Consider the following 144,179-nt stretch of genomic DNA (forward strand, 5'->3'; position numbering starts at 1 on the left):
TTTATTAATTTATTATATTTTTAATTTTATTTAAGCAATTAATTTATTATTTGCTTTTACATTAAAAAAAATCTGTGGTTGTTTTTTTTTTTTTTTTAACCCTCTCTCACACAGAGTAGTAGATATTACTCTGTGACTTGTCTTGTACTAGGAGTTGGCAACCATGGTTTTGAAAGTGATGTTTTGCTTATCACACGTGTTATCTTATTTTTGTGTTTTTTTTAAGTCTTCCTCTGTTTCACAAATTCAGCATAAATGATTGTAATGGATGTCAAATGAAATAACTGTATATATTTGTTTATTGTCTTGAGCATCAAACAGATTTTCAATTTTCTTATCATTTGTGAGGTTCTGAAACATGTCATCGTCCACAGTTACTGAAAGTGAAACAGTTTTCAGTAAGATAGTAGATGCCATTCCAAAACAAATAACGAGGGACTATTTACGGAAACTGCACGCAGCTTTAAGCCGTATGAAACCAGAGGAGTAAATTTTATTTTATTGTTTTCTTAAAAATCCATTTATAGTTTGTTAGCCGTGTTCCTAACTGAACGTATGTTTTAGGTTGCTCTCGCTTCTCCCCTCCCCTATGAAATTTTTTTCACTTAGTTTTAACAAACAAACACAATACATTGTTAAAGTTTTCCATTTGCCACCCCCCTCCATTTCTCATATATTTTAAACATGTCCGCCCTATATTTCTTGTTTATAATGTTCCACATATCCTATAATTTTCAAAATTTAATAATTATTTGTATATCATCATCTGTCATCGTTCCACTGGTTGACGTAAGAAGCCTCGACACCATGCCCTGTTTGTGTACTTCTCTTCATTATTGATTTCACTCCAGTTTCCTCCTCTCTTAGTGACATCGGCCTTTATCATGCCCTGCCACTTTATTCTTTGCTCCCCCCCCCCCAGTCTTTTGGCCTTTAATTGTAAATCAAACATTCTTCTTGGCAAATGACTCTCTTTCATCCTCTTGACATGTTCGAACCATTTAAAACGGGACCTTTCTAGCCTATTCTGGAGTTTTTCACCAATTTTCTCCCTAATTGCATAATTCCTGATTTTGTCAAGTCTTTTCTTTCCATCTATACTCCTCACAAATCTCATTTCTGCACCCTGCATTCTGCTTTCATCCTTTTACCTCATAGTTCAAGTTGCAGATGTATACATCACAATTGGAATGTTATAGGTCTCATATATAGTTTTCTTACACTTCAGTGGTATATTCCCTTTCCAGATCATTCCTATAGAAATTCCCACGCTTGTATCCTGCTCATTTCTTCGTCTATACTCCAGTTTTTGTGATGTCAAGGATAATTATAATTTGTGGACCATAATATTAATTTAGGTTTAAATTATTTGGCTGTTGGAGGACTTTTTTTTTTTAAAATATTTATTTCGCCTGTGTGTATTATGCCCAAATTTCATATATCTTTCTCTGTATAATGTGTATATGCCTTTTTTCTCTATACACTGAGTGATCACTGAATTATTACCACCCCTATGAAAACTGAATGCGACCCGTTGACCCCGTGAGGTACGAGAGTGCGGAGTTAGTCAAACTACATTGCATAGATAAGGTGTCATTGGTTCAGTAGGTAGTAAAATGCTGAGCGTGATGGGTAAAAAGAAGGATTTATCAGACTTTGATAAAGGATAGATTGTGGGTGCTTGACGAGCTGGTGCCTCGATTTCCCAAACAGCTGAATTGGTGGGGTATTCGAGAGCCACCGTAGTTAAAGTGTACCAGGACTGGGGTCAAAATAGTCAAACAATGACCCAATGGAAAAACTGCAAAGGTCAGCAAAAGGTTAACGTTAGAGGTGAGAGTGCCAGATCCGATGACTCGAACAGGTGCAGCACTGTTGAAGAGTTGACTATCCAATATGGCATGGGCCAACCCGGAACAATATCTGGCATTACCATGCATCGCACGTATGGGCTATACCAGTAGATGACCCCTACAGCATCCTCTCCTAACCAAGGTTCATCGGCATAAAATACTCGCCTGGTGCAAAGAGCATGCAAGTTGAACATTATAAGACTGAAAGAAGGTGTGCTGGTCAGATGAGTCATGTTATTTACTCCACACAGTGGATAGTCGTGTACGGATTTGGCATCAACAGCATTAGACTCTTGATCCATCATGCATGGTATCAAAAGTGTAGGCTGGTGGAGGCAGTTGTATGGTGTGGGTCATGTTTCACTGGCAGGAACTTTGACCCCTGGTGCATGTGGAACAATGTATCAGTGGTCTCCACTATTGTCAACTGCTTGCTGACTGTGTACACACCCTGCTTAGCTATGTTGCACTTTTTCGAGGATGCCATTGGTGTCTTCCAAGATAACAATGCGCCGAGCCATCGGGCACTTGTGCAGGAATGGTTTGAGGAACACAGTTCCGACTTCCAGCATATTGATTGGCCTTGAACTCCCCTGATATCAATCCCATAGAGCACTCGTGGGACACTATGGAAAGGCATATCAGACATCTGGATACACCAGCCACCTCCATATCTGCATTACTGACTGCATTGCACACTGCTTGGTTGGCTATACCTCCCGAATGCTTCCAACATCTTGTTGAATCAATGCCACATCGGATAGCTGCTGTACTAAGGGCAAAAGGAGGACCTACGAAGTATTAGGAAGGTGGTCATAATTCAGTGATCACTCAGTGTATGTGTCTTATATATCTTTCACATATGTATATTTCATATATTTTCTCCATATCTTTAGGTATGGCATCCTATTTTTAATAATAAGGCAGGTTCATTGAGTGTAGAATGAAATTAAACGGATTGATATGATTAATTTTATATTGCAAGTATGAAGTCAGTTCACCCCACTTGTTCATTCACTTGGAAATTTGTAAATGCAATTGGTGGTTATGAATATAAATTATTTGCATTTACTATCAAGCAAGATGTGTCAACATAGTTAGAATTTCTGGAGTGAAAGTTATATATACTTAGAATAAAGTTAACATGATAGAATTAATAAATTTAAGATCATGGCTGACCGGGTTAGCCAGGTGGGTAAAGTGCCTACCTGGCAACCCAAAGGTCGCAGGTTTGAATCCTGCCCCAGGCTTGGATCAGAGTAGTGCAAAAACCTTGGGAGGTGCATTATGACCATAGAAGCCAATGCCCCAACAACTAACAAAAAAAAAAAAAAAAAAAAAATTAAGATCATGATATCTTTATAAACCATCAAAACATGAAATTTTCTTTGTTTAAACCATTTTCCTTTGCTTTAGTGACTTGTTCTCATGTTGGCTAGCCGAGTGGGTAAAGTGCTTGCCTGGCAACCCAAAGGTCACTGGTTTGATTCCCGCCTTGGGCTTGGATCAAAGTACTGCAAAAACCTTGGGAGGTGCATTATGGCCACAGAAGCCTATGCGCCAACAACTACTAAAAAAATCATGTTGGCTAATTACAGCTTCTCTAATCTCTATGAATAAAGGAGGAGGCACGATAGTTGTAATCAAGGATAATTACAAAATTGTTAAAGCTTACTTTTATAAGTCAAATAATTTTGAAGCATTATCCATATTGAGCACACAGAAATAAATCCAGTTTGTCCTCTATTGATCTGGAAATTAGGGATATATAAAACGAAAAATATCAACTTGCCCTACCCTGTCTTGATGTTGTCACAGTATTCAGCACTTAATTTTAATTCATTATATATCCTTTTTCACTATATTCATTATACATCATACTCACTTGACAGGTTGATATAAGGTTACCTCAGGATGGGGATATTTTATCCTCTCTTTTATTCCTGAAATATTTGTTGGAGACTAACTAACACATGAAAAAATTAATTGAGCAAGATATATTTACATGTTAGTGATCAAGCTTCCCTACAGTCCTTTAACAAAGCTGATCATCTTTCTCCACATGGATCTGAAAACAGGCTGTGTTAAAATCTCTTCCTGGACTAGAATTTTACCGGGAGTATGCACATGATGTCAGATAAAAGAGCACTGTATCCATGGGTCCCGCCAGGATATTTTGCAAGGTAGTGCATGTGGGAATAAATTTTTTGTTCACTAAATTTTGGAATACATGCAATATTTTGGTGCAATAAATTAACAAAAATATTAAAAATTGTGTATTACTTTGAAATCCAAAGGTGGTGCACTTGCAGCCTAACACGGAGCTTCAAACTCTATCCCTATATACAAGGGGTCCCCGGTATCTGTGTATTCATTATCTGAGTTCCTGCAGTTACGAGAATTTGAAAATTAAAGAATTAAAGCTTTTTCGCTTTAGAAAATTGACCAAGCACTTTTTTCTTTTTTTTTTTTTTGTGAGTACAATCTTCCTCATGATTGTGCAACAAATGTTAAGCGCAAAGTTAGACATAACTAAATGCTACAATACAATTTTATATGAAAAAAATGGCAAAAAAAAAAAAAAAAACACAAACTCTGGATTCATTCTTTATTCGTACAACTGAAAAATAGTGTACCTTCAGTAAACTTAACTTTACATTGTGTAACATATTATAATAAAAAATGTCTAATAAAATAATTTTCTCATATTTCAGTTCCTTCATCTATTTTTTACTATGTACAAGTACATGATAAACATTACTATATAATATCTACTCATCCTTCACAACGAGTTGCCCACGTATTGCACTACATTGAATAAGTAATGCTTCACTTGTGATACCAGAGTACCTGCCCAACCACCTATGAAAAGCCAACTAGCTTTGAAACTGTGCCATCTGGGTGGTGGCACCACTGAGTGGGTGCCACCACCCAGATGGCACAGTTTCAAAGTAACAATAGTCTTCTCTATTAGTGAAGCATTACTTTAGCATTGGCAAGAAAGCAAGCTTATGCAGCATCAGCCAGAAAAAAAAAAAAAACTTCCACTTCACTCCTCTGTTCGTTCGAAATACCTATCCAGCTGAGCCTTAAATTTATCTAGGCTATCAACTTCCACAACAAGGGATGGAAGTCTGTTCCACCAACCAACCACCTGCTGGCTAAAGGCAAATTTCTGCACATCTATCCTACATCTGTCTTTCCTCAATTTGAATTTATGCCCTCTCAGGTGATTATTCTAAGCAAGAGGCAGAATCCCATCAGCATTGAGCATGCTCAAACCATTCAAGGCTTTATACATCTCTATCAGATAACCTCGCTGGTGCCTAGTCTCCAGACACTGTAATTTGCAAAACTTAACCCTTTCTTCGTAAGAGCAACCCTTTGTTCCATTCACTAACCTTGTTGCCCTTCTCTGTACTCTGTACACTTATTAGAGGTAGTGCAATACATTGTCAACTCGTCAAGGATGAGCGCAATATGAAATACAGATGAAATGATGCTTTTCACACTACTATCATATTAAGAGTTGTCTATGGTGTATCTACACCGATATTATATAGATATAGAATCTTAAAGTCTTAAAATATTATGCCTAGTTGCATTTAGTTTTATAAACTTTACGAAAATTGGTCCCCGTTTTAAGTGGAATTTTCTGGAACCAATTATCCTCAGATAACGAGGATCTCCTGAGTGTATAATTCCCACTGTATGGAAGTATAAGTATAAAATCCAATGTAAGATTGCACACAGAATACTCAAAAGATGGAAACTGCACTTAAAAAAATTTTTGTATTTTTGGACCCTCTCAAAAAATTTTTAAAAGGGTCAGAAACAGGTAATTCACCTAGTGAGATCTGTGAAAGGGTGCTCACAGTAGGAAAGACTTTGAATATGCTGTAGCATATTCAGTCTTTCCTAATGTAGGCTACCTTTCCTATGCTGTAGCATATTCAAAGACTTGCAAAAGCACCTTATTGAGAGGTTTATCAAAGGCACCTTATTGAGAGGTTTATAAGGCTGTGAAATGAGATAGTGAAATGAATGAAAGTGAAACTTTCACTTATGAATGATTTCAGAAATAGGGCTGTAAATTCAGATTACATTGGGGAGAGGTTTATACTGGATTGTAGGAAATTTTCTTTTAGCAGTGTTAATTATTAGAATATGTTGCCTCCATGGTTAATTGAGGCTGACAATTTGAGGAAATTCAAGTCACCTGGATGTGTATCTATGTGAGGAAGAAAGCACATGGTAATGTATTTTGACTGATAAGCAAAAGCCTGGGCTTCCTTGCACTATATGGCTATACTGATACTGATATTATTCTCAAGTTATTCTCCAAATGTTGGGTAACCACCATGTTTATTACCATTGCTAATGATTCCCCTTCCTTCTCCCAAGGTCAATTTGTAGCGGACATGCAAGTGCGAGAAATGCTATGTAAGGTAGGAAGATGTAAAAGTTTCACATATGAACTATATTGTTGGCAAGAATATTGTTTGTATTTCACTCCCAATCTCTAAAAAAAGGCCATTATAGTAAAGCTTCAAATGTATAGGTGTTTTTTTTTAACATATAGTTTATGTAGTTAAATGCAAATAACCCATATTTATGGGTTATTTGCATTTAACAATTTAACACATGAGGTGTTAAATTGTTTTAAATTTTATTAAACACTTCATTCTTACTAATTAAGAGTCTGTATTATATGTAATTAATTTCAGGATTGCAGATAGTGATGCTCTGACAAGTTCTTTGTTGGTTATGATACTGAATTCAAGTACTCCCCCACTTGATCGATATTTTGCCATGGTAACTCTACAGAAGATTTTACCACAGCATGGTCTAGTTGAAATGATAGCTTCGAGTAGTGTGGAACAACTTGTTTATTGTCTTCCACTCTTTTTATCACAGGCAAGTTCTGCTAATAATAATGTTTTTTTTCATAACTCATTCATTCTCTCTCTCACGTGTGTGTGTGCGTGTGCGTGCACACACACACAGGAAATTTTCTCACGTCTAGACTTTCATGCCAAACAAGCTAATTATGCCAACATTTATAAGAAAGTGGGTTCCCGATTTTTTGGAATCGAATATCTAAAATGTACTGTATTTTAAAATAATATATATAGCAAAACTATGTGTAATATTGCCTTCCTGCAATGCAGATTCAATTTTACTTAGTACACTAACAACAAAAAACTTTAAATGCAGTACTGTGGTTCACAAAAAACTAGATTTTCAAGTTTCACTAACTCTCGTTAACTAGATTTTCAAGTTTCTTTATCTGTTATTTCATTTATGAGATATTTAATTATTTTCTCTATTGTTTATATTTTGTTTAATTACAGTATTAACTATCAGTAAAGAAACTACCATAAGCTAGGTCTGCCACCACTAGGAGTCCAAAGGGTAAGGGGTCCCTGAATGGTTGGTTTGAATTGATTGTTAAAGAACACAGGGGGCTGTTCAGAAATTTTGTGGAAGAGCCCTAAATATTAGTTTTGCTATTGTTAACTATCCAGCAAATTTTTGCTGTGGTTGTAATTCCACTCAATTTATTTGACCCTCAGAATTAAAATAATTATTTCCAGCTGATTTTTTTCACCTCTTCAAGTACACATAAACATTGTACACCCACATCACATATATAGTTGTAAGTATATATGTGATATGGATAATTGCTTACATGTTCTCAGGGTATCTTAGGAGTATTGTAATATAAGCATTTAAATGTCAGGAACCATTTTCATGAAGTAGATTTTAGTACTTATTCGACCATTTTAAATACCCTTATATGAAAAAAATCATCATTTGCTGGGCATTTTTGTGAATCGGTATCTGCTATTCTGTAGCAGTACCCAGTTTGTTTCCTTTCTGATTGGTCAGTACTAATTTTTATGTGAATTTTTTTTATGGGTCTGCATGCAGAATCAATTCAGTACCTAAAAACAGTGAAAGATGTTTACATAATTATAAATTATTTATATAAAATGTTTATATATATATAAATTCAAGCAGCCATTCATTTAGATGGCTATTAAAATAATTTTAAAAAATGACTGGCATTTTCAATAATAAAAATTAAATATAATAAAATACTAAATAAGAATAAGCAGACATAAAATATTGTCTATAAAATATTCATACATGTACGTAGTATGAATCAACATAATAAAATGTTGATTCATGCTAGATGCATGTTTGCTAATTCTTATTTATTTTTATTTTATTATTTTTTTTTTATCATTGAAAACCCCATAGCCATTTTTTTAAAATCCAAACAGTGATATCTCTGTTTAGAATTGAACATGTTTATATGAACTTTTTTTTTCATTATTTTCAGGTTCTAAATTCATCCTCAAAGTACGGCCCACACATTATGAAATGCCCTGTATATTGGACTATTTTTAAGAGCTCTAGTGGAATGATGATGATATAAACTACCGTATTTCAGTTTACCACATATTATTTCCTAAAATATAACAGCATTTAAAATAGTTTATGTAAAAATTTTGCAATTATAAAGACAATTTGAATAATTTTAGTTTTCTAAACTCAGTCCTGTGACAGTCCATATTACTTTTTTTTAGCAATTTCTAGATATTTAAAAAATCGATTTTTTTTTTTTTTTTTTTTTTTTAGCCATAACTATAAAAATGACAAAAACTGTGTGTGTGAGAATGATGAACTTTGTACATAACATGCTTGCTGGTGAGACATTTTTGACATTCTTGCTAAACTTGTAATGAAGAAATAATTTACAAACCATATGTTATGCTTCCTATGACTCTTTTTCAGTGGTAATGATAAAAAATGTTGAAAAGGAATTAACTGATAGAAGGAACTCATAATAATACATTAATTGGGGGAGAGGTCATCCGGATTAAGTGATAATCTGGATTAGTGAAACAAAAGGTAGCCCTAAAAGACAAAAAAAAAAAACTTAGAACAAAATAAATGGAAAATTTAATGATATAGGTAATGCTGATGAAAATAAACATAAAAAAAAATGTTGCACGCCAATGCCACTTAATCTTCTTTACTGTGAATATCACTTAAATACAGCTTCTTCCAGCAACACTTCCTTTAGCTTTTTTAATGTCTGTCTCTTTGATACCCTGCTTTTATCACTCCCCACATCTAATTTTAAAGGAAATGTCTTTATAGATTCTTTTTGTTTTTTTAATATCTGACACAGCCTGTTGGCTAATACCAACAGGCTGTGTATATCACTTTAAGCTTGTCAATCAGTGTGCAGAGTTCCTTATCTGCCTTCCTAAATCCCATGTGTCTTTCAAAGTACTTATTAGCATTAGCATTAGTAGAGGTGTATGATGCAAGAAAGCAAGCTTATGCAGCATCAGCCCAAAAAAAAAAAAAAAACCACTCCCATTTCACCCCTTCATTCGTTCGACATACCTGTCCATCTGAGCCTTAAATTTATTTAGGTTATCAACTTCCACAACAAGGGATGGAAGTCTGTTCCACCAACCAACTACCTGCTGGCTAAAGGCAAATTTCCGCACATGTATCCTACATCTGTCTTTCCTCAATTTGAATTTATGCCCTCTCAGGTGATTATTCTGAGCAAGAGGAAGAATCCCATCAGCATTGAGCATGCTCAAATCATTCAAGGCTTTATACACCTCAATCAGATCACCTCGCCGGTGCCTAATCTCCAGACACTGTAACTTGCAAAACTTAAGCCTTTCTTCGTAAGAGCAACCGTTTGTTCCATTCACTAATCTTGTTGCCCTTCTCTGTACTCATTCCAGCTGCTCTACATCCTTCTTGAAATGAGGCCTCCAGACCTGTATACAGTACTCAAGGTGTGGTCTGACCATTGCTTTATACAAAGAAATAATCACCTCCTTATCCCTGCTAGAAAAATTCCTGTGTATCATTGACAAGACACCATGAGCTACTCTTGCAGCCCATCTGCACTACTCAGAGAACTTCATATCTGCCTGCACAATTACCCTCAGGTCCTTTTCATTCTCTACCACTGTCAGTGCAGTACGACAGAGTTGATACGTTGCTCTGGGGTTACCGTTTCCCATATGTAGTACTTTACATTTGTCAATGTTAAACTTCATTTTCCACCTCTCAGCCCATCTGCTCAACCTTTCCAGATCCTGTTGCAGCAGCATAGCATCAGTAGTATCCTTAACAACCCTGCCAACCTTTGTATCGTCTGCAAACTTGGACATTAAGCTTGATATACCATCATCAATATCATTTATAAATACAGAAAACAACAATGGACCCAACACTGAACCCTGAGGAATTCCACTAATAACATTAGTCCACGATGAGCAGTGTCCATTGATTACCACTCTCTGTCTTCTCCCCCTCAACCATTCCTTTATCCATAGCAGCAATTTGCCTCCACTGCCACACTGCTCCAATTTGTGCAGCAGTCTTCCCTGTGCAACAGTATCAAAAGCCTTTCTAAGATCCAAATATATAATATCAAAGTTATTCCCTGCATCCAGTTCTTTTGTGACTGCATCATAGTATCCAATCAGATTGGTCAGGCAAGACTTTCCCTTAACAAAACCATGCTGTGTCCCAGCTATAACTGAAGTCTTGTCTAGATGATCCTGCAGTGCTTTAACCAGTGCCTCCATTAATTTTCCTGGAACAGAAGTTAAACTCACAGGTCTATTAATTACTTGTGTCAGCCTTTGATCCTCCTTTGTGAATTGGGGTCAGATTTGCACATCTCCAGTCTATGGGTACCTCCCCTGAATCCAAAGAAGCTCTCATAATTATGGCTAACAGTTTGCTTATTTCCTTTGCTGCCTCCTTTAATATAACTGGATAGATCCCATCCACCCCTGGTGCCTTTTTGATGTTTATCTTAAACAATTTCTCCTCCACTTTCCTCTCAGTTATTACAAAATCATCTAGCTCACTGCCAGAGTTTACTTCACCTCTGGCATTCCTCTTCCTGAATAACTCCTCATGTGTGAATGTAGATGCAAAATACTCATTAGTTTGTTAGCCACCTGAGCAGGATCCTCAACTGTTGAACCATCAATATCCAGTTGACCAATCTGATTCATCCACTTCCTTCTAGAGTTTACATAGGTAAAGAACTCTTTTCTGTTTTTCTTTGCATCCTTTGCCAAGGATTTCTCATAATCTGCCTTTGCCTGCCTAATCTTCTTTGTGACTTGGTTACAGACTAGCTTATATCTATCATAGGCTTCCATGTCACCCATTAATTTATATGTATCCCATGCATTTTTCTTTTCTGCCATGTGTCATTAGTTCATTTGACCTCCATTGAGACCTAAACCTTGAACAGTATTTCTTCGTTGGTATGTAAAATCTAGTAGCTTCCAAGATAAGTTCTTTGAATGCTTCCCATTTTGAATTTGCTGTTGGTAACATCATCGGTTGGTCCCACTGTATAGAATTTAAATACTGTCTCAGACCATCGTAGTCACCTTTACGAAAGCAATAACCCTTCCCTTAACCCCTGATGGTAGTTACCTCTTTGAGTAAATCCCACTTCAGCACACTGTGATCACTGCCACCTAGGGTTCCTTTATCTGCAGATTCTTAATGCATGAAGAATCACTACTGATAATCAGATCAAGAGTATTACTCCTTCTAGTTACCTCCCGAACGTGCTGATGTAGAAAACAATCATCCAATAAATCCACAAAAGCCTTGCTAGTGTGAGTGACTCATCTGTGAACAGAATTTTTTGTATTTCGATCTGATTATCCGTCATCCAGATTAACTGTAACTGGATTAGTGAGGGTTTACTGTACTTTAAAACACATGCCAGAAATGTCTGATTAAGTCTGCATTGAGTGTTTCTTGTTATATATGAATTTGTTGTTGATTTTTAGAAACGTTGTCAAAACACTTAGTCTACAGTTTTAAATAGTCACACTAGAAGTTATTAGGTGGGTGGAATCAGATGCTTTTCATGGGTTCTTTTCAAGAAAGACTTTTTTATTTGAAACATTAAGCCATATCATATGAATAATAATTGTTAGCAGGTGATTCAGATTATTAAATAAAGTTTTAAAAAGGTTTCTCCAGGATAGCATATAGCTAGAAATCTTGGCTGCTTTTCTTTCTTTCTTTCATGTTTAATCAAACACATTTTCTATGTAAGGAATAAATTTGAATTAATTCACTGTGCATGACAAAATACTAGTGATATTAAAAACTGAATAAGTACTAATTAATGAAATTAATAAAACAAATTCAGAAATACCAGACATGTTTCTGCTAGCCGTACTGCTGGTTTTGTGAGCATAATACTAAGCAGAGAATTTGTTTCTTGTAAAACAATATAGGAAACAAAAACTTTTCAGAAAATCAGTTTATATCTTGTGAGAAGATTATTTCTGCTTCTAGGGAACTGGGGTTAGTTCTGGCAAGGGAGGGGAGGTCCTTCCTGGCAGTTGATACCATTGATCACAAGTAAACGTCTGCAGAACAGATGTTTAATTTAATTTATTCTCTTTTTGTCTTTTAGTGTTATTTCCTGTTTTGAATTAGTATAATTCCCATCACTTTGATTAATTAAATATTATGTTTCTTTGTTTTGTTTATGATTCAAGTTATTTAGACACAGCCTGGCTTGGTTTTCAAACTAATCTGCCTTTTTTTTTTTTTTAATGAGATGAGATTTTAGCAGGAACGCATTTGTTCTTTTTTTTTTTTTAATGTACTTAGTTGATCTCAAAACAAAACAATATTCGCTCAACGGTGTAACACGTTTTATAAATTTACGAGTTTGCCAGTAGGGTCAAAAAGTGATTATCCCTTTGCACAAAGGAGTCGTTAGGCCATAGTTAAGGTGAGGATCAGTTCTAGGAATAGTCATCATGGATCAGATTTGTGAACTGTAAGTATCCAGTGTATGATGAATAGATTCTATCACTATATCTGAGTTGAATGCTGTGTTGAGAATGCCCAGGTTGCATCAGTGAGTATCACAGATATAGTATCATAGAATGTTACAGATGAAAGACTTCTATTTTACCATCATTCAACAGAACAATCAATAGGCCCTGCATATTGGTAAAACAGAGGCTTTTGATCTTTAATATTCAATAGAACAGTCGACCCTGGTTGCCTAAGGGCTTAGACAACCTTGTGAGCCTTGACTTGATTTCTTACAATGTCTCTGTTTCCTGTATTCTTGTAGAAGCAACAAATGCTTTCTTAATATTCCACTTACAAAACTAGTAGTAAGAGTAACAAGAAATGCATGTGGTACTTTTGAATTTGTTACATTAGTAGCCATAAAATTTTAAATTATATTAGTATCTTGTCATGCCTAGTGCATTAATTACTAGTTTTTATTAAAAGCAAAGAGTGTGTTTATTATTATATGTAATAATAGTAACAAAGTAAGTTTAGCATAGTTGAATAAAAAAAAAAAAGAAATATATGTTTTAATAGGAATTCTCAAGGATAATTTTTTTCCTGTGATTTCATGTTTATCTTATATCTTTTTCTATAAATATTCCTACCCTGGATTTTTGAAATAAAAATAAATTTTTTTTTTTAGGGAAGTAATGACCCAGAAATGAAAAACATTTTGAAAAAATTAATAAGGTGAGACATTTTATGCATTAATAAAATATAATTTAATGTAAAATTAAAATGAGCTAAATGTAAAAATGAGTAAGACAAACCTGTGTATATAAAATTATTACATGATTTTGAATTTATTTTGGATTATATTTAGAATTTAAGCTAAAATAAATTGTAGTTAGAAAACATAAATCTAATTTTTAAAGAATATGTATAGAAATAAATAGGAATGTGTAGAAATCAGTAATATAAACTGTATATAGAAATTCTGTAAGTGTTTAAGTTACCAGTTACTAAACGTTTGTAAACCCTTGGCCATATACCACATTTCCCTGCCTCATTCAGGTGCAGTAGACAAAATTCCTTCCATAGCCAGGTATATGTGGTCTAGGGATTGTAAACCCCCAGCCATACAGGGTGGGTCAAGAAAATTGGAAAATTTAAAAAAATAGTAATAAATAAAGAATTTCTAGATTATTTCATAGATTACAAATATGCTATCTTAAAGTACTTAGCATGCCATTTATTATTTTTTTTTTTGAAGTTTATATCCTCACAGTGACTTCCATCTCTGCACAGGCATTCTTCTAATCTTCCACATGTTTCCCATGATGTGGCATAGCATCTCTAAAGAATTCTGCTAATTTCTTAAAGAATTCTTTCTTTCAGCTCTTCAATATTATATGGGTAATGAGAGAGTGTACCTTGCTTTATAAGTGCTCCCATAAAAAAAGTCACATGATGATAGGTGTGGGGACCTTAAGCCCAAGAAATTCACCATTTCTGGAAATGATGTGGTTGTGAAAGAAAGCAGCCCATCCATTGACATCCTGGTGGTATGGGATATTGCAATATCTTTTGAAACCAACTGGCCTCATTAATTTGTGGAAACCTAGTAGTTAGTTCATCAGTCAAAAGTTGTGATTCATGTTAGCATAGCAGCCTGATGTCACTGTTGCTACCTTCCACTATCACCTTCAAAAAATATCGGCTGATAATGCTGTGAAATGAAATTTCAAACTACATGATTACCCGGTCACCATGCAATGTTTGCTGGTGGAATTGTCAGAGTTTTTTCCTGACCAATAACAAATGTTTTGTTTATTTGCAAAACTGGTTAGAGAAAGTGAACTTCATCATAGATTGTAAATAAAGTCTTCATCTTGGTCCATTTGAGTTAGCATTTCTCGACAAAATTTTAATTGCTGTCCTTCTACACAATATGGAAAACAACTGGATTTGGGAAAGAATTTTTTATGCACTTTTTTCATGGCATAAAAAAAAAAATTCTCATTTACAAACATCTGAGTTAGGTAGTCTTCAGCCTACAACCCTTGCTGAAGACCATCTGAGTTAGGTGGTCTTCAGCAAGGGTTGTATGCTCCTCATCCAGCCAATGTGCAAACTGTAGAATGCATTCACACACGCTGACACCTCCTGACTTTAGTTACTTCACTGCAAATACTAAACAACAAAACAAATGGTTCTAGTGCTATATTCTAATTGTATAATGTTTATATAATCTTTGTAATTTATTATTTTATTTTTTTCAGCTCTTTGAAAAATAGCACTATTAATGTTCAATCACAAAGGCATATTTTAGAATTTTTAACAAGGATAATATCTTCTACACAGTGTGCTCTTTCGCAGGGTTTGTAATTTCCCTTTTATATGGCTAAATATTTTGAAGAATATTGCATAGTAATATTTTGATTTTTTGCTGATTTCTCTAAGAACTTATGATAATTATATTTGTATGCAAAGCAGTATATACTACTCTTATTGATGCTGGAGCAGGTATTTTTTTTATTTTACTTTTATTTTCTGCCCGTGTTGAGCAGATTGGCATATAACAGTATAATAGCATGAAAAACTTAAAAAACAAAAAATGAGAAACTTAAATTAAAATATATATTAAAATTTCATGAGTGCAAAGTTTAGTATTCTTTAAATATAGACTTTAGTTTGCTCCACCTCATTGTTTTTTAATTGCAGAAGTACAGTTATAAAAAAATTTTTATGGTTCCATGTTTGTGTGAAAAATGCATCACACAACCTACACCTATGTTAATTTTCGTAGAGTTTTTATTTTTACTTCAGTTCTGTCTGCTTTGTGGTGTATAGGATTTGTATATAATATTGGGAAATTTGTTTTTTTGGACAACAAGACATAAATAACTATTTATGTCTTGTTGAATAAAATTTTAAAAGAATAAAAGAATACAACTTTAAAACATGCCATTTTAAAAAATTTCTTGTATTTTTTCCCAAAAAAAGCCAATTAGTAACCAGCCAATATAACAATGCTTCTGCAGGTATATATATATTTTTTTTTTCATACCCACACCTGCTATTTAGTTAACATGAGTTTGAGATACAGTTAGATTTTTTGAAATGTTTAAATAGGTAGCATATAAAGAGAGTATAAGTTACTTTAATTAAGAAAGTGGGAATGGAACAAAGCATGAGCAGTACTTTTTTTGTTTTTTTTTGTTTTGGAGTAGTGGAATGTACATAATATTTTTATTAAAAAAAAAAAAAAAAAAAATAGAAATACTATGGATAAATTAGTATCTTGTCCTTTTGTACTTGAACTTTTGAAAGAACCCTTTAAATATTTATTATATACAATAGAACTGCAGAAATCTGCTATTATTGGGCCTTAACCATTACCAGATATTTGATAGTTCACAGATCTTTGACTACTATGGAAAACTTATGCAGCCTTCAAACAGAGCAAAGAAGCAACATTGCCACCATCACAATTATAACATATCACTCACTTTTAGAAACCTTCCCACGCATCATATTTTAAGCCTTAATTTCAAAAAAATAATAATATAAAGGAAAAAACTGCTCTAGTTGTAATTGTAAATTAAAAATAATCATAGTAAACTTTACCTTAGCTTCCAGAAGTAGCATGTTTCACAGTGGCAGTCACACTTGTGTTCTGATGTGATAGATTGAACAGTTCCTTGATAATCAAATTCCAAAAGGTTGATGAGTTGTTTTTAATTGTGACCGGCAGCTGTTGTTATTTAAAATGTTTTTTTTTTTTCTTTAACTTAAGGCTTAGCATGTGATGCTTGAGAAACTTTCTCAAATTGAGTAACATACTATAATTACGAATTTCTTGATCAAGAGAAATTGGTAATTATAAATTGGTAAATGTTGTATTCATGACAATGTCTGGTGCACATTTTTGAGCATGCAACTCGTAATTGAGTGCATTTCAGTTTAGGTGTGAACCAACAGCTTGCATCTTCTATTTTATTGTATTAAAAAGCAGTAGTGCATTTCTTACATTTGGTCATAGGTACATCATGCTTTTTAGAACCTATGCAGAAAAGCACTAAACACTGCACCATTTTATTTTTGATTGCCTTTTTCTTTATTGTAATAACAAGTAAAATGTATTTTTGTTACCAAAATTTATTTATTTTTTGGTAACAAAAAAAAATATGTTACAAGTTAGGTTATAATATATACATTTTATTATTTTTTAGGCATGTTTGCTATCAAATAATGCCTAAAACCTTTTATATTGTACTTGAGAAGTATTTATAAAGTATTCACCAATTTTGGAAGGAAGGGAGGGATAGGTACATAGGAGGATATGAGTTAACCTACTGACATGATATTTGATATAAAAAAAAAAAAAAAGTCCTAAAATTGTGAAAAGGATTGAAGCTGCTGTTCAAAATTTATTACAATGTTTCTGTGGGGACAGAACTGGGGACCATGGAACTGGAATTGAACCTAAAGCCACTCCAGGGATCAACAAAAGATATAGTTAGTGAAAAGGTGGCATATCCATCCCAGTATCCTTTCCGAGTAATGCTTGAACATTCAAAACTGCTGTCAAATTCTGGAGGTACGGTAGAATTTTAATGGATCCTAAAACCTTCCCAGGAGAGTAACAGAGCATACTTGGAAAATTTGGCATTGATCTGACTTTCATTATCTAGTAATTCTCAAACACCCAAAATATACTTCCATTTATATACAGAGATAACATGAAAATTTATGGGTCAAAAAAAAAAAAAAAGTTGCTATTTGTCTGATTTTGATGAAATTTGAGATGGACTGATAAAATTTTCTAAATGACCTAATTACAAAATTTCATGAATATCCATCACTGAAAATGAGTTGTTCCACGTAGACAGAAGGATGAGGACATGGTGAAGAAAATGGGTGTTTTATGCATACATTCATACATATATGCATACATATGTAAACATTCCTCAAAAGATAATAGAATGACTTTGAATATAACCTATAATTCATTTAGCAACCAAACAAAACAAATTAAAATCTGACACTTAAACTCTGCCTTTCATTGGTGTTTAGAGATTCATACAAGTAAATCTTTGAACACCAGTAATGTCAGGTACCTCCGTAGCCAGGTGGGCAGGAACAGCAGTGCGTAGCGCACGCTTCTTGATTAGACCAGGGTTCAAGCCCGTGACCCACCAAATACGGAGGATGCAGAAAGGTCAGGGAATGACCACCGCATATCCCCGGAGCGGAGCAGTATGGCCTTAGTTGCTAATGCTCCTAAAAACCAAATAACAAACAACAACAAATCAATAATGTCAGCACTGTTTCCAGTAGTTTATGCAGAAATTCACAAAGTACTCTAACATATTTACCAAGGTTCATGACTGTATCAAAAGTTATATGTAATTTCCTTACTTGACCATCAAGTAAATTATTTTCCCCGAGATCAAACCTCAGTTCTGTATTCACAACAAAATTCCTTTGTAGTAATGCAAACCCCAGCATGGAGAAATTTTGGATGGAGAGTTCGTGCTCTAAAGCAGTACCTCTGCTTATATCATTTGCCATTACATTTCTTGAAGTAAGGAGACAAAACCTGGAACGTGATGTAGAAAACAAATTTCAAAGACAGCTTAATCGTTATTAGTCTATAAAAAACCTCCATACTTTTAACAACATTCAAACAACTTGGAAAACCACATATCAATAGAAAAACTACAGGGAAATACCTGAGTTTCCAAGCTTTCAGTATGGACAAATAGCCTCCTCCATGCAAGGCAGTTTGTCCTACAAACAGCCTTGCATGGAGGCTGGTTTCATATGGCTTAAAGCTGCATGCTAAGTAGTTCTCTGTTAAACAGAGAACTACATTAGGATGCACAATATCAATAATAGTGAAGAACTTTATGGGAAAGCCTATAAGTGACATCATGTGATATCATCACAAGCTGTATATCTGTTAAATTATAAATCATATAAAATTAATATTCTGAATAGAACACTCTATTCTACTCTAATGTAATCTACTTTTACTGAAGATTTTTCCAATATCTTTTCTAAATTCCAAAGGGCTAAGTCCTTGCATCTTTGTTATTTAACCTATATGCCTCTGATTTATTTAAATTGTATTAAGAAAATCTATATGTACAGGTGACACAGCTCTTGCTTTCCAGCAAACCAATTTTATATAAGCAGAAACCATCCTTACTGCAGATCTAAATAATCTAAACTGATATTTTAAGTAGTGACATTTACAACTAAACTCCAAAAGTAGAAATACAATCGCTTCTCGATTTACTCAGTGGATACATTCTTATTCCTGAAAAATGACATGAATTAAGAACATTAATTAAAAGAATTTCCTAAAAGAAACAAGGAAATGGGAGATGCATGCAGAGCCAATCTGATATACTGGGTTGAACTCCCAAATGATAGACAATTATAAATATTTATTCACATAAAATATATGTCAAATAGTCCCAAAAATGATTTTTATGTTTTTTTAAATGCCTATTACACTTTCAAAGGAGCTAGTCACATGTAGCTATGTGTTGGTGGCCATGAGATATTATTTAATGGTTTTTTTTTTTATTGGATTTTATAGTTTTTTTTTAATTTCATACCATCTTTCACCGATTTTTTTTAATTTCAGGTTTTATTTTAGAATTCTTTTGTTTTATTATGTCTAAGGCAGTACAAAGTCTGTAAAGCAGTTTATATATTATTACAGTATTAGAAAAATATAAAATAATTTAATATTTAAAATATAGTTACAATTCACTATAAGTTTGGTGGCTTTACCCCACACTCTCCTACCTGGCACATTAACTTATATAATCTTTAGCTACTTTTTAGTAGCTAAAGATTATTAAAGATTTACTGATTGATTTTGAAACTTTAAAAATCATAATGAATAAAATCAGTAAATACAGCTGCCATGTGCTTTGTTGCTAACTCTGTTAAGGCAAAAGCTAAAGAATCCTGAATTGAAAAAATGGTCAGTATTGCTCAGTATGTGTAACTGAAAGCATGTATAGGGAAAGCTAATAATATAATAATAACATGTTACAGAGTTAAACTGGGATGTTATGAGGATTTTATTTAATCTGCTCATAATAAACAGCCTTGGCAGTGGTTTGCTTTCTAGCAGAATACTGCTGCTGTTTTGCTGAACAGTGCCCATATTAACATACAGGTTAACCATACAGTGGATATTACTGTTCCATTGAAATGACCCCGACTTTCTTTCTCTTCTACCATCGAAAAGATTTCATGTCCCAAAAATGAAAATGGTATGTAAACAATTTAGTTTTCTCAGTCCTTTTATAAAGGATTGAGTATGTATTTAAAAGAGGATAGATACAGGCGAGATGTAAAAAAAATTTCTTTTGTGGAATGTCTGAAATACTTCAGACGAAGTATTTCAGACATTCAGCACGATCTTGAAGGCATTCTAGGAGTCCAGTAGTCTAGGAGAAAAATTTATCATGCTGTTTAATTTTTACCTGCTGTAATTCTGATTCATAGTTCCTTGTTTCTTATAATTATATGTATTTCATTTACAGATGATATTAAATATATTTTATCTCTTGTTCCACACTGGATGAGAGATGTCTCTCAAACCCTTAGGAGTTCTTTGGTTAAAAGTGCTTCTTCAACGCATTTGAAAAAGTCATCAAGTGTTCTTTCAATGAGTGACATGGATTGTGTACCTACACAAGACATCTTCACAGTTTTAAATTATTGTAAGTAGTGATTATTTTATTAGAAATTTAAAAGAAATATTTATGTTATTAACTTAAAACCTGATGATTTATCCCTTTATTAAGTCAAATTTTGTAGCCGGTATTTTATGGCACTAGATGCTATGTTCTTAAATACAGGGTATTTCTGAATTACACCAACAGAATTAGAGGGCATTCTACATACTAAAACAAGTAAAAAAAAGCTCATATAAGCATATCCAATTCTGAATGGTTATGTAGTTATAGCTGTTTAGATTTTTAAAAAACGGCTGTAGGATTTGAATGGTAAAAAATAATAAAATGAAAAGTAATCAAGCATAAGCATACACCATCTAGTAAAATGTTTATTCATACTAAGTATGTGTCTGTCTACTCTTATTTATTTTTTAATTTTTTTGTTACATTCAAAACTCCATTTTTTTTTTTTTTTTTTTTTTTTAATTCAAACAGCATAGCTCTGTACTACTCTGGAAATGAACTACTTTTTCTTTCCCCTTCCCCTGTACCCGAACTGTTTTTTTTTTTTTTTTTCAGAACTGGTTACAAAGCTTTTCTGTTGTGATTCTATACTTCTCTGGTTCTGTACTTTTCTGTTCATGATTCTGAAATTGCATTAGAAAGGTTTACATTACTATTCTGGGATACCCTGCATTCCATTTTATTCTTTTATTCTTTACAGGTTAAAAACTGGCAGGCCAGTGGCCTTGGTAAAAAAAAAATTATGTGATTAACTTTAACTATTAAATTTCATATTTATAAATTGATATCTCTATTAATTTCTTAGTTTTTATCATCAGATTTTTTTTAATACATTTTAAAAAACTTTTCCTATTGAAATTTCATATTTTATATTATTCAGAATTGCTAATGACTATTTACACGTAAATGAACTTCTCTCCTGTTTTACAGCTCAGCAGTGTGCACCAGAACAGTTGTTGAATGTTCAAGTGTTTTCCATGTTACGAACATGGCTTCTATGTGCCTGTGGTAACTTGCCAAGCAGTGCAACAGCAGTGAAAAAGACTCATTCATCTCATCCTGCTGATGTTGTATCCACTGAATTGAGCCACACTATTAAAGAATATCGTCTCAGGATTATAGAGCAGTGTGATAGAAGTATGTATTTACTTTAACTGCACTTAATTAATTTTTGAACTGTGATTAATTCTTCAGCACCTTGTCGATTTCAGATTGTCATTTACAGATTTTAAATGTTTGTCACACCTCTCTCATTGTTGCCATGTGCTTTGATTATTCAGTTTGCCCTCAAGCATTATGGTAGTATTGATTGTCAGTGTGTAAACTGTAATGTGTGTGGGGACTGCCTGCAAAAGCGTATATGCACACTATTTACTGTATGGATAATTATTCTTTTCTGTATGTTATAAAGTACAGTGATCATCCAATTTAAAATTATTGTGTGTTCCTAGAAAACTTTTGTTTGCAAGAATGAAAGTTTATAAATTAAGAGCTTACTGTATTTTTACAGTAATTTTACAGTGTCATATTCTTAATGTTTCCTAATACTTGGATGTACTACTGCAACAAGAAATAGAAAAATTAGACAGACAGGCTGAGAAATGTCAGGTGAAGTTTACTATTGACAAATGCAGGGTACTGCATATGGGAAGTAGCCAAGTGGGTAAAGTGCCTGCTTGGCAACCCAAAGGTTGCGGGTTTGAATCCCTCCTTGGGCTTGGATCAGAGTAAAATGCAAAAACTTTGGTAGGTGCATTATGGCCACAGAAGCCGATGCACCAACAACTAACAAAAAAAAAAAAAAAATGGGAAGTAGTATTCTTAGATTATCGTACGAACTGTGTGGTACTACACTCAAGGTAGTGGAAAATGTAAAAGACCTGAAAGTAATTGTGCAGTCAGGTATGAAGTTCTCTGAGCAGTGCAGACAGGTTGCCAGGACAGCTCATGAGGTTTTGAAAATGTGGCCTCATGATGTATTAACTCAGGGTGTGGCCTGACCATTACCTTATACAGTGGTCAGCCCACATCTTGAGTACTGCATACAGGTTTGGAGGCTTCATTTTAAGAAGGATGTAGAGCTTCTGGATTGGGTGCAGAGAAGGGCAACAATTGGTGAGGGGGAAGAAAAGGGCAGTCTTACCAAGAAAGGCTCAGGTCTGCAAATTGCAGCATCTGGAGACTAGGTAATCTGATTGAATGTTTAAGGCTTTGAATGGATTGAGCAGTGCTGATGGCATTATTCCTCTTGCTCAGATTATGCACTCGATGGAGCACAAATTCAGATTGAGGAAGGATGGTTGCAGAATGGAAGTTTGCCTTCAGCTAGTGGGTGTTGATTGTAGGAACAAACTTCCATCTTGTGGAAGTGGATAGTTCGAATAAATTCAAGGAAGAACTAGACAAACTATTGGAAAGGATAGACAGGTGATGTGAGAAGTTTATTCCGTTTTTTTTTTTTTTTTTGACTGATGCTGTATAAGTTTGCTTTCTTGCATCATTTGCCACTACTAATATTAATGTAACATGCAGAGTGATAAATGAAAATCTGAAGCCATGACTATCAATAACAGTATAGTCAACATGAAGGTTTCAACAATTGGATTTTATCCAATTACAGTGAAACTTCTCCTAACGGACACCTCTCTTTAACGGACATCGCTCTACAATGGACATTTTCAAATTCCCCAACTCTCCTCTATTGGTTTTAACATGTTTTCAGCTTCTGTCTAGTGGACATTCTCTGTAACAGACGCAGACAGGCAATCTGCACTGTTTCGTTTAGATTATCACTTAATTTGATTTCCCCATAACGGACAGCGGGCGAGCTCACGGCCCTTTTTCTAGGAACGTTTCTTCCACGTATTGCCTGAATCGTGTGTTTATTTTCTATTTCCGATTCTCTGAATTTTATCAAGGTTTACGTCATAGTTCTAAACCCTTTTTCAAGAATTTTAAGGCACGTGTAAAATTTCTGATGAATTCGGTGTGTGCAGGGGGGGGGATTTTGTTGGCCTTTCATCTTTTGAGTTTCAGTTTTCAGTTTTGTTCAGTGTCGTGTGAAGTGCACAATGTCTTCTCGTAAACATTTAACTTTAAAAGATAAAGTCGAACTCATTAATGCGTATGATCGGCAAAAAAATAGTGTTCGCAATCTTGCTGCAAAATTCAAAATCAGGAAGACGCAGTTAAGCGACATCCTAAAGAAAAAAAATGAACTGCTCAAACAATTTTGGCAACACATAAATGATCAGGTTCAAAAATCATTCCCGAAAACTGTTGGACTTCAAATTGACAATGTTACGTATGAGTGGTTTTGTCGCACACATGCTAAAAAAATTCCCATTAATGGGCCTATTATTAGGGAAAAGGTTTTGGAGGTTGCGAAATCTATGGGAGTAAATGAGTTCAAAGCTTCTGTGGGATGGCTAGACAAGTTCAAAACTCGGCATAAAATTTCTTGGAAAACCGTAAGTGGTGAAGGTGGATCTATTGATTTTGAAGTTGATTTTCATGATTTTGAAGCTAAGGATATTTACAACTGTGACGAAACAGGGTTGTTTTTTAAAGCTCTTCCTGAAAAAACAATGAGTCTAAAATACGAAAAGTGCCAGGGCGGAAAAATTTCTAAGGAACGCTTGACTGTACTATTGTGTACAAATATGTTGGGAGACTTTGAACAACCTCTTGTTATAGGAAATCCACAAAATCCTCGCTCGTTGTTTCAAGGGCATAAAGTTGAATCTTTTGAATGTTGACTGGAAGTCTAATAAAAAAGCGTGGATGACACGAGATATCATGAGCGAATGGATAAGTCACTTTAACCAAAACATGATTCTTCAAAACAGAAAAATTATTCTTTTCATGGATAATGCTGCATCTCACCCGTACATTGAATTGTCCAACATTCAGATCGTTTTTCTGCCACCAAACACATCTGCAGAGTGTCAGCCCTTGGATCAAGGGATAATAAAAAATTTTAAACTTCACTACAGAAAATGTGTTTTAAGACATCTCATTGCAAACATGAACGATGTAACATGATGTGCGAGTGACCTTGCAAAGAAACTCAGCATCCTAGATGCGATTCAGTGGATTTCCTCTTCAGTAAACGCAATTAGAAAACAAACTGTCGTGAACTGTTTTGTAAAGACTGGCTTCTCAAACGCAAAAATTGAAGTTGTGAACAGCAATGTGGAGCACCAAGAAGAACAAGAACTTCAACATCTATTGATAATGTACGATACTTCCGCTACAGGTGACCCTGGCTACAAAGATATAGACTCGAACCTCACTACAGAAGATGGTGCTCTAGATATCAACGACATTATCATCGATATTTTTCAAGAAGTTCCTCACGAGGATGAAGAAATGGAAGGAGGTCATTCTGTCGAAAAACATTAACGACGAACCACCGATGAAAATAGAAGAAGCGCTCATACAAATCAATCGTTTAAAAATGTTTTTCGCCGCTGAAGAAGATACTGAAGGACTTTCGATGGTTTCTTCACTCCAAACAAATGTTGAAAACAAAATTATCAGCCGGAAGAAGGTGCAGAAAAAAATAAGTGATTATTGTATGTATTTTTCTTAAGATAAAGTCATAATATGCATAGCACAATTGTATGTATATTATTTACAAAAATATTGTGCAAAATCTGTATATAATTTAATTTAATTTTACATTAAACGTTTAACGATTTTTCTTTCTTTTTTTTTTCTCCCTCAGACTTCTTGTTAGCGGACACTTCTCTCTAATGGACAAATTCTCGTTCCCCATGGCTGTCCGTTAAAGGGAAGTTTCACTGTATTGGGAAACCTCTCAAGACCCAACATAGTAAGAAAATATATAAAGTAAGATGAAAGTATGATAGTAATAATAAGACTTATTATGATATTAATAAAAATGGTAACTTAACATTGGTCTTGGCAGCTCTTGGTCTCAACTAATAACTTACATCCATGACATTCAACCTGATATTTATGAGTTATGCAAAGACATAGTACTCATTTGCATGCTGGAAATTTATTAAACAAAAAAAAATGATTTCTTGACAAAACAGTGGTTTTGCTTCAAGAACAAGGAATCAAATTTGCTGTATATAGCTGTATACAGCAAATCTCATTTCCTTGTTTGAACAGTCATTGTGCTTTACACAATTTTTTTATTAATTTGATTTTTTACATTTGTGGCACATACCTCCCGTAAAGTAATACAGGCAGTATGTGCATCTTTTTTTTTTTTTTTTTTTTGAAAAACTGCTTCAAGTTCTAACAGCTGATTTATGAATATTTGGAGCACAGTGCATACAAAAGTTTGAAGACTTCCCATGCAACATATCAAGCTTGATACCTTAAATGCTGAAAGTGCAGTCACCATCTTTAGTATATTAACCATAGAAATCAACAACGAAATTTAAAACAAACAAGAAATTTCACTTTTGAATTCTGCATTTCTGCTTTCCACTTAGTGTGTATATATGTGTACATTTGCTTGTTCACACAAAATTCTTTGCATTCTCAATTCACAGTGATGTATTACATTTTTTCTTTTCTTTTTTCAGAGGCTACGCAGCCAGATGCTATACATTTTCAAAAAGCAGTAAGTAGCATTATAAATTGTGAAATGTTAAAATTGTAGGGCTAAAGTATTTTTCATTAATGTTGAGAGTGGAGTGCACAGAATAAATAATTCATCATTGGAAAGAATATTGAACAAATTATAAAATCAACTTATTCTTATTTGCATTTGGATTATATGTTAGTATTATAACTGATGCAGTAAGCCCTTTCATAACTGTTTTCTTCAGGATAATCTTCTAGTTTCTTTCTGTCATAATGGTTAGCAAATGTAAATTTTAGAATGATTAAAAATAAATAATCATAAATATATGATTCAAAATTCATCCAACCCAAAATGAAAGAGCTAAAATCTCCCATTTTGGTAACCATGTGCAATTCTTAGAAAACCACATTGGGCTTGTAGAACCTCTGCATGCAGAACAGTGGTTGTTAGGTTACACTTATATAAATTTGTCCATACTATCATAACGTATTCACTCTCTAAGAGACAAAAAGAAATAAGATGATCACTTCCTGGTGATCATCTTATTTCTAAATATTTTTGGCCCAAATATCCTCAGGTTTAACATTGTTAGACCAATATTTCTGGAACTTATTGAAAAGCAGAGTATTTAAAAATAATCCCCACACATTGAGGGAACTGCAAGTTGATAAACAGAATGAAATTGCAAAAATAGAAAATGTTCAAGCTTTACAAGGGGGTGTTATCGAATATGATGAAAAGAGTGTAAGTATTCAAGAAGAAAATTAACAGTTTCAATATTTATTATAATTTTTATAATTGTTTATTATTACAGTTGTTATAGTTATTAAAAGGCAAAATATGATAGTAAAAGAATTAATAAATTGTAATTACTGATATTTGGGATGTATGAGATTTGAATCACCTGTATTTAGTGTTTATATAAATACAAAATATATTTACAGTAAATTCTTTGAAATCTGGCAGTTTTTACAATTTCGAAATATTAGAAAGCGATGCATCTCTTGTATCAATGATTTTATTTGTTTTTCAGAATTGATGCAAAAAAGAGTGACATTTCTCTCTTTATAAAATATATAGCATTAGCTATATTATAATTTTGAATTTCTTTCTTTTAGTGCTATACCTGGTTACCTTATTAACTTCATTAATTTTTGTAACTCAACACAAACTCCTCTTGCAAATTACAGCTATGTGGCTGGTCATATTAAAGGAGGTGGCAAAGGAACTAAGCAAACCTTTAGCCATAATTATGAGAGTCCATAATTATGGACTCAGGGGAGGTCCCCACGGACTAGAGATGTGCAAATGTATCCCCAATTCACAAAGGGGGATCGAAGAGTGACACGAGTAATTACAAACCAGGTAGTTTAACTTCTGTTCCGGGTAAAATAATGGAGTCACTGGTTAAAGATGCATTGCAGGATCATCTAGACAAGACTGCAGCAATAATTCAGACACAGCATGGGTTTATTAAGGGAGAGTCTTGTCTGACAAATTTGATTGGATACTATGATGTGGTTACAAAAGAACTGGATGCAAAAAATAATTTTGATATTGTATACTTGGATTTCAGAAAAGCTTTTGACACTGTTGCTCATGGAAGACTACTGTACAAATTGGAGCAGAATGGTATTAAGGGTAAGTTACTACAATGCATAAAAGGGTGGTTGAGTGGGAGAAGACAGAGGGTGATAATCGTTGGACACTGCTCTTCGTGGAGTAATGTTATTAGTGGAGTTCCACAGAGTTGGGTATTGGGCCCACTGTGTTTTGTATATCTATCAATGATATTGATGAAGTTATATCAGGCTTAGTGTCAAAGTTTGCAGTTGATACAAAGGTTGGCAGGGTTGTTGATGACAGTAATGGCAGTGTGCTACTGCAACAGGATCTAGAAAATTTGGGCAGATGGGCTGAGAAGTAGCAACTGAAGTTTAACATTGACAAATGCAAAGTACTGCATATGGGTAGAAGTAACCCCAGAAGAACATACCAACTGTGTGGTACTACACTTAGGGTGGTAGAAAATGAAAAAGACCTGGGAGTAATTGTGTAGTCAGATATGAAGGTTTCTGAGCAGTGCAGACTGGGTGCAAGCTCAGGTCATGGGGTTTTGTCAATGATATAGAGAAATTTTGTTAGCAGGGAAAAGGAGGTGATTATCCCTTTGTATAAGGCAATGCTCAGTCCACACCTTGAGTATGTGTACAGGTCTGGAGGCCTCATTTTAGGATGGATGTAGATTTGCTTGAGTGTTTATAGAGAAGGGCAACAAGATTGGTGTGATGAATGAAGGGATCCTCTTACCAAGAGAGGCTTAAGTTCTGCAAATTGCAGTGGCTGCAGACTAGACACATGCGAGATGATCTGATTGAGGTGTATAAGGCCTTGAATGGGTTGAGCATGCTGCATTAGCATTAGTAGAGGCATGTGATGCAAGAAAGCAAGTTTATGCTGCATCAGCCAAAAAAAAAAAAAAAAAACCCTCCTGTTTTACACCTCCATTCATTCCAAATGCCTGTCCAGCTCAGCCTTAAATTTATTTAGGCTATCAACTTCCACAACAAAAGATGGAAGTCTGTTCCACAAATCAACTACCTGTCTGGCTAAAGGCAAATTTCCTCAAATCTATTCTACAACTGTCTTTCCTCATTTGTATCCGTGCCCCTTTAGGTTCTTAATCTCAGCAAGAGGAAGAATCCCATCAGCATTCAGCTTGCTTAACCCATTCAAGTCTTTATACACCTCAATCAGATAACCTTGCAGGTGCCTACTCTCCAGGCACTGCAATTTGCAGAACTTAAGCCTTTCTTGGTAAGAGCACCCCTTTGTTCCCCTCATCAATCTTGTTGCCCTTCTTTGTACTCATTCTAGCCTTCATCTACATCCTTCCTAAAATGAGACCTCCAGGCCTGTACACAATACTCTAGGTGTACAGTCACCTCCTTGTCCTTGCTAGCAAAATTCCTATATATCATTGACAAGAAACCATGACCTGCATTGCTCAGCAAACTTCATATTTGACTGCACAATTATCCCAGGTATTTTTCACCTTCCACTTCCCTGAATGTAGTACCATACAGTTGGTACATTTCTCTTGGGTTATTGCTACCCATATGCAGTACTTTGCATTTGTCAATGTTAAACTTCAGTTGCCACTTCTCACCCCATTTGCTCAACTTATCTAGATCCAGTTGGAGTAGCATACTGTCTTTACTGTCAGTAACAACCCTGCCAACCTTTGTATCATCATCTGCAGACTTGGACATTAAACCTTATATACCTTCATCAATATCATTAATGAATATACAAAACAACAATGGGCCCAACACCGAACCCTGGGGAACTCCACTAATAACATTTGTCCACAAGGAGCAGTATCCATTGATTACCACTCTCTGTCGTCTCTAACTCAATCATCCCTTTGTCCATTGTAGCAGCTTACTCTTAATGCCATATCTCTCCAATTTGTACAGCAGTCTTTCATGTGCAACAGTATCAAAAGCTTTCCTGAAATCCAAGTACAGTGGATTCCGGTTATTTGGGCCACCGGTTAATCGGGGCAGCCGTTTATTTGGGGCAAATCTTAAAAAATAGAAACCAGTCGGGAAAATAGCCAGGGTTTACTTTGCTTAATTGGGATAGCATGCCGTTTAATCGGGGCAGGAGACCGCAGCACTGGAGATTACCCTACGATTGTCTCCGACGGTACCACGTGGTTCGATCGAAATTTTGGAGGTCACAACCATAAAACAATAAAAACAATTAGCAGTCACCTGTTTATTGGGCTTTTCTGTTAGTGAAATCTATCATAAATGAACAGTAAACTCGATTTTGCTGAATTTGCGATAATACCGACAGCTGGAATTCTGTGGTTTATTATGGTGAAATGTGTTTACACTTCCATGAAATCTTCAATCATATAAAAAAATTAATTTTCAGATCTTCTCTTCATTCCTATTTTGGGGCAAATCTTCGTAGCTTGTTAGTCCGTTCTCACTTGCGTGTATTGTGTTACTTGTAATTTGTGTGTGCCGTGTTCTTTGTTATTGATTGCTTATCTTTTTACTGTTTTAAATTTTAACCCCCACCCACAAGTACATATTACAGTACGTATTAATTATTCCGATTATCACGTATATTCTTCTGATTTTCACGTATCATTTAATTTTTTAATTGGTAAGGTAATAAATCTGTGCTTAATATATCTTTGCTTTTATAGCCTGTGGATAATATTCCTCCTATTTTCGCTAATTAGAATCGCTGTTTAATAGAATTAAAATGCAATTCACAAATGTGATCACAATGACCGGCGCTTACTGCACATCGTATAGTGAACGGTACTTTACTATGGTGACTCCATCGTAACGTGATTTGATTGTATAGTGAACCAATTGTAAAGGGAGGGGGGGTACATTGTATTTTTAACTATTTACGTGAAACTTCAGATAATTGGGGCAGCCGCTTAATCGGGCCAAAATGCTCTAGTTCCGATGTGTCCCAAATACAGTCGGTCCTCGTATAACACGTGTTTACATTACACGAATTCGATCATACACGATTTATAAATAGGGGAACGATATCTTATATAACACGAACCGAATTCGCTTATGCACGATTCGCCTTTGTGTTTACAAGAAATGGCAATCACCCCAACCGAACGCAACACGATAGGAATGAAGAGAAGATTCTGAAAATGTATTTGTTTTTTATATCAGTGAAGGGAAAACACATTTCACCATAATAACGTAAAAACCAACACAATTCCAGCTATCGATATAATCGCGAATGCAATTAGATGGAGTTTACTGCCAGTTTATAACAGATTCCACTAGCAGAAACGCAACTGGAAATTGTTTTATGGTAGTAACCCCCAGAAATGTGCTTTAGTAAAATGTGAGGTGTTAAGTGTATCTCGGCCTTTACGGTGTTGTTTATTCAGTTGCTACACGGGCGCAGCTTTGTTTATGTGTATCAAGCGTGCCTTCCCGTTTTGTAATTGAGCTTTATTCCCTAAAAATTAGTAAAATACTTAAAATTAGTAAAGCGTCCTGGCGAAGACACTGCAGATTCACAGAGAAAAAAAAAAAAAAGCAAATCGATAAACAGAGGCGGACTGGGTCAAAAATTCTTACCCGGGAAAATTTATAGTGTCCTCATACTACGGTTTATGGCCAAAATCACACCGGCCTCCGGCCCACCGGGGTTTCCCGGGTAAGGCTTATGGCCAGTCCGCCTCTGTCGATAGAGAAAAAAATATGGAATTGTGAAACGCTTTGAGCAAAATGAAAGACCATGTGATATTGCACATGCTACAGACCTAAATGAGGCAACGCCAAGAATTACAAAGAATGCAGAGAAAATAAAAACAACTTTCATAGCGAGAACAACACAAAGTGTAATTAAAATCCATTAGATTAAGACACAAAGAATTGGAAGATGGCTGTCATCTGTTTGGATAGAAAATCAAACAAAAAACAAGTTTGCTTACCATAGAAGCAAAAGCATTAGCAATATTTTATTACGTAATAGTCGTAATAAAATACGTAAGCATTTTATTACGATTTACGTATTATAATTTATACTTACGTATTATAAAATACGTAAGTATTTTTTACGACTATTTTATTTAATATAATAATTTTTTACTATTTTATTAATAAATTTTTATTATTTAAATAAATAATAAAAAATAAATATTTTTTATTATTTATTATATTATAATAAAAATAAAAAAATATTATAATATTTTTTATTACATATTTTAATCGTTATAAAATACTTACGTATTTTATAACGATTAAAATTACCCGATTATTTATTGTGTTTGGTAATGTTTTGGTTCCAAATGTGTGTTCAATCTTGGGTGGTCGGCACCTAACCCCACTTTTCCCATAGGGCCTGTTGTTTATATTGCACGATTTTGCATTGCACGAGGGTTTCTAGGAACACAACTATCGTGCTATACGAGGACAGACTGTAACCGGAATGGACTGTATATGATATTAAAATTATTTTTGGCATTCAGTTCCTTTATGACCACATCATAGTATCCAATCAAATTGGTCAGACAAGACCTCTCTTGTCTTTAACAAACCCATGCTGTGTTTTAACTACTACTGCAGTCTTGTCTAGATGATCCTGCAATGCTTTAACCAGTGATTGCTTTATTTTCCCCGGAACACAAGTTAAACTAACAGGTCTATAGTTACTTGTCACCTTTTGAACCCCCTTTGTGAATTGGTGATACATTTGCACACCTCCAGTCCATGGGGACCTCCTCTGAGTCCAAGGAAGCTCTCATAATTATAGCTAAGGATTCTGATGGGATTGTTCCACTTGCTCAGATTACAAACCTAAGCGGGCATAAATTCAAATTGAGGAAAGACAGTTGTAGAATAGATGTGCAGAAATTTGCCTTTAGCCACAGGTGGTTAATTGCTGGAACAAACTTCCATCTGTCATTGTGGAAGTTGATATCCTAAATAAATTCAAGGAGAAAATTTAGAGGAAATGGTTGTGTGAATTTTTTTTTTTTCTTTTTTTTGGCTGATACTGCATAAGCTCACATGCTTTGCTTTCTTGCATCACATGCCTCTATTACTATTACATGTATTGATTTCAAGAGCTGATGTTAGTTTAGAACAGTCGAGAGTAAAAAGAGATAAATGACCATTTTTCTTTCAGCTAGAAAAATGTATGCTTGATTATCTCTTACTGATTAATCTCATCTATAAATGGTGATTTGCTGTTGCATGTAAACAAAAATTTAATTCCACACAACCAGTTATAATGGTGAAAAAAAAATTGATGCTTCATGAATCAAAATTAATTTTCAAGGAAAAGGTTTTTCCATCATTATAACTATTCATACAAAGCTGCATGAATAGTCATAATGGCAAAAAAAAACAACTGATATTTCATAGATCTAAATTAATTTACAAGAAAATCTCAGTTGAAATCAACTGAGATTTTTACTTGTGCCGGTAAAGGTAATCTATTCTTAAATCTGAAGATGTGGTATTGAAATTCTTTTGCAAAATATGATAATTTTAAAATTGTTTCCACTCCTGTAACTAGAGGCAGAAATAAATTGCTTTTCACCCTATAGGTTTAGTACTTTTATTCAGAAGTCTTGAGTAAACTCATGCCAAGATTTTCATTACAAGCTTGAATCTGAAAGTAAGCATCTTAGTTCAGAATAGTGAGTGTGAGTATCCTTTAACACAGGGGTGGGCATCCAACCTTTTTTGGTTAGGAGCTGAGAGATATAAAATGATATAGGTTGTGGACTTTGTGGATTTTCACAAGAAGCAGGTTGTGGGCTGCAACAAGTGTTCCTTACCATTAATTAAGCATTGTTTTCAAAATAAAATTTTAATTTTTGCCATCAACATTTGTATTTACATTTTAATTTTTTTTTTACATTTAATAACTAAATATGAAATTCCATCAATTATTACATAACACCAATAACATTCATATTATATGGTTGTTATGTTATATCTTATTATATGGTTAAATACTGAGGAAGATACATAAAATATCATTAAGAGAGTAATGCAGAAAAAAAATTACTAAAAACAGATTTTTCAGAAGTCAGTGTGAAACTACATTTTGTGATATGCTGATTTTAATTTTGGGTGATCCATAACATTTAGGGCTACTTACTTGGCTATGAGCTGGACAATATGAAGGAATAGACACCCTTACTTTAACATGGATTTAATTCAGGCATTCAGGATGTAATAGTAATAGTGCCATGTGATGCAAGAAAGCAAGCGTATGAGCTTATGTAGCATAAAAAAAAAAAAATTCACACAACCATTCCCTCTAAATGTTTTTCCAGTTCCTCCTTAAATTTATTTAACCTATCAACTTCCACAACAGCAGATGGAAGTTTGTTTCAGCAATTAACCACCTGCTGGCTAAAGGCAAATTTCTGCACATCTATTCTACAGCTGTCTTTCCTCAATTTGAATTTATGCCCCCTTAGGTTCATAACCTGAACAAGTGGAAGAATCCCATCAGAATTCAGCGTGCTCAACCCATTCAAGGCCTTATACACCTCGATCAGATCACCTCGCAGGTGCCTAGTTTCCAGCCACTGCAATTTGCAGAACTTAAGTCTCTCTTGGTAAGAGGATCCCTTCATTCCCCTCACCAATCTTGTTGCCCTTCTCTGTACACACTCAAGCAAATCTACATCCTTCCTAAAATGAGGCCTCCAGACCTGTATGCAGTACTGAAAGCTTGGCCTGACCATTGCCTTATACAGAGGAACAATCACCTCCTTTTCCCTGCTAGCAAAATTCCTGTATATCATTGACAAAACCCATGACCTGCTCTTGCAGCCTGTAGCTATGGCTATAGCTATGTTACAGCTATAGCCATAACATAGCTCGAATATCTTTATTTAGTATATGCACTCCTGTTACTATAACTACTGCTACACATTTGATTTAATAAAGAATCTAGGTCAAGTTTTTTATCTTTTATTTTCATAGTGTTTGTCAGAAGCTGTATCTGTACTAGATGTTGTCTGTTATGCTGATTCAAGTTTAGTTCATAATGTGTTGCCAATGATCAAGAGGATCTATGAGCAGTATTCAACACAGACTTTGAGGCAACCCCATTCCCATGATGTAGCTGTGTTAACTGCTGCTGTTCAATTTTTTATCAATCATAGTAAGTATCAATATAAAACATTATTATTATTTGAAACCATTATAATTATGTGATAAAAATGTAACACTTTATGATTAAAACTATATCTTGATAGCTTAGCACACATATACATGTAAAAATATGTCTAAGTACTTCAATCTTCCATAGTACTAAGTACTATGGAAGATTGAAGATTCTGTCAAGTTGTTAAACATATAAAATTTCCATTTGGATTTCCAAAGATTTCTTGTTTAATACTTCCAAAATTATGTGAACAATTTGTGCAAGAAGTAACAGGCTTAAGTATTAGTATTATCATATAGTGCAAGGAAGCTATAAGCTTTTGTTGCACTGGCCAAAAGAGGAAAAGGAAAAAGTAGATAAGAAAATACAAAACAAATAATGTATATTCCATTCTCATGTAGGCAACTGTCCAGGTGACTTTTGAATATCTTTAAACCGTCTACCTCAACTACCTCTGGGGGCTAACTTGTTCCAGTAATCAACAGTTTGCTGGCTAAAATAAAACTTCCTACAATCTAATCTAAACTACTCTTCCCCTTTACTTTGAATTTATGGATCCTGGTTCTGGAATTCTTTATAACAGTGAAAATTCTGCCTTTGTTCATTTTACTAACCCCTCTCAGAGCATTATAAACCTCAATGAGGTCCCCTCTAAGGTGTCCAGTTGTCAAGCTCAGTAGCCCATATGAACAGTCTTTCCTCATATGGTTGCCCTTTTGCCAATTTCATAATGTGAGTTGCCTGTCTTTGGACCCTTTCAAAAAGTTCAATGTATTTTTTCAGATGAGGTCCCCATACTTGAACAGTTTTCCAAATGCAGTGTTACAATTGCCTTATACAGGGATTGTCCTCCCTATCTCTACAGGATATCGTTTGATAAATCATCAATAAGACTTCATAGCTGTCTGTACAGACAGCTATGAAGCTTTACTGTTTTTAATTCAACCTTACCGAGTGGATAAGTTATTTTGGGGTTGCTGATCCCAAAGTGTAAGACCTTGCATTTTGTGTCATTAAAACATAGCTGCCACTTTTCTGACCATTCTTGAAGCCTGCTCAAATCATCCTGAAGGAACACTGCTAAGGATGGTTTCCCAAAATAAAACCATGTTGTGTGTCTTTCAGAATTTCTATCTAAATGTTCCTGGATTGAATGCCATTTCTCTCTAAATGTCCCAGGATTGCATTCTTAATCATTGCCTCCAAGATTTTCCCTTCCACTGAACTCCCACTAACCGGTCTCCAATCTAATGTTGGTACATCTCCAATCCAAAGGAGTCTCTTCCGAGACCAATGATGCCCTCATAATTAACCTTGGTGGTTCAACACACTCTCTGACTGCCTTCTTCAAGATTATAGGGTATATTCCATCAACTTCAGGATGCTTATTTGTCTTTAGGCTCAAAAGTTTTCCAGATAAACAGTTTCAGAGTTTATCTTCAAAATTCTTCTTTTTACACTCAAGCTAACAGATAAAGTGACGTACCTTTCCTTCATTCAAAGAATGTTTCATGGCTATGTGTATTACATGACATTGAATATAGTTTCAAACCTTTATTTGTAAGTATAAACATTGTAAACAGAAGCTGATCTGGATACCTCTTAAAGAGTTACTAGGTTCAGTTCATTGGATTATTTAGTGGCCAGCCTGTGAACACCCTTTGAGCTGTACTTGCAAAATGTAAGGAAGATTGAATTATGCCATGATGAGCATCATGACAGAATCATACTGCATGATGAAAGAGATGGGGGGAGGGTTACCAGAGCTTTACTTTGGAGACTAAACAAGGGTTTCACCACTTCAAGCCTCCAATAAACAAAGTGATGGTATTGCACCAGTTGATGAGAATCATTTACTACCTCGTATTGCCTGGTAACACAGAGGAATTCCTCAGACATTACTTCAGAGCAACTGAGAGAGAGAGAGAGAGAGAGAGAGAGAGAGAGAGAGAGAGAGAGAGAGAGAGAGAGAGAGAGAGAGAGAGAGAGAGAGCATCCACTGTGTTGTGGGCATTCTCTCTCTCTCTCTCTCTCTCTCTCTCTCTCTCTCTCTCTCTCTTTAAAAGCATTGAACAATTTCAACTCTCTTTTTTTATAGAGAGAGAGATGAATAATTTCATCTCTCTCTTTATAAAAACATTAAACAATTTCAACGTCCTAAAAGATCACTATTTTTTTTCTTTTTTCTGTTATGCTGTGTTTATTATAAAAAAAGATTTAATTACATGACCAAGGTAAAATTTTGCAGCTGTAATCAAACATTTTTTCAGCTGTATTCATACACACTGTGCATTTTCTGTCTGCCACTCTCAGCCATTCTAAAATGATGATTGGTGACTTGCACCTGGATTACAAATATTAAACAGCAAATAATATCTGAATGTGGGCTCTCTCTCTCTCTCTCTCTCTCTCTCTCTCTCTCTCTCTCTCTCTCTCTCTCTCTCTCTCTCTCTCTCACACACACACACACAATGGAATACCATTTTAAATTGAGTAAGAATATTTGCAGTATAGATGTGTAAAAATTTGCAAAGGGTAATTGATTGCTGGACTATCACCTAGTTTTGTTTTTTTTTTGGGGGGGGGGGAAGAATTATGATAATTTAAAGAGGGATTTCTTAAATGCTTAAAACAAATAGATAAATGAAGTAAATGAAGGATTTTATTATTTTTTTTATTTGCTGATGTTATACTTTCTGTGTACTTTCTAAAATATTTGAAATACTTCATAAGATGAGTCAAAATCATTTTATTCTTTGCCAATGTTGATCTATCAATTATATAATTAAATTCTATAAAGATGGTTTTTGAATAGAAATATTATTTATGAACAATATGTTACTTTGAAACTTTAATTAGACATACAACTTAAATATTTGTTAATAGGTTCTTCAGTGATGCACAAGCCGGATGCTTTTTATCCATTTGCTTTCCATGATCTCTTGAATGTGTGCTACCATAATACATTAGCCGCTTATGAAATTATCTCCCTCATTAAAGACAACCTTGCTCAATTATGCTATACCACTAGTGCTTTGGAGAAGTACTTTCCAACAATAATGAAGGTATTTGTTTTTCATTTGTAAAGTGTGATGAAATTATCTCTCTCTCTCTCTCTCTCTCTCTCTCTCTCTCTCTCTCTCTCTCTCTCTCTACATATATATATATATATATATATATATACACACACACACAGGGCATCTCAAAAATATTGGTACAAAAGTTTAGGGGAGGTAGGTAACATCTAAAGGAATGTGAATCGCATAGGAACCCATAACCGGAAACATCACGGGAAAGTAGTAGCAGAGGCACAAGAAGCAGAAATGACACAAGACAGTAATGGCAAACATTTATTTGACATAATATTAACAATGGAGCACGAGATGGATGCATTTCATGATGTTACAACAGAAAGGTTCCACCATGAGACGCGATGCATGCGAGACACCGATGCAGCATGGATTGGCGGACACGATTGAACATACCTTCCATAATGGGCAGGTGCCCCATCATGTTGAAACCAAATGTTGTGTCTCATATTTGCTGGAACATCGTCAAGTAACCCTGGTAGAACTTGTTCAAGAAAGATCCGATATTTAGCGGAGTTCATGTGGGATGGTAACAGGTATGGGCCAACTAAGCAGTCACTGACCATACCTGCCCACACATTTATTGCGAAGCGATGTTGTGCTGCATGGGGGCACACACCGTGTGGGTTGTCGTGAGCCCACACATGAGCATTGTGCTGATTGAATAAGCCTTCCCGAGTGAAATAAGCCTCATCCGTGAACAAAACATAGGCTGGAAAATTCAAGTCTTGAACACTTTCTTGGAGAAACCACTGTGCAAAAGCCACATGTGCAGGATGATCTTGGGGGAGTGCAGTAACTGAACCCTTTGGAGATGAAAGGGGTGTAAGGAATCGTTGTGCCAGACACGCTGTACACTGCAACAAGTCACTCCTAAGGCAGAGGCAACGGCACATGTGCTGGTAGTAGGATTATTCTGGACGGCATTCAACACTTTTTCCATGGCGGGAGTTCGCGTCGAACGTGGTCTGCCCACACTACTCCTGTTACCTCTAAATGACCCATAATCGTACAAATTTCAATGCACATTTGCAAACAAACAGTGGTCCGGTACATGTCTGTCTGGGAAGCGTTCTCCATAAATTCTTTGAGCGGCTCGTCCATTGACCTCTGCTAATCCATACACTAGGTGCATGTCTGCCAGCTCACAGTTCATATATCGATGCATGCTCTTCGTGCAGCAACTACTGCTTGAATGAGTAAACCAGAAATTTTCCCTTTCGCGAACTGATGAACAGTGCCACGTATTGACTTACGGTGACGTTTCCGGTTATGGGTTCCTATGCGATTCACATTCCTTTAGATGTTACCTACCTTCCCTAAACGTTTATACCAATATTTTTGAGACACCCTGTATATATATGAGGTAAAATTAATAAGTCTGTTAAAAAAATGCAAAGATGGATGCATAAATTACACAAAATGCCAAAACTAATCAAACAAGACCACTCAGGTTCAAACCCATCTGTAATAGGCCAAGGGTTAACAATGATAAATCAATGTGATAATAAATAGAGTGCATTGATAAATTAAACAATGAAATACATCTCAAAACTTAAAATATAATACAGTTATATGCACCACAATATACAAAGAGGATATCAGTGGAATGTTCTTTGCACTGAACAGAAGTACAATTATTACTCACTGTAAGTTCATTATTACTCACTGTAATTAATTATAGCTGTTTGAAGCTAACTATTTCACGTTTAAAGACACTATATACAAACAGGTTTTCAGTTTACCGATGGGTTTTAACCTGAGCGGTCTTATAGCAGAAATCTATCTTGCCAATATCGAGGACATTTATTTAACACTGTTTCTCCCCCGCATTACTTAATATGGGAGATATATTGACGATATACTTGTTATAACAGATCATAACACCACTCAGGACATTCTACTGGTATTCAACAATATTCACACGAGACTGCATTTTACACTGGAGGAAGAACAGATAGAAACAAAAGCCCTGAATTTCTTAAATTTCACTCTCACACATGACATGAAAATAATCCAATTTAGCATTTACCGAAAACCCACGAATTCGGGGATGTACCTGCATTACTGGAGTTATCATCCATTCACGTTTAAGAGATCCATTGTATTTAACCAGTTTTTCAACGCTTACAAATATTCCACTTCTGAACCCACCTTACACTTAGAAATTGTTACACTAACCGACAGGTTTTTAAATAGAGGCTATCCTCACTCCGTTATAAATCAAATCAGATTACAGGCTAAAAATAAAACAGAAAATACGATACCCATTAATAAAACCAATAAAAAACACTTTATTTCCATACCGTACATCGAACAATGGTACAGGCAGCTCAATAAACCCTCTGAATTCAAAATTATAGCCAGGACCATGCAGAAGCTCCATAATATATTAAAAAATCACACAGTTCTTCCTTCTTGCTCGGCACAGGTAAATGAATGATCTTGTTTACAAGATTTCATGTAGTCAGTGTACGAGGGGTCCACTCGCTGTTTAGATTTATGTGTCAAGCAACATGCTGCTTCCGCCCACACATCGTGCACAAACGCGTCAGAGTTAGCCTTTCATGCAGTCAATGATGGTCACATATATTCCTATTTAGTGAAGCAGAAATTTTAAACATACAACACAATCACATAAAATTATTGATTTCTGAAACGCTTGAAATGAAACTACATGAAAATTCTATCGATGTGTGACATCCTTACCTAATTTTGGATTTCTGGTCTTTTTGACGCATGCGTCAATACAAATAATCTCTCTATTTTAAGAGCCACACACAAAAACCTCGCAATATTTCCATCCTGTGAACACAGCAATCAGCTGAAAAGCGTGGTCTGCTTAAGGAAGGGAAACAGCTGTGCATTTCGTTTAATTTGAGTGTTCATCCAAATTTTAATTGCGATTTTAATTTTTTTAATCGTGATTTTAATTATTTATTATTGGAAGTGGTTTTAATTATTTATTCTGACACAATGTCTTCTCATGGTCTTGCTGCGGTGGTTTGATGTGTTTCGGGGTCGGGTTGGAGCTCTCGGCTTTCGATTCCATTGCGCGTCGAATTTGGTCGTATCTCTATGAGTGGGGAATTCGTTAATTCATTTTTTTTTTCATCTTATTTTATTCATTACATTTGGAGAGAATTGACTGGTAGCATTCCACGAAAAAGATTGAGGTAATTTCTTACTTTTTTTAATTAATAGCTTTATGAAAGAGAAAAAAGGAGAAGTATAAAGATAAAAAGGTAAGAAAAAGAAATTAAAGATTACTTGGGGCTAGCTGGGATCATAAATTCCCATCCTTTTAGTAAGGGCCCTGACTAAGAGAGCATTAGTAGAAAGAAAGAGACTAATACCAGATGCTTGCAATGTAAGAAGATGAAAAAATAAAAAGGCAAAAATATAAAAACCGAAAGAATTATGAAAAAGTAGCTCGTTGCAAATAGAGTACAAAATAGATACCTGAAATTTTCAAGTAATGTGTCGTAAAAAATTAAAGCGGAAAAAACAGAGGGAAAAATATCCAGTTGAATCTACTCATATAACTGAAGCTAATGCCAAATATTGATTATGTATCAATATTTATTTTTAGCTAACATCAGATTTTAATTTTATAATTTTTCTATCCCTATCTTGGACTTATAAACAAAATTTCCCACCCTTATCTGATGCTTGCTATTACTCCATATATTAATTTAATCATTTTTACTTTACAGTTCCCTTCTCTCTAATTGGCTATCCAATTCAGCCTATAATTTTGCTTAATTCATTATATCATATAGGATGCGGAAAGGTCAGGGAATGACCACCGCATATCCCGGAGCAATATGGCCTTAGTTGCTAATGCTCCTAAAAACCAAATAACAAACAAACAAACAAACAATATCATATAGGATATTTGCATCTTTCTCTTTTTTTCACACCTTCAACGTCTCCAATTTCTGCTATCCTTCTTTTATTAGTTTTGGCATTTTGTGTAATTTATGCATCCATCTTTGCACTTTTTAAAAGACTTATTAATTTTAAGTCTCGTATATATAAGCATGTAAGTGTAAATATATCTGAAAAAAGTTTGTATAGATGGAGGTGAGCATTACACAAAGTGCCAGGGACTAGAAGGGTAAGGATAGTAGAAAAAAGAAGTAATGTAGATATGAAAAAGGTAAAAAAATGTTAATATCCTAAAAGTTATGATGAATTAAGAAAATTTTGGGCTGAATTTGCAAAGCCAATTTGGAGGTGAAGGAACTGTAAAGTAAAATTATTAATACAAATGATTAAACAAAATAAAGTAAAATCAAATAAAATCTTACTTTTACTTTTTCAAAATTAGACTATAGAGGTCACTATTTTCATATCTATTTCCACTTCTTCACAGCTCTCTATCAAGTCTGTCATGCTGCTATAAATTGCTTTATCCAGTAGCTAAGTTGCTTATGTGCTTTGCTTTAGATATATCCAGCCTCTCTATGATATATGTGCACTTTATTTTCAATTTAATACCTCTCCCTATACCATGTGCTTGTTACTGTTTATTTTAAATTATTTTAATTTAAATTATTTTAATTTAATTTCCTTTCTCTACATACTACTTGAAAACTCCAGGTATTGTTCCCTTTCTTATTATACTTTCGGTTTTGTTTCTAGGCCTCATTCAACATACATATTTTTTGCCTTTTTTCCCTGCAGTACAAGCATTTGGTATTCATCTCCTATTTATACTAACTCTTGCAAAGCCAGAGCCCTTACTAAAACATTGGGTTTACAACCCCAGCAAGCTCAGTAAGTTTTAATAACTTTTTACCTTTCCACTTTCTTATTCTACCTTTCTTCCCGTTCGTAGAGTTATTAGTGCAATACAAGGGTGATACGAACATTCCAGCTATCCTCATTCTATTGTTATTTTCGTCTTTATTTAATTATACCTTTATCCCTACCCCATTCTCAATTTAATACCTCTCCCTATACCATGTGCTTGTTACTGTTTATTTTACATTATTTTAATTCTTCTTATCTTCACAAAATTCTGACACTAAAATATATATATATATATATTTATTTATTTTTTTTTTTTTCTCGAATTTACTCAAAATTCTACTTATATTTCAAATTACCTCTTTCCCACTCTGAAAACATTTAATTATATGTGTATATGTTTATTTTTACCTTAATAATTTTCATATCATTTACGCTGCATTGGGGGACTACCTTGTCCATACTGTAAAAGAATGTGCTAACTTTTTCTTTTTGCTTTTTAGTACTGCTGGTTTGCATGTTTGGTGCATTTGTCATACCTTTTTTATTCATTTTTGGCTTTTTTGTTATTTTTCCATCAACTGTTACTTTGACATTAAATAACATTTAATATACATATATATATATATATATATTTTTTATTTATATCTATATATATAATGAAATAAATTTTTAGCCATTGTGAATTCACTGCAGGATGGAGGCTTCCTCAACAAATCAGGTTGAGGGAATGGACCATAATTTGCCATGCTGGTTCAGTGCGGGTTGGTACATCAACTGTATTTAGCAATTAAGAAATCTTTATTGCAATAATAATAATACAAATCGATACATTGCAATGTTGCCTTTCACAGCCAATAGGCCAGGGGCTAACAGTGATAATGCAATGTGATAATAAATGGAATGCATTGATAAATTAAACAATGAAATACAGCTCAAAACTTAAAATATAATACAGTTATATACCCCACAATATACAAAGAGGATATCAGTGGAATGTTCTTTGCACTGAACAGAAGTACAATTATTACTCACTGTAAGTTCATTATTACTCATTGTAATTAATTATAACTGAATACAACACATGGAAAATAAAATTAATGGTTAGTTGTTAACAAAAAATCATAAGTAATGTTATTGTAAGAAAGGTTATAAAGATGAGTTCCAACTCATCTTTATAACCACTGAGATACTCTACATTACCAATTAACTACACTTTAAGATCCTACATTGGATCTCATCACGAGACATTAAAAATGTTTAGAGAGCAATTTGATGAACTTGTTGACAGAAACATCTGTTTGTTTTTCTATACATATATGTGTAATGTTGAATTAATTAATTTATTAAATACTAGTAAAGATTTTTCTTTTCTAACACCTATAGCCCCCCTAACAAACAACTTAAAAAAGATAAAACATTTGATTTGTTATTGCAGAACTTTAAATGGCTATTTATTTCAATGCAATTGGTCATAAAATGAAATGAATGCACAGTATATTATATAACTCAGCAGAATTATATGTACCCACAACTCTGTTAAGATTTCAACACTAATCACAGTGTTAATTTATATTGATTAAAAGTTAAATTTAATGTTAGCAACTAAAAAATATAAAGTTTGCATTCTGTATTTAGGTTTTGGCCTGGAATCCTCCTACTTTCACAGATGATTTTCTCGATATCCTTCCAGCTTTTATGTCACAGCAAACTTCAGTTGAGGTAATTCTTTATATCATTATATACTTTTTAAATCAATAAATGAAAATTTGTGTTGATTACAGTATGTGTGTAGAGAGAGAGAGATTGAGGTTGCAACATGCCTTATGGTCAGTCAGGTGTTCTTTCATGGAAGAAGGTAAATAATACACTAAAAAAAAGAAAACAGTATAGTGAATAATCTCTATATAGATGTTTATGGTATACACTATATACCATTCCATATAAACAGCTCTTCACACCTGATGTAGCACAATCAAACACTTATTAAATATTTTTGATCCTTAACAAAAAGTTTCAGGGTAGTATCTACTCTATTAATGATTTTGATTGTTAATGTGCTATTTAGTTACAGAAAGATGCTAGGTAGAGCTTGCTTCTGTTATTCCTGGTGAAATGTGCCATACTATTTATCTTAGATTGGGGGAGAAGGGCTTGCCATGATCTATTACATAACTTTGACACAATAATAATAATTGAACTAGCCTGCATTAGTTTATCAATTAGTGTGTAACTTAGACTTTTTGTTGATGTAGATATGGTCTGTGGAAACCTGGATTTACAGTTAGCTGTATGAAGCTTGAAATATTTAGTAGATAAGTATCTTGAGGGTCAAGGGGACAGTAGAGCACACCAGATTTTAAAACCAAGAACACACACTAGGAAGTATGTGCACTTTATTTTATTATTGTATTTCATTATTGAAAAGAAGTTTTGAGTCAAACAAGTTACTATTCTCTTGGTATACTAATTGAGTTAATTGGATTATCTTCTAAGGACTGACAAAAGTAGAAAAGTTTGTTCTTTCTTTTGTAAGAAATGTGCTGACTTCTAAGTGTAATTAAAACCCAAAAGTGTGAAAAGTAGTATTGTATTGTTTCTAAACAGAGCTTAATTTTATTATTATATACACTGCTTGTCATTGAAATTGCCTCACCTAGAAAGGATGATGGATTTACCTGAAAATTGCATGCGTAAACAATAAACAGAACAAGCTGATTGGCACAATGAAACATTCAGTAATGTGTCTGTTGATACTCTAATGTAAGAATCTGAAGGCTATAGAAATGCATGTATATGCTGCCAGGCAAACAAAACTGAGAGCAAATTACCATCTAGGAGTGTCCAGTACAGCTGATGGACTTTGAAAGGGGTTGCCAGAAGCTGGATAGTCAACATGACAAATTGCTGTTCATGTGAATCATGATGCACAGATGGCTGGATGCTGTTTCCAACAATTTGTACAGAAAGGTACTTGGATACAATGCCAGGATTCTGGTGGCATCAGAAGAACATCAGGATGGAAGGATTGACAGATCTGCTGACTAGTAACAGGAAACAGATCTTTCATAATCTGCCAGAATTCCAACACCATAATTCCATTTCTGTAAGAACCTATGCCTGCCACAATTAGTAGACAACTGTGAGAAGTGAGGCTGCATTTTTTGCCATCCATTGTTTTATCTGCCTCCAGTGCCATTCCATCATTGTTAGCATCTACAGTGGTGTAGTAAGAGAGGTTCTTTGGAACAAGAATGGAATCGTTATCTTTAGCAGTGAGTCATGTTTCACTTTGGGTGATGGTTCTATGTGCATCTGGAGACATGCTGGGAACAGAGGTAATCCAACCTGCTTCTGAGAGTGGCATACTGGGCAAACATCCAGAATCAGTACGAGGAGCAGTCAATATAATAGCTGTTCAGCTCTGGTCATTGTTGATGGCACATTGATGACAAGATATGTTAAAACCATTCTGACTCAAGTATACGTGCCCTTTCTGTGCCAAATACTATTTTCAAGCAGGACAGTGTCTGCCTGCTCTCATATCCCAACAGTGCCTAAATGATGTGGCCATGCTTCCCTGGCCTCTAATTTGCCAGATATGTTGTCGATCCAACACATATGTTATGTGATGGGATGTTCCCTGATCTCTGCTTCTCAGTCCCCTACTACTGTTTCCCAACTTACTTGCTCAAAATTGTTTTCTATAGGAAACCAAAAGGGACATTCTTTTGCCACTAACAAAGTTTACATAACACTACTAAACAGAATAAGGCTTATATTTTGAGGTTGCAGTTTATCTTTCAGAGAAATGTTAAAATTAATGAACAGACACTGTGGAGATATAGTGAATATTTAGCACTACTGAATTGTTGTGTCTTATATCATTAGCATTGCTTTGAAAAAAGAGTTTTCACCAGTCTCAAAATGCAATAAACTGTTCAGTAATGCTATTTGTAGTTTGTTATTGGTAGAATAAATTGCGGTTTCTAAATGTGGAACACAGTGGGTTTGTAGATTGAAGTATTTCTCAATTACATGTAATTAAAGTCTTTTTCAGATGTGATAAACTGTCAGATGTGGGAATAATAATTTCTACATCATGAAAAATTGTATGATAAAAAAAAAAACAGGAATGGCCATCATACTGAGCATTAGTATACATAAACATTAAAGTTTCCATTGAACCATATTAGTTTATGTGTGTTTTATCAAATGGATGCTAGATAAGGAGTTAATTTAAATATGGAAAAAAAACAACTTTTATTTTATTGTTCATCCATAGGTATTCCATACACTTCTAGACCTTCCATGTTTAACCACAGCACTGATTGTAAGTGCTACCAAGTTATCTGATCAAGGCCCACAGGAACAAAGTCATTTGTACGTTGATCCAACTGTATTGGCTCTATTCACTAATCCATCTTATCAGCCTATGTTTGAATTTTTTCTGCGAACATGTAGTGGTATTGGAGACACTTTTGATAGGTAATGTGATATTCAGCATTCCTTGATAATAATATTAAAATCCCAAAATATCCATTATTTATTTTTACCAATCAACTTCCTTGTATATTGCTATTTTGTGGAAACTATGTATATCAAGATACTTTTTCTGCTTGGAAAATTAACATGTGAACACATTTAGGGGAAAACTTAATTTTTTTTTATTCGTAGTCAGTAGGCACAATGACATGACACAGATACTATACTTTGTACAGTCACAATTGTGGGTAGGGAAACGTTTGATACAGGACATGAGTCTTTTAATTGCATGTGGGTGTTCACTGATTTGCATATTGTGCGGGTGGAAAAATTCAGAATAACTTGCAAGGAAAAATCCTGCTACATCTACTTGCATAAAAAAAGCCCCCCCCATAGCAGCTTATTCAGCGTGAATATATCACTACCTGCAACTCATTTGGAGAGGTCAGGGTTCCATCAACCTCTGAAGAAATTCCTAAAATGCCATTCTTTTGCAGCTGTAGTTAGCCATTCTCAGGCAGTAAGTAGGTTTGCGGTTTTTCAGCTCACACAACATGAGTCAATGTTGCTACTTATACAGACATAATGCACATGTGTGGTTATGAATGTATGCATGCTTGTGGGATTGTTAATATCAATATTTATTAATAGGAATGGGAGCCAAAAAGTTCAGAACGTATCTCCTGACTGTTATGTTGTTAATGAATTAAAAGGAAATCATATTGAGAGAAGTGCACTAAAGTCAATTCTCACTGTATAAAATGCTTAAAATTGAACCAAGAGCTCAAATGGGAGCTTTCGTAGTCATCATCAGTTGGTTCATTATGGCACGGATGAAGGAGAGTATTCTTCATCCCATGATGCAACTTGATTTTATATGGGGACTTTATGCCATAATGAACAAACCATAATGAATATGAAAGCTTCCATTTGAGCTCTTGGTTTGATTTTAAGCATCTTACACAATGAGCATAGAATTTAGTGACTTCTCTCAATGTGATTTCAATTTAATAGTCAATTTCCTTTTAATTCATTAATGACGTAACAGCCAGGAGGTAAGTTCTGAAATTTTAGGTTCCCATTCTTATTAATGTTTTTTAACTACGGAACTGTAGGTAAACCATAACATTAATATAGTATACCAATATTTATATGTATTTACTTGAGTGGAGGATTTAAATAAGGAATTCTTAGGTTTTAAATAAAGATTAATATTTTGACTTTGTATTAACTTAAAAAATTGAATTTCTGAGGATGTTTTGACTTTGTCATGTAAAATTGATCTGGTTGGGTGAACAGTGCTCCTAGAGTTATATCAACTAAGTACAGCCCCAGTTGAAGAGGCCTAAACAATTCCTCCAGTTGCAGATGGGAATTGAACCCAAACCTCTCTAAATTAGTGGCAGGCAGTGATGGATCATGTCAAATAAGCTCCAGTGGAGGATGTAGGCATAGTAACCATGTCAAATAGGAAGTTAATTTTTTCTTGTTAATGTGCTCTGTCCATAATTTTCTGTCTCTAAACACCAACTATATTAGAAAATCATTTTTAATATATCACCTTCATGACAATTAGTTGGGGCATTTCATTTGTTTTGACAGAATTCTGCCTTTATGTTTAATTTTTTTAATATGACAATTTTTTTTTTTTTTTTTTTACTTTATTCTGGAACCACCCTGTCCCCAAGTAAAAAGCATGTGGCTAGTCTTACTACCTATGCTTTTCCTGAATTTGTGAATATCAAATTGTGAATAACATATCTTCATTTCCTTTAAAGATTTAACCATTTCATGAGCTTATAATGCAGTTTTGTTGGAATTCCCACCAGCTGTGCCATTTTTGGATATGCTCTGACCCAGTCGTCTGGCAATTACAATTTGGCCTTTGTCAAACTCGCTCAAGTCTGCTGCCTTTTCCGATGGTAAAGGCAGTGCTCAAGTCCGCTGCCTTTCCCATCGGAAGAACAAGAGTAACACTAATTAATGGAGCTCAGGTGTTTTTTATACAATGTCCTGACCTGCGAATGCGGCGTAGTTCACCTGCGGTTTAGCATTAATAGACGCATATGATGCAAGAAAGCTTATACAGCATCAGCCAAAAAAAAAAAAAAAAAAAAACAAACGCATTAGTAGAGGCAGAGGCATATCATGCAAGAAGGTAAGCTTATGCAGCATCAGCCAAAAAAAAAAAAAAAAAAAAAAAATGCTCCCATTTCACCCCTCCGTTCCAAATACCTGTCCAGCTTGGCCTTAAATTTATTTAGGCTATCAACTTCCACAACTAAGGATGGAAGTCTGCTGCATCAACCAACTACCCGCTGGCTAAAGGCAAACTTCCGAACATCTATCCTACATCTGTCTTTCCTCAATTTGAATTTATGCCCTCTCAGGTGATTATTCTGAGCAAGAGGAAGAATCCCATCAGCATTGAACATGCTCAAACCATTCAAAGCTTTATACACCTCAATCAGATCACCTCGCAGGTGCCTAGTCTCCAGACACTAATTTGCAAAATTTAAGCCTTTCTTCGTAAGAGCAACCCTTTGTTCCATTGTTGCCCTTCTCTGTACTTGTTCCAACAGCTCTACATCCTTCTTAAAATGAGGCTTTCAGACCTGTATACAGTACTCAAGGTGTGGCCTGACCATTGCCTTATACAAGGGGATAATCACCTCCTTATCCCTACTAGAAAAATTCCTGTATATCATTGACAAGACACTATGAGCTACTCTTGCAGACCGTTTGCACTGCTCAGAAAACTTCATATCTGCCTGCACAATTACCCCCATGTCCTTTTCGTTCTCTCCTTCCCATTTCACCCATCCATTCACTCCAAATGTTTGTCTAGTCCTGCCTTAAATTTATTTAAGCTTCCAACTTCCACAACAAAAGATGGAAGTCGGTTCCAGCAATCAACTACCCGCTGGCTAAAGGCAAATTTCCACATATCTCTTCTAGAACTGTCTTTCCTCAATTTGAATTTATGCCCCCTCAGGTTCATAATCTGAGCAAGAAGAAGAAGAAGAATCCCATCAGAATTGAGCCTGCTCAACCCATTTAAGGCCTTATACACCTCAATCAGATCACCTCGCTGGTGCCTAGTCTCCAGATGCTGCAATTTGCAGAACTTAAGCCTTTCTTCAAAAGAGCATCCCTCTGTTCCATTCACTAATCTTGTTGCCCTTCTCTGTACTCATTCCAGCAGCTCTACATCCTTCCTAAAATGAGGGCTGCAGACCTGTATATAGTACATAAGGTGTGGCCTGACCATTGCCTTATACAAGGGGATAACCACTTCCATATTCCTGCTAGAAAAATTCCTGTATATCATTGACAAGACACCGTGAGCTACACTTGCAGACCATCTGCACTGCACAGAAAACTTCATATCTGACTGAACAAATAACCCCAGTTCCTTTTCATTGTCGACCACCTTCAGTTTAGTACCACACAGTTGATATGTTATTCTGGGGTTACTGCTACCCATATGCAGTACATTTGTCAATGTTGCCACTTCTCAGCCCATCTGCTCAACTTTTCTAGATCCTGTTGCAGTAGTGTACTGTCATTAGTGTCATTAACAACCCTGCTGACCTTTGTATCATCTGCAAACTTAGACATTAAGCCTGGTATACCTCCATCAATATCTTTTTTTTGATTTGGTAGTTGTTGGCGCATCGGCTTCTGTGGCCATATTGCACCTCCCAAGGTTTTTTTTTTTGCAGTACTTTGATCCAAGCCCGAGGCGGGAATCAAACCCGCCACCTTTGGGTTGCCGGGCAGGTACTTCACCCACTCGGCTAGCCCGGTCGGCTCCATCAATATCATTAATAGATATAGAAAACAACAATGGACCAAACACTGAACCCTGGGGGACTCCACTAATAACATCAGTCCACAAAGAGTAGTGTCCATTGATTAGCCACATCATAGTATCCAATCAAATTGTTAGACAGGACTTCCCCTTTGGACATCCATGCTGTGTCCAAACTATAACTGAAGTCTTGTCTAGATGATCCTGCAGTGCTTCTTTAACCAGTGCCTCCATTAATTTCCCTGGAACAGAAGTTAAACTAACAGGGTCTCTAATTACTTGTGTCACCGTTGATCCTCCTTTGTGAATTGGGGTCACATTTGCACATCTGCAGTCCATATGTACCTCCCCTGAGTCCAAGGAAGCTCTCATAATTATGGAGGTAAGGGTTTGTTTACTTCCTTTTCTGCCTCCTTTAATGTTACTGGATAGATCCCATCGCCCCCAGGTGCCTTTCTTATGTTTATTTTCAACAATTTCTGCTCCACTTTGCTCTCAGTTATTACAAAATCATTTATCGCACTGCCAGAGTTTAATACACCTCTGGCATTCCCCTCCCTGAATAATTCCTTGTGTAAATGTTGATGCAAAATACTCATTCAGTTTGTTAGCTAACTGAGCAGGATCATGAACAGTTGAACCATTGATATCAAGTGGATCAATCTGATTCATCCTCTTCCTTCTAGAGTTTAGTAGTAGTAGTAGTAGTAGTGGCACTTGATGCAAGAAAGCAAGTGTAGGAGCTTATGCAGCATCAGCCAAAAAAAAAAAAAAATCACACCATACCCTCCAAATGCCTGTCCAGTTCCTCCTTAAATTTATTTAACCTATCAACTTCTACAACGACAGATGGAAGTTTGTTCCAGCAATTAACCACCTGCTGGCTAAAGGCAAATTTCCGCACATCTATTCTACATCTATCCTTTCTTAATTTGAACTTATGTCCCCGTAGGTTCGTATTCTGAACAAGTGGGAGGATCCCATCAGAATTCGGCGTGCTCAACCCATTCAAGGCCTTATAGACCTCAATCAGATCACCGCGCAGGTGCCTAGTCTCCAGCCACTGCAATTTGCAGAACTTAAGCCTCTCTTGGTAAGAGGATCCCTTCATTCCCCTCACCAATCGTGTTGCTCTTCTCTGTACACGCTCAAGCAAATCTACATCCTTCCTAAAATGAGGCCTCCAGACCTGTACGCAGTACTCAAGGCGTGGCCTGACCATTGCCTTATACAGAGGGACAATCACCTCCTTTTCCCTGCTAGCAAAATTCCTATATATCAATGACAAAACCCCATGACCTGCCCTAGCAGCCTGTCTGCATTGCTCAGAAAACTTCATATCTGACTGCACAATTATTCCCAGGTCTTTTTCATTTTCTACCACCTTAAGTGTAGTACCACACAGTTGGTACGTTTCTCTGGGGTTACTTCTACCCATATGCAGTACTTTGCATTTGTCAAGGTTAAACTTCAGTTGCCACTTCTTAGCCCATCTGCCCAAATTATCTAGATCCTGTTGCAGTAGCACACTGCCATGACTGTCATTAACAACCCTGCGAACCTTTGTGTCATCTGCAAACTTCGACATTAAGCCTGATATACCTTCATCAATATCATTGATAAATATACAAAACAACAGTGGACCCAACACCGAACCCTGTGGGACTCCACTAATAACATTAGTCCACGAAGAGCAGCACCCATTGATTACCACCCTCTGTCTTTTCCCACTTAACCATCCTTTTATCCATTGTAGCAACTTACCCTTAATACCATTCTGCTCCAATTTGTACAGTAGTCTTCCATGCACAACAGTGTCAAAAGCTTTCCTGAAATCCAAGTATATGATATCAAAATTATTTTTTGCATCAAGTTCCTTTGTGACCACATCATAATAACCAATCAAATTTGTCAGACAAGACTTTCCCTTAACAAACCCATGCTGTGTCTGAATTATTGCTGCAGTCTTGTCTAGATGATCCTGCAAATCATCTTTAACCAGTGACTCCATTATTTTACCCGGAACAGAAGTTAAGTAAAGTTTACATAAGTAAAGAACTCTTTGCTGTTTTTCTTTGCATCCTTTGCCAAAGATTTCTCATAATCTGCCTTTGCCTGCCAAACCTCCTTTGTGACTTCATTACAGACTAGCTTATATCTACCATAAGCTTTTGTGTCACCTGTTAATTTATATGTATCACATGCATTTGTCTTCTCTGCCACATGTCTCATTAGTTTATCTGACATCCATTTAGGCCTAAACCTTGAACAGTATTTCTTAGTTGGTATGAAAAGCCTAGTAGCTTCCAAGATTAATTCTTTGAATGCTTCCTATTTAGAATTTTCTGTTGGTAACATCAGTTGGGCACACTGTATAGAATTTAAAAACTGTCTCAGACCACTGTAGAATTTAACCCAGCTTTACAAACTCCACGATATATGTGAATAAAAAATTAATATCAGAAGCACCAAATGACAATACTCTTTACACACATTAACTGGACAGGTTCTGTTTCAAATAAAACTATAAAATTCTGTTTAAAATTTCTCAGAAAGCTATTTATAAAATAAAAATCATACTGCTCCTAGAAATACAGTTTTTTGAACTGTAGCAGGTTATACCATTTTCTGCTAATTCAAAACATTAGATCAAAGTTATACAATGTCTGCAGACTGTGTCCAGCCACTGACTTACCTGATCTTATCGAGCCCAAGAGATGCCCACAAATTTTTACTATTATTCAGATTACTACTTTTTGCAACAAAGTTCAGATTTAATTCAATTCAATGGTTTTCACATTATATGTTTACTAAAACTGAAAAAGCATCACTGTCATCCCATATTACTAAATCTAAAATTAAATCTAACGAATAATCCAACTGATATGCAAAGATCCCTCCCTCTAGAACTGTTCCATGCTGTTATAGTCTGGTGAGGACATTACATGAAATACTTGTAATATAGTTTACATAGGGAAGTCCATGTGGAAGTTTTATTAAAATTCAGTTTATTGCAAAACTAAGCTAGTGATACAATCCACTATCGAGCACAGCAAATTTGACACTGGCTACATTTCTGGATTCTAGCCAAATCCATTCCACTAGCCAGTATTGAGGCTGTAAGTTAATTAAATTTGTCTAATTTTGTGTTCTTACAATTAAATTAAATAATGAATAATGGCTGATGATGAATGATGACCCCTCCATTGATAGTTGGTCACGTTCTACCCAAACACCATGTGTCAGATACAACAATAAATGTGCTTATAAACGTTTGAGGATATGGAGTACAATTGTGAATGCAAGATGCTGCGATCAATGGAGTTAACAGACTTTCAGCACAGAATGATGATAGGGTGCTATTTACAAGCCATGAATCACCTTGACTAATGCCCCACACCATTTAGATTGGTGTAAGGTCCGTTGTTCTGGGACTGTAGACTAATGAAAAGCTGTGCTTTGGAGTGATGAGCCAAGGTACATGGTCTACCAGTCTGACAGTCATGCATGGATGTGATGGATGCCTGGAGAAAGCTACCTGCCTATCATCCCAACAGTGAAATTTGGTAGAAGCAGTGTGATTTGTGGCTGTTTTTCATGGTTTGGCTTGGGACTATTGGTTGTGTTGGACAAATCCTGAGGTCTTTCTAGACATCCTGAACCATAATATAATGTTACCTATGTTGTGTCAGCACATTCTGCTGACACATATCCGCTGATATGCAACGTTATATTATCAGCATTTTATATTATCAACATATCAGTAGGACAACATTCCATGTCATACTATTTGTGTTGTGACAGACTGGTTTGAGGACGTGAGCATTGAAAAGTTGGACTGGCTAGCCTAGAGCCCTAACCTCAATCTTATAGAAAACCTCTAGGATGAATTGGATCGTCATCAGGTGCATGTGAGGAGAGACCACAAAAACACAGAACTGACACCCTTCGGCACCTCCGTAGCCAGGTGGGAAGGAGCAGCAGTGCGTAGCACACGCTTCTTGATTAGACCGGGGTTCGAGCCCGTCACCACCAAATGCGGAGGATGCAGAAAGGTCAAGGGAATGACCACCGCATATTCCCGGAGCAATATGGCCTTAGTTGCTAATGCTCCTAAAATAACAAACAAACAAACAAACAACTGACACTCTTCCATTGACTGCTGAACTGGTCACTGCTTTGAAGGCTGAATTGTAAAAAATATCAAAGGACATTTACAAAGAAACTGGTGAATGAAACTTATTAAAGACTAGATGCTATCATAAAGGTTAAAGGTTTCAGCACAGATTATTAGGTTTCCTGCAAATAAAGATTATTTGTGGATATTAATGGTAGGGCAGCGTGTATATACTGTGTGTGTGTATATATACTGTATATTAATAATAAAGGAGGAATAACAGAATGGCATAAATAGAGATGGAATAAAAAATTGAGGAATCTGTTATCATCATCCAAATCCTTTCTGAATTGTCACAATTGCTTCGTCCTACCGTAGTAAGAAGTTTCAGCCTACAAGTTATCTAACCTATTCAGATTATCCCATATTGGTAGGCCATCCTCATTCATTCAGAAGTCCTATAGCTGCTCCCTCCTAACAGGTTACACCACTAGAAGATGGGGAGTGGAAATTGGATCTGGACCACAGTTGGTTCCCTGTAAGCCTACTTAGGAGATGCGGAATGGGGAGGGGGAAATCTCTCCTAGTTAGATAGTCTCAGACACTTACAAATCTGGTTAACCACAAGTAGGTTAGGAACAAGATACCTTCAGGTAAAAAGGTGGAAAAGAGATGAGAAATACTTCAGTTACATGTTTTGTTTAAAGTAAAAGCAAAATATCAGTGTTAAATCTGACAATAAAAATATCAGTGTTATGATCTTTGATTAATTTTACATTGTAGGTGTAGCATGATAGAATGTGGATAATCTTTTCTTCCAGTGTTATACTTATTCTCTCCTTAGCCACTGTTAACTTTTGATTTTTTTATAGTGTAAATAAGTGCAGTATAATTCACTTTTTGTTGTGTTTCCAGTCACACCCATTTGCTCATTATAACCTGCAGAAATGACTGTTATGCATAAACTATTAAGGATATGTTGTGAATTATTTTATTTCAACCATTAGTTTTAGTATTAGGAATAAGGATGCAGCATAAGCCTAATAAGGCTTATGCTGCATCAGCCTAATAAGGCTTATGCTGCATCAGCCTAATAAGGCTTATGCTGCATCAGCCAGAAAAAAAAAAAAAGGAAGAAAAGAGAAAAAAAGAGAAAAAAATGGGTAAAAAAAGAGTAAAATAATAATAAAAAAATAAAATAAAATAAAAAGAAAATTGGAAAAAAGAAAGAAAAGGAAAAGAAAAAGGAATTATGGATTATCCGTTTCCTGGTCTTACTTACACATGTATTAAGTTGCATTTTCTGAGTTTTTCATTATTAGCATTAGCATTAGTAGAGGCATTTGATGCAAGAAAGCAAGCTTATGCAGCATCAGCCAAAAAAAAAAAAAAAAAAAAACCCACTTCCACTTCACCCCTCTGTTCGTTCAAAATACCTGTCCAGCTGAGCCTTAAACTTATTTAGGCTATCAACCTCCACTACAAGGGATGGAAGTTTGTTCCACCAACCAACCACCCGCTGGCTAAAGGCAAATTTCCGCACGTCTATCCTACATCTGTCTTTCCTCAATTTGAATTTATGCCCTCTCAGGTGATTTTTCTGAGCTAGAGGAAGAAGCCCATCAGCATTGAGCATGCTCAAACCATTCAAGGCTTTATACACCTCTATCAGATCACCTCGCTGGTGCCTAGTCTCCAGACACTGTAATTTGCAAAACTTAAGCCTTTATTGTTAATTGATAAAAAATGCAAGCAGTATTCCAAAGCTCTTTGTTTTCTATTCTTTGTTAATATGTATTCTGTGCAATTTAACAGTTCAATAGTTAAATTTACAAATTTTACTCTTTTTTATTTTATTTGTATTCTAAATATTTTCTAAGCAGTCTAAGCATACTGTGTGTGTGTGTGTGTGTGTGTGTGTGTGTGTGTGTGTGTGTGTGTGTGTGTGTGTGTGTGTGTGTGTGTGTTTTAACTTTATCATGTAAACCAGAGGATGGCTAAGTTCTTCTGCTGAATGCAAACTAAGCACAGTCATTGAAGCAAAGAAACAAGCATAAGAAATTCCAAGGAATAGGATAAGCATAAAAATATATATTACACAAATATTACTAAAAAAGTTAAAACTTAAATGAAGGTTTTGACTATGGTAGTAAACTTTATGATGGAGTTCCTGTTAAACTGCTGCTAAAACTAGATGGTGATTTGGGTAATACGAACTGAAACCCTCATGATGGGTTTCAGTTTATGCTACTGAAAGTAGGGCTGTAATATTTTAGTTTCATTAAGTTAGTATTAGTGTTATCCACATAGTGCAAGGAAGCCACAATCTTTTGCTGCACTAACCAAAAAAAAAAAAAAAAAATTAAAATTAGATAAGAAAATAGACAAATTATGTGTTTCATTCCTCACAGAGGTAACTATTCAGTTTATCTTTAAAGTTCTTACTGTTAATTTCAGCACAGGCTTCACTTTGCTTTTATCTTGGAAAAAGGAAGAATTTCATTCTAGTTACTATTATATGTTTGTTTATTTTTTGTCAGTAACCCTTTGAAAAGAAATTTCTACATATCAAAAATAAATGACAGTAATATTTTTTATTTTTTTATTTAGGCTATGGAAGTTTCATAATGCCATTGCACCAATGGCAAAACATGCCAGAGTTGTCAGCAGTGCTCGTAGTGTACTTCCGCTCCTTAAGTAAGTTTGTAATGGGTAATATTTAAGATGGAGAGGAATGATTCTCCTAACTATAAAGCTGAAAGTGAAATACATTAGATGTCAAGAGAAATAACATATTTCTGTCAAGAGACCATAACATTTTAATTTATGTAGGAGTTGTTGTAAGGAGGTTTTTGAGAAATGTATTCACATTTATTTCACACTTTTTAAAATAAATATGAGTACATTTTTATTTTATTTTTAAATAGTAAAGTTATATTTTACAGGAAAACCTTGTTTCAAAATATTTTATCACACATATAACAAAAAATAATGTGTGTGATAAATTACAAAATTACATTTAATTTATTGATATAACAAAAAAAATTCTAATGTCTCCATTATTTAGCATAGCCAAGTTATTAACTGCAGGCAGTGTTTTAGATCCACTTTGGAACTATCAAACCAAAGAAGAGAAGGGGATTAGAATTTTGACAGTGCTAACTACCAACCACTATTTTATTTTTTATTATTTATTTTTGTGTTTTTGTATGGGCGGCTCCTAGAACAGAAGTTCATCTCCGCCTTGTTGCTCTGTTCAGTTTTTACAGACTGTCAAGTGTGTGTCATGTAAAAAAAATAATAATAAATAAAATAAAATAACTAAAAATAAATAAATTATTTTTTTATTATTTTTTTTTTTTAATCCAAATCCACACAGAATTATCCCATGTTGGATGAAGATAGATGAAAAGGAAGGTGTGAGAGAGAGAGAGAGAGAGGGGGGGGGGAAGTTTTTCATCCCGCACGGGAGAAAGTGATAGGAAAGAAAAACTGTGAGTTTATGTGTGTGTTTTGTAGCATGATGTTGTGTTTTGGCTACCTGGAAGCAGTGATCACCTGGATGACTTCCTCCAGGTACTCGTCCCTAGCAGAAGGAGGGCAAGGCCTCCCCTGCTATTTGCATGCCCTCCTCCCTGGGGAAAGAGTTCCCAGGGAGGAAAGAAAAACTTGTATAAGATGAAGAGAGGGAAGGAGTAAAGAGGAGAAGGACTATCCCGTCCCAGGGAAGTCCCAATCCAGGATGGATTGCTAGAACAACAACGCAAACAAAAAAAAAATAATAATAATAAAAAAAATAATAAATAAATAAAATATTTTATTATTATAAATAATTTATTATTATTATTAATTATCCACACAGGATGGATAGGAAGTCTAGCAGGAGAGTGCTAGGGCTACTAGTACTAGCAGATCAGGAGAAGAAGAGAGAGAGAAAAAAAAAAAAAAAAAAAAGAACTAATTTCTTCCCATGCAAGACGAAAGAAGTAATGAATCAGCATTAAGCCAAGCAGCCATTAGTTATTGATTTGCAGAAGCTGCTAGGATGATCCTCCTTCTATGCTTGAATACCTCTGCTGCAAAGTTCTGTAGTGCACCTAAGTTTCTTTGGGATTGTACCAGGAGTTCTACTTGGTCAGGAGAAAATCCCGAAATTGCTGCCTGGAGTTGTTGTCTATGGTCCTCGTAGATAGTACATTCAAAGAGTAGATGTTCCCAACTCTCGACAGAAACAGAGATCGGTATTTAGTAGACCTAGTTGGTGGAGTTTCTGGTTGAGAGATCCATGTCCAGTGACCAGAAAGGTTTCCATGCTGATTGAGAACCACTTGTTGACTGCTTTGCTGGTTGCGAATGTGACATCCGGTATAAATGTTCTCGTAACAACACCTTTTGTGGTCGTGTCCCATCTTGTCTGCCAGAAATTGATTAGCTCGTTATAGCAACGAGTTCTTTCCTGTTTGGTATCACTGTCCAGGTTGAGTTCAATATCCAGTTCAATATTCTTTTCTTCAGGCGGTAGGCAAGTCCTCTATAGATAAGAAATAGATCCAGGGGGATGTTTCCAGATATTACTTGCAATGCTGCAGTTGACACAGTTCTACAAGCGCGATGGGTAGAAAGAATAATGCTTCTCTGGATGGAGTTAAGCTTCTGTTTGATTTTGCAATTGGTCACAACTAGAAATGATTGATAAATTCTACCATCACTTACAACCTTAGACAATCAGCAAGCTAATTGAATTGTCCTAGGTTGGAAACAAGCGTAGCCAGTATTCCCTTCCCCCTCCAGCCTGATAATAGAATTACAAAGTGGATAGAGAAATGTAGCCAACTTGTAATTTAGTAACTTGTGCCGGATGAACACTATAGAACAGAACTAGGAGATATGATCAAACAAGTAAAGAAACTTTAGTTCTTGACTTTGGCAAAAATTAAAAGCAGTAATTAATTAAATGGAAAAGTTATAACTCAGATTAATAAGTCAGTAGAGTATTCTAATTTATTGAACACACTAATCTGGAACAACAAATATATAAGGAGAGGTATAAAGGGAAGAATATATAAATCATTAAATGAGATTTGTTCTAAAATATGCATCCAAAATCAGAGTTCAGTCACCAAACAAGTTGTTGAAAGAAAACGAAAGGAAACATAAAAAAAATAGAAACATTTAAGTGAAGAATAATACAGCAGGGCAAGTGGAGGCAGTAACTAAGATAAATTTAATAAGTTAAGATTAATACAAGAAGCTTTCAGGGTGACGAACTCCTTCCTCAGCAAGTAAAAGTACATATATACAGAAATGCAAACATAATATAAACTTTAGGAATAGAATAAATACTAAATAGGCTGTGCGTGCTCAGATGACTTGGATAGCACGCACATGAATGCGAGATTGTACAGACATTCATTCACTAGATCGGGTGCTCATTGTTGGTGCATAAGGCATATATGGAATTGTTGCCAGCGTCTGTCGTGCTTCAAAACTATTGACTCTAAAATAGGGTGTAGCCTTGTACCTCTGCAGTGATTTAAGACTTTTGGACAGCTGGATATATTTAACGATTCTAACCATAGGCGGTGACGTTAGTGTCGAGATTGGTCGATCACCTATCAGTCGCATCTGGGATTGAGGTCATGATGAGTTTACTAAAAATGCTCCGTGATTGCGGAGTGCTCAGTGTCACCCAGGCAGATCGACCTGTCGTATTCTGTGAGATGGTCCTGAAGACATCTGGAACTTTCAATGGAAACATTGGTATACAATTTAAAAAAAAAAAAAGTATATATAAGTTCAGAATACAGATATTTAAAAAGGATTTGTAATATTGAACCTATAAATCATATGAACTAAATCAGGATTACCAAAAATGAAGTTATAGAAAGAATAAATGAAGAGGAAAATAGTTAAAATAAGAGAATGGAAAAAGGAATATTGGCAGATCAAGAGAAAACTGGAATAATACTGTTGAGCTTACTATATCATAAAGCTGGACAGCATAACCTTTCACAGCTGCATAAGCTAGGATTTTACATGCTAGTACTTATAAATAGAACTAATAGAACTTAGAAATAGTAAACGTGCAGACATACATAAAAAGTAAATAAATAAAATAATAACAGTAATAATGCTAAATTAAAAAACCTGTAAACTGCTCCAAATAGGTATTTAATCAGCAGTCCTCTGCCTGTATCTTGTATTTCATAAGCCTCTCTGTCATTTTCTGATCAGATAGTAGTTATGTGAAATCTCTGCCGACCGGCTAGCCGAGTGGGTAAAGTACCTGCCCGGCAACCCAAAGGTCGCGGGTTCGATTCCCGCCTCGGGCTTGGATCAAAGTACTGCAAAAACCTTGGGAGGTGCAATATGGCCACAGAAGCCGATGCGCCAACAACTACCAAATCAAAAAAAAAAAAAAAAAAAAAAATGTGAAATCTATACTTGCATACTGGCCACTACCTCAGTGGCCAGTATGCAAAATAAAAAATTTGCTTTTCTTAAGGAAGGTGTGATCAATACCCATATTTCTGATGAATATCACGCTATATATTTTTTGGGGTCGATACAAGATCATGGACATTGGAGGTTTTTCTTGGCTCTCAAATCAAGGCGGCACAGTTTCACTGAGTAAGATATCAGTATGACAGTGGAAATGCAACTTCAAGTCAGGTAATTCCCAAGTCTGTTTTTTCTTTGAACCGGATTAGATTCCCCCCAAAAAAAAGAGTTGAACTTTCTTGTGCAGCTTCATGGAGGAGAAACAATCATTATTTATTATTATTTGTTAGCTAATTTTATCATTTTCGTGATGTCTGATGGATTACAAGTCAGTTTTATTGCCATATTTATCATGTGACTCATTAGTCAATAGCATGTATACCAATGTGCAGTAGAAAGAAATCTTATTGTTACAGCAGCAGCAGTGTACTATTTATTGGTACAGTGCATAAAATGAGTTTTTCTTGGGAAGAATGTTTTTTATTTTGGACCATTACTTTACATCCAAATAATTTTTTAAGTCCCAAGAGACATCTAATAATAAATATTGAATGACTGTAAACATATCTGCAAGTCAAAGCTTTTAACAGAAGAGAAAATGCAGGCTGAAAAGCATTTTTGAGATCTGCTTGAAAATATACCAAAGCTTCAACAACAGTATGCATTGTTCCAAAAGTGCATACTAAGCTGTTAAAAAGTTGAAGTTGCATGTATATCAGATTCTGGTCTTGTGAGATTCAAACAGCCCAATATAGATAGGGTAGAATTTATTAACTTTTTGCCATTTTATTCATCTGGGATCAATGTTTTGGATAACCTGTTTTTCTTGTTTGAAACCTGATTTCATTTAACTAGCTAAATGAAACCTGATTTCATTTAGCTAGTTACATAAACAGCCAGAAAAATCATATGTTGCACAGAGAAACCTCACACAGTTTTAGAAAGATCCTTACCACAAAAGGTCGGTGTGTGATGATAATCTTCTAATAATTCTGCTATTAGAGGATTATACTATGCTCTGATAGTATAATCTTCCAGTAATATTGTTAGAGTATTATAGTGCCTGTTGACCTCAGTTATCTCACATAGGAGGATTATAGTGTGCCAATTTTTTTTAATAGTGATTGCTGAGGTGTATTTGGATATTTTTCAGCTGTTCATCGACTAACCTTTTCAGGAGTATATACAAAGATATATTAGCATTAGCATTAGTAGAGGCATTTGATGTAAGAAAGCAAGCTTATGCAGCATCAGCCAAAAAAAAAAAAAAAAAAAACCCACTTCCACTTCACCCCTCTGTTCGTTCAAAATACCTGTCCAGCTGAGCCTTAAACTTATTTAGGCTATCAACCTCCACCACAAGGGATGGCAGTCTGTTCCACCAACCAACCATCCGCTGGCTAAAGGCAAATTTCCGCACGTCTATCCTACATCTGTCTTTCCTCAATTTGAATTTATGCCCTCTCAGGTGATTTTTCTGAGCTAGAGGAAGAATCCCATCAGCATTGAGCATGCTTAAACCATTCAAGGCTTTATACACCTCTATCAGATCACCTCGCTGGTGCCTAGTCTCCAGACACTGTAATTTGCAAAACTTAAGCCTTTCTTCGTAAGAGCACCCCTTTGTTCCATTCACTAATCTTGTTGCCCTTCTCTGTACTCGTTCCAGCAGCTCTACATCCTTCTTGAAATGAGGCCTCCAGACCTGTATACAGTACTCTAGGTGTGGCCTGACCATTGCCTTATACAATGGAATAATCACCTCCTTATCCCTGCTGGAAAAATTCCTGTATATCATTGACAATACTCCATGAGCTACTCTTGCAGCCCGTCTGCACTGCTCAGAGAACTTCATATCTGCCTGCACAACCACCCCCAAGTCCCTTTGATTCTCTACCACTGTCAGTGTAGTACCACAGTGTTGATACGTTGCTCTGGGGTTGCTGTTTCCCATGTGTAGTACTTTACATTTGTCAATGTTAAACTTCATTTGCCACCTCTCAGCCCATCTGCTCAACCTTTCCAGATCCTGTTGCAGCAGCATAGTGTCAGTAGTGTCCTTGACAACCCTGCCAACCTTTGTATCATCTGCAGACTTGGACATTAAGCTTGATATACCATCATCAATATCATTTATAAATACAGAAAACAATAATGGACCCAGCACTGAGCCCTGAGGGACTCCACTAATAACATTAGTCCACGGTGAGCAGTGTCCATTGATTACCACTCTCTGTCTTCTCCCCCTCAACCACCCCTTTATCCATAGCAGCAATTTGCCTCCAATGTCACACTGCTCCAATTTGTGTAGCAGTCTTCCATGTGCAACAGTATCAAAAGCCTTTCTAAGATCCAAGTATATAATATCAAAGTTATTCCCTGCATCCAGTTCTTTTGTGACTGCATCATAGTATCCAATCAAGTTGGTCAGGCAAGACTTCCACTTAACAAAACCATGCTGTGTCTGAGCTATAACTGAAGTCTTGTCTAAATGATCCTGCAGTGCTTCTTCAACCAGTGCCTCCATTAATTTTCCTGGAACAGAAGTTAAGCTCACAGGTCTATAATTACTTGTGTCAGCCTTTGATCCTCCTTTGTGAATTGGGGTCACATTTGCACATTTCCAGTCTATGGGTACCTCCCTTGAGTCCAAGGAAGCTCTCATAATTATGGCTAAGGGTTTGCTTACTTCCTTTGCTGCCTCCTTTAATATAACTGGATAGATCCCATCCACCCCGGGTGCCTTTCTTGTGTTTATCTTCAACAGTTTCTCCACCACTTTACTCCCAGTTATTTCAAGATTCTGTAGCTTACTGCTAGAGTTGAATACACCTCTGGCATTCCCCTTGCTGAATAACTCCTCATGTGTGAATGTCGATGCAAAATATTCATTTAGTTTGTTAGCTACCTGAGCAGGATCATCAACAGTTGACCCATCAATATCAAGTGGACCAATCTGATTCATCCCCTTCCTTCGAGAGTTTACATAAGTAAAGAACTCTTTGCTGTTTTTCTTTGCATCCCTTGCCAAGGATTTCTCGTAATCTGCCTTCGCCTGCCTAACCTCCTTTGTAACTTGGTTGCATATCAACTTGTATCTATCATAGGCTTCTGTGTCATGTGTTAATTTGTAAGTATCCCATGCATTTTTCTTCTCTGCCATATGCCTCATTAGTTCATCTGACATCCATTTTGGCCTAAACCTTGAACAATATTTCTTAGTTGGTATGTAAAGCCTAGTAGCTTCCAAGATAAGTTCTTTGAATGCTTCCCATTTTGAATTTGCTGTTGGTAACATCATCAGTTGGTCCCACTGTATAGAATTTAAATACTGTCTCAGTCCATCGTAGTCGCCTTTACGGAAGCAATAACCCTTCCCTTTACCCCTAATGGTAGTTACCTCTTTGAGTAAATCCCACTTCAGCACACTGTGATCACTGCCACCTAGTGGTTCATTTATCTGCAGATTCTTAATGCATGAAGAATCACTGCTGATAATCAAATCATGTTACTCCCTCTAGTTGCCTCCCGAACATGCTGATGTAGAAAACAGTCATCCAATAAATCCACAGAAGCCCTGCTAGTGTGTGAGTAACCAGCCCCCAAATTCCAGTCTATATCTGGGAAATTAAAATCTCCCATTATAAGACTCTCTGATTTACTGGCCCACTCTATTTCCCTGTACAGTTCCTTATTATACTCATCAGAGTCATTAGGCCTATAGCACACTCTTACTCTCAATTTTGATCTCCCAATGCTTATGTCACACCAAATTGATTCGACACTGCACTGTCCAGCGATGTCGACTGGCTTCACTTCCTTGGTTTTTATGTGTTTCTTAACTAATAGCATAACCCCTCCCCCCTTCCTATCCTGTCTATCCTTTCTGTAGACATTGTACTCCTCAAATTGCAGTTCTGCATCCCTTATATCTGTGTGACACCACGTCTCTGATATCCCAACAATATCTGCCTTTGATGTTTTGAGCAATACCTCAAATTCATCAAATTTATTTACTAAACTCCTAGCATTGGTGTACACGCAAGTATACCTGCACCTGTTTCTATTCTTAGCTACCCTAACACAACCCATGTGTTTACTTGTACCGCAATGGCTCCCAGCAGTCTCTGAAATACCATGCATCTTGTTTTTCAGGCTTCTGCTCATTCTAATAGAAGCAGTGCAAGAATCTCTTTCACCTCTGCCAGTGGCTACTGTCAATCTATTGGTCTTTGTCTCCCCCCAAGCTAGCAGTTTTCCGACCCACCTAACACTGCCTCGATAGCATCAGCAAATATTCTTGCACCCTTTCTATTTAAGTGTATCCCATCCCTGTAGAAGCAATCTCTCCTGTTAACAAGTACAGTCCAGGCTGAAAAAAATTCTACCCCTTGAGCCTTGCACAATCTTTCCAGGGCCGAATTGATCGACAAGGCTCTCATATTTTTCATAATATCCATATAGATCTTCATTTTTAGTAGTAAATACATAGATCTACATTTTTCATGCATGTGCTCTGGGGAATACATATGTATTCTTCAAATAAGCTTCTGGGGTTGAGAAAGTTCTGACTTATAATAACTGCAATGAAGTGCACAAACTATCTATGACTGAAACTTTATTAAAATAATAATAAATAAGACAGGATAAAATTTGTTGTTAAAATAAACATAAAATACACTGACTGTAAAGTTAAAAGCGATAAAATGATAGATAAAATTAAAATATATATGAAATTAAAATATGAGAAATTAAAAGCTATAAAAACCCCAGCTTTTAAAGGTGACTGCCTCCTTTATCAACAGTAAAACTTAACTGTCGCAGCACATCCTTAAATAATATCAGCAGGATCATGGCTCACAGCACGTGTTACTGTAGGAGCATGGGCATTATCCTTCATACATGCACGGAGACCGGAAATGGCTCAGGAGCATGCCAGGTGGAACCATTTATCCTGTCCAAGAATTACGGTTTCAAAGAGGGTATGAAGATGGACTCCTCTAGCATATTAACATAATAAAGACTGCAGACTATGGGAAATCTGCTGTGGCTGAACACTTCTGGGAGGAGAACCACCAACTTTCTCCAGGCAGTGACAACATCATTGATCGTTCGCATAGGTATTGGAACCACAAATGGCTCGAGAGCTTGTGGATTTGTTCTCAATAGGGATAAGGGAGTCTGTATTTATCCCCTCTTTGAAACCGTAATTCTTGGACGGGATGAATGGTTTTGCCTGGCATGCACCTCAGCCATTTCTGATCCCCATGCACATATGGAGGATAATGCCCATGCTCCTACAGTAACACATGCTGCGAGCCATGATCCTGCCGATGTTATTTAAGGATGTGCTGCGACAATTAAGTTTTACTGTTGATAAAGGAGGCAGTCAGCTTTGAAAGCTGGGGTTTTTATCGCTTTTAATTTCTCACATTTTAATTTCATATATATTTTAATTTTATCTATCATTTTATTGCTTTTAACTTTACAATCAGCATATTTTATTTTTATTTTTACAACAAAATTTTATACAAAGGGTAAACTAAACTTAAATGTTAAACAAAACTTGTTAAAATAACAAGTTTTGTTTAACCTTTTCTTTAAAATCAATTCAAAGTTTTGTTTTTCTAATTGGAAAATTTTTACATTTTAGGTGTTATTTTGATACTTTTCTCCAGTATGCTGATATATCTGTTACTGCATCACTTTTTCCTGCTTTACTAGAAAGAGTGCCCCTTATATTTCCAGTAACAGGATATAAGGAACAAGTGCATAGGTAATTTATTTTTCTTTCTATATTCCATGTCAGTAAAATTTGCTTTAACATTATAATATTAAGGGGAAGATTATAGTAAGATAAACGTGTTAAGATAATCATGTTAAGATATATACCTCGATAGATCTATAGAAAAATGTACAAAAGTTAGTATATACAAAAGGATAATATACAAAACTTATCGTTGCTTTCTCACAATCTAGGTGACTTTGTCTGGGCTCAACCCATATTGAAAGTAAAACAGTGATAAGGGTTTCTTTGTTTCTGTGATGATCAATATGCATTAAGGTGAAATTAATTTTGAGGTTGAATAACCAAAAATATAATTTAGTGTAATATAGCAAGTAATAAATTTAGAGGTTAAATAAATAATTTGAATCTAAATTATAATAATACAATAAGAAAGATTTTATAATAATACTGCAAAGCGCTCCTTGATCATCGTTAGCCCAACAGAGAACGATGTAAGTTTAGAAATTAAAGTAGGAATAAATCATAAGGCATATTTACCATGTCCAAGCCAACGAACCACTTGTAGCATGAACTGCAGTGTCAAAAAGGAAATGTTATTATGTGTATTGTATTGCTCTCTAGTGAGAATTACCATGTGGTGACCCCTGTGTGTTGGATGCTGTAAAATGTGTGTAGAATGCATAAAAATAGCCCATTAATTGATATTAAGTAGATGCAAACCTTTTCTATAGATCTGTTGAGGTATGTATTGTAATATTATTATCTTAACATGTTTATCTTAGTATAATCTTCCCCTTAATATTAGAAAAATACTATATATAACACATTATGGATGTAATGCATTATGGATGTAATGTCTATTAATTACAGTTTATTAATGTCAGTGTGTCAATGATTACTACTCATTAAATATATATATATGCAACAATTTCTCCTCCATTTTCCTTTCATTTATCACAAAATAATTTAGCTCCTCATTACTCTAACGAGGAGCTAAATTACTTTGTTAAACTTCGGAGTTTGTTAAACTTCTGTCATCTGCTTCCCTAAGAATTCCTCATGTGTGAATGTAGATGCAAAATACCTATTCAACTTGTCTGCAACCTGAGAAAGGTCATCAACAGTTAACCCATAGACATCAAGTGGCCAAATGTGATTCAACCCCTTCCTTCCTTCTACTGTTAATGTAAGCATAGAAATCTTTGCTGTTTTTCTTTGCATTCTTTGCCAGAGACTTGGCTGCCTCCATAGCCAGGAGCAGCAGTGCGTAGCACACGCTTCTTGATTAGACCGGGGTTCGAGCCCGTGACCACCAAATACGGAGGATGCCGAAAGGTCAGGGAATGACCACCGCATATCACCAGAGCAATATGGCCTTAGTTGCTAATGCTCCTAAAAACCAAATAAACAACAAACAACAGCCAGGGACTTCTCATAATCTTCCTTAGTTGACTAATCTCCTTTGTGACTTGATCACAGACGAATTTATGTCTACCATTGGCTTCTGTATCACCTGATAATTTATATGCATCCCATGCACTTTTCTTCTCTGCCATGTGTCTCAATAGTTCATCTGACATCCATTTAGGCCAAAAAAATTACCATTCAAATTACCTTGAATGGTAATTTTTTATTGGTATCAAAAGCCTAATAGCTTCTTTGATTACTTCCGTTAATACTTCCCATTTAGAATTTGCTGTTGGTAACATCATCAGTTGGTCCCATTGCACAGTATTTAAAAACTGCTGTCTGAGATCTCTGTAGTCAACCGTTATGAAAGCAAAAGCCTTTCTTTTTACCCTTGACAGTGTCTTTAATTAAATTAGTACACTGTGCTTGCTGCCATTCAGTGCATCTTTTATTTGCAGATTCTTAATGCATGAAGAATCACTGCTGATAACCAAATCAAGAGTATTGCTTTCTCTTGTTGCCTCTCTAACATATTGCTGTAGAAAACAGTCATCCAAGAAAAGTCTTGCTAGAGTGTGAGTGACCAATTCACAAATTCCAGTCATCTGGAAAGTTAAATCCCCACTGTGAGACATTTTGATTTGCTGGCCCACTCTATTTCTCTGTATAGCTGTTTGGTATACTCATCACAATCCATTAGGCCTATAACACACTCCTACTCTCAACGTTGTTTTCCCAGTGCTTATATCACTGGGAAAACTGACTCAACATTACACCCATCACCCTTGTCAACTGGATGCATTGCCTTAGATTTAATATGCTTCTTAAATAAGAGCATAACCCCTCCGTCCTATCCTATCTGTCCTTCCTGTATTTGCTGTACTCACCATATTCAAATATGAAATATGTAGGAATAGCAGAAATATGAAACCATATTTCTGCTATTCCTACATTGTCCGCATTTGGCGACTTAATCAGTACTTCAAATTCATCAAATTTATTTACAATGCTCCTAGCATTAGTGTACATGCAAGCATACATGCACATGTTCTTAATCTTAGTTACCCTAACACAGCCCATGTATTTACAGCTCACTGCCTCAATAGCATCAGCAAATATTCTTGCACCCCTTCTATTCAAGTGTATTCCCTCCCTGTAAAAACAGTCTCTCCTGTTAATTTTTTCTGATATTATCTAATGTGAATGAGATATCTTTTCTATTTTATCCTTTCTTATTAGGTCAACTTATTTAAATTTCTATCCGTACTCTATATATGGTCAGGGACAGAGGAATTTACACCTTCATCATCACTGTTTTATTTCAGCCTGCTAGTATACTAGCAGAACAGTTAACAATGAGCAGTACATTTTTTGTGACAATAACTGGGCTGTGCTGCAACGTGTGTACTTTATCCCAGGACTGCTACAGCCAGTGTGTGACTCTATCTTGTACATTCTCAAAGAGAAGCACAAAGGTGGTCTAAATAATTGGGTCAGTACCTGAGCTTGTGTAAATTTTTTCTAAATGAAGAGTTTGTATAATTGTTTCATCAGAGCTAAGATAGTATTCATTATTTAAAGAGGAATTGAGGCATTAATAAGTTTAATAATTATGAAGAGTGGTAATAAAGTTCCCAGACTGGTGCTGTTACAGTCTTTAGCATTAGCATTAGTAGAGGCATTTGATGCAAGAAAGCAAGCTTATGCAGCATCAGCCAAAAAAAAAAAAAAAAAAACCACTTCCACTTCACCCCTCTGTTCGTTCAAAATACCTGTCCAGCTGAGCCTTAAACTTATTTAGGCTATCAACCTCCACCACAAGGGATGGAAGTCTGTTCCACCAACCAACCACCCGCTGGCTAAAGGCAAATTTCCGCACGTCTGTCCTACATCTGTCTTTCCTCAATTTGAATTTATGCCATCTCAGGTGATTTTTCTGAGCTAGAGGAAGAATCCCATCAGCATTGAGCATGCTTAAACCATTCAAGGCTTTATACACCTCTATCAGATCACCTCGGTGGTGCCTAGTCTCCAGACACTGTAATTTGCAAAACTTAAGCCTTTCTTCGTAAGAGCACCCCTTTGTTCCATTCACTAATCTTGTTGCCCTTCTCTGTACTCGTTCCAGCAGCTCTACATCCTTCTTGAAATGAGGCCTCCAGACCTGTATACAGTACTCTAGGTGTGGCCTGACCATCGCCTTATACAATGGAATAATCACCTCCTTATCCCTGCTGGAAAAATTCCTGTATATCATTGACAATACTCCATGAGCTACTCTTGCAGCCCATCTGCACTGCTCAGAGAACTTCATATCTGCCTGCACAACCACCCCCAAGTCCCTTTCATTCTCTACCACTGTCAGTGTTGTACCACAGAGTTGATACGTTGCTCTGGGGTTGCTGTTTCCCATGTGTAGTACTTTACATTTGTCAATGTTAAACTTCATTTGCCACCTCTCAGCCCATCTGCTCAACCTTTCCAGATCCTGTTGCAGCAGCATAGTGTCAGTAGTGTCCTTGACAACCCTGCCAACCTTTGTATCGTCTGCAAACCTGGACATTAAGCCCGATATACCATCATCAATATCATTTATAAATACAGAAAACAATAATGGACCCAACACTGAGCCCTGAGGGACTCCACTAATAACATCAGTCCACGATGAGCAGTGTCCATTGATTACCACTCTCTGTCTTCTCCCCCTCAACCACCCCTTTATCCATAGCAGCAATTTGCCTCCAATGTCACACTGCTCCAATTTGTGTAGCAGTCTTGCATGTGCAACAGTATCAAAAGCCTTTCTAAGATCCAAGTATATAATATCAAAGTTATTCCCTGCATCCAGTTGTTTTGTGACTGCATCATAGTATCCAATCAAGTTGGTCAGGCAAGACTTCCCCTTAACAAAACCATGCTGTGTCTGAGCTATAACTGAAGTCTTGTCTAAATGATCCTGCAGTGCTTCTTTAACCAGTGCCTCCATTAATTTTCCTGGAACAGAAGTTAAGCTCACAGGTCTATAATTACTTGTGTCAGCCTTTGATCCTCCTTTGTGAATTGGGGTCACATTTGCACATTTCCAGTCTATGGGTACCTCCCCTGAGTCCAAGGAAGCTCTCATAATTATGGCTAAGGGTTTGCTTACTTCCTTTGCTGCCTCCTTTAATATAACTGGATAGATCCCATCCACCCCGGGTGCCTTTCTTGTGTTTATCTTCAACAGTTTCTCCTCCACTTTACTCCCAGTTATTTCAAGATTCTGTAGCTTACTGCTAGAGTTGAATACACCTCTGGCATTCCCCTCGCTGAATAACTCCTCATGTGTGAATGTCGATGCAAAATATTCATTTAGTTTGTTAGCTACCTGAGCAGGATCATCAACAGTTGACCCATCAATATCAAGTGGACCAATCTGATTCATCCCCTTCCTTCGAGAGTTTACATAAGTAAAGAACTCTTTGCTGTTTTTCTTTGCATCCCTTGCCAAGGATTTCTCGTAATCTGCCGTCGCCTGCCTAACCTCCTTTGTAACTTGGTTGCATATCAACTTGTATCTATCATAGGCTTCTGTGTCATGTGTTAATTTGTATGTATCCCATGCATTTTTCTTCTCTGCCATATGCCTCATTAGTTCATCTGACATCCATTTTGGCCTAAACCTTGAACAATATTTCTTAGTTGGTATGTAAAGCCTAGTAGCTTCCAAGATAAGTTCTTTGAATGCTTCCCATTTTGAATTTGCTGTTGGTAACATCATCAGTTGGTCCCACTGTATAGAATTTAAATACTGTCTCAGTCCATCGTAGTCGCCTTTACGGAAGCAATAACCCTTCCCTTTACCCCTAATGGTAGTTACCTCTTTGAGTAAATCCCACTTCAGCACACTGTGATCACTGCCACCTAGTGGTTCATTTATCTGCAGATTCTTAATGCATGAAGAATCACTGCTGATAATCAAATCAAGAGTATTACTCCCTCTAGTTGCCTCCCGAACATGCTGATGTAGAAAACAATCATCCAATAAATCCACAAAAGCCCTGCTAGTGTGTGAGTAACCAGCCCCCAAAATCCAGTCAATATCTGGGAAATTAAAATCTCCCATTATAAGACACTCTGATTTACTGGCCCACTCTATTTCCCTGTACAGTTCCTTATTATACTCATCAGAGTCATTAGGCCTATAGCACACTCCTACTCTCAATTTTGATCTCCCAATGTTTATGTCACACCAAACTGACTCCACACTGCACTGTCCAGGTGCCTCCGTAGCCAGGTGGGAAGGAGCAGCAGTGCGTAGCACACGCTTCTTGATTAGACCGGGGTTCGAGCCCGTCACCACCAAATACGGAGGTTGCGGAAAGGTCATTGAGGGAATGACCACCGCATATACCGGAGCAATATGGCCTTAGTTGCTAATGCTCCTAAAAACCAAATAACAACAACTGCACTGTCCAGCGATGTCGACTGGCTTCACTTCCTTGGTTTTTATGTGTTTCTTAACTAATAGCATAACACCTCCCCCCCTTCCTATCCTGTCTATCCTTTCTGTAGACGTTGTACTCCCCAAATTGCAGTTCCGCATCCCTTATATCTGTGTGACACCACGTCTCTGATATCCCAACAATATCTGCCTTCGATGTTTTGAGCAATACCTCAAATTCATCAAATTTATTTACTAAACTCCTAGCATTGGTGTACACACAAGTATACATGCACCTGTTTCTATTCTTAGCTACCCTAACACAACCCATGTGTTTACTTGTACCGCAATGGCTCCCAGCAGTCTCTGAAATACCATGCATCTTGTTTTTCAGGCTTCTGCTCATTCTAATAGAAGCAGTGCAAGAATCTCTTTCACCTCTGCCAGTGGCTACTGTCAATCTATTGGTCTTTGTCTCCCCCCAAGCTAGCAGTTTTCCGACCCACCTAACACTGCCTCGATAGCATCAGCAAATATTCTTACACCCTTTCTATTTAAGCGTATCCCATCCCTGTAGAAGCAATCTCTCCTGTTAACAAGTACAGTCCAGGCTGAAAAAAATTCTACCCCTTGAGCCTTGCACAATCTTTCCAGGGCCGAATTGATCGACAAGGCTCTCATCATATACTCCCTCCTATCGTGTCTGGGCAGAATTGCAGACACTTTCAAATTCAACCCTAATTCTCGGCTTTTGTTCAACAGTGACCTGTACTTGTTAAGTAATTCTGCCGGTCTCCTACTCTTAATATTATTAGTGCCAACGTGTACAACTATATCACCTTTTGTGCCCTTAAAAGATGATATTCGCTCTACAACGTCATCAACCTTTGCCCCTGGCAGACATACCCTGGTCCTGTTCCACCTATCTTTTTTACAAAGCATGTTCCCCGTTTCCTTGACAATAGAGTCACCAACAACTACTAGTTCCTTCGGGACCAGCGCATTCTGCCTTGGGGGTTGTCTCTGTGTCACGCGATGCCCAAGTGCAAGCTCTGGCGTTGATGTGGGCAGCTGATAGCTTGATGGGCCCCTCAATTTAGTTTCTTCGAGGGCATCCACCCTGTCCTTCAAGCTCTCATATAGGCCCATAAGAACGCCGAGTTGTTGCCTGATATCGATACACTCCTTGCATCGCGCACACACGAAGACATCCCCCTTGGCAGTATCATGTCCCGTACCCGATTGCTCTGCAAACATCAAGCAAACAGTGCATTTTATAAGGCTGTGAGTCAGAGGACAACTGCCCCCCTCAGTTCTGCTCTGAGCCACAGCACTTCCATTAGCTTGAACCTTTTGCTTTGCTGCTCTGGTCTGAGTCATGATTCTATTAATTTATTAATTAATTATGTTATGTTATTAATTATATTACGTTTGTAATCTAAGTCGTTATATGTATTTATTTAAACGTACAATTTAACTGCTAACGAAGTTCAACTAACGCTATCTAGTACGGTATATAACCTACGGTATATCTAGTACGGTATCACAATGGCGGGAAAGTTACTAACGGTAGCGGTAGTTACGAACACGTGGAAACCCTTACCGATACTTTTACAAGGCCGATTATTTCAAACTCGTCTTATTTGACGAGTTTGAAAATAAACGGAAGTGGTATGTTGTAGTTCAAACTTCTGGAAACAGATGGTGGTACAGAGATTCCAGTAGATTGACAAGTTGCAAGTAACAACCAGTTTCTTTAGTAGTATTAAATATTCTATGTCAAAATTTTGCAATGGAGCAATGAATGAATAGCAAATTTTGCTTTTAACTGGGAAAATCTGCAGCAGAAACATATGAAATGTTAAAAACTGTTTATGGTGTTGAAATGTTATGTCATACCAGTATGTTAGAATGGTATAAGCAGTTCAAAGACAAGTGAGGATGTTTGTAATGACCCAAGAAGTGGGCATCTGTCAACCTCTCAAAATGAGGACAGAGTTACAAAAGGTTGGAAAATTTTGGCAAGAGATTGTTGTTTGATCCTCATAATGATGTAAGATGAGTTGAATATGAATAAGAAGACAATCCAACAAATTCTGAAGATTTAGGGAAAGGAAGGTCTGTGTAGAATTTATACCACAGTCTCACAGATGTGCAGAAGTAAGAAAGAATGTCACCATGCGAAGACTTCATCCAGACTTGCAAATTGATTGTCTAAATAATTGGGATTACCTCAACTGTATTATCACTGGAGACAAGTATTGGATGTTTCAGTTTCAGCCCAGAGACAAAGTGTAAGAGTTCAGAATCCCTAAGGATTTTGAACGTTAACCAAGGCCTAAAAAAGTTTCATTTACAAAGGATCACGACAATGTCGATCATGTTTTTTAACAAACTGTGTGATTCACAAGAAATTCAATTTCGAAAGAAAAGCAGTTGGTTCTTTTTTGCACAAAAATACCCCTGCCCATTCTGCACTTGTCATGAAGACATTTATGACAAAACATGGTGTACAGATCAACCATCCACCCTACTCTCCCGATCTGGTACCAGCAGGCTTCTTCCTCTTTCCCAAGGTGAAAACTGCCCTCAAAGAAAGGAGATTTCAGCATGTTGAAGATGAAGAAAAACATAACTGCTGCAAGAATATTTGCTGATGCTATCGAGGCAGTGTTAGGTGGGTCGGAAAACTGCTAGCTTGGGGAGATACACAGATTAAAAGGTTAACAGTGTCCGCAGGCAGAGGCAAAAGTGGTTCTTGCACCACTTCTATTAGAATGAGCAGCAGCATGGAAAGCAAGGCAATGGAGATTTTCAGGACTGTTGGGAATCGTAGTGGAACAAATAAATACATGGGCTGTGTTAGGGTAACTAAGAGTAGAAACAGGTGCATGTGTTGGGTCCATTATTGTTTTTTGTATTTATAAATGATATTGATGATGGTATATCAAGCTTAATGTCCAAGTTTGCAGATGATACGAAGGTTGGCAGGGTTGTTAATGACACCAATGACAGTATGCTGCTGCAAAAGAATCTAGAAAAGTTGAGCAGATGGGTTGAGAGGCGGCAAATGAAGTTTAACATTGACAAATGTAAAGTACTACATATGGGAAGCAGTAACTCCAGAGTAACGTATCAACTCTGTGGTACTACACTGACAGTGGTAGAGAATGAAAAGGACCTGGGGGTAATTGTGCAGGCAGATATGAAGTTTTTTGAGCAGTGCAGATAGTCTGCAAGAGTAGCTCATGGTGTCTTGTCAATGATATACAGGAATTTTTCTAGCAGGGATAAGGACGTGATTATCACCTTGTATAAGGTGATAACCTTATACAAGGTGATAATCACGATATATAGTTGTACACGTTGGCACTAATGATTTTAAGAGTAGGAGACCGGGGGAATTACTTAACAAGTACAGATCACTGTTGAAAAAAAAACCGTGAATTAGGGTTGAATTTGAAAGTGTCTGCAATTCTACTCAGACACGATAGGAGGGAGTATATGATGAGAGCCTTGTCGATCAATTCGGCCCTGGAAAGATTGTGCAAGGCTCAAGGGATAGAATTTTTTTCAGCCTGGTTTGTACTTGTTAACAGGAGAGACTGCTTCTACAGGGATGGGATACACTTAAAGAGAAAAGGTGCAAGAATATTTGCTGATGCTATCGAGGCAGTGTTAGGTGCGTTGGAAAACCGCCAGCTTGGGGAGATACAAGGACTAATAGATTAACAGTAGCCACTGGAAGAGGTCAAAGTGATTCTTGCACTGCTTCTATTGGAATGAGCAGCAGCCTGGAAAACAAGATGCAGCATATTTCAGAGACTGCTGGGAGTCATTGGGGTACAAGTAAACACATGGGTTGTGTTAGGGTAGCTAAGAATAGGAACAGGTGCATGTATGTTTGCGTGTACACCAATGCTAGGAGTTTGATAAATAAATTTGATGAATTTGAGGTATTGCTCAAAACATCAAAGGCAGATATTGTTGGGATATCAGAGACGTGGTGTCACACAAGGAATGCAGAACTGGAATTTGGGGAGTACAATGTGTACAGAAAGGATAGACAAGATAGTAAGGGAGGAGGGGGTTATACTATTAGTTAAGAAACATAAAATCCAAGGAAGTGAAGCCAGTCGCCATTGCTGGACAGTGTAGTGTCGAGTCAGTTTGGTGTGACATAAAGCATTGGTAGATCAAAATTGAGAGTAGGAGTGTGCTATAGGCCTAATGACTCTGATGAGTATAATAAGAAACTGTACAGAGAAATAGAGTGGGCCAGTAAATCAGAGAGTCTTATAATGGGAGATTTTAATTTCCCAGATATTGACTGGAATTTGTGGGTTAGTTGGTCACTCACTCACACACTAGCAAGGCTTTTGTGGATTTATTGGATGATTGTTTTCTACATCAGCATGTTTGGGAGGCAACTAGAGGGAGTAATACTCTTGATCTGATTATCAGTAGTGATTCTTCATGCATTAAGAATCTGCAGATAAAGGAACCACTATTTGGCAGTGATTACAGTGTGCTGAACTGGGATTTACTCAAAGAGATAACTACCATCAGGGTTTACCCCTGATGGTAGTTAGATGATGGGAAGGGTTATTGCTTTCGTAAAGGTGACTACGATGGTCTGAGACAGTATTTAAATTCTATACAGTGGGACCAACAGCAAATTCAAAATGGAAAGCATTGAAAGAACTTATCTTGGAAGCTACTAGGCTTTATATATCAATTAAGAAATATTGTTCAAGGTTTAGGCCTAAATGAATGTCAGATGAACTAATGAGACATATGGCAGAGAAGAAAAATAAAGGGATACATATAAATTAATGGGTGACATGGAAGCCTATGATAGATATAAGCTGGTCACAAAGGAGATTAGGCAGGCAAAGGATGCAAAGAAAAACAACAAAGAGTTCTTTACCTATGTAAACTCTAGAAGGAAAGGGATAAATCAGATTGGTCCACTGGATATTGATGGTTCAACAGTTGAGGATCCTGCTCAGGTGGCTAACAAACTAAACAAGTATGTTGCATCTACATTCACACATGAGGAGTTATTCAGGAAGGGGAATGCCAGAGGTGAATAAACTCTGACACTGAGCTAGATGATTTTGTAATAACTGTGAGGAAAGTGGAGGAGAAATTGTTGAGAATAAACATAAAAAAGGCACTCGGGGTGGATGGGATCTATCCGGTTATATTAAAGGAGGCAGCAAAGGAAGTAAGCAAACCCTTAGCTATAATTATGAGAGCTTCTTTGGACTCAGGGGAGGTACCCAAAGGCTGACACAAATAATTATAGACCTGTGAGTTTAACTTCTGTTCCAGGAAAATTAATGGAGGCACTGGTTAAAGAAGCACTGCAGGATCATCTAGACAAGACTTCAGTTATAGCTCGGACACAGCATAGTTTTGTTAAGGGAAAGTCTTGCTTGACCAATTTGATTGGATACTATGGTGCAGTCACAAAAGAACTGGATGCAGGGAATAACTTTGATATTACTTTGATATTATATATTTGGATCTTAGAAAGGCTTTTGATACTGTTGCACATGGAAGACTGCTGCACAAATTGGAGCAGTGTGGCAGTGGAGGCAAATTGCTGCTAGGGATAAAGGGAGGGTTGAGGGGGAGAAAGACAGAGAGTGGTAATCAATGGATACTGCTCATTGTGGACTAATGTTCTTAGTGGAGTCCCTCAGGGTTCGGTCCATTATTGTGTTCTGTATTTATAAATTATATTGATGATGGTATATCAAGCTTAATGTCCAAGTTTACAGATGATACAAAGGTTGGCAGGGTTGTTAAGGACACTACTGATGCTATGCTGCTGCTGCAACAGGATCTGGAAAGGTTGAGCAAATGGGCTGAGAGGTGGCAAATGAAGTTTAACATTGGCAAATGTAAAGTACTACATATGAGAAACAGTAACCCCAGAGCAATGTATCAACTCTGTGGTACTACACTGACAGTGGTAGAGAATGAAAAGGACCTGGGGGTAATTGTGCAGGCAGAAATGAAGTTCTCTGAACAGTGCAGACAGGCTGCAAGAGTAGCTTATGGTGTCTTGTCAATGATATACAGGAATTTTTCTAGCGGGGATGAGGAGGTGATTATTCCCTTGTATAAGGCAATGGTCAGGCCACACCTTGAGTACTGTCTACAGGCCTTATTTCAAGAAGAATGTAGAGCTGCTGGAACGAGTACAGAGAAGGGTAACAAGATTAGTGAATGGAACAAAGGGTTGCTCTTACAAAGAAAGGCTTAAGTTTTGCAAATTACAGTGTCTGGAGACTAGACACCTGCGGGGTGATCTGATTGAGGTGTATAACGCCTTGAATGGTTTGAGCATGCTCAATGCTGATTTGATACTTCCGCTTGTTGAGATTAAGAACCTGAGGCAGCATAGATTCAAACTGAGGAAAGACAGTTGTAGAATAGATTTACGGGTGGGTGATTGCTGGAACAAACTTCCATGCCCGGCAACCCAAAGGTCGCGGGTTCGATTCCCGCCTCGGGCTTGGATCAAAGTACTGCAAAAACCTTGGGAGGTGCAATATGGCCACAGAAGCCGATGTGCCAACAACTACCAAATCAAAAAAAAAAAAAAAACAAACTTCCATCTGTTGTTGAAGAAGTTGATAGCCTAAATAGATTCAAGACAGAACTTGACACACATTTGGAGTGAGTGGATGGGTGAAATAAGGCTTTTTTTTTTTTTTTTTTTTTGGCTGATGCTATATGAGCTTGCTTTCTTGCATCATGTGTCTTTGCTAATGCAATACTTGCATGTACACCAGTGCTAAGAGTATAGTTAACAAATTTGATGAGCTTGAAGTGCTAGTCAAGACATCCAAGGCAGATATTGTTGAGATATCAGAGACGTGGTGTCACACAGATATAAGCAGTGCAGAATTGGAATTTGGGGAGTACAATGTGTACAGAAAGGATAGACAAAACAGGAAGGGAGGAGGGATTATGCTTTTAGTTAAGAAATGCATAAAATCTAAGGAAGTGCATCCAATTGATGTTGGTGGACAATGCAATGTTCAGTCTGTTTGTTGTGACGTAAGCACTGGGAAAGGAAAAATGAGAGTAGGTGTGTGTGTAGGCCTAATGAATCTGATGAGTATAATTAGCATTAGTAGAGGCATATGATGCAAGAAAGCAAGCTTAAGCAGCATCAGCAAAAAAAAAAAAAAAATTCCACTTCACCCCTCCGTTTGTTCGAAATACCTGTCCAGCTGAGCCTTAAATTTATTTAGGCTATCTACTTCCACAACAAAGGATGGAAGTCTGTTCCACCAACCAACTACCGCTGGCTAAAGGCAAACTTCCGCACATCTGTCTTTCCTCAATTTGAATTTATGCCCTCTGAGGCGATTATTCTGAGCAAGAGGAAAAATCAAATCAGCATTGAGCATGCTCAAACCATTCAAGGCTCTATACACCTCAATCAGATCACCTCTCAGGTGCCTAGTCTCCAGACACTGTAATTTGCAAAATTTAAGCCTTTCTTCGTAAGAGTAACCAACCCTTTGTTCCATTCATTAACCTTGTGTTGCCCTTCTCTGTACTCGTTCCAACAGCTCTACATCCTTCTTAAAAGGAATCCTCCAGACCTGTATACAGTACTCAAGGTATGGCCTAACCATTGCCTTATACAAAGGGATATCCTTATCCCTGCTAGAAAAATTCCTGTATATCATTGACAAGACATTATGAGCTACTCTTGCAAAACATCTGCACTGCTCAGAAAACTTCATATATGCTTCATGACTGTTTTCTATAGCAGCATGTTCGAGAAGCAACCAGAGGGAGTAACACTCTTGGTCTGATTATCAGCAGTGATTATTCATGCATTAAGAATTTGCAGATAAAGTAACCACTGGGTGACAGTGATCACAATGTACTGATATGGGAATTACTTAAAGATGTAACTACCATCAAGGCTAAAAGGAAGAGCTTTTGCTTTCGTAAAGGTGACTACAAGTGTCGCAGACAGTTGTTGAATTCTGTACAATGGAATCAACTGATGATGTTACCAACGTTGAATTCTAAATGGGAAGCCTTCAGGGACTTAATCTTGGAGGCTACTAGACTTTTTATTCCAACTAAGAAATACTTTTCAAGGTTCAGGCCTAAATAGATGTCAGATGAATTAATGAGGCTCGTGGCAGAGAAGAAAAATGTATGGGATACGTATAAATTATCAGATGACACAGAAACCTATGGCAGATATAAGCTTGTCTATAATGAAGTAAGTCACAAAGGAGGTTAGGCAGGTGAAGGCAGATTATGAGAAATCTTTGGCAAAGGATGTAAAGAAAAACAGCAAAGAGTTGTTTACTTATGTAAACTCCAGAAGGAAAGGGATGAATCAGATTGGACCACTTAACATAGATGGGTTGACTATTGATGATCATGCTCAGGCTGATAAACTGAATGAGTATTTTGCATCTACATTCACATGAGTAGTTATTCAATGAGGGGAGTGCCAGAAGTTTATCAAAATCTAACAGGGAGCTAAGTGATTTTGTAATAACTGAGAGCAAAGTGGAGGAGAAATTGTTGAAGTTAAACATAAGGTAGGCACCTGGGGTGGACGGGATCAAAGAGGGTTCAAAAGGTTACACAAGCAACTATAGACCTGTTAGTTTAACTTGTGTTCCGGGGAAAATAATGGGGTCACTGGTTAAAGAAGCATTGCAGGATCATCTAGACAAGACTGCAGTAATAGTTAAGACACATCATGGATTTGTTGACCAATATCATTGGATACTATGATGTCGTCACAAAGGAACTGAATGTCAAAAATAATTTTGATATCATATACTTGGATTTCAGGAAAGCTTTTGATACTGTTGCACATGGAAGACTGCTGTACAGATTGGAGAGGTATGGCATTAAGGGTAAGTTGCTACAATGGATAAAGGGATGGTTGAGTAGGAGACGACAGAGAGTGGCAATCAATGGACATTGCGCTTCGTGCACAAATGTTATTAGTGGAGTTCCCCAGGGTTCGGTGCTGGGCCCATTGTTGTTTTGTGTATTCATCAGTGATCTTGATTAAGGTATATCAGGATTAATGTCCAAGTTTGCAGATGATACAAAAGTTGGCAGGATTGTTCACGACAGTAAAGATAGTATGCTACTCCAACTGGATCTAGATAAGTTAGGCAAATGGGCTAAGAAGTGGCAACTGAAGTTTAACATTGACAAATGCCAAGTACTGCATATGGGTAGCAATAACTGAAGAGAAACGTACCAACTGTGTGGTACTACACTCAGGGAAGTGGAAAGTGAAAAAGACCTGGAGGTAATTGTGCAGTCAAATATGAAGTTCACCCTACAGTGCAGACTGGCTGCCAGGGCAGGTCTTGGAGTCTTGTCAATTGATATATAGGAATTTTGCTAGCAGGGACAGGGAGGTGATTATCCCGTTATACAAGGCAATGGTCAGTCGACACCTAGAGTACTGTGTACAGGTCTGGAGATCTCATTTTAGGAAGTTATGTAAAGTTGCTAGAATGAGTACGAAGAAGGATAACAAGGTTAGTGAGGGGAACAAAGGGGGTTCTCTTACCAAGAAAAACTGAAGTTCTGCAAATTGCAGTTCCTGTTGAGTAGGCACCAGAAAAGTGATCTAATTGAGGTGTATAAGGCCTTGAATGGGTTGAGCAAGCTGAATGCTGATGTGATCTTCCTCTTGCTCAGATTAAGAACCTGAGGGGAGCATAGATTCAAATTGAGGAAAGACAGTTGTAGAATGGATGTGATGAAATTTGCCTTCAGCCAGGGCTCCTCCATAGCCAGGTGGGAAGGAGCAGCAGTGCATAGCACATGCTTCTTGATTAGACCGGGGTTTGAACCCGTCACCACCAAATACGGAGGATGCGGAAAGGTCAAGGAATGACCACCGCACATTCGCGGAACAATATGGCCTTAGTTGCTCCTAAAAACCAAATAACAAACAAGCCTTCAGTCAGTGGGTGGTTGATTGGTGGAACAGACTTCCATCTTTTGTTGTGGAAGTTGCTGCCTAAGGCTGAGTTGGACAGGCATTTGGAACGAATGGAGGGTTTTTTTTTTTTTTTTTTTTTTTTTGCTGATGCTGCATAAGCATGCTTTCTTGCATCATATGTGTTTACTAATGCTAACTGAACATCATCTGTTTGAACCCCTTCCCCGACTATTTTCAAAAAGTTTCAGAATGGTGTAATAAGTGCATTCAATCATGTGGTGATTACTTTGAATAAAAATAAAACTTTTTTGAGCTACTTCATTTGGTGTTTTTTTATTATTTTAGTCTGAGAACTTTATTGTCACACCTCATATAATTAGAATTGTCATTTGCATCATACATGTTTTTTTTTTTTTTTGCTGGGGGATAGTTTATTGTGCAAGAGCTACTTTATATTGCATACATCATGCCTTCATTATTGATATAAATATATACTTAATATATACTTATATGAATAAAGTAAGTATACGTTATTAGATAAACAATGGATATGGCACAAAAAAAACACTACTGCAATGCAGAGGGAAAAATAATCATAATCATAATTGTAATTAAAAATTACATTTGTAATTTAATTTTAAAATTTTACAGATATTTTTTAATCAGAAAATTTGAATTTGAGTATTTTCTGTGGTAGAGCACGCTTGGTCATAAACTTTCCCAAAATACTATATATATCAGTTCTATATATAATTTATTATAAAGGCACAGAAATTGTGTAAAGAATTAATGCTTGGAGTGTGGAATTAATAAAATTGTTTTGTTTAATTAAATTATTGCTGATTGAAACTGTTTTCTTATTGTACAGTGTCTTGGCTGAAGCTGTGCTTCAACTGTTCTCACTTCAACCAGCTGTTACCATTCATTGTTACAAAGAGTTGACTGAATATATCAGCCACTTTAAGAACTATTCAATTGCATCTGAGATCTTTACGCATATTGTAAGTATATGTGGAATGGAATATTTAAATAGAAATATTTTATGCAATGAAATATGTAATTCACTTCATATACGCAGGGTGATTGTAAAGTCACTCCCTATTTTGAAACTTGTGTTACTTGATTAGTATGTGAGATAGAGTTATCATTAAATGTGCATTATGGAGAGAGGTTTGTCATTTAGTGCAGTGTCAATTTATAAATAATGGCAAATAAACTGAGCATAAATAGTTGAGCCTAAATTATTTCAACGTATGAAGTACTGTGGTTCTGTAGTAGCTGTGCAGAGATAGTGGCATTCAGAATATGGATGACATGAAACATTAGATCCAAAAACTATTCAAGGATATCATGAAAATTAATGACAACAGGATCAGTCGTTAATAGTAAATATGGTGGAGGTGCAATCTTTGTATGCAGAAAATTTTCAGGCATTTAAAAAAAATGTTTAGAAGCACCACCAAGTAATCCATAAGGCAGTTTGTGTGTGTGCTGGAAACTGGAATAAAGTATCATGCTATGGAGAAGATTCTAAGACAAGAATTGAAATGAAAGTCACATCATTTTCCTCTGGAAACTGTGGTGCATCTGCTGGGAACCAATGGAAGCCACCACTGGATTTCTTCTTTTAAATATCTTGTGTTCAGACAAAACTGTTTTTCATATAGGAAGCTTTGTTTTGGGAGGGTGGGTACACAATGCCAAGGAAACAGTAGAAAAGAGGAGCCACAGTCAACCAGAAATTGCCATATAGTGCAGATAAAAAAGTGACCAAATTTGCAGCAACTTCTCTTTATGCAGGATGGGGTCCAATCTAACTTCTCCATTCCTGGCTGGCTATCACTTTTCCCAAAAAATGGATAAGCAGATATGAACCGTCATCTAATCTAATGTAGTTTCATTCAGTTTCTTATAGTGGAGGATATCTCCACTATAAGCAGAAATTTGTCAACATATAAAAAAAGTGCATGTTGACACCATCCTTCATGCTAACATATGTAAAAAATGGACAAATCATGGCTTTACCTTTGCCCAATATGAATGTGCACATGACAGTGTTGTGACAGATGAAAATGTTATTTTGCCATATGTCATCAAGACAAAACAGTGTGTAAGAGTTGATGTGGACAGGGAACTTGATTTTGATAAGCAGAGTATAAAATATCTGGTATACAGATGGGATGATGCCAAACTGTGATAGAGGTTATCTTGAAAATAAAAGACTAGTTATCAGTAAAAAAAGATTCCTGTTTATCATATCTCACCCTTGCATATTATGGTTTCTAGTATCTAAAAAGAGATAATGCATCATATATTATAGTATATATTATAGTATTTATCTTTTGTAAGCTATATACTATAGCTTACAAAATTCGGTAGTAAAGTTCCTAGTGTCTTTATTAATCCCAAAAACCTACATTTCTTCTATTTTAGGTGTATGCTGTTGGAGAATATACATCTGTTGCATATAGTGATCTTTGCAGACCAGAAATTTTGACAGCTTATTTTGAAGGCCTGGAGTCAACTTTCTATGAAATGTTAGGATCTATTTCACCAGATCAGAAATTCTTACGTCTTCTTAGTGTGTCCATGACTACATTAAGCCAGGTAAGATAATGAAGAAACAATGAATGAATTTATTTATTTTCCTTCTTAAACAATCTATATATATAAAATGCTTAGGTATGCTGCTCAAATTTTCCAACTGCTAATTGTTGTCAGCACTCATTCACCTCGTATGACTACCATACTGGGCATTCTTTATTAATTTTTCAGGCATTTGAAGAAAGGCAACTTATGCCTGAAAGCTGTCAATGTATGTTTATTTTGTCTGTCTTCAATTTTAATAAACCATTCTAAGTTTTAAGAAGTGTAAAAATGGCTGAACAGTGTGTAAAAACTTTGAGAAAATGTAGAAGAAATGCTAATGAAACATTAGAGGAGAGATCTAATAGACTAAGAGACTGAAACGAGATTCTGTGACTATGAAGACGGACAGAAAACATTGAAGAAAGAGAAGCAAGATTGGAAATGAGAAAATGGGCAAAATGCCATAGGACTAATCAAATAGAAGTACCAGATGTGAATAATCAACAAACTCTAATTAATGTGAAGAGTATGACGTAGGAAATATGTGTTACATCTGTGAGCACTGCAATGCAAGATATTGGGGACATGAGTTAAACACATCGAATAAATACACTAAATGCTGTCATGATGGAAAAGTTTCACTTGACCCACCGTCTGAGACACGTGCTGTATTACGAGAGCTGCTTACAAGGGATATATGTGAAGCAAATAACTACAGAGAACATATACGAGAGTACAACTCACAGTGGCTTTTGCATCAATGGGTGCAGAGATTAAATCGCTGCCTGGAAATAGTCCATACTGTTTTAGAATACACGGCCAGATTTACCATTTGGTCTCACTGCTATATCCAAACGAGGCAAATAAGCCAGGATATGGACAACTTTATTTTCAAGCAACAACAAAACAGCTTGAAAAACAATCAAACCAAGGATGTATGGCTGAAATAATGCAGCAGTTGGACGAGATGGTTAAGAGACGATATAATGCACGAACATCCAAAATGGAGGTTGCTGCAATATTTGTTGGAGAAGATGGAGAACCACCTGCAAATAGAGACATATATAATTCTACAACAGACACCACAGGTGACTGTTGTAGAATTATATCACCGCTAAACAAGAATGGTGAAGACTGAAGGATCTAGATTAAACTACGCCATAATCAGAAAGATGGCATATGTTACTGGCTACATCTAGTTATATATATATATATATTTGATGAGAAGTGTAAACTAATTACAAAGGAATGAATAAGTTATTTATTGTTGTTTTTTCTTGACACTTGCCAAGCATAAGAGATTTTTCACTTGTCACTGCTACAAAATAATAGAATAGACTATTCTCATGTGTGCAGATCGCATTTACAATCTGTTAAACTTTAAAAAAGCATGTTTTAGATTATTTCCCATGAATTTATTGCAAATTTTCAGCCAAACATCTAACTCTTTGCAGTACACCAGTGTCTCCCAATGCACCATTTGATAAACACTGAGTCACGACATACTAGAGAATGTCATTTACCAGAGTGTGTTTCCCAACTGTGAAGTTTGGTAGAGGTGTTATTGCTGTTCGAGATTGTTTCTTGTAGTTTTCATTCCTTGAACAAATTCTGTGCAGTATATTGATATTCTAGACAATTCAACTCAATCTGTGCAATAGCAGTAATGCACGGGCTCTTTTCTTTTTTTTCAGCACGATGGTGTACTATGTTATATTGCACATTCTGTAGTGATATCATTTGAAGACATGGGCATATAAAAGCTTCAATGGACTCCCCAGAGCCCTGACATTAATCCCACTGAACACCTTTGGGATGAACTGCAGTGTTAGCTTTGGGACCAGGCCAACTTGCCTGCAGTCAGTAGCTGAATTGACTTCTGTTTTGAAGGAGGAAAGACCAAAATACTACAGTACAGTGGTTTTGCCACTTATCACCCAATTGGAGAGTTCTGAGTTTAATTCCCTCAATGACTGGAGGAATTTCTAAAGGCCTTTTCATTGAAGAATGTACTGTACTTAGCTGATCTCAGGTGGAAGTAGTAGGGTTCCCCCCTTAGTTATTTTGGTTTTTTCAACCTGCACCACATGAAGATCAGGCTGTGAATGCACACTTTTACAGACACAATACATGTATATGGATTTGAGTAATGCCTGGGAATCATTAAGATAATAATTATTATCAGAAATTGGTTCAGTCTAATGACAAGGATGCATTGTGCAGTTAATGCCAGAAGTGGCCCAGCACATTAAGTATTGTATTAATAAATAAAAGGTTCTTGGAAACATGCAGGTGTTTGGTTACTTTTAGCAGTATAGGGTATATTAGGCTAAAGATACCAGTGACAATGACAAAGAACTCACCATGATTATGTTAGGATTAAAGCTCATTAAATGCTTCAATTTGATAATTACAAAAGTTAATGCAATAAATACATGTAAATAACCTTTCTTTTACATCATGGTGAGTCCTTTCTAGTGTTCTCCTCTTGGCCAAAAGCATATATGCTACATTTTTTTCACCCTGAGGTATATATGACCTTCCATTTTTTGTCATGCTACTTAATTGCTGCACATTTTGATTTTCTAGTCCTCTGCATGTGGCCTAAGAGCTAGCAAATGGTTATCACACATTGGGCATATAATTTTATTACCACCTTTCAGTAAAGATAACTATTTATAAAATGAGGGGTCAGGTATTTATCATTTGAATTAATAAAGACTACTCATTTTGGTATATCCTTTTATCTTCTTGTTTTAATATTTCCTACTAATCTGATATCAGTGCAAACTTCATTATTTTATACATTGAGTAGCTTATATATATAATTTTTTTATATTATCTTATTTATTTTTATCTTATTTTAATATCATTGAGTAGCTGGCTACTCGTTGTCAGGATTTGGTTCCCCGAGCTCTTCTTTGTCTGATTAAAGCAGAAAAGCAGTTAAACACACCTGCAAGAGAAAGAAATGTTGCTTGGAAAATTGTGGCAAACAGAAATGCTGAATTACTGACAATACTCAGAACCCCAAAGTAAGTAAATGTGTTTGATTCCTCTATCTATACTGCAGTAATTTATTTCCATCCATTATAGCACAGTCTTAAGGGCTATTCAGTCACTTCTAAAACACCTAATAACTTCTAAAGTAATGGAGAAATCAATTAACTGCCAACTCTTAAACTATCTAGAAACCTTCCGTCTGAACAACGATTGCCAGTATCGATTCTATCAGTGTCGATCCACTGGTGATATTCTGGCTTATGTTACCCATCTATGGACAAATTCAATGGAAAAGTTCAGTGAAACACAAGCAGTTGCTCTTGACAGCTCAAAGGCTTTTGATTGTGCATAAAAGTCTTCTAAACAAGCTTCCATCTTATGGTTTGTCAACTGTTTTTTGTAATTGGTTATCCAGTTTTCTCTCTGACCGCTCACTGAGGGTGATGGTAGATGGCTCTCTGTCTTCTAACTTCTCCACTAATGCTGGTGTCCCCCAAGGTTCAGTTCTTTCCCCCACTCTTTTCCTCTTGTATATTAATGACCTTCTTCCATTGACCAGAAATCCTATCCATAATTTTGCTGATGATAGCACATTGCATTCCACTTTCCAGTTTTAGAAACCTTGCCCTGCTTAATCAGCTTCAACTTCTCAAATATCCGTTACCAATTCCTTAAATGCCGATCTCCCGGTAATTCTCCAGTGGGGCAAAGACAACTTAGTTGATTTCAATCCTTATAAAACTCAGTACTGTCTTGTATCTCACAAAAAGGATCCTTCTGTTCCTATGCTTATCTTTTGGTGACACTCCGATTTCTATGCAAGATGATATATCTCTTTTGGAGATTACCCGGACTTCTAATCTCTCTTGGCACAACCATGGCGCCTCCGTAGCCAGGTGGGAAGGAGCAGCAGTGCGTAGCACACGCTTCTTGATTAGACCGGGGTTCAAGCCCGTCACCACCAAATATGGAGGATGCAGAAAGGTCAGGGAATGACCACCGCATTTCCTGGAGCAATATGGCCTTAGCTGCTAATGCTCCTAAAAACCAAAATAACAAACTAACAACAACCACATTACAAATATTGCTTCCTCTGCATCTAAAAAACTTGGTTTTCTCTTTTGCTCTCAGTATTACTTTTTTTCCAAACAGCTGTTTACTCTGAACAAATTGCAAATCCACCCTACCATGGAATATTGTTCTCACATCTGGGGCGGTGCTCCCAAAACCTCTCTCAGGCTTCTAGATTCGATTCAAAAGAGGGCAGTTAGTCTAACAGAGTCTGTCCACTCTCTGTCTCATAGATATTCTGTTTCTGCTGCATGCCTTTTCTACAGATGCTTCCATGGCCTCCATAGAATTGGCTTCTATTATTCCCGCTCTCTCTTTCAAAACAGTCCAAATACCAGCCAACATCCATTTACTGTCCAACTTCAAACTCACAGAGCCAACTTTTCATCTTCCTCGTTTATTCATTCAACTGCTGTTTTCTGGAACAACCTTCCTTCGTCTGTTTTTCCTGAAATTTTATCTATAGAATTTGAAGTCTAATGTCAGCAAATATCAACTTTAGTCTTCTCAACCTCCAACCCAAGTACTATAGGTTCTAATACCTCTCGTGTTTGAGGTTTTCATAAAAAGTACAAGTTCTATCTTTTGAAATTGTTCTTTGGTTACCACTGTCATACTGGATTGTTATTTCTGTTGGCCTCTTGCATCAAAGAGCTGTTCTCGACCACAGGATTGGCATTGGCTGTATTTTTTTTGGTTATTGGACCAATCTTAATATAGCCGAAACACAGTATTACCTGAAAATCCCAGCAGTGTTCTAGTTTCCAAGATACTCGTGCCAACTACTGTGCCATGTTGAAAGTTACCTAAATGTTTCATCTTGCCCATTCTCACACTGAATGGCAACACATAGAGCAGCCCTATATCCACCTGCCTTATATCACATGGTATGACCACGTGAGGCTGTTACTGAAAGAATTCTCCATTTCATGAAAAAGGTAAGTGTACCTAATAAAGTTGCCACTCAGTGTATATAAATACAACACATATTGGATAATACACTGTTCGACAAAATTAACAGAACAATGTTTTTCATGAATATTTTATTGTGCATAGTGTTGCCAAAGGTGGATATTTGATATAATAGGCATCCTGGCATGCAAATTCCAAGTATCCGGTAGAAATTGATCTGCCACCTTACAGAGCTGCATATTGTGCAAATTGCCTAATGCTTAATAAAAATGGGTTGCAACCACTCACTTCATTCCTGTTTTTTTTTTTGGCTTGCTAAGGGGGATAGCCACATCTCCAGTAATCAGGATGGCAAGCCATCATCATTTAGATGATTCTTTGAGATGGCGAGCTGTTGGATGACTTGCAGCCAGACAGGGGTGGCATGTTGGCTTAATGTGTCATGCAGTGTCATCTAGGCACTATGGAAACAGTTTCACGAGACAGAAACCATTTATAAGAAGAGCTGGCTAAGGTCGCCCAAGGGTGTCAGCCAGAACAGACCACTATCTGGCTCTCTAACAGCAAGATGGAACCTTACGATGTCCTGCCATCAATTGTCTCTTGAGGTTGTTGCGGCCACAGGTGAAAACACTTCCAATCAGACTGTGTTAAGAAGGCTCAATTCAAGTGGTTTGTATCCCATTAACCCTAAACCACCACAGAGCTTGTCTAAACTGGTGGCATGAACACGTGTCACGGAGCCATGAAAAATGGGATACAGTTCTGTTCTCTGATGAGTCCCATTTTAGCCTACAAATTCTAGACATTATTTCATCTGGAGACAACGAGAAATGTGATAATATCCCTCCAACATCAGATAAATGATGTTGGAGGGATAGTATCACATTTATTGGTGTTTTCATGTGGGGGCAGAATAATAATCAACGGCCACATTCCTCTTCGTATTTTTAATAGTGGTACTGTAACTGCAGAGGTACAGATCCTCAAATCCTATGTGTGACTTTTTAGAGATGCAGTTGGCCCAGATTTTCTTTTCATGCACAATGACACTGCACATAGAGCTCAAGTGGTGGAGGAATATCTTGAAACTGAAGATATCCAAGACTGCCATGGCTAACACGATCACAGACTTAAATTCGAACATGTGTGGGATGCCCTTGGGCATTGCATTGCATGCTGACAGCCAACTCCTCAGTCATTTGGTGAGCTAAGGTTGGCGCTAGTGGAAGAATGGGATTTTTTACCACAGCACCTTACAGATACCTTTATATTGAGCGTGGTTCACTGCTGTCAGGCCCATTTAGCCATTGGAGGGAATCATACGCTGTACTGATGTCACATGACCATATTTTTGAGCATCTTATATCAACTTCTGTAATATGACCTTTTTTGGTAATTCTTATACACCCTTATAAATGTCCCTTATATCTGCCTGATGTTTCTCGCTGTTTCCTCATTTAGTTATCTTATGGTACACCACTGTACTGAATTTTGTCCCACTTCATTGCAAGCTGCACGAGATACACCTCATTTTCTACTAAGTTTGTTGAGCAGTGAAGATTCTTCAATGGTAGTATAATACAAAAAATGAGACTAAAATTTGTTATTGGCCTGCATCCTTGCATTACCTGTGTGTATATCAGAAAATCGCCCATTTATAAACTACAGCTTTGGAACTCTTTTATGATTTGAGAAAGTACTGTATTTATTCTCTGGCATGGATTTTTTTTTTTTTTTTTAGGGATTTTATTTTTTGTCAGTTTTTCTCACAATACACTGTACCAAGGATTGGGAATAGGTACAGCTGGCTAATTCCATGCACCAAATACCAAACTGGTTTATAATGTCACTGAAGAGCTGAAGTAACAAACTGACAGTGCAAAACAGATGAGAGATTACATAGTATTAGCTTAATTTAAACAAAGGCTCAGTAATTATTCAGCAACTTTTAGGTATCTATGGATGGATCAACTATTTTGAAAAGTATTATTAAAGGCTCATTACATTGTCTTAGATATGGTAACCAAATTTTGTTTTAACTTGATAAAGTGAGGAATATTTAACATGTCACATGAACTGTGAAATAATATTTCATTGCTTACTTTTGAATTATAAAAAAAAAATAGTTATTAACTATTTTTTTCTTCTTTTTTTATTATTAGTGTTGCTTCAGTTATTCTTAGCCCACCAAGAGATATTGAAAGTGGAAAGTAGGTTTTTTTCTCTATTTTTATTTACAACAGTAATTTGCTTAATCCTTTAATAGCTGTTTAACCCTCTGCATAACAAGTAAAATCAGAATTAGTAATGGCAAAACAATGCACGAAAGCAAAACTTACAACAGTATCAGTGAAAAGAAAAATTGCCCATTCTTTTTTTTTTTTTTTTTTTATATAAATTATTCAAACTACCCACTTCCACAACTTTCAGTTACTCTCTGCCTGAAAGCTAATTCCACAACTTTCAGTTACTCTCTGCCTGAAAGCTAATTCTGCACATCCGTTCTAACCATCCTTTTCCAGTTTAAAATTATGCCCCCTATATGTCATTTGAGAAAGAGTAAAGATGCCATCAGCATTTAGTTTACTCAATCCATTTAAAGCCTTAAACACTTTGTTAGGATTCTTTGCAGTAGCTGGAAGCTATTGCAATTTATAGAACTAAAAAAAACCATTATTTGTAAAAGAATCCTGTAATGCCCCTGAATAATCTTGTCGCTGTTCTCGCATGTCTACATCTTAAGATGCAGCATACTGACCTAAGTCACACTTTTTTGTTTGTTGTAGTTTGGGATTTTAAATTTTCTCCATTTACCTATGTGTTGTCAGGTATATGTATCTGGTATTTGAAAAGACTGATTGTTTCTTAGTTTATAAATTTAGAATGAGGTAAGGGATATATCTGAGCTCATTCTTTAAAGTATCTACTTGATTATAAATTCATGAAACATGGTTTTATTGTTTCCTTTTTTTGCACAGCTTGCTTGCATTTATGATTTTCTTAGGTTGTTTAATTGTTCCTTCTACAATTGTTTGGTGAAGAATTGATACTAGTTAAGTTATTCTTTGGGATGAGATCACATATATTGTGAAAACAAGCAAAAAAAAAAATATATATATATATAATAAGAAATTCAGTTTGGCTGAGTGAAAATCTTGCTGCTAACTTCTGAGGATGCCAAATTTTCTGATAAAATTTCAATGAAATCTTTATATCCATCTTTTTATCAATAAACCTAAAAGAAGTGTGGTGGGTGTAGGATATTGCTTTGGCACAATGTTTAATTATACAGTAGTGTGCAAATTAATGGAAAATAGCACTTATAATGCAGAAAATATTGGTTTTATGTGCTGAGAGCTATGGGAAGGAAATTATATTATCACTTCAGAATAGATTGTTATTTTAAATAAAATAGCATTGCTTTAATTAATTTTCCTTATAATTAGCTCATTTTAATAGGAGTTTAATGGTTTGAAGTGTATTTGTGGTTTGCTGTATTTTTTCACGTTTCAGCTATGGATATCACAACAAAGAACAAAAAATTTTAATGTTATATAACACACACCAATGGCTTAAAGAGAAATAGCAAAAACATGTGGAGTGAGCATGAGTACTGAAAATAAAATTCTACAATGCAAGAAAGAGAAAGGGTTGGTGTCTCCAAAGTGGAAAGGAACCTGTGCAAGAAAGCAAAAAAACTACAGTTGGAGATGATGCAATCCTTTTAAGCAAATCAAAATTTACCTACAGAAAACAAATTTTGATATTCAAAAAGAACTTGGTGTTGGAATTCATGTCTATGACTTCCAACACCAAGTTCTTTTTGAAGGTGATCAAAAAAGGCAAGATTCCCTTAAAAAAAACAGCTTCTAACAGAGAATATGAAGAAAAAACATTGGATTGGGCAAAGAAATATGTTGGATGGACAACTGAGCAGTGGAAGAAAGTGCTATTTTCTAATGAGATTCACTTTATTGTTCAAGACAGATGCTCTCATTATGCTCAAAAACTGGTTTCTGTGAAGCACATTCAATAGATGGTTAAATATCCTGTTAAAAAAAATATATTTTAGAGCTTGTTTTCAGAAAAAGGACCTGTGACGTTCCTGTTGATGGAATGATGAACAGTACAAAACATTTGCAAATTTTGGAAACGTGCTATTGCCATATTGAGCCATTCTTCAAGATCTATTTTCAAATTCGTCTGAAGATATCCTGAGATCAAGACTCCAAACCAAAAGCCTATTGTTTCCAGGGGCATAATTTTATTGGTACAAAACACTATGAGAATAAGTTAATTTCATTACTTTCTCAGGTATGGCTTCTGGATTATTTTATTGCAAGTACACACATTTTATGTGTGTAGGCTTTGAGATGAACATTATTATTTAGTAATAAGAAGTACATTTTTCAAGGTAGTTTAAAATCTTCCAGTAGTGCTGCCATCTTTTATCTGTGTTTCTAGGTAACTATAGACACAGTTTATAATGGATGGCAGCAGCAAGAAAATTGTAGGAGGTTATACCTGTCAGCCACTGTTATCCAATTTTGGCTTAAAAAACCTGAAATTCTCTGAAAATCGGATCCACAAGTTGATGAAATTGAATAAAATGATAAATAAATAGATGTAGAAGATAGCACATTACATTCATCATTACAAAAAAAAGTAATGATGAACTTTTTTTGCAATTCTTAAAAAAAAATTCTGATTTAATTTTTGAAATAATTTCACTCTAAAATTGGGCAACAAAATAAAGACAAATTAATACACTTTTAAAAAATTAAAAAAAAAAAAACCCCCCTCACACCTCAGGGCCCACACTATTCTTATAAACTTACTCAGGAAAAAAGTTAATGACTGCCTTAGGGAGTTCAAGTGAGTGGAGACTATTCATTTATTCCCCTAAACCTAGCCAAGGCATTTTCCTTTGTAAGGGGGAATTAGCTTCTATTCCAACTGCACATTTAATTCACTTAAAGAAGATGTAGAAATCTCATTCTTAATAAAACTAAATATGAAGGAATACTTGGTTACTTTTTGGAGCCTTCAAGATTCTGTGCATGTTGTTTCATCAGCAAATAAAATGTCATGTTTAATTTTCTAAGGGCATTACACAAGGAAGAAGTGGTCATACAGAACCACCCCTGTACTGGGTTCAAAAAAGTGCTAAATGCAGAAGACTGGTGGACCTACTGAAAGTCCATCCACTTCATATCAAATTACAGTTAATGAAGCAAAGGCTTTAGACAAGGATGGTAATTGCTTTAAACTACCTTTGCAATAAAATTTCTAAATTTATCTGATATGAAACTCAAAGAAGGCATTTTTGTTAGGCCACAGATAAGAAAGTTAGCTTTGCATTAGCAATTTGAATGATGACCACAGTTAAAAAAAAAGCATGGATTGACTTCAAATTTTGTTCACAGCTTCTTAAAGAACAAGAAAGATGCCAATTATCAAAGTATTGTTGAAAATATGCTCTGATCAAAATTTAAAAGTTCTCTGTCTCTCTCCTTCAGCCCATGATACCTCCTCTACCAAGTCATCCAGTTCTCACTACTACTTTCCCTTCAATTACATCTGCAATTAATATTTCCTAGTTTTAATTATATCTGTCCATTTCAAGCCTTTTCACACCTACATCTGAAAAATTTTACTTCTGATATCTTTCTTTGGTGCTCAAAGGAGGATGTCTCCTGTGGAATATTATTCCCCTATCTAGTGTGGTGCCCTCAGAACTAGGGCTTAAATACTGAGATTCTGGGATCCTGGTAATTTTATTTAGGATTTGAAATACCAGTATTGATACAAAAATACCAGTTTTTCGGTACTAATTAAAAACATAACTTTATGATTTATTCACATAAAGGTTAAAAAATCAACAACAATAAATCATTAATATCACAAAATTTGTAACAGAGGGATTGTTATACACAATACAAATGCATCAAAAACCCGAAAACGTCATGAAACTGTAAGATGTAAAGTCTTACAAATGTATTTCTCTTAGTAAGTACAATGTGTGGAAGAAAAGGAATAATGAAAACATTATGACAGAAATATTTCCATTAGTGGGAGTAGGCTTGGTAAGGCAATCAAGGAATATGGTGAACAATGGTTGAACACAGCTCTTGAGGATGCGACACTTAGTGCATTTTGGGAAAGGGTGTTGGTATGGAGAAGTTCAAAGGTATTGTCAGCAGGTGATATAGAGGTAAAAGATGAGTTTTGTTGTTTGGGGAAAACATTGTTTTTCCCACCAAAGGAAGAAGAGTGAGTTTAAAGAATAACACCGTGATTGGGTCAAGTTTGAATTAGATAGGGGGAGATACGTAAATGCATGCAAACCCAATTGGGGTTTGCACCCAAGGAAATTCTGATTTTTTTAATGGCCAGGTAGCTTGTGGGCCTCAGTGCTTGGGGGAGCTGTTGCACAAAATATTAGCAACAAATGCCATTGTAGGCAATATTAAGGTACAGGGAAATATAAATGAACAGATAATCCGCACATCTATTTGATTTCCTCACCAAGCTTAAACGTCAGTCTCTTTCATTAACCCAGATACAGTGCCATAAAAAGTCAAAAAGGAAATTTTTTTATTTTTGATAAAAAGGAAATAAGATTTTTTGAAGATGAGGAAATAAGGGGGAGGGGTAAACTGCAACCCCTCTATGACTACCTCACTACAATAGCACCAACCAGCACAAAATCCAAGAGGGCGTTTTCTGGCGCTAATTAAATATGTACCAAAATTAGATCCAGTTTAAATGATAACATACTATTGAGTTTCTTAAGAGCTCACTCGATTCGGAGAGAGAGTGTTGATGCTTAGTCATAACCAAATTTGAAGTTTCAATATATATATATATATATATATTTTGTTTTTAGAATAACTGTATGTTTGATAATTTTTTCTCAGAATATTTATTATTGTAATAAAAGTTTGATTTAAAACATGAATTCAGGTAATTTCTTGTTTTTTCCTTAATTTATTGCACCTAATCGTCATCAAGATTTATTGAGAAAAATGGTTTTTTTTTTTTTTTTTTTTGGAATATCGGTATCCCGGTTTCATAAATTAAAAATACCGGTATTAAGATTTTGACCGATATTGTAAGTCCTACTCAGAACCTCTTTTAAACTCCACATAAAATGACAAAACTTGCTCTGTTCCCTATTAGCTGTTCAGTTTTTGCTGGATGCCTTTTCTACAGATATTTCCACAGGCACTGCTCTTTTGAATTAACATTGTAATTGTTCTTCTTTTCAGAATAAGTCCAAACATGCAGATCAGCTAGTGAAGATTCATTGTTCTGCACAAAGCTCATCAAATTAATTTTTTCCTATTCTATGTTAATTTCTTTTATATATTTGCTGAAAATTACAATTTACAATAATTCAAGTTGAACATTAACAAGTATCTTCTGTCTTTTCAACCCACACAGTACTAGAGTACTATAGGTTCCAGAAACTTTCATCTTTGGGATTAACATAAAAACCCTTTGGAGAGTTAATCATGAAGTCAAAGTGTTTTTAAAAGCACTTGTTAAGAAATACTTCAACACCAAGATTTCTAAAAGTGTTATTCCAAAAATGATAAAATGAACTGCTTATATTACCAGTCACTGAAAACTTCTAGTAACAGTTTCACACAATTTTTATTATTATTCTTCTTCTTCTTCTATTCATTTTGTTTTAAACTTTTGATAATTTGATTTTTATACAGATATCATCGTGATCCAACTAGTTTACGTTCTGTTGTAAGAGCTGTAGCTACCTTGCTTGATGCAGAAAAGGAGTAAAAACCATTCCAGTACTTTGTAAATTACTTATGTACAGAATTTTGAAAGTAAAATAACTATACCTCATGAAATTTGATTTTTTCAGAGAAAATGGAATCACTTTATTTAGTATTAAAATGATTACATATATAAAAAAGGCCTTATTAATAAATGTTTTCTTCTACAAAATACTTCATTATAGTTTCAATCATAATGAAATATTTTGGTGACAAAAATTATATTAGAAACAGTTTTCTGGCATAAAAAAAAAAAAATAATAAAAAAAACTTACATTCAATTATCCAATCAGCACTGACAAAAATTATACAGTTTAACGGTTATGACAAAAAAAAAAAAAAAAAAAAAGACCAGAACACTATTTGCAAATTGCTAGAAACAACAAGGAATTAGAAAATGGTGAATATGTCTGTCACATTCTAGATTATATTCAAAAAACATGACAACATTCTGAATAAAACAATAAATAATCTGGCATCAGAATACACAGTGCACAACACCAACTGCATCTAACACTGGTGCAAGAGCTGTTATTATTGTTATTTGGTTTTTAAGAGCATTAGCAACTAAGGCCATATTGCTCCGGGAATATGCGGTGGTCATTCGCTGACCTTTCCACATCCTCCGTATTTGGTGGTGACGGGCTCGAACCCTGGTCTAATCAAGAAGCATGTGCTACGCACTGCTGCTCCTTCCCACCTGGCTACGGAGGCACCTGGTACAAGAGCTGATGGTATCTACTTAGTTATACTGAAAGAAATAGTTAAGGAGTCGTTAAAACTTTATATAAAAATAATGGAGGCATCCTTACACTCAGGTGATATTCCAGAAAACTAGAAACATGCCAATCTCTCTCTCTGTCATATGCAAAGGAGGTTCTCAGGGTCATCCAATTAACTACACAGATCTCTAGGTCTGATTTCTGTGGCAGGAAAAATCATGGAATCCGTTTGTATGTAAGTATTGGGTAGAAATATTATGGTGGTCACAAAGGAACTGGAAGCAAGATTTGACTGCTATATGATTTACTTAGTAAGGTTTTGACAGTCCCATATGAACAAATCTTTGTTGTATACAAGCCTTCATATGTATATATATATATACACAAGCATTGTTGATACACATTCCACTCAAGCAGCAGCAACATTAAATTCTACTCACCAAACACTTCCTTATACACCAAGAATGCTCAGTTTTATACATAGAAATGCATCAAACAACCCCCCCTCAAAACAAGCAAGTTAAAATTGTCTTTGAGACAGTAAAAATAACTTGATAATTATAAATTTAATTACATAAATGATTGTTTAAAACTAAAACCTAGAATTGTCAATGATAAATGCAATCTGGTCAGCACCATTCTACAGCCGCTGAGAGGATACAAGCATGTGCCCTTCAACCAGTGATGCCCACCACCATCTCGTGGCAGTCAAGAGAGAGGACATTGAATTTTATATGAGTTTTTATAATTAAAATATGTCTCTTCAAAGCTATCTGGTGAATCATCTAATAATCAGATTGAAGTTAAATATGGCACAATGTGGGGAAGAGAATGGCAAAAAAAAAAATTAGCTCACGTTTGATGTGTTTTGCACATTGTGGTTTCACAGGTTGGTTAAAGGAAAAGAAGATGATCATGCCAGTAGTAAGCAACATTGGCTTTCTTATAAACAGAAATGTGTACACATTTCTGTCTATAAGAAAGCCAATGTTCAAAACCAATTTTGAGAGATGGTTGCAAAGGAACATAGTTTTTGCATTAATATTTTATAGGCAATATTATACCTGCAGTGCTTAAATAATGAAGTCCTGGCCATCCAATGACAAATCTGTTGTTTTAGGTGTAAACTGACAATTAAAAATTTGGCATATTTTGATTTTTGTAGGCAGCATTAGAAAGAAATCTTGGTAACATTCTAAAAAAATTTTAGCAAAATAAACAGTTACACATTAAAAAAATTTTTCACTTATAATATAGTAATTTTCTGTTAGCTTATGAAGGAAGGGACTCATTTCAAGCTGACAGAGATATAAGCTTAATAAGACTTAAAAAATAATTAACACAACTTTCTACTGTTTTGTAGAACTGGTTTGTTAAATTTACCAGTTCAACACATTTTATTTCGTGTTACCTAGAATTCTTCCATCAAGGTTCTGACTTGGTTGAAATAATAGAGTATGCCATGTGATTCTGTTTATTAACATAATGGCACATTTTATATATCTCTGTCAGAGTAGAAAATATAACTCATTCAGTTTGAAGAAACTAGCATTTTCATTCTTGAAGACAATGTTGGATGTTTCACTTTCAATAACCATGTGGATAACACATGGTTATTGAAAGACCACTCAGTATCATCGAGTGGATAGTTTATAGTGACATCTCTAATAGTTAGAAATGTCAAATTGTAATGCAAAAATCTGACTGGCTCATATGCAACTTCCTTTTTAAATTTAGTGGAGCGAAAATTTGTGCTTACAATTCCAGAAAATACACTGCAAGATATTTCATCACTGTTTTATTGGGTATTTTTAGATACAGTATTTTAAATTTAGCCAACAAAAGCAGCAGAACAATTGAATCACAAAAGAAACACATTCAACATGGCTGTTTAAACTGTACAGCCTATCACAGTCCACCTGTTAAAAGTTTTAGAATTATAAATTCAGTAACAGTTTTAATTTTTTTATTGAATGATATGTCACTTCAAAAATTATTAAGATATGTTTATCAGTTTTCTCTAGCATGTATTAATGAGCTTCCCTTTTTAAAAAGGAAGCCCATTTTCAAAAGTAAAACTGCTAAAAAGCAAAACTGGAGTATAATATTCAAAGTTCAAAGAAAACTTTTTAAAGTAAAAGCTTGACAACTGCACTCTTTTTAGCACCATATTATCGTATCATTCTTGTGGATTAAAATTTCCTCTGAGACATTTCATTCACTTTTCTGAGATTTCTAATATATATTTATTTTATAATAACCAGGTTTTACTTATAAACAGTTGTAACATTCATATTGCTTTTCCATAAATTTTTCACAGTAATTAATCTCTTTAGTACAGAAATTCAAATAAAATAAAAAATATATAAGGAAATAAACTAGTCATGCATATGAACTCTATAATAATACAGATAAAACCTGTTTAGATAGAAATTCACAGCTTAAATTTTAGTCATCAAAATTAAGGGAAAGATAACATGCCACAAGAAATTATTTTATTATTATCACTTTATTTCTCACTTGAGGCACCCTTTGGAGGTGGGGGGATTATACTCAGACCAGGTCGACATGTCAACATGGAGGTTATAATGTTAAATGTGTCTTGGTTCTGGCATAATACAGTAATACCCCGAAGTTACGCGATAGGTGGGTCCGACGAAAATCGCGTAAGTCGAATTCGCGTAAGTCAGGGTACAACTTTGCATATAAATACATATAAATTTTGCTTAATTGGGACCAAGGACTAACAAAAACACTAGTTTAGAAGAAAAATATTAATAAAATTGCAGTTCTTTATACATATTAATACAAAATATGTATTAAAAAAACAAATGACTTACGTTAAAAAGTTATTTCGATGGCTTCATAAAATCTAACAAATTCGTCTGACGACACAGCGCGTTCTTTTTTTTTCACGCAGAATTTCTTCGTAGCAAGCTAATAATTTTTTTTATTCCTTGCTTTGTAGCTATAACGCGTTCTTCGTTCCATGTGCTTTTCGCCGTTGCTTCATTTAGGCCTGTAGCACGTGCAATATCACATGGTCTTTCATTTCGCTCAAAGCGTTTCACAATTTCATATTTTTTCTCTATCGACAGAGGCGGACTGGCCATAAGCCTTACCGGGGAAAGCCCGGTGGGCCAGTGTGATTTTGGCCATAAACCATAGTATGAGGCCACTATAAATTTTCCCCCGGTAAGAATTTTTGACCCAGTCCGCCTCTGTTTATCGATAATTGCTTTTCTTTTTCTCTCTGAATCTGCAGTGTCTTCACCAGGACGCTTCCTTTTCACACCTTTTAATTAAGTATTTTACTCATTTTTAGGGAATAAAGCACAATTACAAAACGAGGAGGCACGCTTGATACGCATAAACAAAGCTGCTCGCATGTAGCAACTGAATAAACAACACCATAAAGGCAGAGATACGCTATAACACCTCACATTTCTAGGGGTTACTACCATAAAACAATAAAAATCCAGTTGCGTTTCTGCTAGTGAAATCTGTTATAAACTGGTAGTAAACTCGATCTAATTGCATTTGCGATTATACCGATAGCTGGAATTGTGTTGGTTTTTACGTTATATTATGGTGAAATGTGTTTCCCCTTCACTGATATAAAAAACATAAAAGCAGCAAAGTTGAAATTTTGTTCATCTTTTGCTCTCATTCTCCGCCGTCGCACCGTATATCGATAACATATGAAAAACGACCTTGAAGATAGTGGGCGGCAGCGTTGCCAAACGAAAAAATCAAGAACCGCGTAACTCCGAGTTCGCGTAAGTCGGGGTATTACTGTAATTCACAAACTTTTGTATAACAGATTATTAACAATAAATTTAAAATACCTCTTGTCACAATTTAAGAAAATTAGATATACAATATCAGAATGGTATTAGATTACATACTTTTTATGAAATTGACTCAAACTTTAGACTACAATTAAAATTCCCAGTTATTTATCAGCACTACACCTGCAATTGTCCACCTGCTTCTGGTAAAGCGTACTGGCATACAGAATTTTAAGATCAATATTTAACTTACTAAAAACTTTCAGTGTCTTCCCAGGGAAGAATCTTTGCAAAATGTCCAACTGTGTCAGCTTGCTCCTCAGAGGTCTTACAAGCCTTCTGGGTCCAGTGGTGGCATGTGATCTAGTGGTCAACATTTAGGAGTATCTAGTCTTGTTTTCAAAGTAAGGAGGTTTTTACTTATCACCACTTATTCCTATGCTGTGATTTCCATGGTGGGTGTATAAGATAGCCCTTGAGATTGTAAAAGGTTTTCCACGCCAAAGAAAGATTTTAAATTCGAGCTCAAGCTGTGGACCAAATTTGGAATGCATAAAGTGGAATAGGAGTTTTACACATTTCTGAAATGTGTTGAATTACTATGTTTTGGTTTCTGTTGTTGTTGTTATTTGGTTTTTAGAGCATTAGCAACTAAGTCCATATTGCTCCGGGATATGCGGTGGTCATTCCCTGACCTTTCCGCATCCGCTGTATTTGGTGGTGACGGGTTCGAACCCCGGTCTAATCAAAAAGCGCATGCTACGCACTGCTGCTCCTTCCCACCTGGCTACAGAGGCACCTTTGGTTTCTGATGCCAGTTGGTACTTGTCTGATGGTCCAAAGCACTGAGGATGTTTTTTTTTTTTTTTTCCTGATATACAGTTGTGCCCCCGTATCCGCTGATTTAGTTACCCGCAGGGGAAAAAAAAAAAAAAACACAAAAAAATTTAACACATACTACTCGCGTGTCCAATACGATGCTTCCCTTTATTTTTTACGATGTCGATTTTAAACTGAATAGCTTCCCTTTGTCACATATGGTTTGGTCACCAACATAATGGTTCTTTAGCGATTTAATGGAAGCACTGTTTTCAAACTTTTAAATAATTTCAAGTTCTTGTTTAATTTGAAAGCACAACTCTTGCGTTTGCCCATCATTTTCGCGATTTCTAAACAAAAAAAAAAAAAATAGTTACTATAAAAAAAAGAAAATCCTGACAAATAACGAAACAAAAATTGTCCTTTTCCGGTGCAATGGAACACAAACTAAACATTTGGTCTCTCTGTTTTTGTTTTGAGCGATAGGTGTGAAGATAGCGGGGATTGCAAGATAATAGGTACACTAATCTCCCAGTGACGACTTATAATACTGGTTCTTGTCTCTTATTTACAACTTGCAAAATATCTGTTTATACCTATTCTAGTTATTACTTGAATTTTATGACTTCTGGTTGATTTGGTTTTTTTTTTTTTTTTTTTTAAATTTGGAGTCTTGAAGTGCCCCGGTTAATCCAATCCCGGTAAACTGAGTCTGCTTTACTTTATTATTACCGTAATTAATGTTTTTAATGTCTTACTGTGTATTTAATTTATCAATTAAACTTTATTATACGTATGTATGTACAAGAAAATCATGTTATATATGGGGTCAACAGGTGTTCACTTATATCTGTGGTTTTAGCCATCCACAGTAGGTCTTGGAATGTATCCCCCTGCGGATTTTACTGTATTCAAAGTGTGGAGTAAAAGTAAGTGCATCATCCCATTTAAATCTCAAGTCGACATGAACTTTCTGAACTTTGGTTTCACTAGTATGAACTCTGATATTATTTTTCTTTTCCAGTATATGTGAAAACCATTTCAGCTAATTTCTTTACATTTAGTTGCAGAATAATAGTGTCAACTTAATGTCATTCTTTGGTCCTTAGAAATTTCAAAAAATTTTATACCACCTGTATAGGAGACAAAACAAAGGAGCCAGGAAGGGTTCTAGCACAGCTGCAAAGAAAGTGGTAGACAAAATGCCTTCCTGGGGATTCACCTTGAGTGATGTCAAAGGATGCACTCTTTGCATTGCCATGATATGCCTCTCTCTAAGGTGTTGAACAGAATTTTTAGCATGCTTTCTTCTATAAAGTTGGTTTATTTAATGCCAAATGAAATTTTAATTGTAAGAGTAACCCACCTGTTCGAGCCAATGAATAAACTAATTAGGTGACATTTCTAAATCCTCTTGGAATCTATCAATGCTTATTCATTCAATTCATTTTGGTTCACTGCTTATTTTAGTAATATTTTGACTGTTATGAAAAGTGCTTTATATGCATGGTAAGATGTAGTAATTATCAAGTAAAAATAATATACTATAGTAAACAAGTTTCTTTTAAATTACATTGTATGGTAGTTTTGTCACTCATGTTCAAATTTTGTTGACAACTGGAGGAATTTCTTTAATACCTATGCATTCAGGACTGTAATAACTAATAATAACAGAATTTTTCCAATTTGCAACAGAAATAGAACCTCACACCTTTCTAAGTAGATGACAAGTATTCAAAGCCATCATGAAAAAAGAAAAATATATAAAACTGAGACAAAGTAGCCTACAGAATCCTTATTCATTTTATTCTAACACAGTTTATGCAAAACATCACTTACCTTGGATTAAATACATAATTTCATGTACTACCTGAGACCTGTTGCTCTGGGTAAGGGAGTAAGAAACCTTTTACCTTAAAATAAATATATATACTTCACATTTTTTTTACAAAGTGTTCTTTCAATTTATTATGGGTGCCAGACTTTTTTTTTTTTTAATCCCAATTTCCAAGAGCTAAAACAAATTCTATCTAAACAAGTTTTACTGTGGTTTCTCAGCATGTAATGGTGGTTATATGAACCCTGCTTTCTACCTTAAAATATTATGCTTATTTGATATGACAGTTGTGTTAGGAATTGCTCATAATAAGCAATGACAGTTCAATTACTGATGCTCTCAGCTTTTGAACAAACGTAGGTCAATTAAGCCTAGTAAATAATTACAAATTTTTCCAATATTTATTTACACATATATATATATAATTTTTTTTTTTTTTTTTTTTTCAGAAATAACATACAAAACTGTCATCCTACCCTAAAATTCACAGAACCAACTAAGCATCTTTTGATATGATAATCTGTAAGTCACTGAAATTCCTACAATCAAGTGATACATTTCTTTAATCAATATCTAAATAAAAATACGTGACATTTATATAAATAAATAAATACAATGCTAATTGTATTAACACACAATTTCACAGCCTGTATTCAGAAAAAAAAAACTGATTCTGTATTACTTTTGACTCTGACACACTATCCTCATTGACTTCTTAGCAACATAAGAAATTTCTTCCAAATATGTATAACAAGCTACAGTTAATATTTTTCCATTTAACAACACAAACACATTATTTAGTACTTTAACTGTTTCTCTTTTTCATCCGCCCATAATTCATTGTTTTAAAGGGACGGATGGTTACAAACCATCTGTACAATTAAACATAAAGAGGAACTAGTTTCCATAGCAGATGCCTTCACCACATCAGTAAACGCAATAAAACTAGCAAAGGTAGATAGTCACACGGGTCCTGTGGTCACAGGTGCTTTTTATTTTTAATTCCACGTAAACAATTTTTCAATTCCTAAACATCTCAAATAAAAGTTTGATTATATTTAGGAAGGTAGAAAATTTTCAGCTTTTTAATCATTAATTAACACATTCATTATTTAAGTTATTTAAGTTTAATTTCAGGTGGAATCTGAAGCCTTAAATAAATGATTGAATCATTCATTCAAGGCTTCAGATTCCAATTACCTTGTAATTAAGGTGTCAAGAGGTAAAACATTGGTACATGACTACTTTTTTGTCAGTGTCACACTGTATTGCTTGGAAAAAAAAAAAAATGCTCATGTTAGTTAAAGAAATGTTATATAGAATAATTTTTTTTTATAACATTAGTGATAGCAGATAAGCATATTTAATTAAAATTTCCTACATGATGTATACCCTTTCAGGGAATACATTAGATATATTTATAACTGTGAAACAATTCAAATACTAATAGCAATGACGAAATCTTCAGCACCGGATCAATTAAAATAATTTCATTCTTAAAATTAACAGTAAACAGCAACAGATATTTATATTAATAAACAGTACGAAACTCTATATGCAACAGTATCAAAATCACCCTTTTTTATGCTCCACTAAACAAAAACACAGCCTAGCTCCATTTTCAGAAGCAAACAATGTCAAAATGCAAAACAAGTATACATATAATTTCATTAACCTGATAATCAAGACAGCCTGTATTAACATTTCAAATTCTACAAAAATTAGCTGAGTACCATTTTTTTTTGTGGGTTGTTTTATAACTCAATAAAATATACAATAAATATTAATATATTTTTGCTTTAACCTAATTTTCAAAGTTGAAATGATCATCTTCTGACTCCTGTCCTCCAGATGAACCGTTTTGTGATATTTAAAGATTACATATACAAAATTTGATATGCATTCCTAACAAAGAGGATCTCTTCCCTTGATGGACATATCTGTAAATTCTACATAATCATACAGCACACACACTAAATAAAGACCTCCATAACTTACTAGCAGAGTAAAATATCACTAGAGCAATTTATTTTAACATAATCAAAACCTATTCCAATATTAATGTATATTAAAGTTTAATATAATTTTTCATAACATGACTTGTATGTACAGCTGCCAATAAAAAAAAAAAAAAAATGTAAACTTTTTAATACTGAAAAGTATCTACTACTTATATTTTGACATCTAATGCTATTCAAAGTTGCTTTCCCCCCATTTTCAACAACTTCATACTTATTTTACTTCTTTATTCATAGCTAATGTAAATGATGTTAAAATACTTTTGTTCATACAAAACACAGCACAAATGTATTTTGTGTAATGTTCACAACCAGTATATTATTTTGTGTATATATATATATATTACATTTCCATCATAAGAAACCCTTTAGTTTCATAATGTTTGATGATATTCTGTACACTACATCTTTTGCATAGCTCAAACATTCAAGAGTATATTTCAACTAGAGTGTTTTTTTATTTTACTTTTAATATGAGCAATTTTAATTTGTAAGATTATATATTAGTTTGAAATATTTGATAATTTGTACTAACATGAGATCACACTGCTTGTTTATAAGGCACGTGTACTACCCTAGAGTTTTTAATTAATAGTAATTTACTCCTTTAATTTTAATAAGAAAAATTTTTACACAAGCATATGCAATTATTTTTTTCAGATATGCAAAAAGTCAAATATTAAGTTTATACACTGTACAATATGTAACTCAAGTAAATTGATTAAATAGGAAAGAAGCAAAGCATGATTCTAACAGCTGTAATATCTTTTAACTCCATAAAATTTCATTTTATTTTTATTCATTCAATGAGGTATTATTCATTTTATTTTTGAATAATACTTCATATATGAATAAACTCAAAATACTCTGTAAGAAAGAATATTGCTAAAATGTTTTTTTAATAGCTGGGGTATCGGGGGAGAATCATTGTATTAAAACTTAAAAATATGCAAACAGCTAAATGATTATATAACTTAATTCATGACCTTATGTTATATATAAATGTTATAATCCAGCAATCTATTATCTGGAATCATCCCCTATTTTGATAACATTTTTTTTTTTAAAAAATGGGCAAATCCAGCAAACTGGCAAATTTAATTCTCTTTGACTGGTCACTTGCTTAAAAAATGCACTAAAGTTGACCTTTGTGGTGCCGAGAGTTCATCACAGACTTTTTGCCATGCTCCAACCAATTGGGGACATTTGTAAGAAGGTCAAGTGTTTGTTTACTATTCTGAACAAGACTAGTGACTCCTCAATAATTAGCAATGGCTTATCCAATTCATCAATGGCTGTGCAATTCATCCACTTAACGCTAAACTTGCAGACTGTCATATTGCAAATAATGCTGACACAGCAACTTTTATTTATTTGTATTTTCCCTTAAATAAACTCAATTCAACTGAATGAAAATTTTTGGGTTGGTTCATATTTTGACCCATCACAGAGGAGATTAGACATGAGAAGATATTTAATAGATGTATCTCTGTAGAATACTAGGACTGGTGACATAAATTAACACAACCATATAATGTGCTTATTAAGATTTGTAAACAAAGCCATTACAAGATGCCATTTAAATCGGTCTAAAAATTAACAAGTTTTAAGGAAGAAACATTAGAAATTGTCCTACAACTCAATCTCAGGTCACAGGAGGTGATTCTGTTTGTACTCATTTTACAATCAAAATCTTCAGGCTATAAAGAGTGACACATGAAGTAAATCAGGATCATCATGTTTATCATCAACGCATAGTAAAAAAAAAGTTTCAAGGTCATTAAAATTACACATGAAAGAATAAACTGAGTTAGCTTTGTATTACAACAGCCCCTTGTGTAGGAATGAACACAAGTGAAGGTGCAAAGTTTGCAACAGCTGATATAAGATTGTAGTTCACACATGATGATCAGTTTTTGAGTGTCTACAAGAAAGTATGGATCAGTGTGAAAATCTTTCAAACTTTGAACATGGAATGATTGTGGGGATAAGACATGCAGGTGCCATTATCTCAAAAACAGCCAATACGGTTAAGTGCATCCATTCTGTCATGCATCTATGACTGGCTCATAGCAATTGAGCCAGCCAAAGGTCATACGTGGGACAGCCATGTGTGGTCGATACTGTGGTAAGCATCATGTGTCTCATCTCATAACACAGCAGTGATGCAGCACAGTGGTCCAGCTATCCACTCAGTACAATGCAGGAATAGCAAGACCAATATTCACCTGGAATGTGTTGGACATTATCTCATATCAGCTATGGCAGTCAACGGCCGTCATGGGTACCCATGCTCACTGTGAGACACAAGAAACTGCCTTGTGTGGACATGTTGGCACCAACACCGAACCCAATATATGGAAATCTGTCACCAGGTCTGATGAATCCTGTTTCCAACTCCACATCATGGGTATATCCATATTTGGAGAAAGCGATATGAGACCATGGCACCTAGGTGCATTGTTGGTATTTGGCAGGATGTAGGTAGTGGCATTATGGTTTGGGGACTATTTTTATGACATTCTCTGGCTCAATGGGAACCTAACTTCCTATTGTCATTGACCAAGTAACCCCTACACAATGAGAGTATCCAAACAAAGCCATGCCACAAGGCAGGTTGCTAACTGGTTTCAGGAACATGACAATGAATTCTCTGTCCTTCCATGCCACCAAACTCACCTCATTTCAATCCAACTGAGCATGTTTGGGACTTACTGCAAAAGGACATTCAATGCTATGACCATCCAACTGACAACACATCCAGTAATGGGTAGTGCTACCCATGCACTGCACAATTTCTCCAGTAATGCATTGGTAGCATTACCATAGGACACCCTGAAAAACCTTGTGGAGTCCATGCTAAGATGTGTATGAGCTGTATTACAGACAAATGGTGACCCCATGAGGTATTAGGTAGTTGTTGCTAATGCAAAGGCAACTCAGTATAAAGCACAGCACTGAATAAAGTGAAAAACTAAATTTTAAGGTCAAAACTATTATATTGTTTAATATTACTGTTTTTAATTTAACAGAACTACTTTATCTTAAAATGCTGAAAAAAATGGTTGATATCTTAGTGCTAGAAAGCAGAATTTTAATTAAACAATCATTAAGAATAATTTATGCATGTCTTTTGCATTCAATTAAAAAATTTGACTCATTTTAGAAAAATGAGTTTTGAAAAATGGAATTTTCCAGGTTTCCACTAAAAAGGTGGCCCCACAGGGTATTAGGTAGATGGCATTACTAATGCAAAGACAACTCAGTGTAGATAAGCTTTCTTTGTTCATAGAAAAAGAAATCTGAATCAGCAAATATAAAATTTTCAAATAAATCTAAAAAAAGTGCGATAATGCTACTTTATATCTAATAAATCTAATCAAATTTATGTTTTCAGGCAATGGAAATCCTTATTATATTTAGGTTTAGATATTTTCTCAAATTTTATTTATTTTTTTTTTATATTAGTTATATCAGTAGTATGTTGACTTTTCACATTCAATGTCACTTGGTTCCTAAATGAAATATTTCAGTTTGTAAATGTCCTTACATTTCATATAGTTATGCTTTTTACAATAGCTTTACACTGACTATTAAAAAGAAACAACATTTGCTTTAGTTTAGTAACATATCTTCACTAGCAAGATTTTAATTAATTGGAATATGGATCAGAATTTTTTTTTATAGGCATTCTTCGAGATATAAACTTGTCTGCTTTGGGTTTTTACGGTGTATCAACTGCTGAGGGGCTACAGATATAAGCATTCTTTTACAGTAACATTAACTTTAAATTTAGCAAATTAAAAACCTATTCTTTCGCCTCAAGGTGATTAAGGAAAAACCAATAGCAAAATTATACAAGAATAAAAAGTTACTGCAGTATTAAATTTTTTGTCTTTGCATATATTAAATATTTTAAAAAAATGAAAAATATGCTAAATATAATCCCGTATCCTTCATTTACTTTTATTTATTTCATCTTAATATTAATTCCTTCATTCTACAGTACATTACCTAATTAAAGTGAATGATAAATAATGAAAACAATACTCTTTAAATTTATCAAAATAAAATAATTATTGAGTCACAGGATATTCATCAATCACTAGGCAAACAAATTTCTCATACATAATTTAATAAGTGATATATATATAAGCACTCTTTCATGGAAAAATAGTGCTGAATCTTGAATGTTCCATTTACAGGAAAATTAAAACATGCTACAAACATATCTTCAAATATTTTATCTGGGCAAATCTATAAATCCTTTTCAAAAGATTTTTTCAGTCAGTTAGGAAATTCATTAAGTTCATTGATTAAGCAATGGGGCCCCTGAAAATGACCTGGGATCAAAAAACAGGAATAGAATATCTAACTGGAAATGTCACTACCCAAATTTATTTTTGCCTGTTCATCACCAGCTACAGCACTTGATGAGCACTCTAAAAATGGGGTGGTCAAATATGACCAAAAAATTAGCAAGATGAATGCTTTGGGGGCTAGGAATTTACAGAGAAAAAGTTTTTAACAGCACAGACTGATGATGCAATCAATAACTTTTTGTTCAAGCAAAAGTGCTTAAAGTTCATTTTAAAAAAGTACAGAACTGTAGTCATGTGAATAAATTTATTTTTTAAATTTCTGCACTTATTGTTATTTTTAATGACAGCAGGGTGAAAGCTGAAACTGTTCCGTGGCATTTTATCACTAATTACAAAAACTCCTCCCACCCATAGCAATGATTTTTTATTTCTTGAAAAATCTAAGTAAAACTAAACTATTCAGCCAAGTACTAACACATTTATAGAGATTAAATGGCTGTATTAAAGAGTTATGTTCACATATGCATCAATGATGTGTTCTGAACAAAGGACAACTATGCATAAGTTTATCTTCTTTGCAGTAAGACTCTTTGAAAAATAATCAGATTTTTCTGTCATACTATTTATTTAAATTAGTTATTGTATAATAAATGTTTGCATTTTTACTGAAATCATTATTTTACTGCAATTTTATTATTAAACATATCCAAATAGAAAATAACTCTGTGATCAGAGTAACAGATGCATATGTTTTTTTTTTTTTTTGTGTTTAAATATCACAAAATAAAACTGAATTAATAGGTAAATCTCTAAAAAGTATTATTAAAAACATTCTGTAGTTTTTAACAAAATATGTTACTACTGCAAAATATTGGGCAATTCATTTATCTTAAAATTAAGTATACTCATTTTCAATAAATAATTATATACAATCAAATGCAGTACAAGATTCTCTCTCTCTCTGATTCTAATTTTATTAATTTTATAGCAACCAAAAACATGAAAATTATAAGAAAAAGGTAAAAATAAATCCATAAAATGTTAGCCACCAATGTTTATAAAATCCGTAGTCAAAAAAAAGCTCAATCAATGTAAGAATTACATGGTTGTAAGGCTACAGATCTTTAAAATCTACTAATCCCTAATCTGTAGCTGCACTGAGAAGATATTTTCCTATATCAACTAACTAATTTTTCCAAAACAAGTTCATGGACCACTTGCAGTGTTTTTGTGAGTGGTAGTGAAAATTTTCAGGGGGGAAAAAAAAAAAAAAAGTTGCTTTATTTTGACATCACATGGATAGAATCCATGAAGATGAAGCAAATCATAACCAAGAAGTGTCAACAGAACTGAGTACTTGTAGTACAATATTCCGATTTCTGACTCCATAATTACCATTAAAGAGATCATGAACTAGACTACTATAAACAGATTTCTTAATAGTTTGGTTTAGTTGTACACAAATATCACCTAAATTTCAGCACTCATTTGGATTATATTTATGGGTACACAAAGATAATTAAGTAGCATGCATATGCTAACCTGTTTGAGACCTATAAAAAAGGTATCAATGTTATTAAATTTAAATATTTTTCATCAAAACTAACACCATGTAATACATCCTGATAAATTTTTAGGCCAACAGTTTCCGACAGTAGCATAATTTGCATTACTGTTCAATATATGGCTAGATTTAAAAATCAACAAAAATACTCTTAAGAGAATGTCACAAACATTTTACATAATCAACCAAATTGAAAAAAAAAGATAAAAATGTGAATAAATACAAAATAAAAACTGGCAGAGGCTAATTAAATTTTTTTTTAATCCAATAGATTATTTTGGTATTGAATGTTATATAGCTAAATTAAAAAATTTTCAACTTTCTCTGAAAATTCACTATAACTGGACTCGGGTACAAAGGTAATTCAAAAAAGTAATAACAATTATTTTACAATTAAAATTTAAAGTTATTAAACAGCATTTATTTTTATTTCATCTGAATAATTAAACATCTAGCAACATTGTGTTATAGTTAATTTTAAAACTATCTACATTTGGAATGAGTAGTTTTATTTATAAGGATGACATCTCCCTTGCAAGATTGCCAAGGATCAATAAAATTCAAAAATCACTAGAATGAAGCTGCAATAGGGTAAAAGCGTGTATTACTAACAGAAGTTTACAAATAGTTAGACATATTTAAAAGAGGAAGAAAAGTAAATTTTCCACACGTCAATAGTCCTGACAGCTCCATTATGGAAGGCAGCACGAAGCCATAAATGTTCAGAAATAAGGCAATATTGCCTTATTTCTGAACATTTAAAAATCTGTACATGAAATAGTCAATATACTGAATACTAGCACTGAAAGTGCACTTTATATCACTCATGGCAGGCATAATTTTAAGAAAGTTTATTCCCAAGGGTTTCAAAGTTTTTGACTAACGAACAGAAAGGAACATATCTGAATGCTTTTGGAATCCTTTATGTTAAATGGTGGGTGATCATATAAGGACTTTTTTGGAAACTTTGTGTGATAAGCACATGTTTTTAGGAGCAATGCCATTATAAAATAAACTGAGTGACTAGTTTACTAGGTACACCTACCCATCACCAAGGAATTAACAATTCCATTGGAGACAGTGTCTTATGTCTACCAGGTTATATAAAGCAAGAAGTTGATACTAAAGAATAGTACATGTGTGTGCAATTCAGCAAGAGAACTGGTTAACAGCAAAACCTGACTTTGAACAGCACAGTGCAGTAGTTCAGTGCCGCAAATGCCATTGCAAGTATCACACATACTGCTGCTCTTCTAGGGATGTTCAGTGTTTAGAGAATAGCCCAACGATCAGAAAACAACCAGCCAATATCACCTGTGGTTGAGTGAGAGAGAGAATTTAAAAAGTCTCTCTCTCTCTCTCTCTCTCTCTCTCTCTCTCTCTCTCTCTCTCTCTCTCTCTCTCTCTCTGTGGTATGTAAAGGGGAATACTGAAATGTACAAGGCATCTGACACAGCCACAGATGGGATATAATAGCAGATGAATCTAAGGTTCTGCTCTTATCAGCTAAAAACATGCTGCTCTGGGATTTATTGAATCCGGAGTGGAAATGGTCACCTGGTTCAATAAATTGCAGTTATGTTTGTTCCATGCTGATGGCAGGACAAGGGTATGATTAGCAATATGAATCAATGGACCAGCTGTTTGTTTGTTTATTTAGGGATTTATTAGACGCATCGGTATCTGTGGCCATAGTGCACCAAGGACACTAAACCAATATCTCAACCAGTATCCAAATAGCAACTAGCTTAATTTATCAAGTTTAACAGATTCCTTCTTTTTAAATTTTTGTTTACAGTCAAAGACGAGCAGAAATTTAGATCGGATGCTTTTTCCTTAAAAAAAAAAACAAAAAAAAAAAAAAAAAAATAGTAATGTTTAATTTAATTCCAGTGCTGATAGTTTAACAGAAGACAAAATTTTCTGACTCGTCAAGTGAATAAAATACGAAGTTGGCACAAAGTTTAACACAACTCAAAATATGACTACATTAATTCTCTTTCAAATGTTTCATTCATTCATTTTACATAAATTCTTCTTTCAGCTATGAGAAAATACTTCCAAAGTAGTACAATATTTAAAATGTGCTTTTCCAATAAAATTGGTTGTATTTATTAAATAGAAATAATTTTTACTTAACAAGGCTCATTTTTTTTTTTTTTTTTTACATTGCTTCTTAACATTAATGGCACTGTCAAATTACTTTTTATTTTATTTATTTATTTTTTATATATATATATAATTATTCTTTGTTTGTTATTTGGTTTTTAGGAGCATTAGCAACTAAGGCCATATTGATCCGGGGATATGCGGTGGTCATTCCCTGACCTTTTCGCATCCTCCATATTTGGTGGTCACGGGCTCGAACCCCGGTCTAATCAAGAAGCGTGCTACACACTGCTGCTCCTGCCCACCTGGCTACGGAGGCGACCATTATTCTTTGTGTGGAAATTTCAGAACCAAAATTAATGGAAATAGTTTCTGAAGGTTTTTTTGTAGGGTAGATAGTCTTAACATTGAACAAAATTGGAATTTTACTTTAACATCTTATTTTATACAGTAAAAAGTTTTAAATCAGCAAGTAAACTATTCAAATATGAAAATATCACCAGATAGCATTTCAAAGCAAACAATTCCTAGTGAAGTAACAGTCATACAAAAATTCAAATGACATTCTTAGCACTCCCGCTTGATGAGGAATTGAATTGGCTATCAACAAATCATGTTATCAACAACAAGATTCAAAGCCAGTGTATACATATCAGTGCCATGCATGGCTAGATAAGGCTAGGGTGAAATCTTTTCTGTTAATGACTGCCTTGAATTTCAAGCAAATGAATTTAGATATGGGTGTAGAATTTTTAAATAAAATTTAATGGATTTCCAAACAGCATATAAATTTAAAAAAGAAATGTTATCCCATGCTCTACTAGATTTTAAATATATAACAAGAACCATCCACCAGCAACCTAAAATCATAAAAAATATGAACAATCAAAGAAGAATACTTGTTACAACTTGTCATTCACAGATGAACATAGCTGCCTATACACATAAAAAAAGACAGACTCACATCCGAACCATTTTATATATTTTAGCTTCATTTTAGTAATATGCTTACTATATACCTAGATATCAGACTTTTACTTAAAAAAATCTAGTCTGTACTGTTCAGTTCTACTAAAGAACATTATTATAAGAACATTTTAGTCTTTATACATACATATGATTGCAGCAAACATTTCTGGTTAATTTATCAATGTTACCTATTTTTATATGATTATAATTTTTGAATTACTCATTCTACTCTATACCAGAAAAATGAATAATTATTATGTCTGCAGATGTTGGGTTCACATTCTTCAACACTAAAAATTCAAAACTCCGAAGTATTTGTACTTGTAACAAAAAAATTAAAAAGTAAAGTACTGGCAAAAAAGTAAGACTAATTTGTTTGCAATTTAAATCCTACATATTACTAGTAAGTCACTTTTAATTCAAATTAAACACAAAATGATCTTTATGACTGTATAATGTGAAATTTAAGTCACACAATCACATTTAAATACAAACACATATTCACAACCAAAAGAAGCTATTTTAAAGATAAATATATGTAAATAACAATATTACACACAACACCTGAGGTTTAATGAGGTAAATATAACCATGTGAGCATATATTACAATAAACACTAAATTATGTGACGGAACTTTGAAAAAGTAAATCCCGGTTACATAAAGTAATATAAGTTTCATGGAAGCAATGGAGATAGAAACCACATTCTCACAACTGAAAAGAATAATAATTTGTATAGGGTGTAGGGTGACAAACTTTATCATGTTGTCAATTTCATGAAAAAAAAAAAAAAAGGATTTTAATTACTTAAGAGAAAATTTGAAGAATGAAACCAATACGACCAAATAACTGTTCAAAGATGATAAAAATCTGAGTATAAAGGAACAACAAAGATAATATAATCATAGTACAACTCGGGCAAGTAAGTACAAAAAAATAAAATAAAATAAAACTTTCAAGCACTGCTGTTCTGAATTGGTATCACAAGGTTCAAGCTCAGAAGAACAGTACTGAAAATTAGAAAAATGGACCACTCAGTTTACAACTTCACAAGCAGTAAATTAAAAATGCTTACTTTATAATAATACCTTCTATAAATAATAATATGATACAAGTCATCTATTTAAGATACTCTGGGACCATAAAAAGTTAACAATGATATGCAAAATATGACAATCAAAACATAACTTTATGTCCATGGGATCAAAGAAAGAAACTTAAACAAAAACGACTTAGTAGTTTCTATAGGAAAATGACCAACTTGTAGAGAAATAGACCTTAACCCTAATTTTATAATCAGCAGCTAATGCTGATTAACTACTAATACAAATTAAAACACTATTGTCATTTTAACATCTAATAATCACTGCAGAAATATTTCACTACCCACAAATTTTATATATATACATTATTAACAGATTTACTAAAAGTACACCTCCATGCTTTTGAAATAAAAAGCAAAATAGGCTAGACTTCATTTAAACTGCACAAGGTAATACAAAAACAAAGTGAATGTTAGAAATGTGATATTTCTGGCATTGTGCCAAAATGAAGAAACTTCACCCTAATCACTTTACTATTTCTAAGAGAGGGAGTGAGTTTTTCTTATTATTACTATTCACAACATCTGTTTTTCAAAATTCTGGCATCCATTCAGCCAGATTCAAAATAATATAATGGAATGTTCTATACATCTAGGCAATTTAATTTTACATTCAATACCAATATTTCAACTTATTCTTCTACTACTGAACTTGAAAACCTTTAATAAATTATTTAGTGTCTGAAAAAAAAACAAAAAAAAAACAGTTTGTTCTTACAAAAATGGTTCAATTCTGCATCACATGACAAAACTAGCCAATACTGTTTAGCGAGGTAATAATAAAAACTAAAACCAGTTCTAATAAAAAGAAATCAATACTTCACAAAATATTTTAAGGTAACTTTAAATTTGTGTTTATTAATTCAATAAAAAAGCCACACTTGTTAAAAATATACAGTATAAAGGGCAATGGTAGGTACCATAAGATCTATTATCTTGTTTATGTATTCCTACCATCTCTTGTCTCAAACACACCTTTGTTAAATTAAGAATGTCACTGTTGTACTGCTCAAAATACAGAATAAAAACCACAACAGTTCAATTTTTATTCAAAATTTGAAGATCAAACATTATAAAAGATTCTTAAGATACTAAATTGTCATTCACTAATGTAGATACTTATGGTACCATTCATGTGGTATACTTATACTTATTGTATGTGCTTTTTCTAAGTTTTAACAACAAAAATTAAAAACTTCCAAATTATGCTATGTGTTTTATACCTTTTATTTTAAAAAAATTAATTCTGCTGAAAATCACAAAAACGTTTTAGATAGAAAATATAAATATCAGTCTTCTATTTTCCCAGTTTAAAAGGCTATTAAGTGTATATTTCTGCTTATTATGTATATAAATATTATTGACAAAAACTAAAAACATATATTTTTGATACTATTAGTTAGTTACATTTTCAGATTTATTTCAAATTTGGCATGCTTCACTCTACAAAAAATTTGAAACTACATACCTTGCTCCCCATAGCTTAGCAGCAATCTTGAGAGCATATCAGATTTTATGTTCCTGTTTTTAATGTGAAAAACAATAATAAATCTTTCAGAAACAATTAGGGAAAGACTGTAGATGTTTATTGAACATGTGGGAGAAGAAGCACTAGTTGTTGTTTGTTGTTGTTTTTTTGGTTTTTAGGAGCATTAGCAACTAAGACCATATTGCTCCAGGGATATGCGGTGGTCATTCCCTGACCTTTCCGCATCCTTCATATTTGGTGGCTCACGGGCTTGAACCCCGGTCTAATCAAGAAGCGCACTCCTGCCCACCTGGCTACGGAGGCGCCAGAAGTACTAGTAACCTGAAAGTATAAACACACAGGCCAGTGCCTCTGTACCATGCCACTCTTCAAACAAATCAAAAAAAACAGCTGCAGACAGTGGTGATCATTTGACAATTTCTGTACAAAAAAAAAAAAAAAAATCACTTCATAAACCACCACCAGGTAATAAATCAAATGACTAGGTCCTAGTGATATCATACAATTAATTATAATGTTTTGACTGAAGTCATGATTTTGCTGATGGGGATGGGAATTTCCTTGCCTCTGTCAAAATCCTATTACTAAAAGTAAATGTTTTACCAATACTGTTATTCTTAAAATTTTGGAATAATGGGTTATTCCTTCCAAGTTAATGTAATCCCTAAAAATAGCACAAGATGGTATAACAGATTTCCAGAATCCCATGATCTCTAGTGTTGGTTACTTTGACAAAAGTTTCAGCAAGCATTATATTCTGTTTCAACATTCTATATTCCTAAAATGTTATTAAAAAAAAAAAAAATAAATAAAGAATAAATAGATCTTAAATTCATGACTGGATTTGGAAGAAAGATACAAATCCCACAACAACAGGTTCAGGAAAAGTTATTCTATGCATATTTGTATGCTATGAAAGATGAAAAAAACAAAGAATACATGATAAAAAAAAAATCAGAACATCTCAGTGTTTAAGACACTAATTTATCCAAGAAATAAGAACATTTTGTGATAGAGTTTACTACCTTTAGCAGGCAGGGTTAAAAACTATAGTAAATTCTCTGATTGGCATTCTGATTAAACCCAATAAAAACAATGCAGTTATGTGGTTTATAAAATTTAATGTCAGAATAGATAAACAGTGTATTATATTAATTTTCAGTGTTAGTCCATCTAGATGAAATTGCTTGAAATTAACAGATAACTGTTAAAGAGAACCAAGGATAAATCAACACAGTTTTGTTTCATGCATATTATTCAATTTTATATTCAGCAATATTTTTTTTTAATATAATTTCTAAATAGCTTAATGACACAATGTTGTATACATTACTGATGATTGTTTTTGCCATTCTGATTTTATTCTTATACCATATAACAAATTTTAGCCTACTTCAAGCTCTATTAAGTTTAGCAGCTTCAAAAAAATAAGGTGAGTTTTAGACCTAATGGTTTCTAAGGAATCGATGTTTTTAACAAGTTGCTTTTTTATTGAAGAAACGAAACTTACTGGGAAAAACTTAATTAAAAATATAAGTTACTGAACTACAGTATTCAAACAATAAAGTTAAGCAACTTTAATCACATTTTTTAAAATCATAAAAAATGTTTAATCATTTAAAATTTTATTGCACCACACAAACATGCATATCATGTATTCCTATATATATATATGGGAATTCACTTTGGGTAAATAATTTAATAATTAATATAAATAAATAGAATTGGTTCATGGGTATAATAAAAATCTAAAATCACAATTCTTGTTTAACATTTCGTGCTTTTGTCTCATTTCTCAAAATGGCCAGCATATCCTTGCATACTTTATACTACATTGAAAGAAAAACTTTAAAGATGATTAAAAATAATTATATGGTATAAATTATCATATTATACCGAATGAAAAAAGTTTAATAATACTAAAGTTGATTTAAATCTAAACATAGAAAAATAAATAAAATTGGATTTCAATTAAGGTAGTCTTTTGTCACTTCATATCACATATAAAAACAGAGGAACCTTCAATTTAGTAAAAACTATGCAAATAATAAAGACACCTTAGTTTTTTGGAACTCTTTATCTAAATAAAAATTTTCTAAACTTTGCAGTACTGGAACATCACTGCCTTAATATTACTGTGAATGGAGTTATATGACTCCAAGGACTGATCAATAAACATTTTTAAAGCAAAACAGAGACAAATTGGGCAAACTTGGATGAATTCAACTTTTAAAAAAATAAAATAAAATAAGAATTAATAACATTTCAAGAAGTGTACTGCACAACAACTGCTGCTGCCAAAAAAAAAAAAAAATCCAAGTTCCAAGAGAACTTTGCCTTTTTCTTGAGCCATTCCAATAATTTTCACATGTAACATTCTTATGTCCCAACAGATACTGTGATGTGAAGGCTGACCTTGTTCAAAAAATTCATTACTGCAATATTCTTTAACAGATAACCAACCTTCTATATGAAAATTAATCTCTATAGTTGATAATAAAATCTCTTACAAAAAATACTTTAGTGTAATCAGACAGATTGTCAAGAGCCTTATAATTCAGTCATAACATTGAATTTACAGTATACTTTGCTATATGAATAGTTAAATATGACTAATATCAGTAATATGAAAACAGATAATGTGGATGGCATCTAATAAAAAGAAATTACAATTTTACATTTTTTCTTACAACTAGAAACAGCAAGTGTACAAATAATTACACAGTAATTTTCTTTCTGTTAAAAATTTCTCATTCATGATAAATATATAAAATACATACAATAAAAGCAGTTAAGTTGTGTAAAAGTAAATACATAGCACTGCTTTTACATTTTGATAAAAATTACATTTTTTGGATGCAACCATTGTTGTCTTCTACGTGCCTATAACTACACAATACCATGTTATCTTGAAAATAACTTTTCACATTATAGCCATACTTTTCAATTAATCTTTTCTTCCTTACACATCATCAACTGAGAGATGAATAAGGAAGCAAAATTTGCAAACTTTGAATGTTTATGCCTGTAAAACATATACTAAAAACGTATTATACATGTTCTAATTAGTACTGCAGAGAAACCTAATTGCACACAATGTAAACCTTTTATAAAGAAAAAAAATTCAGCTATGACTTTTCTCTCAGTAGATCTTTTAATTCCCCAGATTCACTGTATTTTGCTCCATCTATAGAATAGTTTATTCGGTACCTCAGACGAACATTTTCCTGAAAAATACATTCAATTTTATTATGGTCAATTGTGGGATTTTCACTCAAAATATAAAAATATAAATTATAATATTCACGAAGAGATTCAGCATAAATATACCAAGTCCTTCTGAATTTTAAAAATCTTTAATATCCTACAATGAATGTATTAAAAAAAATCTGTGTACAGCCATCTGCTCATTCAATAATGATGTCTCTTTCCCACTGACAAAGAAAAATAGTAAGCTAAAAGACAATTTTTTCACTTTGAAATTCAGTCTTGATTTTCACATTCCTTTCAGATTTTAGGAGATCAGGCAAGTGAAGGCAGATTACGAGAAATCTTTGGCAAAGGATGCAAAGAGGAACAGTAGACTTCTTTACTTATGTAAACTCTAGAAGGACGGGGACAAATCAGATTGGTCCACTTGATATCAATGGTTTGACTGATGATCCTGCTCAGATAGCTGACAAACTGAATGAGTATTCTGCATCTACATTCACACTTAAGGAATTCTGTAGAGAAGTGGAGAACAGAAGCTTAAACTCGAACAGGGAGTTAAATGATTTTGTAATAACTGAGAGAAAAGAGGAGGAGAAATTGTTGAAGTTGAACATAAGCTCACATTTCACACCTAGAATGGATGGGATCTCTCCAATTATATTAAAGGAGGCAGCAGATGATGTAAGTAAACCCTTAGCCATAATTATGAGAGCATCCTTGGACTCAGGGGAGGTCCCCATGGCCTGGAGATGTGCAAATATATCCCCAATTACATTGGGGGGGGGGGATCAAAGGGTGACACGAGTAATACAGACATGTTAGTTTAACTTCTGTTCCAGGGAAAATAGTGGAGTCACTTGTTAAAGAAGCACAGTTATAGTTCACACACAGCATGGGTTTGTTAAGGGGAAGTCTTGTCTAACCAATTTGATTGGATACTATGATGTGGTCACAAAGGAACTGAATGCAATCATATACAGTAGACCCTCGATTTTCCGGAATAGATGGTAAAAAAAAAAAAAAAACAGGATAATCGATTTCCCGGTTAATCCAAAAATACAGTAAGTCCCTGACATACGTAAGAGATAAGTTCCAGGACTTCTTACGTAAGTCAAGTTTTACTTAACTTGGGAATGACTAATAAAATATTGCTGCTATATCTGTGATATGCTGAAATTACAAAAACCACATAATATCCTCAGAAGAATGAAGGAAAAAAAAATAGTTATATATTTTTTATATATTTCATACATCCTTATTATTTTAATTTTCTGATCCAAATTGATTGCTTTCCTTTTCATGGTAGATTTACTAGTACCGTTGTCACATATTCTCTTAGTCGGCACCATGATAATGGTCTGAATTAAATTTTCTGTAAAGAACTTCACAGGGTTAGGGCAAAAACTCACTATTATCACCCCACGTGAGCTCACATTTTACTAAAACACATTTTTGGGGGTCACTACCATAAAACAAAAACAATTTGCACTTTCCGGGTTATTGGGCTTTTCTGTTAGTGCAATTCATTATAAATGGACAGTAAACTTGATCGTATTGCATTTGCAATAATACCGACAGCTGGAATTCTGTGGGATTTTATGTTATGGTGAAATGTGTGTCCCCCTTCACTGAAATCTTCAGTCATAAAAAAAAAAACACCTAAATAAATATTAAGAATCTTCTCTTCATTCCTATTTTTAAACTTCTTACTCCACATCTCGCTTGTGCAATTTGTATGCCATGATCATCGTTATTCATTGCTTATTATAATTATTATTATTATTTTACATAATAATAATAATAATTATAATAACAATGAATAAGCAATGAAAAATTTTTTTCTTTTTTAGGATTGTAAAATTTAAAACATTTACTGTTTTAAATTTTACAATCCTAAAAAAGAAAAAAAAAAAAATTAACGCAAGTTCGAAGTTACATAAGTCGGGGACTTACTGTGTCCAAAAATGTTCAGCAACCTACAAAAAAAATATGCGATAGATAAAAAAAACTTACCGTGCACTACTTGCGTTTCCAATACAATTCTTCCCTTCATTTTTTTCGATGTAGATTTTAAATCTAATAGCTTCCCTTTATTTTTTACGATGGTTTAGTCACAACATTATAATGGTTCATTAAAGACTTAACGGATGCACCATTTTCAAACTTTTAAATGAGATCAAGTTTTTGTTTAATTGAAAGCACAACTTGTTGGCACGACGGAACACAACAATCAAAGCAACGCATTAAAACAAACTAAACATTTGTTCTCTCTCTCTCTCTTTTTTTTTTTTTTTTTTTTTAGCGTTGGGTGTAAAGACAGTGGGAGTTACAAGATAATAATCTCCTAATGACGACTTTATAACGCAGCTTCTTGTCACTTATTTATGATTTCCAAAACATCCTGGTAAATGGAGAGTCTGCTGTACTTGGATTTCAGAAAAGCTTTTGATACTGTTGCACATGGAAGACTACTGTACAAATTGGAGCAGTACAGCATTAAGGAAAGTTACTGCTATGGCTAAAAGGATGGTTAAGCGGGAGAAGACAGAGTGGTAATCAATGGACACTGCTCTTCATGGACTAATGTTATTATTATTGGAGTCCCCCAGTGGTCCATGTTGGGCCACTGTTGTTTTCTGTATTTATCAATGATATTGATGAAGGTATATCAGGCTTAATGTCCAAGTTTGCAGATGATACGAAGATTGACAGGGTTGTTAATGACAGTATGCTACTGCAACAGGATTTAGACAAGTTGAGCAGATGGGCGGAGAGGTGGCAACTGAAGTTTAACATTGACAAATGTAAAGTACTGCATATGGGTGGCAGTAACCTCAGAGAAACCCACTGTGTGGTACTACACTCACGGTAGTGAAGAATGAAAAAGACCTGGGGATAATTGTTCAGTCAGATATGAAGTTTTCTGAGCAATGCAGATTGCCAGAGCAGTCGTGGGATCTTGTCAATGATATACAGGAATTTTGCTAGCAGGGATAAGGAGGCAATTATCCCACTGTATAAGGCAATGGTCAGGCCACACCTTGAGTACTGCATACAGGTCTGGAGGCCTCATTTTAGGAAGGATATAGAGCTATTGGAATGTGTACAGAGGAGACAACGAGTTAGGTAAGTGGAAAAAAAGAGTTTCTCTTACCAAGAAAGGCTTAAGTTCTGCAAATTGCAGTGTCTGGTCTGGAGACTAAGCACCTGTGCGGTGATCTGATTGAGGTGTATAAGGCATTCAATGGTTTGAGCAAGCTCAATGCTGATGACATTCTTCCTCTTGCTCAGATTACACACCTGAGGAGGGGCTAAATTCAAACTGAAGAAAGGCAGTTGCAGAATAGATGTACGGAAATTTGCCTTTAGCCAGCAGGTGGTTGATTGCTGGAACAAGTTTCCATCTGTCACTGTGGAAGTTGACAACTTAAATAAACTCAAGGCAGAACCAGACAAACTTTTGGAGTGAATAGGTGGGTGAAATGAAAGGAATTTTTTTTTTTTTTTTTGGCTGATGCTATATAAGTTTGCTTTCTTGCATCATATGTTTCTACTAATGCTAATTTTACATTAAATTAATGGATACAAATCCAAAATAGAAATAATGTTACAGCTAAATACTGCCTTTTCATAAATAGAATATTTTTGAATTTTGATACTGATCAATGCATATTTGCTTGAATATACTGGTTCTCAACTAATAACTGAAGGTATGCTACAACGAGTCAGCTCACATAAATATTCGTACTTGAGAGGGCAGCCATCCTCAAGGGCAGATGTAATTAAGATTATTATTTATTTTATTAATTTATTATTTTTTTTTGTTCCTTCTAGTTCAGTTTCTCATTTACTCCTTTAACAAGAAGAAACAGATGAGAAATAGTTTTATTCAACGAGAGTTAAAAAATAGAGATGAAACAAATGACTTCCTCATATTGCCTTGTTTGGATACATTCAACATTTATACAGGACTTCAAATTAGGTACAAGTAACTATAACTTCTTTAAAGTGATATTATATATGGACCTTGAAATACAATAATATTTTGAACCAACCTGATCTGGAGTGATCATGGAATGTTTTGTTAAGTAAAGTCTTTTGTTCATCCAAATTTATCCTTTTCTCTTCCTTTCTTTTGTAATGAAATTTGTGCCAGTCATCTCAAATAATGAATGTTGCTGTGCACATTCATGTAAGCAACCATGAATATTCAAAAAAATTTACAGGATGAAAAGATGCTCCTCCTTTTTATCACTTTGTTTGAAAACAAATGTATAACGCAGTATTAAGTAGCAGCAAGCAGTGACCTCGAGTGTTTTTAATTCATATAAACATATTTTCATCCTACATGCCACCTCTGCTTCCCAACAGCCTATAAACACTCACTGAAATTTATCATGACTCCTGTTAGCATTTTTTGCACGATACTTTTCACCACAACTGAAATTTTCATTGTTGATTCCTGCATATGGATTACTATTATGGCCTCAAGTAAGTACAGTCGGTTCTGCTATAATGCGGTACATGTGTTCCTAAAAATCTCTGTGTTATGGCATTTCGCGTGTTAAAAACAACATGGCTTATGGGAAAAATAGGGACAGGGGCAGAGCACTAAAAAATGTTCAGTGTGGTAAGTAAAACACTAAAAAAAAATTAGAAATCCAATAACATTGCTAACACAGATTTAAACATCTTAAATTTCTAATAAATACATAACTATTACAGTAAATATAGCAACTGAAAAAGATAAACAATCAATAACGACAAATACGGTATGCACAAGTGAGATATGGTGTAAGAAGTTTACGAAGCTTAAAAATTAAGAATGAAGAGAAGATTCTTAAATTTTATTTATGTTTTTTTATATGATTCAAGATTTCATGGAAGAGGAAACACATTTCACCCCAATAAAGTAAACACTCACAGAATTGCAGCTATCTGTATAATCGCAAATGCAATAAGATCGAGTTTACTACCCATTTATAATTAGATTGCACTAACAGAAAAGCCCAATAAACTGGGAAATGCAAATTGTTTTTACTGTTTTATGGTAATGACCTCCAGAAATGTACTCCTCTGCTCACGCTATCACGTCTCACGAAATTTCTGTTTGTCCCGAAAAATGTGAGCTCCTGAAAACATGAGTCAGCCTACAATATCTTGTGAATACAGCAAATGATGACAACAGTGTGTCTCCTACAAATACAACTATAGTAAATGGGAAATATAGCTCTCACACACATTTGATATTTTTATTTTTTAAGAAGCTTCATAAACTTGTATGTATTGCTGCACAGGTTGCTATGTTCAGCTTGTTTCCAGGTTTTGCGTTCACCTGATGTTACTCGCAGACAAAATCACACATGAACCAACATTAAAATCACTTTATACCTGCATTATTCCGTAATATATCAGTCACGTTGGAGCAAATTTGCATTGTCAAAATGCACGTTATAGCAGAACTGACTGTAGTAATCATTTGTATTAATATTGGAAGAATTTGGTAACCAACAATTATATGTATCTAAAATGTTCAGTATAATGAACAGAAATCACACAACTATAAAAATGAAATCACACAGCTACAATATATGGTTCAATGCATAAAAGGGGTTCCCAGTATCCAAGTATTTATTATCCAAATCCCCACAGTTATGAGGATTTGAAAATTAAAGGAAGCCCTTTAAAGAAAAATTTTAAAAATTAAAAAAAATTTTTAATTAAATTTTTTTATTTTAAAATTTCTTTAAATTAAAGAAAAAATTAAAGGAAGACCTTGAGAAAACTGACCGAGCACTTGAATATTTTTGTAAGAATGATCCTCTTCGTGGTCATGCAGCAAAAGTAAAGCACGAAGTTAAAGACCTAACTAAATGATACAAAAAAATTTTATCTGAAAAAATACAGCAAAAAAAAAAGGAAAAAAAAAGCCAACTCTGGATTCATTCTTCATTCACTGAAAAATAGTGTAACTTCAATAAACTTCACTTAACCTTACATTGTTCAACATATAAAAAAATATGTCTAATAAAATAATTGTTTAATTTTTCAGTTCCTTCAATCCATTTTTTACAATGTGCAAGTACTATGTATATATTAAGTGCAATAGCATCATTAATACATAGCCATTTCTGAATAAACAGAATATTTATAAGGCAGCATCATTTTAAGTTATATCTCATATTGTGAATACCTTCACAATGAGCTGCCATGATATTGCACTACTTCGAATAAGTAACAGTAACGCTTCACCTAAGGAGAAGACTAATGTTACTTATTCTCAGATAGGTACCACTACCACCCAGACGGCACCGTTTCATGGCTATTTTGTACATATGTGGGATAATAACTCAGCTATCCACTTGTCCCTATTAGACTTAGAAAAGCAAAAAAGTAGAGGGAAAATAATAGTAGGAACAGAAGAGGAAAAGAAAGTGTAGAAGAACGAAAGGGACAGTAACTCCAACTCACACCACTCAGAAATTCAAACTCCTCGAATAGGCGACGCTTCCCCAGTGGAGAAGGCTGTTGTATATATTAATATATATTATACTATGTATATATTAAGCAATAGCATCATTAATACACAGCCATTTCTGAATAAACAGAATATTTATAAGGCGGCATCGTTTTAAGTGAAGATATTCACAATATGGGATATAACTTAAAACGATGCCGCCTTATAAATATTCTGTTTATTCAGAAATGGCTGTGTATTAATGATTGCACTTAATATATACATAGTCTAAATTTGCTCGCAGCTTGAGGCTTTAGTCCTAAATGCATCTTAGTCTAAATACATCATACACCATCAGGCATCTCTCATATTATGGAGTTATACTTCATAACTGTTTTGCCATTATTGCATCACTTGGATACCTACCCACCCACCGAAGGGCCAAATAGCCCTGAAACGGTACCTACCCACCCACCGAAGAAGGGCCAAATAGCCTTGAAACGGCACCAGGGGGAGCCTAATGATGTCCGGAGTTTCCAAGAATAGATAACAAGTCTTCCCCACAGGGGAAGCGTTGCCTATTCAAGGAGTTTATGAGTTTTTGAGTGGCGTGAGTTGGAGTTACTGTCCCTTTCATTCTTCTACACTGTTTCTTTTTCTCTTCCACTCCTACTATTACTTTTCCTCTATCTTTTTGCTTTTCTAAGTCTAATAGGGATAGTCGAGTTATCTAAAGTGGATAGTCGAGTTATCCCACACATATACAAAATAGCTCTGAAACGGTGCTGTCTGGGTGGTGGTACCTATCTGAGAATAAGTAACATTAGTCTTCTCCTTAGGTGGTGTTACTTATTCGAAGTAGTGCAATATCATGGCAACTCGTTGTGAAGGTAATCACAATATGAGATATAACTTAAAACGATGCCACCTTATAAATATTCTGTTTATTCAGAAATGGCTGTGTATTAATGATGCTATTGCACTTAATATATACATAGTCTAAATTTGCTCGAAGTTTGAGGCTATAGCCCTAAATGCATCTTAGTCTATGTACAAGTACATAATGTACATAATACATTATGAAAATTTGGTCCCCGTTTTAAGCAGAATTTTCTGGAACCAATTATCCTTGGATAACAAGGACCCCCTATATATGAATAACTTATGTGATATCTATGAAAGAAAAAAAAAAAAAAACAGAAATAAAAATTGTTTTATGAAACCATTTATGAAGAGTTCAGTTATTATATGTAGCAGATGGACAGAAATAATAACTACTAGATTTCTATTGGTTCCATTTTAATGAAATTTGCAATGGCTTGACAAATATTTCTGAAAGAGCCAAATATAAAATTTCGCAAAAAAAACCACAGACATATAGATGGATATAGTGTTGATTTTCAAGTGGCACTAGAGGGTCAAACAGACATACTGTTTTATGTAAATATGTTAACATGCCTAATATTTTATTAGATTTTATATCAGTCTTGACCATTAATGGCAGAGTATAAAATAAGCCATTTAGCCAGTACAGCCATTATGAAAAAAAAAAAAAAAAACAGAAACATAAAATGTATCACTTACATTGGCAGGATTAGCAATAAGGATGACCTGAGTAATTGAAGCAGGAGGCTGGAATGGAAGAAATTTTGGAAGATTTGTCGCTGATGGAATCTGAAGTTTGATTTTCATTGACTGGAACATAAATACTCTGGTTAGTACACAAGAAGACCTTATTTGATATATCATAATGTGGCACTATTAAAGGAATAATCAATATTATTATATTTTCTAGAAAACTGCTCATCGGTACATAAAATTTCTTCACAAATTAATTTAAATGTCAATTCTTTCATTTGTTCTTGTACTTCAGTTGACATCAAAAGACACTGATAAGAGTCTGTCCAAAATGAAAAATAATTTTTTATCCTACTTTCCAAAATGAAAATCTTTATCATGTCTGTGTCTAAGGAACTGTAATAGGTTTAACAACTGTCTATCTATCCTCTCCCTATTAATTTTTGTGTGTAGTCTAGTCTAGACAAAATTTACAATATATAGGGAAGGGGGAAGAGAGAGACTTTAGAGCACTCTCTAAGTAGTTTTTTTCATATCAATACACCATCTTGAAACAAGATGGTCAGCTTACATTAAAAGTAATACCACCCATTTAGTAATCTTGTGTTTAGGGTCCACTAACAAACCAAATTTGCATTCCACTTGAATCACCTAGGATATAGCAAATTCTCTTCTTCTGATGGATCATGGTTTACACAGTGAATTCTCCCTCCCACACACACACACATTCTGTAGGGGAGGGGTTGGCTGAGTAACCTAGTAATAGCATGCAACAAAATCCTTTCATATAATCTCTCCAGGGTTATGTATGAAAAGACTGTTGTACATTATTATTATTATGTTCCACAACTCAGAACAGGGAGACCAAAGTATCCCCTTGGTTAAGTAACCTGTTATTTTGCATCTTATAAAAAGGGTCAAAAATAATAAGTACTACTAAAAATATATCAAACTGAAGTGGTTTATTCAGGTAACAGGAAGCTCGGGCAATTAGTAGGCAGTACATGTGACACTGGTATAAGTTCTGGAACATGATGCTGTTTATAAAGGTAATTATTGCAGTGAAATAGTAGTTTAAATTGTAGGTACAGTCAGTCCTCGTATAACACATGTTTACACTACACAAATTCGATCATACACGATTTATAAATAGGGGAACAATATCTTATATAACATGAACCGAATTCGCTTATGCACGATTCATCTTTGCGTTTACAAGAAATGGCAGTCAAACGCAGAATCACCCCAACCGAACGCAACACGATAGGAATGAAGAGAAGATTCTGAAAATGTATTTATATCAGTGAAGGGGAAACACATTTCACCATAATAACATAAAAACCAACACAATTCCAGCTATCAGTATAACCGCAAATGCAATTAGATCGAGTTTACTACCAGTTTATAACAGATTCCACTAGCAGAAACGCAACTGGAAATTGTTTTTATTGTTTTATGGTGGTAACCCCTAGAAATGTGCTTTAGTAAAATGTGAGGTGTTAATAGTGTATCTCTGCCTTTACGGTGTTGTTTATTCAGTTGCTACACGCGCACAGCTTTGTTTATGTGTATCATGCGTGCCTCCTCATTTTGTAATTGTGCTTTATTCCCTAAAAATGAGTAAAATACTTAAAAGGTGTGAAAAGGAAGAGTCCTGGTGAAGACACTGCAGATTCAGAGAGAAAAAGAAAAGCAATATTGATAAACAGAGGTGGACTGGATCAAAATTTATAGTGGCCTCATACTATGGTTTATGGCCAAAATGACACTGGCCTACCAGGGTTTCCCCTGTAAGGCTTATGGCCAGTCCGCCTCTGTCGATAGAGAAAAAATATGAAATTGTGAAACACTTTGAGCGAAATGAAAGACCATGTGATATTGCACGTGCTACAGGCCTAAATGAGGCAACGCCGTGAATTACAAAGAATGCAGAGAAAATAAAAACAACTTTCATAGCAGGAGCAACTAAAAGTGTAATTAAAATCCATTAGATTAAGACACAAAGAATTGGAAGAGATGGAACGGCTGTCATCTGTTTGGATAGAAAATCAAACAAAAAACAAGTTTGCTTACGATAGAAGCGAAAGCAGTAGCAATATTTTATTACGTAATAGTCGTAATAAAATACATAAGTATTTTATTATGATTATTTGTGTTTGGTAATATTTTGGTTACAAATGTGTGTTCAATCTTGGGTGGTCAGCATCTAACCCTATTTTTCCCATAGGGCCTGTTGTTTATATTGCACGATTTTGCATTGCACAAGGGTTTCTAGGAACACAACTATCATGCTATACGAGGACTGACTGTCTCTATTAAGCTGAAGCAAATTATTAGAATCCTCCTCTATCTCATCAAGAATTTTGTAACAGTTTACCTGGTTGACTGCCAATGGGGCAACAAATCATACTGGAAACTGCAGTCTAGACAATGAATACTCTGGGGATGACAGGGCTGGAGAATAGCAAGGAATGACATATATTTTCATAGTATTGCAGAAAAAAGCATTAGGTATTTCTACCAAATCCAAGTATTCTTTCTGCCATCCATAATCATAGAAAGATAATTTGTTGAAGTCTATACGATACAGGCAAGCCATCAGAGAATTAATTGTCTTCCCCCCCCCCCAACTATACAGTTATTCCAAATCCATGAGATGAGAATAACTGCAAGAACTGCAGAAAGATCCCTGAGTTCTAACAATCAATTAAATAACATAGCTTCCCAGCCAAAAATAACAAGCCCAACAGTAAGTACTAATATATTTTTTGCAACAGTTCATGTCACTATCCCAAAAAAAGTGCACTACTAGCAGACAACAGAGCATCCCCTAGAGCAGGAGGTCACATATGACAAACACAACCTCAACCAACCAGAAGTAAGCTACACGACCATCAAAGATAAGATTTTAACTCTTTTTTTTTTTTCCCTCCTTTGTTAGCAGTCTGCCAGGTTGGATTAACTGTATAATATGTAAATTCCTGTTTGTATATATGTAAATAAAATAACAAAATGCTATTTTAATTTTAAGTTTAATATTTAATTTTGTTAGAATTAATTAAATCCTTAAAACGTTATTAAATCCTTATCCGAATTCAGTGAAGTGTCATTTTGCATTATACTTGTTCTTCCTATTATTTGCATACAATTAGTCATTGTTACACAGTGCAGATAAAAATCATGAGTTTTTTAATCCATAAATATGTTATGGATGAAAAACAGAACAAAATACAGACATCTTCAGTTTTCTTCAAATAGGCCTCTGGGGTTGGGTATACTCATACTATAATTTTTAGTGTTTTCCACCAACCATGGAATAAAACGAAAGACGAAAAACCCAAATTTTTTAAAATATTTAATATTTACAATAAATGATTTACAAACAAAATATTACTGATAGTAATTTTAAAATAAAATAAAACAACTGTGATATACAGGATAATAATAAAATGCCGAATTTAAAATGCAATAAAATATACTGGGTTAAAAGCGCTAAAATACTAACTGAAGCTTTCAAAGTCTTCCGCCTTCTTTCTCAACAGTGTAATTTCTGTTCTGCGGTGCATCATTAAATACCAGCAGGTTCACGGTGCATCTCACGTGAACGTGTACTGTTCCCGTCAGAACCGGAAGTGGCTCGGGAGCGTTTCAGGCAAAAACATTCATCCCCTCCAAGGATTACCGCCTCAAAGAGGGGATGAATGCGTGTGCCCCTATCTCTATTTATATTTTTCTCAGTAGAACTAATTCGCAAGCTCTCGAGCCACTTGCGGTCCCAAAATCTATGCGCCCGATCAGTGATGACCGCTTCATCTGGGGAGATTTGATGTTGCTTCTCCCAGAAATGTTCAGCTACGGCGGATTTGCCATAGTCTGCATTTCTTATCGCATTTGTGTGCTCCCCCAGACGATCTTTGAGATGCCGTTTTGTTTCTCCCACATAACACTCCCCACATTCCGGGCATTTAATACTGTATACGACCCCACTTATATTTTCATTTAAGACAGGGTCCTTCACCTGTGACACGATTGTGTGCAGCTTCCTGCCTGGGAGCTGCACACAACGTGTCTGGTAATTCCTTAATATGCGAGCTAAACGCTCGGATAAACCCGGATAGTAGGGAATGTTTGCGGTGGCTATTGGCGTGAAGGACTCACTTCTACTCTGCCCTCCACTAATGTATTTCTCAATGATCCTCCGGGGGTAGCCACACTTCAAAAGATCCGCCGTAACACGTTCATACTCCAAGTTTCTATCCAGAGTAGAAGGGCAGGAGGTTAAAAACAACTAGTCATTACTTTTTATTTTTTGAAGAAATAATATCCTCCACATCTATTTCTGTATCAATGAATTCAATTTCAACAACTTCTGGATTAGAATTACAGAGAATACCTTCAATTTCGGCTTTTGAAGCCAAAATCACGATCCAATTTTCAAAGTTTGTTTTCGTGCTGCCAGCTATTAAAACTGTGTCTAATACCTAATATTTGAAATTTATTTGAAAACAATGTAGATCCAGGTATGTACTTATGGGAAGGTTAAGCATGCTTCACTGAAATCACAATCATTGTGATTTTAATGAAGAATATGCAAAACAACTTCACTTTTCCCTAATCAGTGAAAGTTAGTGACTTAGCCAGTGAATTATATCTCATCAAATCCAGTGCAGGGCTCTTGATATCTCATTCAGAATGAGTGGCTTTTACTTACTTTCTATGTAGTTGTTGATTCCTTGTGCTGCTGCTCATATGCAAATAGTATTTTTAGAAAAGTCTGCAATGATCCCATTTTGGTAGAGTGGCATCCGTTCATTAACATCTTAGTGAGAAGTCTCAATGTCATTTTTGCTTCACAGTGGGAATAAATTTCCACCAATTCTTGTCGCTAAGTTAGTTCACACGAAGGACTTCACTATGAAAATGTGAAACATTTAGTATTGGCAAATTAATGCATGGGGCATTTAGTATTAGGGTTGGTGAAGTGATACAAGGAGCATTTAGTATTAGGATTAACAAAGTTGTTTGTTTGTTTGTTATTTGGTTTTTAGGAGCATTAGCAACTAAGGCCATATTGCTCCGGGAATATGCGGTGGTCATTCCCTGACCTTTCCTCATCCTCCATATTTGGTGGTGACTGGATCGAACCCCAGTCTAATCAAGAAGCATGTGTTACGCACTGCTGCTCCTTCCCACCTGGTTACGGAGGGGCCTGATTAACAAAGTGATGCAAGGAAGAAAGCTGGAAAGGAGGACAGAGTAACCAATGTCACTTTCTTCTTGCTTTATTTACCCATTCCTTAAAAGTATTTGTCCAATTCTTCCCTGAACTTGGACAAACTTTCAACCACCACAAGCACAAGAATTTATTCCAACAGTCAATTGCACTCATGACTAAAGAAAAAATTTTAACATATATTTTATCAATTATCCTCTTTACAAATAATGATATAGGAATTTCAGGGATGCTTTAACTCAGAAGACAAATTTAACAGATTTGAGACACATCATTGCACCAGGCACACAACTATAGGACCTATAACCAACTCCCCAAAGTTTGTATGAGGGACTTAATAGTCATAGGGAACATTGTGACAGATGCATATAGTTAAGACTGGGATCATGGTGGGTTCTTCATCCACAGCTGGAGGTGTTGAAGCCATGAATTGGTCAGTGTTGCAAAGCTCTGTTCACTCAGTAATGATGACGAGTCGGAACGGAAACTTGCTATAAGAAGCACACAACATCTATATGCTGCATTACTGACAAACAGATGAAGGTCAACATCTGGTTCTTGGATTCTTTTGAGCAACTGAATTCATATTAAACCTTTAGTTAATATAACAAATGCTGACATGATAAGGTTAATGGAAATGTGGTATCACCCAGGGATAATAGGACAGAACAAAGGGGCATTCTGACCAAGAAAGGCTTCAGTTCTGCAAATTGCAGCAACTGAACTAGGCACCTGTGAGGTGATCTGATTGAGATGCTTAAGGCTTTGAATGCACTGAGCAAGCTCAATGCTGATGGGATTCTTCCTCTTGCTCAGACCACACACGAGGGGGCAGAAATTCAAATTCAGGAAGGACGGTTGCAGAATAGATGTGCAGAAGTTTGCTTTTAGCCAACGGGTGGTTGATTGTGAGAACAAACTTCCATCTGTTGTTGTAGAAGTTGATAGATTAAATCAATTCAAGGAAGAACTAGAAAAACTATTGGAGGAAATGAATAGATGAAATGGGAGGTGTTGTGTGTTTTTTTTTTGACTGATGCTGTATAAGCTTGCTTTCTTGCATCATTTGCCACTGCTAATGCTAAAATGAATTCTGATATGATATGTTCAGTGTATAAGTGTACAAGAGGGTTGATCACGTTACTTGTCAAAAATAGCATTCCCAGCTTCAGAAATAACAAATTCCAGCATTCAGTCTGTGGTGTAATAAGAAGTAAAGGGGAAATGAGATTACAGGTATTATAGACTAGATAACCAAAGATTATGTGAGCCTTTATATGCATCAGCATTAGTAGAGGCATACGATGCAAGAAAGCAAGCTTATGCAGCATCAGCCAAAACAAACAACCCCATTTCACCCCTCCATTTATTCCGAATGCCTGTCCAGCTCAGCCTTAAATTTATTTATGCTACCAACTTCCACAACAAAAGATAGAAGTCTGTTCCACCAATCAACTACCTGCTGGCTGAAGGCAAATTTCCGCACATCTATTCTACAACTGTCTTTCCTAAATTTGAAACTGTGCCCCCTCAGGTTCTTAATCTGGGAAAGAGGAAGAATCCCATCAGCATTCGCTTGCTCAACTCATTCAAGGCTTTATACACATCAATCAGATCACATCACAGGTGCCTATTCTCCAGGCACTGCAATTTGCAGCTCTAAAGCCTTCCTTGGTAAGAGCACCCCTTTGTTCCTCTCACCAATCTTGTTGCCCTTCTTTGTACTCGTTCTAGCAAATCTACATCCTTCCTAAAATGAGGCCTCTAGACATGTACACAGTACTCCAGGTGTGGCCTGACCACTGCCTTGTATAATGGGATAATCACCTCCCTGTCCCTGCTAGCAAAATTCCTATATATTAATTGACAAGACTCCATGACCTGCCCTGGCAGCCCATCTGCACTGCTCAGCAAACTTCATACTTGACTGCACAATTACCCCCAGGTCTTTTTCACTTTCTGCTTCCCTGAGTGCAGTACCACACAGTTGGTACATTTCTCTTCGGTTATTGCTACCCATATGCAGTACCTTGCATTTGTTAATATTAAACTTCAATTGCCACTTCTCAGTCCATTTGCCCAACTTATCTAGATCCAGTTGGAGTAGCATATTGTCTTTACTGCTGTTAACAACCCTGCCAACCTTTGTATCATCGGCAAACTTGGACATTAATCCTGATATACCTTCATCAATATCATTGATGAATACACAAAACAACAATGGGCCCAGCACCGAACCCTGGGGAACTCCACTAATAACATTTGTCCACGAAGAGCAGTGTTCATTGATTACCACTCTCTGTTGTCTCCCATTCAACCATCCCTTTATCTGATTTACCCTTAATGCCATACCTCTCCAATTTGTACAGCAGTAATCCATGTGCAACAGTATCAAAAGCTTTCCTGAAATCCAAGTATATGATATCAAAATTATTTTTGGCATTTAGTTCCTTTGTGACCACATCATAGTATCCAATCAAATTGGACAGACAATACCTCTCTTTAACAAACACATGCTGTGTCTTAAATATTACTGCAGTCTTGTCTAGATGATCCTGCAATGCTTCTTTAACCAGTGATTCCATCCCTGGTTAAACACAAGTTAAAATAACAGGTCTATAGTTACTTGTGTCACCTTTTGAACCTCCTTTGTGAATCAATGATACATTTGCACACCTCCAGTCCACGGGGACCTCCCCTGAGTCCAAGGAAGCCCACATAATTATGGCTAAGGGTTTGCTTACTTCCTTTGCTGCCTTCTTTAATATAACTGGATAGATCCCATCCACCCCAGGTGTCCTCCTTATGTTTAACTTCGACAATTTCTCTTTGTTATTACAAAATCAGCTCCCTGATAGAGTTTGATAAATGTCTGGCACTCCTCACATTGAATAACTCCTCATGTGTGAATGTAGATGCAAAATACTCATTTAGTTTATCATCTACCTGGCATGATCATCAATAGTCAACCCATCTACGTTAAGTGGTCCAATCTGATTCATCCCTTTCCTTCTGGTTTGATTTTTTTTTTTTTTTTTTTTTTTTTTAGGAGCATTAGCAACTAAGGCCATATTGCTCCGGGAATATGCAGTGGTCATTGCCTTGACCTTTCCGCATCCTCCGTATTCGGTGGTGACGGGCTCGAACCCCGGTCTAATCGAGAAGCGTGTGCTCCTTCCCACCTGGCTACGGAGGCACCTTCCTTTCCTTCTAGAGTTTACATAAGTATAGAACTCTTTGCTATTTTTCTTTCATTCCTTTGCCAAAGATTTCTCGTAATCTGCCTTCACCTGCCTAACCTCCTATGTGACTAGATTATAGACTAGTTTATATCTGTCATAGGCTTCTGTATTACCTGATACTTTATATGCATTCCATATATTTTTCTTCTCTGCCACAAGCCTCATTAATTAATCTGACATCCATTTAGTACTAAACCTTGAAAAGTATTTCTTAGTTGGAATGAAAAGCCTAGTAGCCTCGAAAATTAAGTCCCCGAAGGCTTCCCATTTAGAATACAACGTTGGTAATATCATCAGTTGATCCCACTGTACAGAATTTAAAAACTGTCTGAGACCGCTGCAGTCACCTTTACGAAAGCAAAAGCCCTTCCCTTTAGCCTTGATGGGAGTTACATCTTTAAGTAAGTCCCATATCAGTACATTTTGATCACTGCAACCCAGTGGTTCCTTTATCTGCAAATTCTTAATACATGAATAATCACTGCTGATAATCTGATTAAGAGTATTACTCCTGGTTGCCTCTCAAATATGTTGCTGTAGAAAACAGTCATCCAATCAATCCGCAAAAGTCTTGCTAGTGTGCAAGTGACCAACCCACAAGTTCCAGTCAATATCTGGAAAGTTAAAATCCACCATTATAAGACATTCTGATTTACTATCCCACTATTTCTCTGCACAATTGCTCTTTATACTCATCAGATTCATTAGGCCTATAACACATGCCTACTCTCATTTTTCCTTTCCCAGTGTTTATTTCACTCCAAACAGACCTGATACTGCATTGTCCACCAACATCAAATGGATGCACTTTTTTAGATTTTGTGTTTCTTAACTAACAGCATAATGCCTCCTCCCTTCCTGTCCTGTCTATCATTCCTGTACACATTTACTCCCCAAATTCCAATTCTGCACTGCTTATATCTGTGTGACACCATGTCTCTGATATCCCACCAATATCTGCCTTTGATGTCTTGACTAGCACTTCAAGCTCATCAAATTTATTAACTATACTCCGAGTACTGGTGTACATGCAAGTATACATGCACCTGTTTCTACTCTTAGTTACCCTAACACAGCCCATGTATTTATTTGTTCCACTATGACTCCGAACAGTCCTGGAAATCTCCAACTGCCTTGCTTTCCATGCTGCTGCTCATTCTAATAGAAGCAGTGCAAGAATAACTTTTGTCTCTGCCTGCATATGCAGATGGAATGGGAGAGTAAATATAAGAGCCTTGTTATGGAACGATTATAATCTTCTGTCTTTTATTGACTGGAACAACTGGAAAAACCATTAAGGTCAAAATTTTTAAATCTACTGGATGACTGCTTTCTATAACAGTATGTTAGGGAAAGTACTAGAGGCAATAATATTTTGGACATAATCATTACCTGTGATCCTGATAGCATCATAGGAGTGATAACAGAGGCACACTTGACAGGGAGTGATCATGTAATGCTAAGATGGTTGATGATAAGTGAGATCTCAGTTGCTAAAAGTAAGGACAGAGGTTTTAATTTCAGGAAAGGGGACTGTGGCACCTAACATTTTTCTAATTTCACCTATATTATTCTTGCCTACAAAATAATTCAGTATTGTATAAAACTGCTGATTGTAAGGATTATATTTCTGCCATTACCAATATTTTTCCATTGTACTTACCCGAGGAACAGCAGCTTGGAATGCAACATTTTCCACCAGCTTGGGACTAGTGTTTATTATAGTTACTAGCATAACAGAAACGTCTGCACGAGGTCTGTCTCGTCCAAAATGCATCACAGTTGTGAGTCCATTTTTATCATGAAACAGAGTCAAAGGTGAAAGTTCTCCTGGAAGGTAGAAAAATTAAAAGAAAAAAAAGCATAATGCATTATAAAAAAAAAAAAAAAAAAAATTTGAGAACAAAACAGAAAAATAAAGACAATCCATTATTTTAATCCTATTATTTAAGTAATCCTATTATTGATAAACGATATTCATCAATAATACGATTACTTACACTTTTTTTGTGTAATTAAATTTAAAAATGAAGGCAACCAATTTATACACTTACATGCCCATGTGATCAAGCATTTTCAGAGTAGAGTTATTGCCCTTTAAGCAAAAGTCACCAAGAACATCAGGATAATATCAAATTTGAGACAGCTCTGAAGTCTAACCTAACCTGACCTCCCACTGCAGTGCGAAGGACCACTTGATATATTCTATTCATGGATAATTTTTTCAAATGCTGTAGCTTCAAAGAAAACCTTCACAATTAGAAATGTTCCAACAACTTCAATCACAGTCAAAGCCTGAAACTACATCTTTTGTGGGAAATACATCCCTGCTTGAATTAATGAAAACTGTTTGAATGTTCACTCTCTCTCTCTCATTTTCTAAGACAATCTGCCCAGTTTTCACTCAATCTGGTTTCTACCCCTGCTTCCCCAAGCATCCCATTTGTTGCCTTGGATGCTTGCAGGGAGGATGGGTGGGATGGGGTGGGGTGGGGGTATTGCTATTGTTGTTGGGTCATAGGCAATCAGTAACTTAGATGATATTGTGCCATGTATATTATTTCTGTACTAGCATGTTCACAGGCCAATTTTCATTTTAGGCACACTGTAAATCCCAGAAAAATAGTTTGTGGAGTCTAATTCCTACTTCCTCCACCTGAACTCAGCTAACTATAGCTCTTATTGAAGAAGCCTTTAGAAATTCCTCTGAGAAAGGTCTGGACTTGAATCCAGATCTCTCCAAACACGTGATGGAACCACTATATTGTCATGGGTGTCATAAGAGCCACAGTTGTGTGGTGATGTTGCAACCTCAAACAGATGAATTTGTTATGGAGTTCTCCACACATTCTCACTTAAACTGCTCAGCACGCACATTGTATAAGATTCTGACTCTGATCAGTCAGACCACAGAATTTCACAGATTTAAGAATATTCACCAGATGGAGTAAGATAGACAGAGCACAGTTCTGTGCTGAGCAGTGCCAAACTTTTCCTGATCTCACAACAAGCCATGTCTTTAATCATCTCTCTCTCTCTCTCTCTCTCTCTCTCTGCAAGTTTCAATTATCTTCTCCCCCCCCCAACACACAGTTGAGAAAAAGAGAGAGAGAGAGATTCTTGCCTTTTGAGACTACAATAGTCTCAGTTTTTGAATTCTATTCAGTGGCTCAGACGGTTTTTAAATTCTATTTGGTGAGACAATTGATAATGTTACCAACAGTAAAGTCTAAATGGGAGGCATTCAGGGAACTAACTGTAGAAGTTACTAGGATTTTTACCAACTAAGAGATACTATTCAAAAGTTAGATCTAAATGTATGTCAGGCAAACTGATGAGACTAGTGGGAGAGAAGAAAAATACATGGGCAGCCATTCTTCTCTGCCTTAGCTTGCCTAATCACGCACCAAGAAGGTGAAGAGAGTAGCAAAGAATTCTTTGCTTATGTTAACACTAGAAGGAAAGGGATGAATCACATTGGTCCCCTAGATATGGAAAGCATAACTACTGATGATCCAATTCAGGCTGGTGACAAACTGAATATATATTTTGCATCTACATTCAAACATGAAGAGGTTTTTAGGGATAGGGATATTATAAGTATAGCCTAATTATAATTGGAATCTAAATGACTTTGACAATTGAGGGAGAAATCATTGCACCTAAAAGTAAATAAGGCACCTGTGACTGATGCATGGATCATTTGTTGTTTTATGATGCACTGGCATCTTAGACCATCTTCAGTGACTGACAGAATTTATCCAATTATGCTGAAATGAGCAGTAAAAGAAGAAGAAAACTTTCAGCCATAATTATGAGAGCATCCTTGGATTCAGAAGAAGTACCTACAGAATGTAGATGTGCTAATATCTCTCCTATTCATAGGGGAATGGGGATTACAGGGTGAAGCAAGCAATTACAGACCTGTAATTATTCATCTTTTGACTTCTGTTCCAAGGGAAACAAGAGAGTCACTGGTTAAAGAAGTAATGAAGGATTAACTATTATGTTATATTCACAAAAAAACAGGATGCAAAAAATAATTTGGACATCATATACTTAGAATTCAGTAAAGCTTTTGATACTGTTTCACCTGAAAGACTTGACCCTAATGTCACACTGTTCCAGTTCGTTGTACAAACTGGGGCAGTGTAATATTAGAGTCAGGTTACAGTTATGGATAAAGGGATGGTTGAATGGCAGGAGACAGAGAGATGGTATAGAGATAGAGAGGTATATATCACTGGAATATACTAATAGTGATATACTCCAGTAAATCAGAGTGCTTTGAGGCCACTACCACAATCCTTTCTGCGCCAGGCATTGCCATTCAAATATACATTACCTAACTCATTCCTAATCACACAAGTCATGCAAGAGAGGAACTAATCAACTGGTTTGTGTGACTGACTATCTTAAGCCAAACATGCCAACAATTGTTGCACAGGATTTCAACATGCCTTACCCCACCTGTAACAAAACTAGATAGTAACTGGAAAATATTTGAGCCATCTTGGGGTAAAGCAAGAAAGCAGTAAGCAATGCCCTCCTCTAATTCTTGAGTCTTCACATATCTATATGACTTCTGAGTACAATCACTTTAACTAGAAGACCTTATTATGGTAATCAATAATCTACTAAATAAGCCCACCATCACACTAGATGGCTTTCACCAGTATATGGCTAAAGCAGGCAGCATTTATATCGCTGACCCCACTTCTAAAAGCAGTCAGAAGCATCTAAAAGCAGTCAGAAGTGGAACCTCACCTTCAGTGAGGTTCCACTTCTAACTGCTTTTAGATGCTTTCTTGTGTTATACACGTACACCCAAGAAACTGCATCCATGGTAATGCAAAGATTACATGCATAAAACTGTGAGATGTACTTTTTGAATTTAAAAGTCCATTCTTCCGTCACTGGTGGCCCACTATTTCAGTCACACACCCACACATCTTCAGAGATGTATTCCAAGACCACTCAATCATTACCAACCTCTTTTTAACATTATTTAAGATACAAAAATGGCATCAGTATTAAATTATATCATCTTGACACAATTCTTCTAGATGTTAATGAAGAGCCTGATAATTCTGCGATCCCTCCACTTATGCAAATCTTAAATGCGTATTTGCTGTACAATAAGACGTACCCATATTTTAGCATTAGCAGTGACAAATGAGGCAAGAAAGAAAGCTTATATACAACATCAGCCAAAAAAAAAAAAAAAAAAAAACCAGACACTTCCCATTTCACTTATTCGTTCCCTCCAATAGTTTGTTTAGTTCTTCCTTGAATTTATTTAAACTATCAACTTCCACAACAGCAGA

The 144,179-nt window shown here is 35.2% G+C and overlaps 1 protein-coding gene across 1 annotated transcript; it reads left to right on the forward strand.

Annotated features, from left to right (window-relative positions):
- Positions 1 to 345: 345 nt before the first annotated feature.
- LOC150082349 (AP-5 complex subunit zeta-1-like) lies at positions 346 to 98,442 on the forward strand. Its single transcript, XM_090380489.1, has 18 exons — positions 346 to 486; positions 6,581 to 6,770; positions 8,203 to 8,222; positions 14,984 to 15,081; positions 20,276 to 20,455; positions 21,365 to 21,571; positions 25,999 to 26,036; positions 34,511 to 34,691; positions 37,581 to 37,759; positions 44,177 to 44,260; positions 46,824 to 47,026; positions 57,565 to 57,651; positions 67,109 to 67,231; positions 83,879 to 84,011; positions 85,444 to 85,617; positions 88,480 to 88,634; positions 92,751 to 92,798; positions 98,316 to 98,442. The coding sequence occupies exons 1-18, from the start codon at positions 359 to 361 to the stop codon at positions 98,389 to 98,391; spliced, it is 2,304 nt and encodes a 767-aa protein (XP_090236615.1). The 5' UTR covers positions 346 to 358; the 3' UTR covers positions 98,392 to 98,442.
- Positions 98,443 to 144,179: the final 45,737 nt, after the last annotated feature.

The sequence above is a fragment of the Mastigoproctus giganteus genome, chromosome 8 (genome assembly GCF_048544385.1).
Source record: "Mastigoproctus giganteus isolate SK-2022 chromosome 8, ASM4854438v1, whole genome shotgun sequence".
Taxonomy (NCBI): domain Eukaryota; kingdom Metazoa; phylum Arthropoda; class Arachnida; order Uropygi; family Thelyphonidae; genus Mastigoproctus; species Mastigoproctus giganteus.

Excerpts from the sequence above, each read along its gene's own strand:
- LOC150082349 (XM_090380489.1), top strand. The coding sequence starts at position 359 with ATGTCATCGTCCACAGTTACTGAAAGTGAAACAGTTTTCAGTAAGATA. Across the intron at positions 67,232-83,878 it reads TATAAGGAACAAGTGCATAG|TGTCTTGGCTGAAGCTGTGC; the intron begins GTAATTTATTTT and ends CTTATTGTACAG. Across the intron at positions 88,635-92,750 it reads ACAATACTCAGAACCCCAAA|TGTTGCTTCAGTTATTCTTA; the intron begins GTAAGTAAATGT and ends TTTTATTATTAG.